The following is a 144,179-nucleotide window of genomic DNA, read 5'->3' as shown; positions in this document are numbered from 1 at the left end:
AAGCAACAATTCTTTGACATTGTTGCTCCTTCTTCCTCACTCGCTGGGAAAAATGGAAGAAATAATGGATGAAACATTATAGAATCATAGAATCTTCATGGTTGGAAAGGACCTTTGAGATCATCGAGTCCAACCAAACCACCTACAATCTCTGCCACTAGAGCATGCCCTGAAGTGCCACATCTAGACGTTTCTTAAACACCTCTAGGGATGGTGACTCAACCACCTCCCTGGGCAGGCTGTTACAGTGCCTGACCACTCTTCCAGTAAAGTAATTCTTCCTAATATCTAATCTAAACCTCCTCCCCTGCCACAACTTCAGACCATTTCCTCTGGTCCTGTCATTATTCACCTGGGAGAAGAGGCCAACACCCACCTCTCTCCAACCTCCTTTCCGGTAGTTGTAGAGGGCAATGAGGTCCCCCCTCAGCCTCCTCTTCTCCAAGCTAAACATGCCCAGCTCCTTCAGCCTCTCCTCATATGACCTGGTCTCCAGACCCCTCACCAGCCTGGTAGCTCTCCTCTGGACACACTCCAGCACTTCAATGTCCCTCTTGTACAGAGGGGCCCAGAACTGAAGGAGTAACATTGCAGATTCTCAGCTTGACTTAGTCTTCTCTATTGGGCAACGTTAACAAGTGTTAAAGATGTTGCAGGTACATTTCCACCTAATGCCCATTTTGATTATATCGGTTTATAGGTGGATGAGATGTGCTATTGCCCAGACAATCCAATAATTATTTAAGTGAATCTCTTGTCTTTACTAATTTCTATTGTTAGTGTGAGAAATACTGAAATGCTGGGATTCATACCCCATTTCTGTAAGTGATGACAGGAGGTCAGGCAGAAATGACGATTGTTTGAAAACCTGCAGAAAGACAGAAGAATGCTCTGCTGTGTTTCAAGTGTGTTGATTGAAAGAAACCTGAATATGGGATGAAAGCTTTGTTTATTTTTCTGTAGTTGGTATACAGATTTGCCAATGCTCACAAATGAAAGAAGCACTGCTCTTCCTTTGGAGTCAGGTATGAGGGCAGACTCCATAGGGATGGAAGGGGACAGACACTAAAGCTTTAGTTGTGGTGGGTTTTTTATATGGTTTAAAAGAAAATGCAGCTCATACCTAGTGATTAAAATGTAGTAGGGATTTTCTTCCCTAACGTTTAATTGTAATCATATTCTATAGCTATATCCCTTATTCTACATTTTTCCATGTATATTAGAAAGAATTCACCACCACTGCATTCTGTCTCCTCAATTTCCCCCCAAATTTTCAATTTATCAGGTTATATTTGGATTCCTGATTTACAGTGTTTTAAAAGATTATTCTATTATTCACGTAAAAAAATTATTGCTTTCAGTAAGATAGAACATGATTTCTGATCTGATGTTTTGGAATTTTAATAAGAAAAAAAATGTTATGTGAATATATGTTCTAAGTTGTTTTCTCAAGGATTCATGAGATTTGGGTTATTCATGTAATCTTTCAGATTTCCTACCAGTAATCTATAACCTTGTCACTTCTGATGCCAGGCAGCAGTGCCTGGAGGATCGCCAGCAATCACAGGCGAATGGTCACAGAAAACAGCTCTGCATCACATACAATGTGTCTGACACATTTAAATGCATTGGATTCACTGCGAGATTTGTTAATCTGCAAGTGTGCAATGAAACCAACACGTTCTGGATGCAGGGATTCGTTGTAGATGCATAGCCAAGCTTGGAGAATACAGACTGTGGGGTGTGTTTGGTGACGCGCTTTTGATTTTGCCCGTGTTGACAGAGTTGTATTCATGCTCTGAGGAGTTAGTGTCTGCAGAGCCCACTGAAGTTCTTCAGAAGTTGTGAAGTAGTTTAGTTAGTAGATTACTAAGTGTAGTCAATTTTAATGCCATATTTAGCTGTTGCACCTTGTAAGGTGTTGAGCTGGACAGCGAGGTATGCTCAGAGAAAACAAGAGAAAATGGTAGGCGTTCAGCATTTTCAAAAATTATGCTACTCAAATAAATATTTAAACACAGGATAAAAAACTTGGGTGTGACTGATTTATAAACCATCTCTGTTCATAGGAGATGTATTGAGGGGTGTGATATGTTACAACATGCTGAAGAGTAGGCTGAGGTGAGACCTACTATGGAAATACTACACAGCTACTCTGAGTTGCAGGTGAGGCTACGTAGCGTGCACAGAATGGGTTTTGGTCACAGAAGGCAGATCAAATATTCATCTCAGTAACAGAAAACACCTCCAGGGAGGTGCCCAATGGCCATGGCTGGGGCTGCCCCCATGGGTGCTGCCTGGCTCCGTCCCTGCCGGTCTGGGGATCCCCCGCAGCTCCCCCAGCCCCAGGCTGCCTCTGGTCCAGATGGCACCCTTACCCACCTAAGGCAAAGACCTAAAGCAAAGTTATGCTGTATGGTGACAGGAAAATAAAAAAACTATGAAACGTAAGAAAACCCCATAGAAATGTGCTGCTTTATGAGCAGAGCATTTCCTGAACAGTATGTTTTTGAAAGGTGTTTGTGTCTGATGCTCTCAAGAAATTCACAAAATAGTACTTTTCTCTGGCTGTCATTTTGAAATATGTTTTGTTCCGTGTATAATATTAATTTTCTTGCTTTCAAAATGTACAACCTTTTAACAAGTGATAGTAACTCTAAGTGCTCAATTAGAATAAAATCTCATTCACAGACAGTTCATTAGCTTACCAGCTGGACTGTGCATTATGTACTTTCAAAGGTGCGGAGGAATAGTCTGCAGAGTTTTGCTTGCAATATAATAATATCTGTGAAAAATGCATTTTGTTTTTGATCAGGGCACTGTAATCATGCTGCTAAAAGGTGATTTTTAATTTTTTTTCGCCAATAGTTTTACAAAAGCGAGCATCACTTTAGTTGCAAAAGGTTAGAAAATCTTCAAAAACTGACCACAGAGGGCCTTACAGTAGCTACATAGAGATATAGTCACAAAACCTGTATCCAACCTATGTCACAGCATCTAGTTTTGCATATTGGTTCGACGCTTCTTGTGGTGAGGTCGTAGATAATGCCAAAGAGTAATCCCAGGTCCATGGGATGAATCTGTCTGCAGCATGCTCTGACTGCAGTGTCCCAGGTCCATCTTCGTGTTACATGATCCTGCTTGGGCAGGCCAGTCAAGGAAAAGAAATAGCGTGGTTTCTTGGCCAGCTGCAAGCCCTGTCAGCTAACACCTGACAAAGCGCTGAGTGTTTTCAGTGGATGAAATTCCTCCTTGTGTAATGAGTCAGTATGAAGCCTTGTGTGCCAGTGATCTACCTGCATAAGATAATTGCCTGTTACATAAGCACTGGCTAGCTGACATGATACTAAAGTTCAATGTCTATAAACCCCCTAATACTGTAATAAACATGTCCATAAAATTGTTTGTCCATTGGCTTCAGGCTGCCTAATCAATAAGGCAGCAGGAAAATGTTGAGTTAATTAACCTGATAAATAGCTTGGCAAGCTCTATTTCTAATGACCACTCCTGATTTAATATACTGTAATCACAGAAAGACAGTGTGATAAGCATGAAAGGCGAACATTGTAGATCCACTTATCTGGTGATTTTAGCCAATATGAAAATCTGCGAGTAATAAAACTACAGTGTTTCAATCTGAATGGCAGGGTTTGTTATTCTGAAGCGTAACTGTAGGCACTCTTTCTGTCCCTTGGGAGGCAAAACAAAGATCCCTGAATGCTTCCTAGTCTGAAGTGGTTGTATATTAGGATTGTAGGATTAGACAGCCTCACCTTGCTTGTCTCTGCAAAGCAAAAAGCTGGACATCCGTAATCAATTAATGTACAATTTTGAAAACTGCTCTTACAAAAACATATTTGTGGATTTTTCTTGAAATGCCCTGGAGTTAGGAACCCAACAGTTTCAGTAATTTTCAGTTCAAATGGCAAGAGAATATTTGAACATTCACAAAGATTAATAAGAAGTTGTATCCTCTTTGCATGACATGTTTAAAGTAAGGAACACAGGAATGCTTTCCCACTCTTAGGTCAATACGTTGTTGGTCCTGGTAACACCTGACTCCATACTCAACTGAGTCCCAAGTCTCATCACCTGCTTCCATGTGTTGGTTTCCACAAAAATAAAATTGCTGGTGGGTTTTAAGGGAACTGTGTTGTGTTAGCATTTGAATTTAAATATAACCACAGGTAACCTCAGAAATGTCCTTTTCCAATGCACCTGTCCTGTCTGGATGCAAGTTCCATCACACTGAGCATGAAAGTACCACAGAAGTGACAGATGGAGGAAAGTTCCTTTTTTTTTTTTTTTTTTCTTTTTTCTGTATCATCTTTAGCAGAACCAGTTACAGTGAAGAACTGCAATGATATCAGTGCTGGAATAAGACATCTTGACACTAACTGGTGCTATAAACAAAGGAGTAGTGAAAGTACATGCTAACACTGAGCCAAAATTAGTAGTACTCTAATGCCAGGTAATAAGGAAGGGGAGTTCATGAAAGTGTGAATGGGTCATGGTAAATCTAAGGAACAAAGTCAAAAAAGCACAACTGCCCATAAAACTTCAGGATGAGCAGCTGTCAGTCTCTCTAGAAGAGTTTGTCCAAACAATTCAGCAAAGATTTCCCTTTAAAACCAACTTAATTAATGTACAAAAATTTTAGAAAGTATCACCCTTTCGAAAGAGCCTTTTGTTGTCCCTGTGTGACTGAAAAGGTCTGTGAGTAGCACTGAGACTGTGAAATCTCTGGTGCAAATGAAGTGGCACACTGTTAAACATGACTATTAAACTATTTTCTTGGGAGTTGTTTTTGATTCATGTGGAATAGATTAAAAGTCTGTTTCAAATCCCACAAGGTTTCCCATGGAGTATAATTATACATGAAACAGAATAAAAAATGCAGTCCAACAATTACTTTAATTAGGTGGTGGTTACTGAAGCTGTCAATGTGCCTAGTCCTACAAAGAACTAAGAAGGAAGAGTTAGGTAATGGAATTGTTGATAAATGTTTGCACTTCAGAGGAATTAATTATCTGTGTAAATAAATAATGGGCTGAAAAACTGCAATCATCTGATGGGATCTTGCTCTTCATCGTCACTGATGATATAATACCTATCTTAAAGACCATTTTGCTGCCTTAATAAAGCCACCCTCGAGGGCCTGCCTTGCTCCCTTTGAGCAATACAGCTTTCTGCAATTTTATGGGATCTGAAACTTGAAGTAATAAGGCTTGGCTCTAGTAGCATTATAAACTTGGCATCAGTAGCACTAGAGATCTCCTTTTCTTCTGCTAGCCATTTTGTCAATGAAATGGGTTTGACTACTTCTGAATGCAATAGAAGGGGTGAAGATATTAATTCTCTTCGGCCAGTCAATATTAGTTTTACTGTAGATGCACTCTGTGCACTCTGTGCACTGTGGAGCCTCTGCCATTGCTCTGAAGCATCTGCCAGGAGAGGAAGTCAGGTGGGAGGGACCAGTATTTGGTTCTGGACTGGAAGTTTTTATGTTCCTATATGTGTCACTATGCCTGTAGTGTTACAGTGGTACACAGAGAAGCTGATAAAATAGGAGATCAGAGTTTTTTAGCTGAGAGCTTTCAAAAGCACTGCAGCTCTTCAAAACAACATTTTGAGTGATTATTGCCTCCAGATCCAGTTTTAAACACACTCTAGGTCAAAAAGGATTGAAATTCTCTTAGCTGATGGTACAGTTGGCCCTGTTTTGTTCATGTGTTCCATTGGTGCCTTTGCAGCACTTTAATGGATGGATTTGCTGAGAGGAGTGGTCAAAAACTTACTGAACCATAAAATTCTTCCTCATTATTCCCATATTCCTCAAGAGGTTGTCCTTTCATCACCAGAAATGAAGGACATTGAAGGCAGAGGAAAGGAGCAGTAATACTCTCTCTGCACCTGTAGATCTGCACATACATTGTGTTGTGGCATCCTTCTCCCTTGTGTGAGGTAAGGTGTAACATCAGAGACAGGAATGTAAGGTAACTATGCTTTCGATGGGGAGAAGCTATTGATACTTCAGCTCTAGGAAAGGCAGATACAGCTATTTGAATGTGCTCACTTTCCACGTTGTTAGATGGTATCAGCTTGCCACATTCCTAAAAATACCCCAATGCAATGATAAGCTTCAGTCTTGCATGCTGCTGATCCAGCTGTTTTCACTCTGTTCAGTTAAAATGCAATAAATAGAGTACTGTAGTCTTCAGGAGGGAGTTGTCAGGAGATGCTACTTGACTATGACACCATTTCAATGGGTTTTAGCTGTGAAATCCAAGTTATTAGTGCTCAGTTTGTACAAAAACGGAGAAGGGAAGAGTACTATAAAAGAAAGTGTTCCTTGGAGAATATATCTGATTCTCATTTGTAAGCATTTTAGAGAGTTACGTATGAGGATATGTTCTTGACACAGACAGTAAAGCAATTCCCACTTCTGTGAACAAATACCCAAGACAGAGATTCAGTTCCATGGACTGCAGAATATTGCTATTTGCTTCTCAACTTAACTGATTTAATTCTGGTTCACAGTTTCAGTGAACGTAAAGAGAAATACTGGAATAAAATAAAAAAATCTCACCTCTTTCTTAATTGCATATTAAATCTTTGTAGACAAGAAAATCTGAACCTCTTTAGGGAGGCTTTAAGACATGTAAAAGTGTATGGTTAAAAAGAAAGAAATGTACTGGCCCCCTGAGCAAATGAAGAACAAGTGAGTATCACTAACAAATTTATTTTCCACCTATCTCTTCCTTCCTCCTGCCCCATCCTGAGCAGGGACTTGATTTAGGCAATAAATACATACATATAATTTGCATTTTTTTTCCTAAGAGTTTCAGTTTGCAGCATTAACACTGTTCTCTTCCATGGTAACATAATGAGAATCTCAGAAGTGGGATTTAAAAATGGTATTTAGCCCCCTGATTTAGGTTACAGATTTTTAAGGATACTCTGATGCCTAAGTGAAATCAAATGTGATATTAAAGGTTTACAGGGAGTGCTTTGCATCTCTAGGGCAGAAGGTATACACTGCACTGAAGAGCTATTCTCAAAGTCTAGTCTCTTAGAAAGCACACAACTGGAAGGGGTCCTGCAGATCTCTGCGTTGTTCTGTAGTCCTGCTCTGAGCACTTGGCCAGAATGTTGTCAGCTAATGCCTGTTCTTGCCTTAAACCCCACATCTATGTAGTTGTTCCTGAACATATTTTCTTTGTTTCTATAAACTTTCTCCAAGCTGTCTTGGATGCAAAATATTTGCCAAATTAAGATTTGAGGTGATTGTCTTCATATTCCAACACATTGTCATAGTTGGTCATTTGATATTGAGGCATGAAATATAAAATCTCTTCCCAAATCCCCATTGCAGCCATTTAAACACTTCTAGCTTCACTATGTCACCAGGTGTTCAATCACAGAAGAAAATATGACTACAGAATTCACTGTGAACCTTCCCATTTTTATATACTGATACCCCACACATAATATATGGAAGTGACAATGAGGAGCAGAAGGAGAAGAGACAAGGAAGGAAGGGCTCAAAAGAAAAATCTTCTGTTGGTGACAGTGATGCTAGCATGTCCCATGATGGGAAGCAGGAGACAGCAATTGATTTGACCTGATCACCACGCTTTTACATCTCATTAATCCCATAAAAGAGTTGCTGGTACAGGTGAGATTTTTCTGACTGCAGGATGGAGTTTGAGGGAAAGCAAAGGTCACTCCAATTACTTGGAAGCCGCACGTTGCCTGCAGATGTTTTATTTCTTCTAAAAATCTTTACATTTTTAAGTTTGGGGTGGGGGGATGTTGTTTGTTGGTTGGGTTTTTTGTGGGTTTATTTTTGTGGTTTGGTTTTGTTTTGTTTTTAACTTGTGTTCCACCAAGCAATAACCAAGTAAGCCTTGTGGATTAGTAGAGATGTTCAAGCAGACCCAAAATTGTCTTTCATGAATTATTCAGCAGACAAGTTCAGCAAGAGTTCTAAATCCCACTTTTTTCATTTGTGGTTAGTGCCTTTTAAAGGTGGTAAGGTGACGAATGATTCCTTTGCATTACTCAGCCTTTTAAGAAACTGTTTTCTTCTTTACTATGCAATCTATGCTTTTTATTTTACCTTTTATATGCCATTTCACAACCATTCAATAGGTGCAATATGCCTGCCCTTGCTTCTGCAACACAGTTAGCTTTCGTGGCAGGACAATAGGTTGAAAAAAGAGCAAAAGCATACTATTTAGACTAGGCTGCCAAGGGAAAAGTTGCTTCACTTAACACAGCCAGCAGTCAGCAAGTTCAGAAGGCAAGATGAAGTCCCAGCATTAGCAAGCTGTGAAATGCTTGACAGGGACCTTGACAGGCTCGAGAGGTGGGCCTGTGCAAACCTCATGAAGTTCAACCAGGCCAAGTGCAAGGTCCTGCACCTGGGTCATGGCAATCCCAGGCACAAATACAGGTTGGGTGGAGAATGGCTTGAGAGCAGCCCTGAGGAGAAGGACTTTGGGGTGCTGGTGGACAAGAAGCTCAACATGAGCAGGCAATGCGCACTTGCAGCCCAGAAAGCCAACCGCATCCTGGGCTGCATCAAAAGAAGCACAGCCAGCAGGTCAAGGGAGGTGATTCTGCCCCTCTGCTCTGGTGAGACCCCACCTGGAGTACTGTGTCCAGCTCTGGAGTCCTCAGCACAAGAAGGACATGGACCTGTTGGAATGGATCCAATGGAGGGCCATGAAGATGATGAGAGGGCTGGAGCACCTCTGCTATGAGGACAAGCTGAGAGAGTTGGGGTTGTTCAGCCTGGAGAAGAGAAGGCTCCAAGAAGACCTTATAGCAGCCTTCCAGTGCCTAAAGGGGGCCTACAGGAAGGATGGGGAGGGACTATTTTATCAGGGAGTGTTGTGATAGGACAAGGGGTAATGGCCTCAAACTAAAAGCGGGTAGATTTAGATTGGATATTAGGAAGAAATTCTTTCCTGTGAGGGTGGTGAGACACATGAACAGGTTGCCCAGGGAGGCTGTGTATGCCCAATCCCTGGAGGTGTTCAAGGCCAGGCTGGATGGGGCTTTGAGCAGCCTGGTCTAGTGGGAGGTGTCCCCGCCTATGGCAGGGGGGTTGGAACTAGATGATCTTTAAGGTCCCCTCCAACCCAAACCATTCTGTGATTCTGTGAAATGCGCTGGCACAGTCAGAAAGGTTCTCAGTCGCATCACTGCTGAAAGCTGGGTGGGGGGACGAGGGGAAGTGTGGAGTTTGGAGGAGTAGCATACTTGGTGTCAAAGGAGTAAAGGTCAGAAGCACTGCAAATCTCATCTCTTTGTGAGCTTTGTCAGCTGCTGAAGACCTAGAGCAGGGCTCTGTGGGTGCTCCATCTTTTGGGAATTGCATATCGTAAGAGCTGCATAAGTGACATGCTTTCAGAGAGAAGCAGAGTTTAATGTTGCAATGCATTCCTGTCTGTTTCTGTGGTGCAATGGAAACAACACTGTCTTTTTCTTCTCATCTGAGTGCAATATTTAGTGTTATGACCAGATATAGTGTAATAACCAGAATGATATTCTGCTTTTGAGCATACGAGGGGAGATGTTGAAGATGGCCATAGGTATTGCTCGGCTGAACTGGAAACCATTTCTCAAAGTGTGTATCTTTGGGAGTGGTAGGTGGGTCTAAATGGGAATAGAAGCTCTGTTAAGAAACAGCTTGCTCAAGAAAGCTCTTGAATTATTAGCTTCTAAGAGTTCATCCCCATCTTTAAGTAAAATGAGATATTTTTCCCCAACAGGTATGCAGCATTATGATTACCCTTGAAAACCTCTAATCAGTATGTTCTCGGGCTGCAGAAATCTTTTCAACAGTTCTTTCTACAATAAATGTCCTTTCTCCCTCCTTCCTTTCCTGCTTTTCTCAAAAAGACGTAGTAGCAGTATTTGCAAATCAGAATTTTTTCAGAGAGGTTCTTTAATTGAGGCTAAAGTTGTTCCCTCAGTAGGACTTCTCAAAATGCAGCATTTTGTGAAACCCAGTTTTATATACTATAGTGCAGGTTCCCATGCCAACATCTTAAATGGGCTGTGCCTCTCCTTTTCTTCTCAAGGGTGGCCAAATAGCTGTGAGGACAAGTGCAGCACCGCCTGTTATGCAGCAGCCTCTCAGGTTGGGCATTGGGAGGAGACGTTCTACCTTGCTGTGTACTTTTGGAAAGTGACGCCTGGAATAATACATAGACCAGCGATTTACCAAGGTGCTGTGGACTACATGATCCTCAAAATACCTTGTTGTGAGATATTAAGCTTTCCTACTCCCTATGTCAGTGTGGCAGTGTGCTCTCCCCTTTTCCCCCTTCTCCCTGCCCCCGGCTCCTGCTCAAGCCACGGCCATCAGTGGCAGTTGTTATGAGTTGCACTTGAACTGTGGGGGATGGCTGGCAACATAGTCAAAACACTGTCTGGGGTGGGGACCTAGTTATCTTGTTACTTTGCGAATATGACCGTAGGTCAATTATCTTACTCTATAAATAATGGACAGCCCAAGAGCCCTTTGAGCTCTCCTGCATGGCAGCGGGCTGCGCGTCGGGATCTCCCCTTGAGTGGGGACGCTTGCTTAAGGTTCTACTCCTCAAGGTTGAGAGATTCCTTGCCGCAACAGATTCTCGGTAAGTGACTAATAGCATGCTAAACTTTGAAATCTTAGCTAAGTGATATAAAGGGTTGATTGCGCATATATAATCCTTTAGACATAAACCGTTGACCAAGTCTGGGACTAGGATTGGATCCAGCCGCACCTAGACTCCTCTCTGAGAAGTTTAGAAAGCAAGGGGGTCCTTTCTGAACCTTGTGACTCAACGGGAGGGTCTCCCTGACACCTTGTCTGACCTTGGCCTCTATGCAGTAAATAATCGAGTATACCGTGTCATCAAATCTCATAAAACACTGTCATATTCACTACTAACTTTGTTAAATTACTGTTTTATGTTAATAAATATTTCACTACTTCTGTCTTACAAATGAAGTTAATCACTCCGCCCGCAACAGTCAGTAGTTAGTCAATTCCAGCTTGAATTTCATGCAACCTCTGATTTGTAGAAAATAAGACAGAACAGGACCTTGTAAAGTCAACTGATCCTTCCTCTGAGTCCAATGCTAGACCAGCTATACAGCTGGAGACTATATCTGCCGAGGCAATCTATATCAGTTACTTAGCTAACTTGGGCTTCATAGAGCAACTTGGGCGTGGTATTACTCTACCTCCTCTTACGGATACCCTTAGGTCTGTGTCAGCCCTCCCTTTTCTCACCTAGTTGGAGACCACTACCTAGAGTGCTTGTGACAGCAGAGATGGAGAAGTGCAGAAAAAAAACCATATTGGGATGTGGCATTAGTTGTTTTCCTGGAGACCTAGCATATAGTGTGAGGGAATAAAAATGATATGAATGGAATTGTCTGTTGTTCTGGGTGTTGTTTTTTTTTTGTTTTGGGCGATTTGGTTTGGTTTGGTTTTTGCTTCTTTTGATCTCTCCTGACTTCCTGTGAAACTTTGCCCATTCTGCAGAGCCCAGTCTGCACATGTTTCTGAGCAGAAAAGAAGGTGAGTGAAAGGAAGCCATGACGTTATGCATTTACAACATTACTGTTAAATGCCATACAAGCACACAACAGAGCGAGTGCCTTGTAGGCAGATGCGTTCCCTTGAACTGCATCTTTCTGTCACCACAACTATCAGAGCTTTATGATATGGAAATGTGAGAAAAACAGCAAAAAAAAAGGATCTTGCAAAGATGCAGTGGAGTGATTTAGATGTTGATAGAGATAGAACTGTTTTTGTGTTTATATGAGGTCCCTAGAGGAAATAGAGATGTGACTCAATTCTACCATCTTCCTTGCATGAATAGCGTTTGTCTCTTTGTTAATAAGCCTGACATTAAATTGTGTGCTCTCTCTCTTTCTCTCTTTCTCTCTCTCTCTCTTTTTTCCTCGGAACTAATAATACAGCCCCTAGAAGTTCATTAATGCTGGCATGTCTCTTTGCTTCACTTTTGTAATGCATGAGAACACAGGCCTTAAATAAAATCTTTGTGAAGCACTTGCACTTGTCTGAAGATAAAAAGCATGTTCCTACATTTGCATTACAAAGAAGCCCGTATCAGCATCTTCTTTCTTGCACCCTCCTTCCTCTGGGCTTGTATCTGATGGAAAAGGCAATTTCCAGCTAATCATTCTAAAAGCCTGTCATTTGTGTCTGTAATGAGAGGAAAGAGTTTTTACTCTTGATTTTCAGTGGGCATTAGGCAGTGGGATTTGTTGCAGTCCTATGGGAGGGTGCAATACACAGAAGCACTGCTGGGATCTCTATATTCTCTGTGCTCTGTGTAAGGATTTCTGCTCCACTGGGTGACACCAAATAGCCTGGGTTTTCTAGGAGGGGGAAAACATGTCTCAGAATGGGGAGGATTTTACATAATCCCTTCCAAACGCCAAAGCTTGTTTCCAGTCATGTTAATGTAAATCTGGCATCATCCTACTGATGACAGAGGAGTGACTTCAGATCACCCAGGTGTAACTGGACATGGTGCTGGGCAGCCTGCTGTAGGTGACCCTACTGGAGTAGGAGGGCTGGGCAAGATGACCTCCAAAGGTCCCTTCCAACCTCAGCTGTTCTGTAAAATATGTCGGAGTTGTCTGGAGCAATTCTCGTCCCCTGCAGCAGGCATTTAGTGACATTTCAAACTGTATGTGGTAACCAGCCTGGGCTCCAGCTGCCCATTTCTAGAAAGAGGAAGTTTTTCCCTTGATCCTCTGTCAAACCCTTCTCTCTTGTGCCAACACATGAGTACTCTAATGGTCTAAAATGGGACTGTAAGACCTCCAAATGTTAGGAAATCAGACAGCAGCCTTGTGCTAGTGCACACACACACAGAGTTATCACATCAATATTGGTTTATTTTGGCACGAAAACCTCTGGGAACAACCTCTGTTAGAGGACAGTGTTTATAGCCTTGGGAATAATTAAGGCATGCAAAGTAACTGCAGTTCTCCAGAAAAGAGCTATTATGATGAAGAGGATCTTGACTAGTAGCCTTTGGAAAGGAGAGGTGAGAAAGACTCTCTACGTTTGGGTGGGAGGAGTGAGGAAAGCATACTGCACCTTACACTCTTGCTTACTTGTCCAGTACAGCAGAACGTACACTCTGGTGTGCATGAAGAGCATCACCTGGCATGTCCTAAGTCTGAGGTACCTCTCACGATACTGAAGCTGCACTCGTGCTTGCACCTTTAAAGAGACTGCCAAGAGGATCAGCTGTACTTTGAGATATTTGATTTTTCAGGATTAAGAGAGATTTTGATCTCCACAGAGCAGAGGAACACAGTTTAGCAGGGAACAGGGCTGTCAAGGTCATAACATTTTCCAGGATGGCAGCACAATATGGCTGTGTTTGTTTTAGATCATTACATTTACCAAAACAGCAGTCCATTAGTTTAGCCCTGGCCGCGGAATCCCTGCAACACCCACAGGCTGCAGCCAGCAGTAATAAAGCTCCCTGAATGCATCTTTCAAGGTGTGCTTGACGCGATGCCAACTAGTCCTTGAAAGGTGCCCATGTGCAGCAATTCATGGCATTGTTCATGCTCTTCATATTTAATCATTTCATTACTAATTAATATGGTCATTAACACAGTGCAGAGGGAAAAGATGATTATTAAAGGTTAATGTCATTGCTGCTCATACCGTGCCTTGAATTGTTACAATTTTTTCCTAGGTATTTAATTAAACCTATAAGTAACAATACAATTAAATTTAATAATGTATGTGCAACCATATTTATTTGTCCCTCTGTGAGGCCAGAAACTGCCTACAACAATGAGAAAGAAATATATTAAATCCACAGTGGTTTTTGCTTTCCTTTTCATTTTGCATGCTCATCTGCTTTCTTCTTGTCTCATGCTGGGCCTAGCTAGAGGTGAAACTCCAAAGATACATGGAGATGATGAAAAGCCTCTGATATATTTATGGGTCAAAAATGTTGCTTAGGTGTAGTGGCAGCCTAGCTTAGGGACTGGGAAAGTTCCTTTCATATATTTTCCCCAACTATATCAACTATAAAGTGAATTTCAGCCAGGATTTCAAAACACTTTAAACTTACAAAAACTTACTGAATCAATGGTAAACCAAGGGGCTGCTGTATTTTTCCTGCTTTGAGAAGATTAACTGTTGCTGAACTGACACCAAGTGACAATGCCACAAGTAAATCCACACTTCTTTCTCTGTTCTCTGTGCTTGCAGACTACACTCCATGCCTGGTGATGCCTGAACCAAAGCTTGTCTTAGATCAAACCCACTTGATTGGCTGCTAACCCAATTTTAGGCATAGCTGAGGTCTGGATTAAAGACTATATTTGTGTTACTCATTACTACAGATTCAAGTGTTCCTACTAGTAATGCAGCTAGGTCACAGATGGCTAAGCATAAAAAACTGTTTTTCATCACTGTCTCACTCCTAAGGCCTTCAAGAAATGTCATGGGATCAGTGCTGGAAGCATGAACCAGTCCCAGTCTCCTTTCAAGAAAGAAGAGATGCCATGTGTAACTCCTATACCTCATCTGGAGGTGTTTTGAGAATTCTGCAGACAAACCATAGTAAAACAAAGCTCATGAGATGAACAACATGGACAAGGAGTTACATGGAAAAGACGAGGGGTAATGGGTACAACTTAGTCCTAGGGAGATTCAGAGTGAACACAAGAGGAAAATTTTTCCCAATGACAACAGTCAGCCATTGGAATTATCTTCCCTGGGAAGTGGTGGACTCCCCAACATTGGACGCTTTTAAGATTCAGCTGGACAGGGTGCTGGGCCGTCTTGCTTAGACCATGCTTTTTCCAAGAAAGACCGTGGGCCAGATGGTCGTTGATGTCCCTTCCAACCTGGTATTCTATGATTCTATGACAGAGAGAGAATGGCAGGCTCTACGTACACATATGAGCCAATATTTCACGTACAAATACAGGTCTCCTCTCTACAGTGCAAGCATTTTAAAAGCACATTAAATTTGATCTAGGCAACATAAAAAGGCTACGCTGGTATGTGGGTGCACGTTCAATATGTAAACTTTTGAGTGGGGAATCAGGACTACACAGGAGTGTGCCATAGATCTTGTATTGCTAACCCTGTGAACAGCGTTTTGAATTAAATGACTGGAAATATTATTTTGTTCACATAATGGCAAACATCACATCAAAGCTGGCCAAAGAACAGTTAACAAGATTTTGATTGAATATTTATGCTAATAATTTGTACCTAGAGGAGTTATATTTGTAATTGATCCGAATTAACACTGCAGTAGAGATCACAGATTGTAAATTTCTTTGCTTTTGTCTGTTAAAGTGTTCAGATTCTCTACTGTAATTACTATAATTTTCAAATTCTCTGTAGTATACGATGTGAGGAATTAAGAGACATATAAGACCTGAGCAGAACTCATACAAGCTGGTGGAAAGACCTTAATGATTTCCATAGAGCTGTGGATCAAATTCTATTACATGAGGCTGCTTTCCATGTAGAAAGCTCCACTTCTCAGGACACCTTAGTACTAGAAGAAGCTTTGGAGAGCAAGGGCTGTGTGCATACAACAGTCTCCAAGCAAACACTTTTGAAATTTTGTGGAAAGTGATTGACGGTCCAGAAGATTGGAAATGGGCAAAGATAGAGCATTCCTTCAAGGAAAGAGAGACCTGGAAAACTACTGGGATGTTTAAGTTTTAATGCCTGGAGAAATACTGGAACATTGATCTATTGGCAAACCTCTAAGAGTTGACAAATAACCAAGAAGTCTTTGTATGAACAAGTCATATAAAACTACATCCCGTGACAGATAACAGACCTTTTAGATAGAGAAGAAGTAGATACTGTATATCTTCAGGTTATTGATGCTGTTTTCAACAACATTCATGTAAACCAGTCTGGAGAATCTTGGCTAGACAAAATAGCAGCAGAAGTGGGAGTAAAAATTGGTGGGTCACAAGTAAACTGAAAAGATACTATCAGGCAGGATCCCCTGTGGTTTTCTTATGTCTGGTATTACCTAACATTTTCATGAACTAATTGGACAAAGGAAAAGACAATCCCATTACTTCACTTGTATTTAATTCCAGTCTAGAGAAGCGACATGGTGGAAGCACACTGAAAGACAGATTCAGAATTAAAAAAACAAAACCACCCTTGATCATTTGGATTAATGAGTTGAAATGAATAGGGTACAAATTAATAAGGACAAGAATGAAGTAGCGTGCTTCAGTAAGAATTCCCAGTTACACAAAAGTGAACTGGGGAAAAACTGTTACTGGACTGGGGCAAGGGAAATGGCAAACTGAAAGTAATCCAACATAGTTTAGTGAGGTGAAAATAGCAAATTCAATATAAGGATATATAACCATGAATGTTGCAAACAAAATATTCAAAGTACTCCTCCCAATGTGCTCAGTTTTAGGCTGAACTGTACAGTGTTCATTTTTATCATTTTTATCCGTAATGATTTAGGAGAGGTGTGGACTGTCTGGAGAAGAACTAGAAAGGGGTAAGAGTGATTTAAGTCATGATTTTGGAGGAAAGGCTGTAAACATTAGATTAGGAACCGAGTAGGTCCGTCTAGGATGACACTTGTATTTTGATCCTAATTTGGGGAGTGGTTTCAAGTAGATGACATCTTGATTGTCTTCTGCATTTTCTATGATTTTAAATTTGTGACAGATTGAATTGTATATAAGATTTACAGAGTTGGATACATCCATACATGCGTGTGTGCGTGCGCGTGTGTGTGTCTTTTGTGACCTGGGAGAGTCTTCATACTACTACAAAATATTCAGCAATGACAATTCTACCCATTTTGCTACCTCGTTTATCTATCTTACATGCATCAGGGCAAAACCAACACCTTTAGAAACAAATAATAATTAAAAAAAAAAAAGCGAGAAGGAAGGAAGGAAGGATATCTCTTCCCCTTTGTTCTGAGAAAGCTTTTTATCAGTAAGTTATGCAAAAAAATAGGATAGTTTCAGCTTTGACTAACTGACGTGAAAAATAATGTTTCATCAAAAATTACCAATCTTGTTTTGCATTGGCAGGTAGAGGATGGAATGAACCTTAGCAATAAATGTCTTCCATGGCTATAGACCATAATTAAAAAGAAAATTAACAAAACCCCTGCAAGCCAAACTGCAGGAGACAGATTGCTCACAGCTTCTTTTCCAGGAAATTTTAATTTTTCGATTCCTGCTGAGAGTGCTGAGGAATCATGAAGGACTTACTGTATTGAATGCCTCTTTTAGCTGACTGAGTTTCAAAAAGGTTAAGAATACAGACCACATGAAAACTCTGAAATAATTTTGTTGTTAGGTTGCCCCTCCTGGAGGTATTGTAGGGAGCCCTATAGCTTTTCATGATCAGCAGAGAGAGGAATGGAGGAGCTCCAGGCTGAACTACAGTGAGCAGATGCCCTCCCTCTGGTGTTTAATTTAATTAATTGGTGTTTGTTGAAATAAAGCCAATTAACCTGGCTTATCTCTTTATCAATCATGCTTCTGCTTCCATTATTCAGCTGGAAAAATGGCATCATGTGTTTTATGGCAGACAGCAGGAACAATCAAAACCAACCTGTGCTGCCTTGCCTGCAGCAGGCTTTGCAAGGGAAGATGAGAAAAAGACTTTGTGGTGTAGGACAAAGCAGCCAGGATTTTTACTTTAACTGTTTTCTGCCTCTGAACCCTCGTTAATTGTTTTCCATACAGGGGTGAGGAGGAACTGAGGCATCATACAGTCAACAGTCTTGCTTAGGGTCACAGTGAGCCAAATCCGATTTCTGGACTCCTTGGTCTCAGACCCCTGTTGTAGATAGTAGGAAGCACATTGTACTCCAATGACAGGAGCCATCAAAGGATGATGTACTCTGAGATGAGCTGCAGTACTCATCTGCAAACAACAAAGAAGTGATTGATCATGTATATCATAAACAAATGCAAGAGAAGCCCACACTACTGATCATGGACCCTGGTATAAGCTACCCTTCTTTTATCTTCCAGCAGTTGTACCCTACAAAAACTCACTCTTTCTTGTGCCTCGTTTAGACATGCTGATTAATGAAGATTCAGAAAAAAACTCTCCACTGTAATAATCCATCAGGATTATATAAATCTAGTTTTACCTTAATTTAACATTAGTATGGCTACATAGGTGTCTTATGTTCCTCTTCATGTGTGTTGGGATTGCTCTTTTGGTTTTGTTTGTGTCTGGGGTTTTTGCTGTTTCAAGGAAGAGTTTTACAGTCTTCAAGTTTTCTAGGGTGCTAGTGACTTAAGAGGAAAGTCAGGGAGTGCTACCTGGAAATGCTGATAGCGGTCCAGTGAATAGATCTGAAGGAGAGGTGGCAAGAGGGACAGACCACTTTCTTGCCTGCATTAAAGCAACTATAATTGTCATGTGGCAAAACTTTCTATATTTGTGGATTTAGGAAATATTTTGGTGACTTTGTATTTACTGGTACTGGTAGCAGCTAACTGCTCTGGAAACTTCAGTGCATGATTGTTATTGTTGATTCCCATTAATCCCAAAAAGTACTCAAAAATAGCACAGCAATATTGCTACCTGCAGTGTAACCACTGGCTAAATACTGGAACAACCACTGACTCCTGCTGAAAAAATTCCTTCTGTTCACAACCATTCACCAAACGTTTGCTTTCTGGTGGTAAACGATGTACATGGGTACCCATGCCTCTACAGAATGTTCCTTTTAGCAAAACTTGAACTTCACAACAGGAAACAGTTTTTTTGCTTATAGATAATTCAACCCTTTCATTTTGGTTCATTATGATAGTTCTGGTTTAGTCATCTGTTTTGCATGATATAGTTTTTCACTCTGACTGGACACCTTAAACTTTTTGAGAAAGAGAACACTAAGCAAGCAACAAAAAAGAGCAAATAACTTCTGACTGCTGCTGCAATTTTAGATGATTTAAGATTGCTTATCTTCATATCACCAGCATTCAGTATTTTCATTCTTATGCTAATTTTCATATGAAAAAATGAAACAGAGGGGGTGTTTATGTCTATGATTTTTTTTAAGTTTACCATTGCTAGGGATGTGTTTAGGAGTAGCCAACAACTTGTACTATTTCCATAAAGCACTCATTGTATATAGAATAAAAACATCAATCAATTAGTACCTTTTGCAAGAATTCACTGCTAGCATACCAAATATGTCAGGTAAATTAAACCTGATCTTCTAGGTTTCCTGTGAAAAATTGTTGAGGGCCTTAAAATATTGCTATAAATTTCTGCAATTTCTCATATTAGTTATAGAAGTTTTGCATTGAAATGACATTTTGAAACTTTAGTAGGTTGTTTCTGTTAAGGTCCTTTTCAAAGAAGAATTTATAAGGGCAAAAATTAAATACCTGAATAGCACAGGTTCCATAGACGATTGATATTCTGTTACTTAGAGAATAAATGAAACATATTGACCTCCTCCCCAAGGGATAATTTCACTTTGTATTTCCTGCTTCCTTTGGATAAAAGGATGCTGAAAATGAAAAGCCAAGAGCAAATTCCACTGGAGAAAGGTGTGATGCACATCTTTTTACTTTTTTGCTATCTGAGCAAAACCCAAGAAGATGTGCAACAGATTTTAGTGTCTTCTGCACAGAAGCACAGACCTTGAGACTGAGTGTCAATAGGCAAAGAGTGAACTGGGCTGCTGTAGGAAATTGCCATTTAGTTTACAGGGATGTGTAAGAGAATCTATTAGGAAGAAACTGTTGATCTGAGACTGGTATTACATGTGTAGAGCTGTCAGGACTCAGGCCACGAATGCAGTACGAAGGAAGGTATCTCAATCTACCCTCATTAACAAAGACTGTTAAGAGCATATCAAGTATCAAGTACATTTAAGGAAAAAAAGATAGTTTTGTCTTCTCTGTCAGAGGAGAACTGGTAGAGATAAAACATTCACAATGATGGTCGCTGCTATGTCATGCTAGTTAGTTTAACAAGCTGAGTGAAAGGGATAAAAGGCTCAGAATTTCCTTCCTAGTGGGTGGGTTAAGTGCGTGCATTTTCCACTTGGAGCAAATAGTCAGGACTGGTTAAATTTAAAAGCAGAACACTACAGAAAATTCAAAATACCAGCTCAGCTCTGAGTTTGTGCACCCTATACCCACCTAGTAGGGACCACTATGTAGACATAGTACATTAGGCTTTTTAATCAGTTGAGGTCTAGAAACAGAAAGAATAAAATAATGATTGCTTTTGTTTTACTGATAGTTTATTCTTTTTATGCTGTAGCCTAAGCATTAAAGACAAACACAAACATTATGTTAAATAATTGTTAAAATCGATAGTGTCTGAATCCCAAAGAAGGCTAGAAGACTTCTTTATATAGAAGTCATAAAAGAAAGAACGTAAAAGAAAGAACAACCTAGAATGAGACATTTGGAAACTATTATATAATATAAAAACCTAAAATACCACATCGTGTAATATATGGTAAGCATAGTGTTGGAAAGACAAATCTGTTGAATGTCTACATTTGTCTTCTTTTCAGCATACATTTATTTAAATCTACAGAAACCATAAATGGGGATAAATCCACTTTCTGTCCATCTCTATAATGGTATCTATGACACAGCTACACTCAAAAGCTTTGTGGATTCTGAGGAGGAGGTGATTTTGGTCCAGACAGGATTGTAGTTAAGTTGTCTGTGGTCTAATTCAGATGTGTAATAAGCGTCCTCTTACTAAAGTTGTGCAAACCCAAACACTCAAAACTCAATTGCTTCTCAGTAAAATCAGTGAGACTAAGATGCAAATGGGTTTTAGCCTCTCTCTTCCTCAGTAGGACTGGCTTTTCTTTAAAGCGTTGTGGGGATAATTCTAAAGTATTTGAGAAATGTGCAGATGCTACCTTAAAAGAGGTCTGTAACTATGTTAATGCCATCACCCATGGGCATCTTCACAAAAGTTTACAATTCATGTTCAGAAGGTGTTTTGTCTGTTTTGCTTTGAATATGTGTCTAAGACAAGTGAAAACAGAATTTTGTGGGCGGGGAGCAGGGTTTTGTGTAAAATCAACAAACTTTAGTAGTAATATGCTTATATTAAATCTTCCCTTTGTAGACTGTATTTTAGGGTATGGACGCACCAATGAGACAAGCTGCTGCATGAATCCTTTAGCTCAGGTTGTTGAGATTATTTATTCATGCCCTGCTAATAAATCTTGCTGAGCATGAGGAACATTGTATTTCATTTGGCTGTTAAGTCATATGTGTTAAAACATATGTGTTTCAGCCATATGAATGTTATCACAACTTTCATAAAATGCACAGAAAGTGTTTCAAGTATTTCACTACAAGTTCCTGGGAGAATGTGATGATACGTTTGTCTTCAGAAAGATAAAAACCAAATGAACATGTACAGTCATCCAGTAAAAGGAACATTTTGTGACTGCATCTTATTTTTTGAAAGACTTCATACAGGGAAAAAAAGAATTTTACGGAGCCACAAATCTACCCTGAAGAGATTTGAAATACAAACTGCATAAAAAGTGATTTCACAGATTTCAGAAATTGCAGCAACACATTAACAGTGAACAGTACAATGAAATGATTATATACCTCATAAAATAGGGAAGAGAACACAGTTGATAGACAGAATGGCAGAATGCGGGAGCTGAAGTACTGAATAGATTGTCTATCCCATCCTCCATCCTGACATGACTGTGAGATTATCTTCTGTGTGGAGGTGTTTTATGTTAACTCCACTTGGCGATGATGGGGTTTCAACATCCACCACTAGAAAATCACTGTATTTTTCCACTGGCAAAATGTGGAAATTCTCCTCTCATTTCTCCCATTAATATCACCTTCAGAAACCTACTTCTTTTTTCCTATTAGCAATTATATCTCTATCTCTTTTACACTTTCTCACGCACTCCCTGTTCTCCTTTCTTTAAATCAAGTATTACCTGTTAAAAATGCTGCTTTGGCTACTTGCTTTTGAACAATGACTTGATGATAGATTGTGGTCCCATTGAAGTCAGTGTTAAAGTTCCAAGTGCCTCTGAAAGTGGAAATGAGCCTTCTGAATGAGTTATAATCAGATTGATTTAAAGACCAATTTTCAGCAGTCTAGGGTCCCTAGCTGAACTATATTTTCATGAAGAGCAGTGCTGTACTTTTCTGAGATCTTAATCTTAAGTGTTACATTACAAATGACTGGGTCCTGTGCATTTTGTAAGATATGGCCATACCTGAACCGCATGAATGATATCTGATGTATTCTAAAAGAATACCTGCAAGAGTTTTAAAGGAAAGTCTGGCTGCTGACCATATAGATATGTAAGCTTGGCTTTGTGTTCTTCATGAATTGAAACTGTGGCTGAGAGAAAAATTTTCAGGAAACTTAGCATGAGGATATTGTCAGAATGTGAAAAGACTTATTTACAGCATTGACAGCACATAATATATGATGTAGAAAATTACCAGAACTTTATTGTTTGATAGCTCAGTTAAGATCTAGGCTGGTTCTTAATTTCTGAATATCTTCCTAACTTGAATTTGCTTGCTCTGCCATGTCTCTGTGTTTTGAAGTCCAAAGTAAATCAAGAGAAAGTGGCCTTCAAAGAACTAACTGTCTTTTTTGTGTTCAGCATGTCTCTTTAGTTATCATTAAAGTAACAGCTCTTATCAAATGAGCAGCTTTTAAAGTCCTTAAAGTTCTTGAAGGAACAAGTTTCTGCTAGCCACTAGACTATTTTGCACAGAGCCCTGCAGAATTGCACGCTCATGCTGTCTTACTGGACAGTTTTGATTTCCATTCCATGTGTGAATGACCTTTGGTCTATACCCTGAAGATAAGCCTGGTAGACTAACTAGCACAAAGTCCTCAAAATATAGAAATTCCTGGATCACCAAATCTGGCCTCCAATTATTAATGGCAGCTTCATTATCTACCCTACTCATAATCTGACTGAACTGCTTCTTAAAATTGTTATTTCTGTCCATATTATTCCTATGGAAAGTCTGGTTTAGAATATCATTGGAAACCTTCTAATTTTTGGCTTAGCCAATTTACATCCATTTTCTGTGCTTTAATTTAAAAAAAAAATCTTCTTGTTTTAACAGAAATGGCTTCTCTTCTTCATGAATATTTACTTCATGTATTTATAGCTTTTCTCAGGCTTTCAAACAGAGGAAACCAAGGCTAGAAGATGCCATAGCAGTTCATTGAATTCACCATCCTGTTCAGTGAGGCTAAAGAAGCTAAGCTCGTCTCATCATTCTCAAGTTGTCCTAGTAAGTCTTTTCAGACTGGCCTTTGATTTCAGCTTCCTTTAATATGTTTCAAAGACTGCATGTGTTTCCCATGTCCCCACTGTAATAATATCTTGTAGTCACATCAGAACTAACACGACCACTTCTTGATCTTTCTCCTTTTTGCATGCTGACACCTTGTTTACAGCAGAAACTCTGTTACTCTGAGGGCATGGCGTGCAGTGAGTGCCGTTTCATCTTCCGCCTGTAAACACCAGTTAATTGAACTCCTCCCATTTCACACCTCCTCTATGATGACCGTGCCTTTCAAATACAACCCAGTAAGAGCTGTTAGACCTAGTGGCTAGGGACAATGACTTACAAGATCTGTGGTCAGCTTTACTATTACCTCATTGGATGTCTTCAGGCAAAAAGGATGCTGGCCTACTGGACATCACATTCATTTGATACTCTTTCTAAAGTGTTTCTGCAAATTTGGCATGAACCTCTTAAATGTAAAATGTTACTGAAGGAATATCAACTAAGATCATGGAGGTGTTAATTTCCTCCTTGAAGGATGAGAGTCAACTAGGTATAATAATTACTGAAATTACTGCAACAGTTTTGTCACAAGAGGCTGTAGAGGCAGATAGTATCAAAATGCTCGATAAGAAACTAGACAAATTCCTGGACCTCAGATCCATAAACAAGATACTGAAGGGAATTGACAGGGTTATATCCTCTATTATCCTTAATACAACAAGCATGGATACTGGGAAATACAAGAAAATGGATTAAAGGAATAGCCCACGCATCTCTGCTCTCTTAAATGTTATCCTCTATTTCCACTATCAGACAGAGTATTTGGCTAGATGCACCAGTGGTCTGACCCAGTAAAGCAGTTCTTATGTTCTCAGATTGACTTGCAAAACTACACATTAGTAAGAGCTGTCAATACAGTTATTCCTAAATCATTGTTAACACTTATCTCAGTCATACCCATTTTTCAGTAAAGAACGAAGATTACACATATTTTCCGTATTAAAAGGATGAAAAATAGGAATGGAGACGTGATGTATCATCTGTGGGGCTATGGATATGTACAGTTAACATATGGAAAGTTGCGTGTGGAAAGAGAAGCATCCTCCAAATCTTATGTTGAGTACACTGACCTGGGTGGGTTTTTTGGCTTTTGGGTTTCATTTTTTAATTACTTCTCCTCCTACAGTTTTTGTAGTGGCAATTCATCACCATCTCTGTGACCAAGACATAGACTTCTCTATCTTGAACTGCAACTTTAGTTACAGATTGGAAGTCTGCTTTTAGGAGCTGCCAAAAACTTGATGTTTCTGAAGATAGTGAGTCAGTCATCCTCCCTGGAAGCAATATGCTCATGCAAAACTCTATCAGTGTTTTTATTATCCATAAAATTGCCTGTTCCTACATAATTCAGCAATATTTAACCAGATAACCTCCAGCAGCCAAAGTAGCTCTGATGCACCTGTTCTAACAGTGCTCCATCATACGAATCAAAAGATGCTCTGATTTAATTCACATCTTCCTGTTCTATTATTTAATACTGTCTTCCCTTTAGCACCATGACGTAATTAACCTTTCATCTCCAAAAGTTAAGGAGAAGGGTGCTGCTCCCAGCTAAGTGCACAAGCCTACTTTGCCCATGTATTTTTTAATATAGATATATAAAAATATGCTATAAGCTAAGTCAAGAAACACTAAAATGAATTTCAATGAATATGAGGAATAAGTTGAGATGTTGTGACTCAATGGGATCGTAGTGGGCACCTGCAGACATTTAATAACATAAAAAACATCACTTCTAATACCAAGTGAAAAAGTCATGGGATTTAAGTGAAGGGCTTACAAAGAAGTACTTAATTTAAAATAAAGCAAAACAATTGTGAGTAAATTAAACATTGATCATGAAAAGACACTAATTAAGATGTACTAATGATATCAAACTTAATTCTCATGCAATTTATCCACAATTACTCCTGAACAAATATTTAATTAAATTCCCTTTAATACCTTAAAACAATCTTCCCTTCTCTCTCACACTTTGTCTCTTTTTATTTCTAGTTGTTAGGTAGGAATATGTGAGCTCTTAATTGGCACAGAGTAAGAATGACAGGTATTAAGGGAATTCAATGCACTTATATTTGTGGTTCTTAAAAGTTAGAAGGGAAATGCTTTCCAAGTGGATGACTTGAGGAGTGTGTAGTGTTTTTACAGAGTAATTGTTTTAATTAATTGAGTTAATTAGCAGATATTTTCAAAGAGCTTTTAAGACATAGATTGCAATGTAAGCACTGTGTTGATGTTATTAGTGGGTGCTGCAGAAGCCGGGCTGGCAAAACCTTCAGCAGGAGTGGTAATGGTTCAAGAGGAACTCAGAGAGAAAATAAAGTTTCTTGCTTCAAGTCCCATTTCTAAACTAAAACAAATGAAAATTGTTGGCTGGGGAGGTGTGTGTGAAATCCAGTGGCCTGACAGAGATGAGGCTGTCATAGCACTGTACCCCACGGCTATGTGTGGATTCCCAGTAGGCACACACACAAAAGCACACATATGCAATACATATATGGACAACTGGACATGTAGATCAGCACAGACAGACAAACTCAGCACTGACGCAAACATAAACAGCCTCAGCGGCCTCATCCTGTTCCCCTGTCTGGCCGATCAGGAGGAAGGTCAATGAGTGGGATATATATATATGTATACGTGTGAATATATGTACAACATGTATCCCTCCAGCAGCTGGTTTTAGGCAGTACCTGCCTTCTGGATCCCACTCTCCCCAGTTCCTGGCATGTGGACATATCAACCCTGGAGTTTGACATCCCCACTCCAGCTGCTGGTAAAGACATGTTTCTCACAGAAACAAACGTGCACACACGCACAGAGGTCACTGGCAGCTGACCAGGACTCCCCTGGTCCCTCCGGTAGCCAGCTTCTCCCATGGTCTCACCCTCAGAGAGACAAGCACACTGGACTCCCACGCCACTTCACCATCAAGCCTGGCTTGATATTTGCTAGCACTCACACACCTGCTCTCCCTCCAGTTGCTGGTACCACAGACACACGGGCCTCTGACCCTTGATCCCACTCCGGTTGTTGGCACTTAGACACCACCCCCCACCCCCCGCCCCGGCCCCGACATGCACACAGAGTAGAAAAATAGTTAGAAAGGGAATTTAATAAGAAAAGGAACGCCGTGCTGATTAGATGTAGTCATGAAAGTGCACGGACCAGCAACCTGCATACAGCCAAACAGCCCCTTTTATCCCCTTTACCATCTCTGTTTTCCCATGCTTTTTCCCAAATCAGCTAGATCTATCCCTTTCCCCACCTAAGCATCTTAAAATGCGTCTTGTGCAATCCTGAAAAGCTCTTCCCCTGCATCCCATAATGTGTTCCATACCCCTGAACAGTGACCCCCTCAGTCTGTAAGGTGCTCCAGAGAGATGGGAGAGGACCCTTCAACTCATTTTGATGGGTGCCACCCCTGGGCAACAAAGCTGAGCATCTCCTGGGACAGCCCTTACAAGGGTCTGAACAACGTGCCCCTTACCCTCAGTGTGTAATTTGGGTTCCCTGGCCAAGCCTGCAAGGTACCAGAATTTCTGCAGTTTACAAAAATAATTTTTTTATGAAGTGTTGGACAATGTCTTTAACCAAGAGGTCTGTGAAGTTTTCAGATGAGCCTGAGAACTTTCAGACTGAGCTGAAAGGAACTTTCTGAAGGACATCCAAATTATTAATCCATATGCAACGTGCCTGAACTCAGCTGGGCATTTCTCATTCTGCTTCCAAGTGATTTTTCTTTCATGTTTTTTTATGCATCAGTATTAATGCATAAAGAATCTAAATGATGTCCTTGGATTAGAAAACTTTTTCACTTCCAAGGGTAGCAGATTGTTCAGATTTCTCAGAAGCATCTACCACATCCTTACACTTCAGCTCAGTGGCTGAAGTCTCAGATCACTAATTACCAAAACCTGCTGTCCTCTGGAAGATTTGTAACCTCTGAGAGAGAAGCTGGAGAATCAGAGGCAGTTCTTACTTCAGAATATGTACCTATTGGTCACTTAGTTGTCATACATAATAAAGAATTCAGAGCTACAGAAATGACCTTCAGGAGAAGACTAAAAATTAGGCATCATGGTAGAGACTTTCAGGTTGACCTTTAGGAATGAAGGCATGCACAGCGTGTACTGGAGCCCACTGCACAAAGGTGAATTGCAGTCTTGGAGAATAACAATATACAGGGAGAATAACAATTTTATAGTTTCCTTTTAATAGAAAAAATGTTTCTCTTTTAATACTACTGTAAAAGTAATTCCCAGATAAATTAAATAATATTTTTATGCATATATTTATGTATATACACATACATATATATGCCTATATGGAGAAATGGAGAGGGAGAGAGGTTTTTATTTTTTCCAAGAGCAAGAGAATAAGCTTTGATCTGTAACTGTGGCTTCAAAAAAAAAAAGAAGGAGAGAAAGGGAAAGGAGGAAAAATCTCCTTCCCATGTGGGAGGAAGCCTTGTTTACATATAGCAAAGCAAATCAGAAAAGGCAGAAGAAGCAGCAGACTTTGGGAATCTGGTCTTCCCAGCAGGGGAATTCAAACAGGTGGTGTATGATATTGGAAACTAAGATTAATTTTTTTCCTCCAAGGCAGTGTTTTGCATTGTTAATACATTTATTCCTATGCAGACCTAAGCTTTGCCTATTTACCCCTGGAGCAATAATTATATAGGATGGTCCTATAATTTTAGTATTCCACCTGTCCTGAAGAAGCTCAATGGAGGCCTTGGAGGGGACTTAATATTATTCAAAAGAATTAATCCTCCAGTGCAGCAAATGCCCTACAGAAAGAATTTTTAATGGAATTTTTTAAGGTATAAGTGTCCTGTAGGTAGCTTTGAAAATCTCCATCCTAACATCTCTAGTGCTGGGCAGACAACAGTCCCCATAGCACACACTTTCCTGGGACAGTAGGAGGCTTGTACCAGGTGAGAATTATTTCTGTTATTTTGATATCATATTAGCCATTTTGCAAAACAGTGACATTTAAGAAAGTAAAATATTGCACCAAATTGCAGTGAAATATTTCACCTGGATTTTTGCATCTCAGCTCCTGAATATGATGCCTACAATGAGGGAAAAGGAATAGTTGGTCGGTTTTAACTTCAGCTCAGGACTGAGTTCATGTGCATAAGTGGCAAACCCTTCAGTCATTTTGTACTTTAGTATCTTGACAGGAAGATGTGGAGTCTTTTTCTCTGTGAAAAAGCTGCTCATGAGAATGTATCATTGACCTCTGCTCCAGGAGATGCCCAGGCCCTACAGAATATAATGACTGTATGACTCTACACAAGGTATGAGAGTAGAGGGCAGATAGCTGGAGAAGATAGCCTCTGTCAACAGCTAGGGGGAATAAAATAGAGTTGGAAATGAAGTGGAACAAGATCAGAATGAAAGAAGGATTCTTCAGTCAGAGCCTGGAGATAGGATTAATCTGGACAAATGTTAATGTTTGCAGTGTAGACACCTGTAGCTGAACTGGGTGTTGTAGTTTATCTCCACTGCCACTTGTGTCCAATGACTGTGAGGAGACTGTAGGACGACTGTCTTCAGTGCACCCATCTGTATTGCAGATGTATAACATTACAAGAGTTGAATACTGCTGTAATTCAAGTTTCTCTGTAAAACTCAGATGCCTGGTGTCAGGGCAGAGATATGGAGCACATAATCACAAAATAACAAAGCACCAAATAAAGCACACAGTAGTAAGTAGGGGACATTTAGAGACGCATAAGAGGGCCACGGACTGAGACTGCTTAAAGGTAAGCTTTTTAATGAACAGAAGGAGACTTGCTCACGTTCCATGTTTAGCTTTGGGTCTTTGCTGAGGTGTATTCATTTTTGCTTCTCCACTCTCTTTAAGTGCAGAGCTTTATTAAACTTCTTGGCAGCGACAGCCAGGCAAACAAACTGACTAAATAGACCCCAGCGGTAATTTCTATCTAGATTCAGCTAGTTTTGGAAAAACCTTGCACATAGCTCTGCTCGCAGTAATGTTTATCTCAGTCTAGAAGGTGACAAACAGCTGGAAGAAAAAATGAAAAGCCATAAAAACCTGAAGAGATTATGGGCTTTCTATCAGCTGTTCTAAAATACAATCAGTATTATCAACAAAAGGACTTCCCAGGTTGTTTTCTTCGGTGTCTATTTTAGAAGGGGGAGAAGAGGATGAGGTGGTGGGGCCAGAAAGTCTTCTCTATAAAACAATTTCAGCTGCTTGGCTTGTGATGCATTTTGAAAATGGAACATGTGGCAAAACAAACCTCTTAATCTTACAATGTTTTGTAAAGCAGTGTTTTGGGCTTTGGAACAATTTTTTTAGTTCTTTCTCCATCTCAAGAGTTCACATAATATTTTTTTTCTTTCCACACACAGCTCTTTTAAAGCTTTACCTTATGTCCTTTGAAGTGCACTCTAAATATTTAACTACTAGATTTTTGCTTGGCAGCAAGGCATCTGCTTTTCTTCATATTATAAGTAGCTGATGATAAAACACGAGAGGAAGCTTGATTTTAAAATATGCAGAATTCCTGCAGAAGAGCTAACTTATTCTTAAGAAAAGACACCCTTCTGATAAATACAATGGTCATTTAAGTCATACAGTTTTTGTAGTTATGTTAACCTGAAATTGCTTGGAGTTCAATTCAGAGCTGTATGATTCTGTTTACAAACTGCAAAACATACGACTGAAATTTACTGTTAAGTATGAAGGTAAAACAAGTAACACAATTGAAAAAGAATTTGAAAGGATGCTTTTCAGAAGCCAAAGAGAATCAACGAGTACTCCTGACTTATTCTATATAGACCTCTCCCCATCAACACGGTAAATCCCAATTATAACTTGCCTCCTGAGCGAGAGCCTGTAACTATGCAGTCTTATTTTTTCTACAAGTGAAAAGGGAGCTTTAGAGAGTATGGAAACCTCTACAGTGTTAGAAACACACATATTCAGATATGTGGTATAGCTAAAGCTTAAGTCATCTGGCTATAGGGATTGATGGAATCAGCAAAGTCTCAGACAAGAATAAAATGGAAGGAAATGAGGAAATTCTTCAGGGGTAGAGGTAGGAACGATGTAGAGACATGAATAAATTTAACTGTAGCAGGGTAAGTCTGATCAGCTGTCAAGCCACAAGATACTATTGATATTAGAAATGTATGTGGATAGTTAACGTGTTTATGTGAGATACTAACTTTCACAGTGAGCTGCTTCAGAGGAAATTTGCATTACATGGCATGAAAATGAAGCCAGCTCTGTGTGGAACACGGTATCAGTCCAGTATGAATGGTGAGAGGCACTGGTTCAGTGCTAAAGCTGAAGGAATAACAGCAAATCACACTTGCAGCTTTAAAAACCTTGACGATACTATTTTCAAAGGAGACGTTTACTATTGTAGCTACTTTTCAGAACAAATATTTTATAAGACGGAGATCTCAGAAGCAATCTGCTAAAATCCATTTCTGATTAAGTTCAAAATGAAAGAAGGAAGCTCCCAAATAATGATGTTAATAATATCACATATTTTTAAAAAACATAGTGTGTTCACTAGCATCAATGAGTTTTTCAGGAGGAACGTGGCTCTTTATTGATAATGTTCATACAACTGAGGCAATTGTATTTAATTATGAGAATTCACTGGCCCTTTTCCATTAAAACCCTAAAGGGAAATGGAGTTATTTTGCTTTATGTATGCAAGAAATGGCTTTTCATACGGGAACTCATGCTGCATTTGTTAATTGCTTTTGCACTTGCTCCAAAAAGGAGAGACTAAATAGTTTGTTCATTGCACGCTCTGCATATATGACGTCCACCTGTCTCTGATCACTCATAGGAGTGGTTTCTGACTGGATATAAAATCAATGTGAGATTTTCTTCATGGGGAGAAGGAGCTGGTGTTCTGATAGCATGAATTTCCTTGGGTTTCTTGTATAAAACAGAGTCCTTTGTATAGGCCGTCACTGAACACTGGCTTCTAGCAAAGTGCTTGGCCATGGCGCTGTGCCCGCTGTGAATTGGCAGCTGCGCTCCTCAGTGTCCAGGCTTTCTTTGGGACGTGTCACGGGCACTAGGGAAGGAAAATTCTCACTGGAATAGGAAAGGGAGAGAAGGGATGGCTGGTGCAAAAGACAGAATTAGAAAGTGAGGCTTCTCTGCTTAACTCTTCCATTACCTCTGGTAAATAAGCACGAGTGACTTAATTTTTCAGTTTCTGTGTCTAAAAACAAGATCAGTAATACTGGTAATACTAAAATACAAGATCAGTCTTGCAGGGAAGGTGCGCTGTGAGGCTTCATCCATTGTTGTTCTAGGGGCTCAGCTTACGCTATCGAGAAGGCAGCCTGAATTCTCAGTTACTGCTAAGGCAGCTGCGCAGGTGGCTCTGAGCCCAGAATTTCAGGAATTTCAGAGGGAACAACAGAGTGTATGCACAGAGACTGGGCAGACCGCTGATACTCATGAGTGGGACCAGTGTGGGAGACTACTGATTTTTCCGATATAGACAGTGCAGGCAATGTGGCAATGGTCAATGGAAGTAAAGATTCCCTAGCCTTATAGGATCCCAATGTCTGTGCACAGATGCATCAGCTTCACAAGGAAAGGAAAAGTACAGTCCGGACAATATCTGGACAATGCCAAATCAGCAGCAGTAGATGCATCAGTCACCTTACCAGTAAAATGTGGGGATGACTGCTCTAGTGCATAATTCCTCAGTGGATGGGTGTTAAAAAACATGTCCCGAAAAACAGTGTGGTTGATTTCCTGGAGACAGCACAGCTGCAGTGGGCTTATTTTCTGTCACTCTATCCACTTCATTTGGATCCAGATGGAAAAGGGCTACGATTGTTATGTTTAGAAAGTATCACTGCTTTGGAAGGTCAAGATCACAGACAACATTTTCACAGAGAAACTACAGAAGTCCAGGGATGCTCAGTATAGTCCTCTGACTGACTCTTTCTTTACTCTTAGATAAAAACATTTGGGTAAGACAAACTGAACACAAATTAGGACAGTGCTAGAAGCATGCCTCAGAGTCAGAGTCACACAAAAGATTTCTGGCTTAACAAAGTTAGATTTCTTAGTTATAAGCAAGGATGGGTTTATTGTCTGGAGTAAAGAGTGCTGAAACTCTTTGGTGCAGAAACAGGATGGAAAGGGATGTGGAAATTGCCAAAATCATGATTGTGGACTGTCCTCTCCGCTGCTACAAAAGCTCTAGCCCTTCTTTCTTTTCAAAATCAGGTGTGCAGCACTGCTGAGATCTTTCACACCACAAATGTCTTGAGGATGGTTTGATCTAGACCGTCTGCCACATCTATATTTCGTAGTTGTTATAGTCAGTGGTGACAGACTCTTGTCTCCAGATAAAGGGTTTGAAGTTGGAGCCAGAGTGAGGTCTGATTGCTACCACAGACCTGTGGTAGCAGGTACCTACAGGTCATATAGTCTGAGCTGATGCCTGAAAGAACAACTGCTTTATGGGAGAAGCTGGTGGTCCTGTGCAATGGCACTGACAGGGGAGAATAACATGAGGTATTCCGAAGTGGCTTCTTCACTGTGAATACACTTTGTTCTCATACGGTCCCGTCCTCCTCTTTATTTGACAATCAGAAATTAATTTCACACTTTAATGCTCACTTAGTTCTGTGCTCTAGTGTCTCTCTGTGCAAGGAAAAGAAGTAATCAAATAAGAAAAAGGTTCTTTTTAGCTCCCCCTGAGATGGGCCTATTTGTCACCTCCCTGCACTGTGATCTTCGGAAGTAATAAAGGAATAAAACCAGAGATCACTAGTGTGATGATATGAGTTTAAGGCAGCGCGTATGCGCCATGCCTACAAAATAGGTCTGTAATCTAGAAATTGATATTATGTAAATAATAAGAGAGAATTCACTTAATTTTGGTCTTGTGTTGTCCACCATATCACTTCCACTCTTTTCAGATCAAATTACAGCTTTTTCTTTGTGTGTTGACTAGGGATACTGAAGATTATAGGACCACGTGTTTAATTGTTTGTCCTGGAGGACACGGATTCTTTTCAGTGATTTGCATTTGAAATGCCAGTGGCCAAAAAATATCTTTTCCTAACCCAGTGGAGGAAAAACAACAGAACACAGCTGCCAAATGCTGGACTTTGGAGCACACAGTGAATAATTCCTGTTACTCTGAGGGCTAGAAGCCTTTACAGCAGCCCAAAATATGGCATCAAACCACAGTAAAATTCTTTTTGGAGAAAGAATGCAGCAGCTGTCTAGCAGCAGAAAGAGAAAGCAGGAATATTACATCTGGCATTTTCAAAGCTGGTGAGGGAAAAGATGTTTAGTACTGAATCTAGGAACTACAGTGCACAGGCACAATCTTACTGGGTGAGATCTACATCTTTTGTAAGCCACTAACCCACCTCTAGCAGCCGAGGCATGTCAGAAGAGTGTCAGTACGGTTCAGTTCTTACATGGAATACGCCCATCTGAGCGCCAACAAACCTTAACTTAAGGATTTACTGAGTTGAAGGTTGTGTCTAGACCATGATGGTTCATAGACCCCAAATGACTTGGTTCAATAAATGTGTCTCATTGTTTTTTGAACTTTTCTTTGTCATCCATAACATCTTGCAGCATCATGTTCTGCATGTTTATTTTGAGGTATGTGAAAAGTTCCTTCTTTTGTTTGTATTAAATCCTGTGTTTGGGTATTTTATTGCTAGGACCTATTTCGTTTGCTACATAAATTATTTAATAATTATTCTTTAACTCATCACTTTCGTAATTGTTATGGACTTACTAGTGAAGACATTTGCAGATATCTGCATTTGTGGGTCTCGAAGATGACAAGGCCGAATTGTTCTCTATGTGGCTCCTGTGCGTCTCACTAGACAGCTGTGGACGTGTCCATTACAGAAAGACACAGAGACTGGACTTAGGCTTGGAAGCACTTAACATTAGGCATTGAGGGAAGATTAGCATGACTCATATCCTCAGGAACAAACAGCATAGCTTAGCTTTTGAATGTTGACTCTTCCTGCTTCCTGAAAGTTGTTCTGAGCTGGTGCAGAGTTGCTGAGGCAGTCATTGATAATCACCTTACAAAAGTGTTGAAAAGCTGGTTATGCCCCATCATCTCAAGGGCAGAATTAGAACTGGGACACAGATGTCAATTGACAATGGAAATCACGTACAAACAATGGTTTTACACTTACAAGCTATAGGCAGTTACCTCCTCTGTATTCCCTTCCCCCCTACCATTACAGCCTCAGAACAGATTTGCTGCCGTTGGCCTTGATGCCATGTTTAAAGTGACAAGATACTCCTCAAAAACATTTTGAACCTGGAAATTTACAGGCTCAAAAGGTAGGCTGGATTTTGCCATTTTGTGGATCCAGCTGCCAAATACAGGCAGAGCTAGACAGATACCACTCGGTAGTGGAAGCTATGAGAGGGCATCAGGGATTAGATCAATTCCAAGATGTTTACAAGGGCACTCTTTTACTTTGGGTCAGTGATTTTAGTGCTGACAGTTCTGTCAACATTTGCCACGTGAACTCAAAGCCAGACTTCACTCAGTGTCCCTTGCAATCATGTTGAAATAAATTAGGAATGGCTGTGTTATGGGGTGAGACTGGGGTCAAAGACTGTACGACACTTCTTCAGATTAGGCTTTGAGACCTTTGGAGAGTACACCTGGGAAGCAGAGGTGTTTGAAATACCAAACTCATCTCAGGAATCTTCTCCCACTTAATAGCAAGAAACGCACAATGATAAAAATGTAGAGCCCTGCTCTGATATCAGTGGATGCCATTCCACGTCAGGAGATGTAAATCCAGTTTTCTGGCTAACTGCAAACAGGGTGCTGTATCCCTGTCCTCTGCACGCTTTCAACCATAGTGTCTAGATACAGCCTGTTTCTGCTTTGCAAAAATTGATAGGAAAGAATGCTACTGCTATAGGTCCAAAGGAGGATCACTCCTTTGATCTATGAAAAAAGTCAGTGACTAGGAGGAACTTGGAGCAGAAATGGATATTTTTCCTCCCCCTCCTCTGCAGAAAATATACCCCCACAAAGGCCCGTAGGACAAGCTTTCCAGTAAGCACTCTCTGTGTGTTCTACCAGTGCCCTTATTTCTAGATACTGTCTGTGTTACCTGCTAGTTCCTATGAAGACAAAACCCTTATCCTGCTGACTTTTAAATTGCTCCTTCCACTCATGTGCAATGAGAACTGGGCTCAAGGCCCCTGTTTTTGCTGACAGTCCATTATGAGCTTGAAGTCCATTACATCTGCTCTACAGACCATATGGAGCCATGAAGCTATAAGGAAGGGTAACAATAAACAGCATAAATTCTGCATAGCTTTGCATGCTTGCAGTGAACACCATTGTATGAACAATCATTTCAACAGCAGTAGCACATTTCCCAGGGGAAACCTGCAGAGTGTGAAAGACTTCCCACTCATCCTGTTATCGATGCCCCTGTATTGATTCCTTCATCAGTGCTGCTGCTCTGAGCTACTTCACATGCAGTGCAAAGTCAAATCATATTCTTCAGCTATATTTCTTTGACAAAGGCACCTGTTTCAGACTGGAGGATTTAGACACTAACGGAGCAGCAAGAAAATGAAAAGAAGGAGCTCTCCTTTTTGTTAGGGCTGGTGTTTATCTCTATAAGGTAAAACTATCATCCAAACACTCCCTATACAGACTTGGGTCCTGATTTGCTAATGCCATTATTATGGGCTCAGAGCATCCTAGCACGAGAATAAACCTCTTCCATGAAATGGATGTGATTGAAAATGTCTTTTCAGGAACCATAATGGATAGTAAAGTTTGTGACCACTAGCCCGTAAGCTGTGAAAACAGCTCTTCTCTCTGACTCAGGGAATGTAAACCAGGCATTATGGTCTTTTAAATTACAGTCAATTCTGTGAACATATATAATAGCAAGAATGGAGGAGAGCAAACTGTTCCACTCCTGTTGCAATGATTCCCTTATGCCTTAAAACATTAGTCTGAATTCTGTATAGATCCCCAGCTACCTGTGTTACTGTTTTTAAGGTATCTCAAACATTTTAAGACTCACTATTTATATGTCATTGAGGAATAATTCTCCATTAATTTGGTGAACAGTAAATACATATACCTACTTCTCCAAGTTCAAAAACATTAAACTGGCCATTTTTCAGGCCTCATTTTATTAAGATGGGGCAACACAGGAAGTGAGCTTGGGTAGATCACATGTCCCATCTTAGCACTGCTCCTTAGCCAAACCTAGTTTTCCATTTCTGGGTATATCACTTGTCCTGCTCATGGAGTTTTAAGCCTTATTCTCAGCTTATGCCCCTCTGTACGGCCCTTTGGCTCAGACTTGGCAATTAAGCAGAGCCCTGCTTAGGCTGCAGAAACCTGCTAATGTGATCTTCAGCCCTCAGCAGCAATTCCTGGGCCAGGTGAAAGGAGGGCCAGGCAAACCTTTCATTTGCTGTAATAACAATCTGTGTGTGAAAGTCCTGCAGAGTCGCCAGCACTGCGAGTGATTCATGGAGCAGCACTAATTGTACTGGCTGCTCACTGATAAGTTGCACTCTTGGTGAGAGATTAGCCCATAAATCATTGTGGGGAGGTAATTTGTTTGATGTAATCTGTTGGGCCTGCCCATTTTGGCAGCCTCCCACTTCCTTTCTTTTCCTCTTTTTTAATGAATCTCACCAAAGGGAATAACCACAGTTGCACGTCTTCTCTGATCCCCTGCTCCAACCTATGCATCTCCTTGTCTCTGGCCCAGCTCTCAGATCTTTCCATTTCATATCTTCACATCAACTGCTAGCTTCCAGTAAGTGAGCCCTTCAGTTGCATCTTTCACCCATGGTCTTCAAAGCCATTTAAAAAATATAAAGGAGTTCAGGCTCTAAACCCTTCAGCCTGCCTCATTTTGTAGGTCGATAAGCTTGTGAATACAAGGCTAAGGAAAAAATTTGCCCAAACTCAGGACACTAGCAGTATTTTACACCATGGTCAGTGATGTGCTCGTAACTTGTACAGACTGGAGTACTATACAGCTACTTCTGATGCTGATTATCACAGGCCCGTAGCAGAATAAACCTTGCAGTTCTTTATAGGTCACCCTGTAGTTATTTGCCTACTCATTGTATTTGTTTATGTAGTGCCCAGAGGCTGGAGAGACAAAGCTATTTCATAGATGAGATTTCACAGCAGCACACAAGGGCAAGCAAAATACGCTTGATGCAGTTTGAGAGCCTCCTCTGAGCCAGGACGGTGCTCTTCCTGGGCTCTTTATACAGGCTGGGAACAGACACCATGTGTGCCCACAGAAATTGCAATGTCTTCTCCCACTTTCCTAGTGCCCTAGTTGCCTGTGTTTGAGGCCACCACAACCAGACCTGCTCTGCCCTTCTCCTTCAGGTACTATGGGATTGTGTCCTGGCCAGTGAGGGCACTGCCCTGCCGGCTTTTCTGGCACCCTCACTGAGAAGCCCGCTCTTGCTGCTCCCCGGCAGGTAATGTCATGAGTCAGTTCCGACCAATCATTGAATGGATGCAATAGGAGCAATCTCCCTTAGTTCACTGGAGACAAAGTAATAGAGCAGAGAATTTCTAGTGTAGAAAAAGACTGTAGGGTGGAGACAAGTCATGGATTATATGGCTTCTGATAAGCTATTTTCAGATTGTTTTATATCTTTCTAGTCTTCACTTGCAAACTTCAAAGAACATCACTTAAACCTTGCTAGATCGTGAGCAAAGACTCAAAAGGCACAGTCACACATCATTATCACAGGAGCTCAGCAGAGATCCTAGGGAGCTGGGATCCCTAGAGTTGTGGCTACAGGAATTCACTGAGCCACTGATAAATTATTTCTTCTGTGTCAAAGATGGTACACTTGATTTTCTGTGCTTTGAGTGGTGCACTGTATGACCAAAATGACTTGATTCAGAGCTGTCAAAACTTGGGTTATCATGTAGATGCATCTTATATTTTCCTTTTTTATTACTGTTTCAGATGGGAAAATGAGCAAACCCACAGAGAGAATCTGACAAGAGCATTTTTTTGCATTATAAAGACTAAGGGAAGTTTTTCTTTTGATTTATTGGTTGTTTTTAAATGAAGGCTTCAATTCTGTGAATAATAGTGGACCCCCAAAGTCAACCACTGTGTGGTGTACCACTACCTTGCTGCTAAATCAACTCCATGTTTGCCAAGCAGCTCACCTTTTCTGAAGGAAAAATATAAGCATTACCTCCCAACAGAAACTACATGCATGATAATTCTGCATGTAAAATCTTTGTGCAAAAAGGGTACTTATGGATGTAATAATACTTTTGTACATAAAAATGTGTAGCTAACTGTGCACAAAGGTTTGATTTAATTATCTATTTAGTTAGGGTAGTTTCAGTACCAATTTACTACTGGTAACCCTTTATGTTATTCTGGTATCACACATGAGGACAGCACAACTATCGGTCCATGTATGTTTTTACACAAACACTTATAAATTACAAATAGAATTTCAATTCTGTTATTAAAAAATACCAAGGAAATTAAACTATTAATTCCATTAATGAAAGCTAATAATTCACTTCATTAGCATGGCAAAGAGACAGTATGAGATAAAAATCATTCATACAAATAAAAGACATATTTCTAGAGAAATCATTAACACTTAGTAACAAAATGAAGAGCAAGGGATCAAAATGAAGGTTTAAATGTAAACTGAAAGACAGCTAGAAGGAATACAAAGAAAAAGCACTCTGAGTGACCTCAGAGTTGTATCCTCATTCCTGAAGAATTCTGGTCCAGACAAATTGGATCCTGGTCCAGACAAATGTTGGCTGTACTGGGGACTAGAGCTTAAGTGTCAGGACAGCATTGCTTTCCCTTGGATTTTTTCCCAACCGATCTTGATTTGAAACTTCCTCAATTTACAGCTGAAGTCCTGGAGCTATCTTGAACCATGGTCTTTGAAACTTATTACTCCACTACACTGTCAAAGTGCCCTAGTAGGCCTCTAGGTGTTGAAAACTTTGGGAGCACACCATTAACTTTGTTTCTAGGGGACCTTTTAGCTTTGATTTGCAATGGCCTACTGCTTCTAATATAATCACAGTAATCACAGTAATTAAAAGCTGCTACTACTGATAGTAATGGTAACCGAGAGCAAGCTGCATAGATGTGTTTTCTTATCACTTGGTCTGATGATAGAAACTCCAGAAAGTAGAAAATACCATGTTGACTCTCTGTGAGCTTATATGAATGTAGTTCATGGTGTCAGTATCACCCCTCAACAAATATTCTTGTTGCATATCCAAAATTTAGTTTTATCATTGAGTCAAAGTGTGGAAAGCTCTATAGGGTGTGATCTTCTCCTCATGATTAATAAATCTAGGAAGGTCATTCAGAGTAACAAGCAGATCCTAAAACAACCACATTCAATCCACAGCTCTTTCTTCAGGGAACAGTCAAGAAAGCTTGTATGCCACTTGGTGTTTCTAAGATACTACCAGGAGAATTTGACGCTAAAATTCACATCTTAACTTTCAAAAAATCAAGGCGTTCAAATCCAAGCAGAATTCCCTTGGGCCATAGGAATATGGTTCATCTCGTAATACGTTATTGTAACATATACCCTCTTCACCGCTTAGCATAAAAAGAAAATAAAATATACTGATTTAGCAAATATGACTGCAAATAGAAAGTCCTGTTCATGGTAGCTTTTTTACTTTTGGAAATGCACAGAGACATCATTCTCTACCCAGATATGAACTGGGAATTCTGTTCACTATTGACATGCCTTTAATAGTTTGCAATGAGCAAAACCACCTTGTAAATTGCCTTCCAATCTTATTGAAATAGCCTGATACAAACTGCACCCTAATTGCTAAATTAGGACTGTATTCTTTGCTGAGCTAATTTCCTTGCTAAATGAGCACGTGGTGTGGCAGTTAAGGGCTTTTTATCAGGTTATTACAATGAGGGATTATATGGTTTCAGTGTAATTGAATTTTAACGAGGATGACTCTTAGGCAAATACACCTCCATAAATGATGCAGCACTGATACTATGCCGAGAAACTGAAGATGACAACTCATGGAGCCAGCTGGACCTAGGGGAGTCTTTAAGACTTTAATTAAAAGCAATGAAGAGTCTTTTTTTTTTTTTTGCATTATTCTTAGCTCCAGAGTCCAATGGATCTGAAGGCGATTCCTGCTTTCATTTCGAGTTATCTCAGAATTGCTGATTGAGATTCTCTGCTCTGAAAGTCCAGCTTGATTCTCATTTGTTCTTTCTTAGATGCACTTAGTAACAAATGCAGTAATAAAAGCAATTCACATCCAGCAGTCTTAATGGCATACAGCAGATAAAGAAAAACATGGAATTCATTGTGTAAGGCTTGTCCATGTGTAATGAGAGTTAACTTTCTGCCAGAAAGCGTGGGCTGAATTCTAGTGGTGGGTTTCATGTGCTAAACCTTTCCTGAAGGAGCAGTAAGTGTTATTTTTGTGTGTGGTAGTACGGGAGGCCTAACTTCCCCTAAAGACGCAATTTCTTATTGAGGGCTGAGGCAGTAGGAAATTACTGTGTCCTTAAGGCTACGGAAGAGAAAAAATCTGCCTCAAAGGATGCTCTGATTAAGAATAAAATAGGCCTCTCACAGCTGTGCTGATTACTGAGGACAGAGAGGAATATACATATGTTATACAACATCTGTGATGGGATGTCGAAATGATAAGCCAACCTGAGAAACATATCCTTTACTGCCAGCAAATTAAACCCTAGAAGGCTGGGTTTACAATAGCATTACTTAGCCACTCTGTACTTCTAGTAGGGAGGACTGGCGCGGGGCAAATAAGTAGTATATGACTCATTTCTGAAATGAAGAAACATGTCTGAAATGTTGTGAAAAAGATAATTTGATAATGCAAATGCAAAGACAGTTTGGGAGGCTCAATAACCCCCAAAATGAAAAGAAACTAATGCATTAGGTGAGGTGTCAATGTTTGTCAACAGGGATTGCAGTTATTTCTGCTTATGAATATGGAAATAAACCAAGCAATCCTCTGAAAAGGGAAAGCCTTGTTAAGCTCTACAGCCATTGTGTTTTAATTGCTGGTAAATGCTAGCTCCAGTAATGGCATCTGCTGTGTACCCGTGCAATCACAGTGCACTGGCATGAGCTAATGACTGCAGAGCAGAAGGCTGGCCTGCAGCCACTGCAGGTGTACACCTTAATGAGGGTCTCGTGGGGAGAGAGGTGCGCTGAGCAAAAGACTTCTGAGACTGCTGAAGCTGTTGGAGCAGAGAGGGGATCAGTGTGGGCCCTTTTCACGCGAAGGAAGATGCAGACACATTAAGGATGTTTGCTTGGCAACTGCCTGCCTCACATGCACACAGACATAAAAGTGGCCATAATGCCATGATATGCTCAGATGCTGAAATATGTCTGATAGCAGTTACCATAATGAGGATATTAGACACTGCTCATTGCATCCTTGAAAAGCAACACAGACCCAGCTTTCAGTGAACTACAGTGAATTCAGCATCAGAGTGCTGATATGGAAGAAAATGTGCTGATGGCAGCTGCTTTTATCTTTACATTTTCCATTACTAGTCTTAATGCTTGCTGAGAAGAAAGGATTACCCCTGTCCCACCCCATCCGTAACCACGTGGCTCTGGAGGCTCCTCAAAGGATAGCTGTGGAGCACAACGATAAGGGAGCTCATGGGGAGGAAATATAAATATGCTCAGAATTGTTCCAGTGATCTGAGTATCTCAGGTTGACTTCAAACATTAAGACATGTTGAGATTTTTTAAATACATAATCATTAAATTAAAGACGATCGCAAATCAGATGGCAGCACCAGTTACTGGTGAAGACACCAGGAAGCCTGGACACTTTCTCTGCTACTGATGGGTCGTGCACCCTGGGGAAAGTCCTTTCACCCCTCACTGTCCCTCTTTTCTTCCTACTTTACTGTGCAGGCACATGCTGAGGTTTGAGCTGTCTGCCTGTGTGACCAAGGTGCAAATGACACTATGTTCTGAGCTAGAGAGTAATGATGGCCTTCTGTTCTCCCAGCGTGCTATTTCACATGCCACTTGCTATAAAGTAAAAGTACTTCTAAATCTATCCAGTCAATCTGTCATTTTATATTCAGACAGTAAAACCTCCCTTAGTTCTTAGAAGCCTTCTTAGGCTCCATCCCCACTTCTCCTTTGCTTCTTATGGTCCTTTGTCATCCCCTGCCCTCCTTGGGTCCTTCTCCCAGCTGTGTTAATCCTCATCCACTCCTAATATTTAATATAGTGAGTATTGTATATGTTGGCAAAGCTCCTTCTAGCTTTCTGGGAGGATCAGTAATTTTTGTTCTTAAACTGCCCTATAGAATTGGACACGTGGTAGCAAGGTAAATGTGGTATGTCTGATCTGCCTTGAAACTGGTTCTGTTTAGGTTCCTGGTCTCTGATGACTGCTGACTCCCAAAAATGAACACTGAGCAAATGCATAAGCAAGAGGCAAAAAAGAACTGCATACAGTGCTGAGTGTTTCTCTGGAGCAGTGTTTAAGATCTAGACAATGTTTGCAAAAAGCATCATCATCACCATCTGATGGGTTTTTGGTGGAGTGAACAGAAACTATATCTTCCAGGGTCTAGAAGGTATAATCTGTAACAAGCCTACCATATCGCAGGATTTGAGCCCAAGACCTGCACTGAGAGTCCTGGCTACCAAACATTGTTTTAGCACAATATCCTTTCTTTTTGCCAGCTGTAGAGTGTTATTTCTAGTGACACAGTGACTAAAGGAGGACACCATGCTGGCATTTACTCTGATTTGTCACCAAAAATTTCATCAGGGAAGTAAAAGATTGGATTTCAGGAGGGCTAACTTTGACCTCTTCAAGAAACTGCTTGGAGAGATCCCGTGGGCTAGGGCTCTGGAAGGCAAAGGGGCTCAAGAAAGCTGGTTGATATTCAAAGACCACTTCCTCCAAGCTCAGGATCGGTGCATCCCTAAGAGAAAGAAATCGGCCAAGGGACGCAGGAGACCTGCATGGTTGAGCAGGGAGCTTCAGAAAAAGCTCAAGTGGAAGAAGGAAGTTTATAATAAGTGGAAGAAGGGACTGACCCCTTGGGAGGATTACAAGAATGCCACCAGAGCGTGCAGGGATGAAACAAGGAAAGCCAAGGCCGCCTTGGAATTAGACCTGGCTAGGGACATCAAGCACAACAAAAAGAGCTTCTACAAGTATATTGGAAGCAAAAGGAAGACCAGAGAAGTTGTAGGCCCACTGCTGAATGAGGCAGGAGTCATGGTGACGGAGGATGTGGAGAAGGCAGAGTTACTGAATGCCTTCTTTGCTTCGGTCTTTTCTGCTCGGCCCAGCCCTCAGGAGTCCCAGGCATTGAATAAAGTAACAGGGAAAGAAGACGACTTCCCTTGGGTTGAGGCGGAGCGAGTGAGGGACCAATTAGATCATCTAGATATTCACAAGTCCATGGGCCCTGATGGGATGCACCCGAGAGTGCTGAGGGAGCTGGCAGAAGTCATTGCTGGGCCGCTCTCCATCATCTTTGAAAAGTCCTGGAGAACAGGCGAGGTGCCTGGGGACTGGAGGAAAGCCAGTGTCACTCCAGTCTTCAAGAAAGGCAAGAAGGAGGAGCCGGGGAACTACAGGCCGGTCAGCCTCACCTCCATCCCTGGAAAGATGATGGAACAGCTCGTTCTGGGTGTCATCTCGAGGCACGTGGAGGAAAGGAAAGCTATCAGAAGTACTCAGCATGGATTCACCAAGGGGAAATCATGTCTGACTAATCTGATAGCCTTCTACGATGGCATGACTAGATGGATAGATGAGGGGAGGGCGGTAGATGTGGTCTACCTTGACTTAAGCAAGGCGTTTGACACGGTCTCCCACAGCATCCTCATAGGGAAGCTTAGGAAGTGTGGGTTAGATGAATGGACAGTGGGGTGGATAGAAAACTGGTTGAAAGATAGAGCTCAGAGGGTTGTGATTAGGGGCACAGAGTCTAGTTGGAGACCAGTGACGAGTGGTGTTCCCCAGGGGTCAGTACTGGGTCCAGTCCTCTTCAACATATTCATCAATGACCTGGATGAGGGGATAGAGTGCACCCTCAGCAAGTTTGCTGATGACACCAAGCTGGGTGGGGTGGCTGACACACCGGAAGGCTGTGCCGCCATACAGAGAGACCTGGACAGGTTGGAGATCTGGGCAGAGAGAAACCTTATGAAGTTCAACAAGGGCAAGTGTAGGGTGCTGCACCTGGGAAGGAACAACCCCATGCACCAGTACAGGTTGGGTGCTGACCTGCTGGAGAGCAGCTCTGTGGAAAGAGACCTGGGAGTCCTGGTGGACAACAGGATGACCATGAGTCAGCAATGTGCCCTTGTGGCCAAGAAGGCCAATGGCATCCTGGGATGCATCAAGAAGAGCGTGGCCAGCAGGTCGAGGGAGGTCATCCTCCCCCTCTACTCTGCCTTGGTGAGGCCGCACCTGGAGTACTGTGTCCAGTTCTGGGCTCCCCGGTTCAAGAGGGACAGGGAACTGCTGGAAAGGGTGCAGCAGAGGGCTACAAAGATGACTGGGGGACTGGAACACCTCTCTTATGAGGAAAGGCTGAGGGATTTGGGTCTCTTCAGTCTGGAAAAAAGACGTCTGAGGGGTGACCTTATCAACACTTATAAATACTTAAAGGGTGGGTGTCAGGAGGATGGGGCCAGGCTCTTTTCAGTGGTGCCCGGGGACAGGACAAGAGGCAATGGGCACAAACTTGAACATAGGAAGTTCCGCCTAAACATGAGGAGGAACTTCTTTACCCTGAGGGTGGCAGAGCACTGGAACAGGCTGCCCAGAGGGGTGGTGGAGTCTCCAACTCTGGAGACATTCAAAACCCGCCTGGACATGTTCCTGTGTAACCTGCTCTAGGTGACCCTGCTCTGGCAGGGGGGTTGGACTAGATGATCTCCAGAGGTCCCTTCCAACCCTATGATTCTATGATTCTATGAAAAGACTGAATATGTAAGTAACCTCTTAACCCTGTGAGTGCTCTCTCCAAGAAGAGGAGTTAGACGTTGATTCAAGGCTCTGTGGAAAAGTTTATATTTCACTTAGTTTGTTAGGTTATCAAACTGATACTCTAAAAATAGAAATGCAACAAATGGTTAATAATAACAACACAGCAATGTCCTGCAGAGCCATTAAGCCTATAAACTCATTCCCCAAAGCGTATACACCTCTCGCCTTCTTTCCTGTTCTGCACAAGTGCCATCACATCAAACATGTTGTTTGTATTATGTAGCTGTGGAAATACGCTCCTTTCTGTTTTGACAATTCGATTACACACACGTTTACTCTGGGTGTAATTCTGAAGTCTCGTTCCAGCTCAGTTGCTTGGTTAAACTGCCGTGCTGCAGCAAGGGAGCGGGGGGAGCAGCTGAACTGCACAGCGCTGTGCAGCCTTGCTTTTCTCAGTGAACTCAATATGTGGGGCTCTACTCCACCCTCACGGGCGGCAGGAGTGCTAATCAATAGCAGCATCTTGTTGTGCTGCACACAACAGCATATGCTGTACTTTGACCTTTCCTTGCCTATGTAAATAAGGGTAGAGATATCCACCAGCTGATAATTCTTTTAGTGCCAGTTTTTAATCTGTTATATGTGTCTGGGGACAGTACTTGCTACTGAAGAAATGAAGATGGAAAAAATCTTCACCCACTATTTCAGCCTCTTGGTAGGTCTAACTCTACAGGTGTTTGACATTTAACACCTTGCAGCTGGCCTAGTCTAGGGTCAATACCATCTATCATTATTTCCTATCTACATGGGCTAGATTCAATGGAGGATTTTTGGGGGGGTTATTTTGTTTTGTTTTGTTTTTTGTTTCAGTTTTTAATTTTTGCTTTGACTTGTACTTGTACTGTAGAAGATGAACCTAAACCTTCAGTGCTGTCTCCAGTGCAGTCCACCTTCACTAGAGCTGTTGACTTAACAAGGAATGTATACACCACAAGATTTTAAAAATACCCTTTGCACAAGCTTAAACTATTTCTTGTATGAAAAGCACCAGTCACATATGAAAGACTCTGATTTCAGATTAATTGAAAGAAGAAGAAACACAAAAGCCTAAAGTTTTAGAATGGAAGGATGTTTATTTCAAGCTTTTCTAAAAGGCTTGGGTTCAGGGCAGTATGAAGGTTCAGCTTAAATTTGGATCTGAAAACCTGTGGTCAGTTCCAAATATTTCATTTAGATAAGTTCAGATGGGCTCTAGTATGCTTAACACACATTTGTCTGCATTTTAGCTAGCTAGTGAAGTAGTGCTGAAACAAATGCTGCAGATGGCTAGATATTTGGGGAATGGGACTAATATTTATGAAGATGGCCAGAGAGTGTCCATTTAATTTAAATACTTCAGCTTTAGAACACTGAAAGTCCCTGTGTTTTGATAGAGTGCTAGTTTATGTGTTTTGAAAGACACTGCTCTCCTGGTTAGGCTACATATTTTGCTTCATATCGGTACTATTTATCTGGAAACTGAAAGCAAATATCATCACTGTGGTCAGTGAGAACAAAGTTACCCTGTTTTGTAGTGTAATGATGGATGTCTTCAGAAGTTGGACTTATGGTGGGGTGGGTTTTCTTCAGGAGATGGCTCTTTCTCTCTGTCAGGAAAGAGGCTCCAAACTGTGAATGTGCTTTGTTTCGTTATCTAAAGTAGTATAGGGTGAATGGTGTTTCTGGTGCTTGAATCATTTGAATAAATGGGTAAGCCAGGTTCTCACACTATTAGCCTTAATAGTTTGACAGGAAAACACAGACCATGTCTTTCTTGAGAGCTTTGTCTGCACAAAAGGCAAAAAATGATAATTTGGGCCGGTCTTAGTTATTATAAAGCATTAGCAAAGGCTTGTGTACTATTAACGATAGGAAGAAAGAAAAGCTATTTCAAACAAGACTTAAAATGACCTCTCATTAAAAAAAGAAAAAAAAAAAAGAAAACAACCCCCTTTCTATTTCTCTACTCACTTTAATTTGGCATTTTTCATTTGACTCTTCCAAGCATGCTCTACCAACATAGAAAAAGATCTTCTTGATAAGAGGAAGAAATAGCATGGTGTCTTTCCAGTATTTGGTTCAAACACCCCAGATGAACAGCTTTAGTCACATGCCATTAGAATAACTAGCCTGAAGTGCTCTGTGGCTGCAGCTGAGCAGGAGCTGAGCACTCGAGGCAGAATCATGCAGTGCAAAGCACAGCACTTCTGGCAAAGCAAAATAAATCCCCAAGTCCCCAGTAAATATCGTTTGCATATATAGTTCACCACGGCTGGCTAACAGGAGGAATAAAACATGTGGAAGACAGTGCTTTTAGCTGAGGGTACACAGCTTGACTTAGATAATGAAGGGTGATGGTACAGTATCTGGAGCAATAAACACCATATTTTAATGAATAATTTTTTGAAATAACGGGACACAGAGTCATTATAAGGGTTATTTGTTTCCATTAGCAATCTGTTGTGTTTCTGACAATAACCTCGGCCTGGATTTGTTTATATCTTTATGCGAGGAGCTTTTAGAGGGGTTGCTATGGCTTGTGATTCCAATGCACCTGCAAAGTGGATGCTTGTTAGCACCCTTGCACCTGAATGGTGAAAAAGGAATAATCAGGAAGTCAATATATTGGAGGGAACAGATAGATTTTGTTTCTTTTAGCCCTCTATGGGTGACTGAGAGCTGTGTTAGCTTAGATAGAGTGGATATAAGGCGTTCTTCAGAGGCTCCCTGTAGTCTGTTACTTTATCTGTGGTCTAGAGCTTCTGCCCAGGTGAGAAAATCAGAAAGTTCAGTGGAAACTTATTGAAATATGGTGAGTAATTTTTGCCTTTTATTTGGACCAATTTAGAGATTTTTAACATTTTATTCAAGATTATCTTGGTGGGATTTGTTTTGTGATCTATGCGTGTTACGAAAAGGCTTACTGTTTGCTCCAGTTATTATAGAAAGTCTGGTCGTCTTTTTGAGATGCTATCACAGTTCTTTGCAGTTACTAAGCTTCACGATGTGTTTTAAAATGGGCATATGCTGTCTTTTTCCAGCTTTGGCCAGAAACTTTTGTTGTTGACTCAAGAAGGGGAATGTTTGAAAAAGGAATTAATGGTTATTGATAACTTCCTTCTTCTTAGTATACAGGTCTGCTTTTCCTGCAAGATCACCAATTTGGGGAGGGGGAAGAGAAGAGGTGCTGGCATAATCCATTGTCTGGGCTCAGAATGGGTTCTGATCTCTTTCAAGCAAAGAGGATGGTGTCCTTGCTCAATAAGGGCCTTATTTTTCCTGTTGTCTTTGTTCAAGTTGTTTCTGATATCGAGCTGAGCTGTTTTGCATGGAGTGGAAAGAAAGGGAAGATGCTCTTTGCCTTAAATTCATACTCGCGGGCAAGGTGAGCACTTATAGATGGCATGTGAGTTTAATATCCCCTGCACGCAGATCCTTGCAAGTTGAAACACAGAGTGTGTGTGAAGAAGAAACAGCAGAAGATTGAAGAAATAGTTTTTTGCTCAGCCCAGCAAAATACAAAGCCACATCTATTTGCAGAATGGGAACTTTGTTATTTTACACATTTCTTCTCAAGGCTTACACAAACTGAAAACCCGGAGGACTGAGCATTAAGAGGGCTGGTAGCTAAAGCTTTTCCCTCTGTGCCTGGAGAGGAGCTCGTGAGTTTTTCCTTTGTCTTTTGGGATGGGGTGCTGGGGAAAAGGACAAGTGAGGTGTGGAATTGGGTTTTTTTGTTATTGAAGGGCAATCTATTCTTTTTCTCCTTGCAGACCTGCTAGTTCTCAATCCATCCTGAGCCCAGAGATGATAATAGAGAGCTTTCACATGCAAATATGTCAATTTATTTCCACAATAGCAAACCACTGAGGGCTGAAAGGGAAGCCACTGTAATGCTGAGAGTTACATTGTTCCAAAACCACTCTGCTCCTCAAATTCAGGAGAGGAAGTCTAATCAAAGGCCATTCAGATCTCAAAACCACAGGACTTGACTTCCTCATCTTCTTGATGCTTCTCATCTTTCTCAAATCTTCCTTTGCAGCAAAATCACTTATGTCCTTACCTGCTCAGCTCCATCTGACCATATTACACCGAACTGCCTGGAGGAGCTGAGAGTCTTTCTTCTGTGGCCTGAGAAATGCCTTTAACCTCCTCACTCTGTGGTGTCCTTGGAGCAAAGAGAAATGGAGAGCAGGGGCATGCATTTAGCTATGTGGCTTCTTCGTGTCTCTGGCCACAGGGAAATACATGTTTAAGAAGGAATGTAGGCTCCAGAACTAAATGCTTTACTTTAAGATTTTGTGAACTAAATGTAGCCCTTTCCCCACTCATACATAAATAGAAATGGATGAATGTACTAAAACGTTCTACACAAGTACACTAGGATAATAAAATGTTTGGATCCTTTCCTGAAAATAATACCTTTCCTTAATGGGCTTGCAAATATAAGTTAGGGAACCAAAGGACCTGTGTTATACTACTCAGTTTGAAACACTCAGGCAACTTGAAATGAAATTAAGATTTTTCATGATGCAGTGAAAACTCAACTTGTAGAAGTCTTGCTCAACTCTGGAAGCAGACTGGCAGCATGTTTGTGGCACCCAAGATAGAGAGTCCTGCCTGCAAGTGTAGAAGCATTTCTAAGACTGAGATGGCTTGAGCCAAGTCAGTGGGGAGGGTTCGTGCTTTTGTGTCAGTGATTAGCAGGGCTGGAGCAGACCTGTGTACATCTTCCCCTGGAAGAATTTGGAGAACCTTAAAAAAAGCTTCTGGGGGTCCACCTTCTGTCCAGTGCTGCAATGCAAGCCCTAAAGCAGCCAGCTCTTAATGCCCTCAGGGGGACTGTTATTTGTGTGTTTCAAGAAGCTTTGTATATGTGGGGGAAAAACCCTTAACCATTGTAACTTTAGAGTTAAGGAAGACACAAGGAAGGATGCTGTCTTTACTGTGACTCTGAAGCCAGTTAAATGTTCTCAAGGTAGCCTAGACAGTAATAAGCAAAATACAATGCCAGACTTGTTTTTCCAAAATGTAGGTGATCTCTGTAGGATTTTACAGCAATATCTGTGTGTATTCATTCTGCCTGTGCCTTGAACACGTCTTTCTGGATGCACCTTGAAGCTGAGGTCTGCAGCTTCCCTCTGGGAGGTTTGGTTAACATGTCACAACAAACACACAAGAGGGCCCATGTGGATTTCAGCTGTGGCCTTTTCTTAATGCATTTTAAAGCAAATACAAAGCTTTCAAAGCCTGGAGTTAAGCCCTCTGGGACTTCTTTTTCAACAAGTGTGATATGTGAGCATGCAAACCTCTCAGTCAAATTGGCAAGTCCCTCTGGGGTATGTGCACTGGAGAATTGTAGGAAGGGGGAAAAGTAGCTTTAGGCTACCTTTCCTTCTTCCTAGTCAACCTTTCCAGAGTCCAAGTAGCTATAGAAACCAGGAAGCTGCCTGGTTGTGTCAGATCTTGGCAAGCAGGAGTATGACTCATGATTTTTTTAAAAGGCAGCTGATGAACAGGGATGAATTCCAACAGTGGGTAAAATATCACCTTTATTCATACAGGAATAGCCTTATTGCCATCAGTGAATCTCCTCTTTCTTCCTACCTGTGGAGTTTTTTTCTATGAGAGAGAAAAATCAAAGTGGTTTAGATGGCTTCCTAGTGGCCAGCCTTAAGTTTCCAATCATCCATCATGTGGTCATGTTTTCCTTTATTACAAATATTTATCTGCAAGTTTCTTTATATTAAAAGTTTTGAGTTGAACAGCCTTCTTCTATGCAGATCACAGTGTACGTATAATCCATATATAAGAAATCTCTGGTATAAGTAGTTGGTAACTGTTCCTCATAAAAGTAATTACTGTTTCTGAAAAATCTAAAACCCCTTTAAGTCACAAACTTTCAAATCCAAACTTTCAGGCCATTTCCCTCTTCTTGCCTTGTGATCTGCAAAATGGCTGTAGCTTCTTTGTTATATCTATAAGGGAATCAGTAGTTGTTTGCTTACATTACATTTGGACTCAGGCAAACTTACCTGGGTGCTTGACAGCATCCTTTACTTCTGGAGGATTTCTTCTGTCATAGCTGGTGTTGATTGTGGAATTTCTACAAGCTCATTTTTTTAATTAAAAAAGTGGGTTGTTTAAAAAAAAAAAAATTTGATTTGGTGCCAGTTAATTACCAGGAAATGGAGCAGCATGTGCTTCCTGCCACAATTCATTAGTCTGGCTGTTTCTTAGCTCATATAAGCCTGTATTCTAATTACATGGAGACAGTTTCTGCCATAAAGCATTAGCTTCCAATGACCAAGGCATATATGCAGTTCCACAGATTTTGTATGCTGGATCACCTGAAGACCTGTTAAATTGTCTTGTTCCATCTTCCTGGTTGGCATTGCTTTTCTTGCCTTTAAGAATTCTGTCTGGCCCCTGCATTTAACTGATTAAAGAAGGGGAAAGAGAACCTTTTGCTGTTTCTGTGGGGAGAGATGCATCTTAATTTGTGGGCCATGACCTTGCAGATATGTAACACATGGGCAGTTAAGCAGCACTGAAAACACTGTAATAATCGTAGAGTAAAGAAAATAAAATATCCCATATAGAATTTGGGAGAGACAAAACTTTCCAAGTATGACAGATGAACTGTGGTAGTGTTTCAGTCAAACATATTGCTGCTATGTTTGATCTATTATTTTTTTTTTTGAGCTAAGAGATTAGGGAAAAAAATCTTTATTTTTGGTTCTGAGAAAGGTGACAAATGTTGCTATGGGGAATGTTCTAGAGGCTCTGCTACTGACTTTGTTTTTGTTTGGGTGGTGTCTTTTTCACCTGTGCAACTTGCTGTGCAAAGAGACTAGGAGCTGAGGCAGACCAGACCCTTGAGTCCCAGGAACTTAGCTGGTCAGTAGTTTCCTGAGGGACCAGTGCATAGAGGAGACTTCTGGAGCTGCCTTTATAGAGGTGAGGCTTGCAGTTTTCAGCCTCGCTTCAAAGCAATCTGTATTTCACTGTCTGTTTCTCTCTTTACCTCCCTTTTTGACCTGCAATCACTTTACAGTGAATACCTCTTCAGGTCAATACTTAAAGTATTCAACATCTAGGCAGCCAAAATCAGTCAATTTGTTTATTAGAATTATATACCTTAAAGGCCTTACAGGGTAACATTTATCAATTTTTTGGAAATACATTTACAAAAGTTGCACCAATTCCTTTCCCTTGGCGAAAAGTCTGTCACGTCCTTGCATTTCCTCAAGGAAACTGGAGGCTGCAGACAGCAGGACCTAACCCCGTGGGTGAGTGGATACTAGAGGTGGGTCAGCAGCCAGCCTGGTGGGACATGCAAGGAATGTCAGTGATGGCAGCAGAGATTTGAAGCCTGGGACATGTATGAGGAACTTCCTAATTCTGTGTTTGCGCTGTAACTTCACCCTGGTGGGTATGGCTTGGCGGAGGAAGAATGCATAGGTTGATTTAAACTTGGTGTAATTAGTGTACGCACTAGTTACATTTCATTCTTCCCCTGTGGCACATTGGTAACAGGCTACTGTGAAAGATGGCAAAAGTGCATTGTGCAGCCAGGCATGACAGCAGGCTGTGGATGCTTCCTGCTGGTGAGCTTCTTGAAGAGTCCATGTTCTCAGGCTTAGGCCAATGCAGGACCTCTCAATTTAGGTCTTACAAGTGAAAGAGACAGATACTGTTTCTATGAGGAGCAGAGGGGAAACATTAAGGAGAACAGCCTGTGGCTGTAATTTATACTTCCAGAATGACCCAACTGAGCAATGTGTCTGATCTGAGCCACAAAAAGTCCTTTTAGCTTCCATTAAAGTAATCTAGCTGTGCAATATACCTTAGACTGTCACGAGAGGCTTAAGTGTTGATACTCAACATATAACTTATGTTTAGAAGTAATTACTAGATGTAAGCTGCGTGTTTGCTGAAATGGGATATGAAGCGAGGTAAGAGCATTAACTTGTGTTTACCAATGGAAGTGGCCTCTCTTGAGAGCAGTCTGTAACTCCAGATGCTTGACATACATCTTGCTAGGATTGTCATTTTAAATTTCTAAATAGATATTTCACCAGACCACTATAGTGAGCATCTTTACTTTTGTCAGGAATCTCAAAATGTTTGAGGTGCAATTTTAATTATGTTCAATATATTTCCTAAGAGGGTGCCTAGTCAGGAGGTGAAGACTTTGGCCAGAGATGTAGAAAACCAAAACCATATTTCTGAAAAGCCACTGTTGTTTGATTTTTTTCTGTTTGGGTTTGTTTGTTTGTGTGTTTTCCCCTCCCTTTTCATGGCATATCACTTACAGCACCATTCATCAAAGCATTTAATCATGTGCAGTTCAGTAAAGCAGCATCCAGTTCAGTGAAGCTGTTTTCTTAATGTGGGATTTAGTTTTGATTCCCTCTGTTTCCCAATTGTGAAACAAGGATAGTAGAACTTCTTTTCTGTGGTTTTTTTTGTGTGTCTTTCTCTGAGAACTTATAGGGTGTATGGGTGAACTTGTGGGTGTATGTCTTTGCTGCAGAGGGTCACTGAGCTAACAGCAGTTGTAGTTAGTTATTATTCATTAAGCTGCAAACTAGGGGAAAAAACAACAGCACCAGAAGGATACCATGTTTTCATGTCTCACGTTATTTCCTATGTTTCCTAAGGAACTGGCATCTGGAGGCATGTCCTTAAGTGTGATTTCCTACCTTTTAAAAACAAATAAACAAATGAAATGCAGTTGCTATCCATGGCTATAGAAGAGGAAAATCTGAAGCAGGGGCTGGTGCGTTGGCTCAAGGAGCAGAAAGCAGAAGTCAAAACAAAATTCACTTTGATTTATTTTTTAAGATCTCACAGTCTTTACCTCCCTTACAATCATAACACTAATTTAAAGAGTCATGAGTCTTAGGGTCTGGGGGACTGATTATAATAAAAACAAAATTAAATTCAGTTTAAGGACCCCAAAGGTAAATAAGCAAACAAAGTTAGAAAGAATTAAGTTTTGCTTCTTGATAGGGGTTGAATTATTCTAGTTTTTTCCCCCCTCTTGTTTCACCTTTCAATTAATCGTTACTGCCTGGTCCTGAGTGCAGGGCTTGGCTTGATAACCATCCTCTGAGCTGCCATCATTATTATTATTTATCAGATAAACAAGCCATGTAGTGTTTTGGGAGGCAGAAAGGAATTATCTGTGTAAATATAAGACCCAATGACTAACCTATTTCTGCCAATGTGAACACATTTTTTTCCCCACCTGACAAACTGGGGGGAAGCAGAACCAGAATAAAAATGCAGCAAGCTAACTCTCATATCAGCTTCTGTCTCTGAATCTACTTTGAATCTGGGCAAAACCCTATTGGAAGAACTGACTGCCCCAATTATGGGAAATGCATGCAGCAGCATCAAGGGTAGGAAAGCCTGTCTGCAGCTAGCTGAGCAGTCTCAGCTGATTCCGTTCTTGGTCTGCTTCAAATGCCACTACTCTGTAGAGCTGTTGGCCACAATGGCAATCTGCCCTGCCTGTACTTCTGACAGCTGGTAGAGCATTTCAGGAAAGGAAGTGGAATAGGGTTAAAGTTTCTTTCATTGCCTTTCTCCTAGAATGAGTGTCTGTACATAAAAATTTATTTTAAAATGGATGTTTGGGGACATCATTTTTTTTGTTGTGGTGTTGCTTGTTTGTTTTCTACCAATGCAGAGTGACCCATGCTGCGGCTTATTGCATGCCGGGTACTCTTATTCTGGGCACACTAGTTCCAAAGAAAAGCTGAAGTTGGTGCAATAAACAAAAGCAGCCCTTATAGATCACCTGTTCTCAGCAGTCTCTGTTTATCCCAGAGAATTTTCTTTGACATGTTCTCATTGATGTCGTATTTCACCTCTTGAATGTCTGTAATGAGGATCTCCCGGTCATTTACCTGGAGAATACAATCAACTGCTGTCTTAATTCTGACTGTTAAGAGCCTTTACATGATATGTGGGCTGATCTGTACCTTTCTTCATTTCTGGCCATTTCTTTCTGTCCTGCTATCTTCTGAGACCATGAATTAATTTACTTCCTTCATCTATTCTTTTTTTTAAACGTATCAGACTGTAACTGTATTTCCTGTTGGCTTATTGTTAACTCTTTCACTTGCTCATTGTGTGGCTTATGCTCTGTTTCTTATAGCACTTTATGGTTGTCTTTGGTCTTTATTTCTTTCCAGTCACTACCTTTTTCCTAAGTTTAGAAGAAAATATAGAGGTGTTCAGTTCTGAAGGCTCAGTTGCACTGTGGCTGTATAGATTGGCATTTTTATCTCCCTGCTTTTCTGGATGTTCTTCTTTTTTTTGTGCATCTGAGAATAATCTAGGAGTATACAGCCGTTAGTCCAAATCTGCTGTCAGCTATGTCAAGAAAACAAAGATGAGTGAATGAAAGAAAACCACTTGAAGCCTCTGGGGTTGCCTTTACTTTTATTCTGAAGGTTTTTTAAAAGAGAAGAAATAAAGCAGAGATCTGAAGGGTAGACCAGGAAGGCAGTGTTAAATCAGAGAAGGAAATACAGGCTTAGAGTGATGTGATGTTCTGTTAAAGGTCCCAGCAGTGGCTAGTGGTTTTCTTGGAGAAAGCTGGCTAGATTTGGCTAAAGCACTGACAGATTGATCTATTCCATTCATAATATTTCTGCAGTACTTAAGAGAATTGTATCTAATATCTTTAGTCCTTCAGTGATAATTCAAGTAGAGAGAAGCAAAAGCCCTAAAAATCAGTCAAATGTACTTAATATCACTGAGTTAAGAATCCACTGAATATTTGTGTGTTACAGCAGCATAATGCTATGAAATAAAAGGTAGTTTACGTAGATCGGGTTAGACAAGAGGAGTAGGGCCAGATGTCATTCCTTTGGGGATCACACCAATGGAAAGGAAACAAGGAGATCCTTCGACATCAGCAGAATTGCTCTGAATTTTTGCCAACATGTCATGCCCACTTCATGGCAAAAAGCTGATGTGCAAGTACCCTGTGGGATCCTTAGCAGAGTGCTGGGTAGGGATGCCCTTTTGGCATGAGTTGGATTTCTAATGTTGGAAGAGCAGAGGTCTAATGCACAGTCAACTTCAGCATGCTGACCCAACTGAACAGTTGACCCACCTGATTTTAAGCAGGCAAGTAATTTTGACAGATATATCGGTTTAGGAGGCAATCCTTTCATGAACCTCCCAGGCTTTCTGTTACTGCTTCCCTAGTTCAGCTAATGGGAACTATCCTCAAGTTCTCCCGTGGAAGGTCAGGCAGGTTAAATTACTCCTCATTTGCCTCTGGAGCAAACCCACATGATTTTAATAGGACTGTCTAGCTGTGTGCACAGTAAAAAAATTCAATGTGCCTGGGAAAGTTTGCAGGCACTGAATTCAGCTGGCAGGGAATGACTTTTCAGCCACACTAACATCTGCCTTTACACCCCTGCATGGGCAGTATGCTGAGGCTGCATGTTGGGATTGATCCATCAGATGCTGTATGGGCTGAGCAAAACTTGGGCTCCATATGTGAAAGAGCTAGTTGGCGTCGGCCAGCAGTGTGTAAGGGACTGTTCTCGCAGATTACTAATGGATGATATAACTGCATTCTCCTGCCTGGAAACATCAGCCAGATTGTGGAGTTTCTTGCTATAGATGCACCCTTATGTGTTATAGCTCTGAGGCTATAATTCAGGGAACTATTTCTATTTAGTATGGCACTTAAACAAATGCTTAGCCATGTTCGCATGCTAAACTCCTACTAAGCCCATGAACTTTGAATGAGACTCTTATTAATAATTCCGTGACTGTAATGTAAAGTTGGTTTAGTCAGGATTCTCTCTAACATGTGCACATCACAATGAAAATGATTGAAGCAGGACCTCTGGGCACAGTTGGTCTTAGGCTTTTGACCACTTGGAATTGCTTTCAAAACGGGTTATTTGCCATTAGTGTCACCTCTTCTCTCATCCTTCCTTACCCCACTTTACTTTTCCTTTTGTCTTGTTCAGTGCTTTCAGCTTTGGAATAGGGTGCCAGGACTAATTAGAAACACGTCAGCAAGTAATTTACCTGGCATCCAGAGCTCTTTCATGCCCACTTTGAAGAAGCTCACTGGCCAGGAATAGCTGCTGCCACTGCAAGGTCGCAACACTAATCAGTTGCTATATGAAGGGGAAGACAGTAACTCCTGTAAATAAAAAAGCATTCAAGATGAGTGTGTTTATTACTTCAATTATTCTGATCCCCAGGCACATTTCACATTATTCTGTTGAACTCTTCTATTTTTTTGTATATTTTAGAAATGGAAATTATTTTTTAAGTCACCCAGGCTATCCCTAGGGACCAGCTTAAGGTTATTCCCTGGAACATTCTTAAATCCTGTCCACTCTTGTTTGGAGAGATTCAGACTCCCAAAGAGAGCTAAAGCATGGCTGTATATTTCAATAATAATTATAGGAATTGCTACACAAAAGTTTCATTCATATGTTTATCTAGTTAGACTGCTGGTGCCTTTGGATGGGGAGCCTGTTGTGATGGTTAAATAAATAAAGCTGTCGTGTCTGTGATACGAATGATCAAGTGATACGAGTTGTTCAGTCTGCAGCTTCCCTGCTGGCAGTGGGAATGCATGAGTCAGCTGATGACCAATTCAGCAGTTTTCTACGGAAGGGTTGTTTGCTGCTGGAAACTGTCACGATGTTAGTGGGCTCCTTTCAGTAAAGTTTCCTGAACAAATGAATGCTTTACTGGAACTGCCACTAGTGCGACATGAAAGATGAAAAAGCAAAGGGAAGTGTGGATGGGGGAGCAGGGTAAGGAAAAGAAGAAACAGAACAGATGTGTGTTGAGCTTGTTTCAAATTCTGTACTTTCTCAAAGATTAGACTTATTTATGCCTGTCTGATCAATTTGGCCCCATACTTAAAATTAATTTTGAACCTTTTTCAAAAAAAATCTAAAGGTCCTAGTCACTTGAAATAACCCCAAAATAAAGACACTATGATTCTAATTTTATGTCCTAGATTTTATGAAATAGGTATTTGCAGAAACAGCCAAACACACTTGCATCAAACTGGACCAAGGATCCAGACTTCCTCACTTGAACTATTCAGGGGACAGTAGTCTTCAAAATGTCAATAGTGACTTGTGTCACATCATTAGAATATATTCTCTTCTGACTGATCAATAAAATTTACTTCTTAAATGCCCTTAATATCTCATTCACATGCACTTGAACTTAGATTGAGGACTATGGCATGTACTCTTTGTCAGATCAAATAAAAGGATTTGTTTAGTGTGAAAGATGAAATTGCCAGCATAACACACAGTCCTATTAGTGAAAGAAAATAGTCTATTGCTTCAAAACTTCATATTCTACTACCACAGTGTATTAAGAGACTGGTTTTATAGCTCTTTTCCAGCTGCATTTTGCATCCCTTCATCCAGGTACAACTAGAAGTGCAACTGTTTTGTCACTTGTTGGTGTCACCATTACAGCTCTGTAAGGAGAACATCGTTACACTGCTACTGTATGTGTAGATATTGTATGTATCTGTACATCATAGGACTAAAATGCAGATCATGCCGTTTGAACTCCACCTACTGATGTTAATGTGTTTTTAATACCGTGCAACTTGCCTTGTTATTCAGATTCACTCTTGATAGTTTAATGATACAGTAGCAGCTATTTTTAAGGGGGGAAAAAAAAATAAAGCCAGCCCTTGGATGTGTGATTTCTCTCTACCGGTGTCGTGATCATTAGTTTTTTTACACCCTTAAAGAACTGCCATTAGTCACATCTTAAAAAAAATAATCTCCTGAGGCAGTAGCCAGCTCAAGAGGGTGGTAAATACCATGTGGTGGTTTATTGCACAGGGTCAGCAGTTCAAGTCCACCCCAGCTCATTGTCTAAACACATCAAAGAAAATGGAGTGCGTCCTCTCTGCCAGCTACCTCATAAAATATGCATCTACCTCACCATAGCTGCTAATTGTCTCCCCTGGTTGTCAAACTCAGTAGAGAGGCCGAGAGGTGAGGGAGACTATGAAAAATGAATTATTCTCCCTTGCTAGTAACAATCCCATTAAGGCATGTTAGCCTGGAATTAGGTGTATGTAGGGAAGTGAAAGCGTGCACCATTGTTGCCTTTTCATCAACAGCCAATATTGATCTCTTGATTTGTCTGACTAGTTTGCATATAGGAGTGCTGTGTTAAATAGCTATATTTATTTTCCTCTGGAAGAGAACTAGTTAATGGGAATAACTGAATGGTCGTGCATCAAGGTCAAGTAAAAATTGTGTGTGTCTGTACATATGACTGAGCAGTGGGGCAGGTCCTGGAGTCTTGCGGTCAGTGTGGGTGAGGAGACCACACAGACAAATATTCAGGTTAACAGCGTGAGGTCTCGGCATTCTACCCTGCAGCTCATGAAAGCAATGCTCCCCTAATTACTCCGATTTCAGACCAGACAAATGGGTTTCATCCTATTACAGCAAAACTAACTATTTGTGAACAGTTTGTGGTGGGTAAACTTTGGTTGTTTTGGTTGGTGATAAGAATGAAACAGAATGGCCATATCGGTCAAACAAAAGATTCATCTACTCATTACTCTGTTTTTAGCTGTAGCGAAGCAGCTGTAGCTGGTTGTAGCTGTACAAGGTGGTCATGAATGAGCAAGAACAGGGTGAACATATTTAACACTTCTTATTCCCTTTACTTTACAAACCTCTGATTACTTTCAGAACATGAATCCCATTTTTCTGTGCATTTCCTAATCTGAAATGATTTCTTTTTTGAACAGTTCCCCTCTATTTGACACACATAAAAATCTAGCATCCATTTCAGCTTCCTTTGTCCGGGAATTCCACAGATCTGCTACCTGTAATGAGCCGTGTCTTTCTTTGCTTCGAATGTGCATCTTAGGATCTTTGTTTGATGCCTGTTAGTTCTTGTGGTAGAAGAGGCAAGGAGCACTCCGCCTTAATACACCTTAATACACTTCATGTCACCTCTGATTTATGTGTTATATCCCTCCCAGTCCATCTTTTCTTCCAAACTGACAGTCCTTAGAGAGACGTTTTGATGGTGGTAAGCAAATCTCAGGTCCTGTTTGATTCCTCTGTCTCATGCACTCTTTACTGCTGCACCTCAACTGTGCTCATCTGCGCCTCTGTAGAGAGTAGGTCTCTGCATCCTGTGAGAGTAGGTGAGATAGTTTGAAGCACGTGTGTCAAATACAAAGTCTTGACTATTGCATCACCACTGAGGGTTAAAACTATTGAATATCTACTAAGCACTCTTTATTGAATGCTTTCCTCCCAGGGTGCATGGGTTATTCTGTTAATATGCCAGACAGGCTAGGATTTTTTCCTAACAGGACCTCTGCATTCATTTCCATTATCAAATAGATGCAGGCACAGGTTTGGAAGGCAGAGTCTTCAGCTCCTGATGTGACTGCTAAGCTAAGCAGAAGTGAGCTGACACTGAGATTCCCGAGCTTTCAGTCACAGGCAGGTTTTGTGGCGTGGCACCAGGGGAAGCAATGAGAAGAATGCAAAAGGTTTGGAGGCACAGGAGGCAGTCAAGGTGCCTGCCTACTTCACTGTGAAATGGCCCAGGTGCAGCCATCTCTTTGGCAGGACGTTTGCAAACATGAACAGCCTTTCTTTTGAATGATGAAGAAAAGCAGGGGAGTAGGAGTCGAGATTCCTCATTTCTTCTGTGACTTTTGCCATTGTATTGAGTAACTTGGGACAGCTCACTTTTGTTCTCTCTGTACCTATTTTTTTTGTCTAGTTGATGCATATTTATAAACATTGTACAGAGCTTTTAAATCAGTTTAGTGATGGGCAGGCAGAAAACCGCGGGTACCAGATTGTTAAGGAAAATGAGAAAATTGATTTGTTTGGTGTAGAGCACCTATATATGCGGTGTCCTATCCTTGGTATTTTGTGGCTGTTATATAGGTTTTCTTTGTCTTAAATAGAAAGAAATAACAGGTAATGTCAGACTGGAAAAGTTTTTGTCTATTGCAATGAAACAAAAATTGCTGGTTATTCCCTCTTCAGACATAAGGACTTCATGGGCTAGGCCCAGGTGCAGAAAGACAAGGATGGTTCAGCTCAACATAGTTTGCATCCTGACAGTTTGTGAATTTACTTTTATGATGTGAAAAAAAATAGGAGAAGGAAACAGAAGTGAACCATCAGAACTCTGTTTAAACGAAGCAAGAAATGAGTTACAGGAATCAACATCTAATGTAAAATATCTGCAGCTTATTCTGAATTGACATTTTGAAGGGTGACTTTCTGGATAAAACTATTACAGTGATCCTTTGGGAAACTGGAGGTTTGGAAAGTTGTCAGGATTCAAGCTTTAAGAATGGAGAGGAAAATGCCCAGGATGTGGTATACAGGCTTCAGCATGTCCCACTTCTGTCCTCCCTCAAAGTGAAGGAAAGGGTCTTCGGGGGAGCTATATCCCACCAGCCTAAAGACATCCTACCCAGAAGTAGCTTTCCTGTTGTTATTGGGGGGTGGGAATGAACTGGTAAAAAAACCCAAACAAATTAATTCTCTGCAGTTTATCCCAGGGGAAAGATTAGGTGCCATGTAGCTTTCCATCTTTATTTTGAGCTGAAGCAAAGTAATCAGCCTTTTAATTTAAATACGAAATGCCAAATCTGTGCTTGCTGAAGGAAGAAGCAAGCTCTGGCACTACTGTTTGAATTCATAATAATGCTTCACCTTATGTTATTTGGCTCCCAGCCACTCACCAGGACTTCCTATGCTGCAGTCTGGTGCTGTTCTAGCCAGAAAAGGTGATTTCCTCCACAGACCTTTAGATGCAAATTGAAGAGAGAAACTTAAAAATTCTTTGAATAGCATTAGGTTTGGAGAGGCATCTCTAATTCTTGCCAGGCATCATCAAAAAGGTGGGTGGAAACACCTCTTTATGACTCGTTTTAATTCAAGTTGAGTCGAGGAAGAAACTGCCCCCAGTCTCTCTTTCCCAACCTAGAATTGAGCAGCACAGCAAGTCAAACTTAATGAGGCTCCTGCACCCTCTGCCAACTGGCAACAGACCCAGGAGCAGACTTACGCAATTAGTAAGGTTTCTTCTGACTCATCTTCTCAGCTCTTGTACCTGGCACCTGGTGTCTCTGATTTTGCATATTATTGCAGCCACAAGTCCAGGATCCATCTGCTGAACTGGACAGGCTGAGGAGTAGCTGTGGCTTGTTCACTCCCAGAGAAGTCACTCAATGTCTTGTGTGAAAGTCAGTCAGTGAAAAGTTAAACTTTTCCCTCTTTGTTGGGAGTAGTGGTGCTACTTGGCATATTTTATTCTGTGGGTGTTCAAATGATTGGGCAGGTGTTGAGTTCCACAGGATTGTGAGGTCCCACAGAACAGTAGGCATATCTTCATTTTCTTTATTGTCTTGTGGCAACAGCAAACCCAAGTCCTTGTTGTGGAGCGCACGGAACTGTCAGAGGGATATTTAGGTGTTATCTGCTGGTCTCTGGGTGCACGGTTGAATGTTAATGCCATCACTGAACAAGTCTATTGTAAGCCTAAAACTGCAATGGTCTGAGACAACAATGATGTAGAACCACCCAGTCTGCATAATTCACAGCACTAGAGGAATCCCCAGTGTCTTGTCAAGGATTTAGACCATTTTAGGGAGTGTGTCCTACTTAATGGTGCTACTTCGAGTTATGCTGGTTGGGTGTTTTGCCAGAAAATTGGAGGCAAAGCTTGAAAGCAGTAAGATTTGTGTACGTTTCCCATCTGTTGCTGTGCATCCAGTTTCTGTGGTTGCATAGTTAGGTGGGGTTACCCTGTGCATACAAAAACTTGGCAACTACATGCCCTGTTGTGGCAACTGAGCTGGTAAATCCTGGGACACTTGAAACACTAGAAATGCACATAGTAGAGAAACTTCATCCCTCAGAACACCATGCACAGTGTGCTGATGATGGTGGGCAGTTTCCAGGCATGATGACTATGCAGGTTAATAGATTAGAAAGTAAAACAATCTCCTGAAGATATTGTTATGAATTAGAGGGTATGCCTGGAAAATTCTAGTTTATTTTCATCCAATTTCTCTTCATTAGAATGAACAGTTCTTCTGTGATTTGCACTAAATTATGGCTTTACTTGGATCCAGCAGCAATCCTCAGAAGTTTTCTTTAGTTGGCTTTCTATACCAAATATCTATGTTCTTTGTGTCATTTGCACAAGTGTATTGCCTAAGGCTAAATTACCTTGCCTGGAAGGGATTTGTAAGAGATGGGAAATAGAGAATGCAAAAAAAGCCTTGAATAGGGGAATGAGGCAGGGAGAGTAAAATGAAAGGGCTGTCAAAATTGTTTGCTTATATTTCGTAGCATGTCCATTATCCAAGTACTTCACAAACAACATCAAACAAGGAAAGGACCAGAAGACAATATTGTCCATGTTCAGTCAACAAGGACCTGTTTACAAGGATGAGTTGTTTGCAGGGAGCTGCGGAATGGTTTGCCGACTCAAAATGTATTAATTGGTTCAAATTGCCAGACTTCTGAACCACCCTTGAAAAACTGAAGGAGCCATTTAGTTTCCTAGTGAAGAGCAGCCTTCTTTGCCCCAAGTCTTTAAATTTACTTTCAATCCATGGCCAGCCCTTTGGCAATATAAGACAAAAGAAACCAATGTGGCTGATATAAACCATATGTGTTCAAGGCTTCAGATTTTCAAGAGATGTCTGTGTGTGAGTATGTGTGAGGTATCTTCTAAGAAGGCCTTGATCCCTTGAAAAGGGGAGAATTTGCTCATGGGCCACATCTTGAGTTTGGGTGGCATCATTCAGATGCTTTGGGGTGTAAAAGGAACCAGAACAGCCTCAGCAGCAGTTCTGTATGGCTGCATGAAAAGTCACTTTGTGTGCCATTTATTATATCAGGAGGGGGCTGCAGACAAAAGAAATCAAATCCACTGATTTTTTTGAACTTTTTTTTTTTAGCTGGTATGAGGCTGATTCATCTAGAAGTAGTTCAGCCACTGATGCATTGGGATTTTCTTTGCTTTTTCTGCTTTTCATTTCCTTTGAGTATTTTTAGACTAATTGTTGAGGTTTATTCTTTCCATATTTCTGTGTACAGCTACATCTGCATAAAATGTGTCATTATTGTATTAAAATATTTATGTATCTGTTACAACTACATATGCAGTTCAAGTCCTTGTTTCATCACTTCCACTTTAACCTCTAGGCACTGAGGAGAGCCTGCGAGCTATAGCTACCAAACTGGAAGAAATGTATTTGGCTTTACCTCTCATCTCTTATCAAAGCAGTAGGAATTTAAAGGCCATTCTATTACTGTTTTCAAGGTCCAGTAGACATGTAGCAAGAATAAAGATCATTTTTTTAAAGCAATCTAATTCTCCACCTGATTGCTCTTTGTGCTTGATTTGTGCACACAGCATAATAATGTTATTAAGGGTAATCAGTACTGCTATCGTTATTCAGGCAAAGAAAGGCTACTGCACTATTGAACAGCTCTTCATATGTGAATCATGTAGCCCATAGAGCATCCCAGTAGTATTAAATACACGGGGGAAGAGTCCAGGCCAAAACTTCTAGGATTTGATAAAACACACCAATATTAAAAAGGGTAGAAAAGAGGACCCTGGTCAACCTCACCTCTGTGCCTGGGCAGATCATGGATAGATCCTCCTAGAAGCTATGCTAAGGCATATGGAGGACAGGGAAGTGATTCGAGACAGCCAGCATGTCTTCACCGAGGACAGGTTCTGCCTGACCAACCTAGTGGCCTTTTATGATGGAGTGACTATGGTGATAGACAAGGGAAGAACTATGGATGTTGTCTATCTGGACTCTGTAAGGCCTTTGACATGGACCCCCGCAACATCCTTCTCTCCAGATTGGAGAAATATGGATTTGATGAATGGACTGTTTGGTGGATGGAGAATTGTTTGGATGGTTGCATCCAGAGGGTAGTGGCCACAGGCTCAATGTCCAGATGGAGGCTGGTGACAAGTCATGTCTCTCAGGGGTCTATATTGGGACCAGTACTGGTCAATATCTTCATCAATGACAGACAGTGGATTGAGTGCACCCTCAGCAAATTTGCCGATGACACCAAGCTGACCGGTGTGGTTTACACGCCTGAGGGATGGGATGCCATCCAGAGGGACCTGGACAAGCTTGAAAAGTGGGACCATGTGAAGATCATGAGGTTCAATAAAGCCAAATGCAGGGTCCTGCACGTGGGTCAAGGCAACCCCAGCTATCAATACAGGCTGGGGGATGAAGGGATTGAGAGCAGTCATGCTGAGAAGGACTTAGGGGTACTGGTGGATGAAAAGGTGGACATGAGCTGACAACGTATGCTCACAACCCAGAAGGCCAACTGCATCCTGGGCTGCATGAAAAGAAGCACAGACAGCAGGTCGAGGGAGGTGATTCTGACCCTCTACTCAGCTCTGGTGAAACCCCACCTGGAGTACCACATCCAGCTCTGGGGCCCTCAGCACAGGAAAGACATGGACCTGTTGAAGCAGGTCCAGAGGAGGGTCATAAAAATGATCAGGGAGTTGGAGCACCTCTCCTCTGAAGACAGGCTGAGAGAGTTGGGGTTGTTCAGCCTGGAGAAGAGAAGGCTCCAGGGAGACCTTGTAGCAGCCTTCTAGTACCTGAAGGGGACCTAGAGGAAAGATGGGTACAAACTTTTTATCCAGGCCTGTTGCAATAGGACAATGGGTAATAGTTTTAAATGAAAAGAGTGTAGATTTAGACTAGATATAAGGAAGAATTTTTTTATGATGAGAGCGGTGAAACACTGGAATAGGTTGCCCAGAGAGGTGGTAGAGGTGCCATCCCTGGAAACATTCAAGGTCAGGTTGGATGGGGCTCTGAGCAACCTGATCTAGTTGAAGATGTTCCCGCTTGTTGCAGGGGGGTTGGACTAGATGACCTTTAAAAGGTTCCTTCCAACCCAAACTATTCTGTGTTTCTATGTTTAATTACAATGGATGGTAGATAGAACATATAGCCCTAGGCAACACCTTCATGAGAAACCAATGCCTTGTGTCAGGGTCTAATTTTCAGATAATTGGTACTGTATGTACCAGATACATGCCAATATAGGTATTGATAGAGCACGTAAAAGTGAGATGAGATAGCAAAGTAAATCTCTTGGGAATGAAGGACCATGTGGTAAATTACATAATGTCATTTACTTTTCATATGGTGCTTTCTGTCTGCATTGAGAACACTAGCACACACTGTAGAGACAACGTAGAAAAATAACACAAACTGAACAGGTCAGAAATACCCATTTTTAATTTGAGGTTTTACAAGAATTTTATTTTTCAAATTGTCATAGTATTCTTATAATACTTAATTTCAGAAACAAATCCAGGAAAACTTTGAGAAAAAAAGCTTTATCTTCCTGTTCCTCTGAAGATTTCAGTTAAAGTATTTTGATCAATTTTTTTTTTCCAGTCAAAAAACCACAATGGAATTGAAAAGCAATTTTTAATTAAAAAAATGCTTTGGTAAAAAAGAAATATAATTAATTGCTACCCATATTGTATATAAACTATGGGACAGAAAATAGTAAACTAAGCAGAAATGCGATATTTGTCCAAATACAGGCTGCTCATCTGTCCTGCTTAGCTGTATGATCCAAGCTGTGGTGGTACATTAAACCTTACATCTAGATAATGATTCACAGCCTTTTTTATTTAATGGTATTATCAAAGCAATGGATACTGAGCGTGGTATTCAGGCCTCTTTGCTACTACTGGTGTTTGAAATAGCCAAGACATTTTGAAACTGTTGAATTTGATGGTTCTAAAATTTAAGGCAAAAAAATTTTCATGCGGTTGTAATTCTGAGATGAGATTTAAACTAATGCAAAATGAGAGAGAGAACATATTGCCAAGACTAGGCTCTCTCAGCCAGGTAATGCAGTCCTCCCTTTACTTCAAACCTAAGTGTGTTAGGCAGGTAGCCAACAGAGTCTACTTTCCCCGTCATCACAAGTGTCTGTTTTAAGCAAACTTTTCTGATCTTGAGTTTTGCAGTCTTCTCTGGCTCTGAAGGGCTGCTACAGCCCAACTCATGCAATCTCTCTTCTTGCTGAGATTTTTCCATGGATCTTTTTTCTTTAGGTACTTCAATTTAATATGATGTTAATAAAGGTGGAGGTTTCTTCCAGTAACCTTTTTCATTCAAAGGTATTCATATTCTCAATAGGATTCATGCTATGCCATACTGTAACAGGGAATTGCTTCTCTCAAAGTTTCACCTGCAAAGATCACTGAACTCAGTGGGGATATTTGTATTGCCTTTAGTGTGCTTAAGATCAGCACTAGTGACTGCCGAGCACCTCGAACACGTAGTAATGAATCTGACTTTGTGGCAGCCCTGAGAGATGGATATCGCTACCTCTGTTACTGATAAGGAAATAGAAGTCTGGAGAGATTACGTGAATTACCTATGATCATAAAACAACCCTGTGGAAATGCTGAGAAGCAAAATGCTTGTCACCAGTCCTGTCTCATCTGGAAGGCTGGTTTGCCCTCTTGGCATCACACTGGCGACTATTAACTTGTTCCTAGATCTTCACAAAGTGAAATAACAGCCTCATAACTGCTACCTGCATATCTATAGTTGGCTGTGCATTGATCCTGCCTCACCCATACTGCATATTCATCGTATCCCAAAGATCCATCTGGAGTAGCAAGCTGCCTGTCTGAGTGCCTGAAGACCTTTCAGCCCTCCCTGATTTCCCAGTTGTGGTGGGATTGAGGCAGGGCAAGAAGGGTGGCTCACTGAGATCCCTGGTCAAAATGCAGCTGTTTGGTGAGCTGACATGGTGAACCCTGCTGTAGTTGCTCTGTAGTGTTAACTATACACAGCAGAGGGCATTAGCGTTATTAGTACTACAGAGTTTATCTCTGGTAACTGTGGTTCAAATATAAACCCCGGGACAGAAAATTCATGTACAATACAATAGTTGGTTGACTGTTCATAAATAGAATATCTATTATTATTGCAAATTGGAGGATCAGACAAAAGTGCATCTCCCTGGGGAGGGACAGCCAAGCAGTTTGGGTCTGTGTGATAGAAGGTTTGATGATAAGAGTTATTTGGCTGATGTAATGTTTATTTACTGCAGATGAATGTGGTCAGGCTATGCATCTGCTTCAGGAACAATCTAGAAACACTCTCTAAAGTAGAAGGGCACAACTGACAGACCACTCTGTGTTTTCTGTGTGCCAGAAATCTTTCCTGATAAGCCTGGACCTTTTTTATGGGCTCCCTGTGTAAGCATTAAAGTCAAATACAGAACAGTTAATGCACTGGTCCCAGCACCTGCAGTCCTATGATGGATTTAAAAAAAAATACATGAAGACTAAATGTCCAAAAGAAAAAAAAAAAAAGACTACTCTTCCGCTACACTATTCCTAACAAGCTGTGGTATCCCTGTACGAAAAAAAAAATCAATTTGCTTATCAAACAGAGACACAAGCGTGATAATACTATTAAAAGGAGGAGGAAAAAAAATCCAGAATTTCTTACATTTTGCAGTTACTCTGCAAGCAGAAACGCTGCACAGTGTCATTTCAGTCTGTGCCATGTTTGTTGCTCAGCTGTGTCTGATAATTTAGGGCAACAAAGTTCGCAGATCTCTCTGGATCTTAGTCCAGCTGCTGTGTCTGCAGTCATTCCTCCTCCAAGCTCAGGTGGTGGGACTGCCTCTGGGGTCCAGCTTGAATGCTTCTGCTGGGCTGCCTCTTCTGGGGTTAGGGACCAGAGTGTCAAGGGCTTGCTGCTATAAAGGGGTTTAAATTTCCTCTTGTCAGGGAATAAGCTGGGGCTCCAAGTCCTTTCCCTTTGGGCTCTTCAGATTAGGGGTTTCTCTCTAAAATGGGTACCTGACCTGAGACCTGGATCATACAGGTCAAGACCAGATTTCTGACAAGTCTGCAAGTTTGACTCCCTGTTACATGTTGAGAACAGCTCGACTGATCTCTGTACTTTATTGTCAGGAAGGATCTGCAGAGTGCAGGCTTCTGGAGGAGACAGTTGTGTTTAATGTCTGCCATTTGGCTCTTCCTGGGGAATAAGATGAACGTTCTTGTTTGTATACGTAGAAAAAGGATTGCAGTGACACAAAGCACCAATCAAAACAAGGTCTCTACAGTTCTGTGTATAGTGTGAATGTGGTAAGAAACACCTTATCCCTGTTGTGGTTACAGCCTACGTAGCAAGAGAATAAATGATGGGGAATGAGGGATGCAGGTACCAAAAATGACTTGACTTCACATAGAAGGTCTGTGGCAGCACAGACTTTCAAAGTCAGAGTCCAGTGGGTTAGTTTCAAGACTACAGTTGCTCACACCAAATTTGTATGTGTATCGTTCTGTAGGGAGCCACTGCTTCCCTTGCTGTGTTGGAAGGAGAGGGAAATTTTCCTAGAGTAGACCAAGCTCAAATTCTGACTGCTCTTTGGGGAAGCCATTGTTTGGGCCCATGGTTGTCTGTCACTTCTTTTTTGATTCTCATCAAGCATAGTATCATCATCCTTCTGCTTTCTCCTTCCTTCTCCTTGCAAAACCCCCTGTCATTAACAACTTAGTCTACCAAAGGGGTAATGCCCAGGGAATTGCTCACAAGCCCTCAGAAATGGGTTCCAAGCTCTCTCTGCACTATATTTTCATAGAATCATAGAATCTTCATGGTTGGAAAGGACCTTTGAGATTCAGTCCAACTACACACACACAAAAAAAACCAACCCCCCCTACAATCTCTGCCACTAGAGCATGCCCTGAAGTGCCACATCTAGATGTTTCTTAAATACCTCTAGGGATGGTGACTCAACCACCTCCCTGGGCAGGCTGTTCCAGTGCCTGACCACTCTTTCAGTAAAGTAATTCTTCCGAATATCTAATCTAAACCTCCCCTGCCACAACTTCAGACCATTTCCTCTGGTCCTGTCATTATTCACTTGGGAGAAGAGGCCAACACCCACCTCTCTCCAACCTCCTTTCCGGTAGTTGTAGAGGGCAATGAGGTCTCCCCTCAGCCTCCTCTTCTCCAAGCTAAACATGCCCAGCTCCCTCAGCCTCTCCTCATATGACCTGGTCTCCAGACCCCTCACCAGCCTGGTAGCTCTCCTCTGGACACGCTCCAGCACTTCAATGTCCCTCTTGTACAGAGGGGCCCAGAACTGAACACAGCACTCGAGGTGAGGCCTCACCAGTGCCGAGTACAGAGGCACGATCACTTCCCTGCTCCTGCTGGCCACACTATTCCTGATACAAGCCAGAATGCTGTTGGCCTTCTTGGCCACGTGGGCACACTGCTGGCTCATGTTAAGCTGGCCGTCCACCAGCACCCCCAGGTCCTTTTCTGCTGCGCAGCTTTCTAGCCGCTTGTCCCCAGGGCTGTAGTGTTGCTTGGGGTTGTTGTGACCGAAATGCAGGACCCGGCACTTGGCCTTATTAAACGTCATACAGTTGGCCTTGGCCCATCGATCCAGCCTGTCCAGGTCCCTCTGTAGAGCCTTCCTACCCTCAAGCAGATCAACACTCGCACCTAGTTTGGTGTCGTCTGCAAACTTACTGAGGGTGCACTCAATCCCCTCATCCAGATCATTGATAAAGGTATTAAACAATACTGAGCCCTGAGGGACACCACTGGTGACCGGCCGCCAAGAGGATTTCACCCCATTAATCGCAACTCTCTGGGCACGGCCATCCAGACAGTTTTTAACCCAGTGAAGCTGGGTTATGGCATGTCTATGCCATGATTCGCCAGCTTCTCCAGGGGAGTGCTGTGAGGGACAGTGTCAAAGGCCTTACCAAAGTCCAGATAGAGAACGTTCACAGCCTTCCCTGCATCCAGAAGGCGGGTCACATGGTCATAGAAAGAGATCAGGTTGGTTAAGCAGGACCTCCCTTTCCTAAACCCATGCTGGCTGGCCCTGATTCCTTGGCTGCCCTGCACTTGCCGTGAGAGCTCACTCAAGATGATCCTCTCCATGATCTTTCCTGGTACTGAGGTCAGGCTGACAGGCCTGTAGTTCCCCGGATCCTCCTTCTGACCCTTCTTGTAGATGGGCGTCACATTAGCCACCCTCCAGTCATCTGGTACCTGCCCTGTTGACCAGGATTGTTGATAAACGATGGAGAGAGGCTTTGCTTCCTACAACAGGGTTTAGCAACCTTTTTGAGGAATTCCTGCTCGAAGTAAAGGAGTTGAAGAATGGTGGAGGTGGATGGATCCATCAAAGATCAAAAAGAACAAGCTAAAATATGAACATAATAGGAAACAGTAGTTTTAGAGATGATCATAAGGTAGCATGCTAGGAGACTGAAGTGATGTGCCCAGTGGGAACAAGCTGAACTTATTTGTTCAAGTTCAAAGTATTCTGTTTGGACATCAGCTGTCTCCAATGGCAAGCACACCGACTGATTATCTGGTATAAATCTGCATAATTTGTCATTATACATAATGCAGTTAATTTACTTCAGGCTAAAACTTTCAATCTATTCACATTAACACATTGCATAAATAACAGGATAAGGGCACTCGGATGACGTGTGCACATCCCTTCCATGGCTCTGGGTTCCTGTGCCGCTGGGTAGCAACTCAGAGCTGGCAGCGCACCCTGGGGATGTGGGGAAGTATTTAACGTACACCCAAAGCATCTGCTGCTGCCCTGGGGTTCCCAGGTAAAATTTTGCTGCAGCATGCAATCTTTTAAATTCTGGGTTGTGTGTGAATGCAAACAGGATTTTAGCAAGAGAATTAGCAGAGCTGGGGTGCGTCCATTTACAGTCGTGTTTTATAGCTTTCATTTGTATGTTAGCTACTTCCAAAATTTTTAGTAACTCTGCTTAAAGCTACTACCAATGTAATGCTTGAAAGGCAGTAATACCTGCAACTTCTATTAGTTTTTAAGATAGTTTGGGTTTTGTCTGGTGGATGGGTCTCATTTGTCTCATTGTGAAAAGGCTTCTATTATTGCAAATTAAGCTGCTTCGTTGTGGATAGAGCTATCTTCATGTTCCATGTTGAAGAGTGAATTCATATTTCACTCTTCCTGGGATGAAGACAAGGTGTCGGAGCTCTCAGATTGAACATCAACTGGCTGACCTCAGGCTGAGCAGAACATAGAGACTCCCCTAAGTGTGCTAGCTAATGGTACCCTAGAGGAGGATGAAGATGAATATGGATGAAGGCTCCTTCAAAACTTACTGGTCACTTTCATAGCATTCATCATAAGGTGCTGATACTTTCAGAAGGCTGAGACTGTCACAAGAGATCACAGTACACAGTTAAGGCAATGGAAAATACATTTTCTGGGTACAGTATGAGACTTACCTTTTGCCCACCTCTGATTTCTGGACTGATTCTGGTGGTGAAATACTCGGTAAAAATCTCCGTCTTAAGATTATCCAGTGTTTGGATCAGTTCTATGGAAGCGGTGGCTTGGGTGCCTTTTTGCTAATTTCTCCATTTCTGTGATGATTTTGTGTATACTGTTCTAATAATCTCATGTATCTGACAAATATTTCAGATTTTAACTTCAAATGAATCTCTACACATACTTACTCATTTATGATTAGTCAGCCTTATGAAAGGATGAGTGAGAAAAATGCTCTCGTTGATTAACAATAGTCATTATATCTATTATAGAGAATCCCTTATAATAGTTATGGATTGAGAAGACTAAAATAAGTAAGGTGTTCATGAGAAGGGCAGAGACAAAAAATATGTTTGCCTGCCCATAGAAATTTTTCCCCTCTTCTGGTAGGGATAAACCAAGTCTTCTCCAGTAGGGTTTTTTGGAGGAGGGAGTAGAAAAAGGGAAACAAAATAATAATAAAAAAGAAAAAAGTTAAGCAAGAAAAGGAGCTTGGAAGCAAACATACATACGTATCTGTGTGTGTGTGTGCGTGCATATATACACAGACACATGTACATAGTCAACATCAACCAAAGAACCGCTCATTTGTGATTAAAGGTTTGCCTGAGCATAAGGAATTCCAAACTCATGATTCTTGCTCTGCTTGATGCTGGTCCTTGGATCTCTTCAGTAAGCTGGCATGAGTCTATTTTTCAAGAAGTTCAATATTGGATTTGGAGGTTTGCCACGATAAACATCTTCTGTCCTGTAGAGCACATGTTTTATTCCCTCTAGAACCATGGTCTGGTTTTCATTTTAGTGTTGTTTTCTTTTTTGTTTATTTTGCATTATTGCTTTGTGTAGACTGTTGGCCCATCAGGGACGTGATAGGGCCCCGGAGATACTGGTTGCATTCCTGGCTTTCTCTGAGCTTTCAGTGTGACCTTTAGTGTGTGATTTCGTATCTCCAGTTCCTGAATGCAATCAAAATGAGATTTCTCTACCTCATCAGGATGTTATGAGGCTAAAATGCATCTAACAGCTTTGAGATGCTCAGGTATTTGGGTGGTGATAGCCATGTCAGTGGCTATCAGAGAGAGAACAAAACAAATCTCGGCTACCTCAGTTCACCCCTCCTGAAATTTTATTCAACTGGCAATTCAGCTGGATGAATTTTGGAGTTTTATTACATCATGATGCAATAAGGTAAGAGTGGATCCACTTGTACTTTTTTCCTCATGGATGTTCCTGCCTGATAAATTCATCTACTGTCTTATCAATCAGTTTCAACAGCTGCTAAAGTAGTCACCTTGTTTCAATCAGTGCAAAATAAAACAGACGTCCCTGCCCTTTTTACTGTATCGTCTTGAAGAAGGGAGGGGAAATTCGCATCTTTGTATCCTTTTCTTGCAACCCTTTGATTTGAGATCAAGATTACTCTTTAGATATAACCTGTCTTGTACTGTCAAATATCGCTGGTCTAGAATTAAATCCAACAAAGTCACATAATAAGAGGAAAAAAAAAACCCAAACCCTTAAATAATTTAAACTCATTATTCTACTAATCCTTCCATTCTCCTAGGCTCCCTGGAGGTGTATTAGGAGGTAATTGAAAACACTTTAATACACTGAAAAGGCATTTGAGACTAATGTAGTCAGCCCTTGGTAACTCTCTCTCTACTTTGCTGGCTGTTTAGTAATAAGGAAGAAGAGCTCACTTAGAGGAGAAAAAAAAAAAAAGGCAAAAAGAACAAGAAAAAAACCCAACCCCAACGTATTAAACAAAACCAAAAGCACCTAGAGACAATAATGTGCATTTACTGTAAATAACTATTAGAAAAAACTTCACAGTATTTTCTTCATTATAATGAGAATTTACCAGGTGTTCAGAAGAGCACGTGTAGGGTGGGAGAGGGTGGTATCTGATGCTTGGCGCAGGGCACTGACAGAGGATCTCCCAGGAATGCAGTGTCCAGCTCTGTTTCTTTCCCTGTGCGCAACCTTGTGTGATACTTCTGGGAGTCTACATTTAATTTACCGTGTGTGGAAAGTGCTGTCACTACCTCTTCCTCGTGAAGCTTAAATTAATTATTGCTTTTAAACTACTCGAAGATCCTTGGATAAAGTTGCTATAGAATTTGAAAGTGTTATTATTGCTCCAAAATCCTACGGCAGGAAGGGTGTTTAGATGTCAATGCTGATAGGCAGTGCTTTGGTATAGGATTGAACTATGCCTGTAAAGCACTTGCTTATATTAAGGACAGTATAAAGCTTCGCTTCCCCAAAGAGAATTTAGGGAGGAATGATTTTAGCTTTTACTTCCAGTTAATAACATATTTGACACTTGGCAGGCTGTGTTTGGGGATGGGCGGTCTTTAGAGCATCATTGGACACTGTAGTGTGTGAGAACTGTGATTTTCTAGTTGCATTCAATTTTTGATTCAAAGAGACAGTTTCATCCTACCTGTAAATTTATTCCCATGGTTGTGGTGCCTTTGCCAGTTCACAAACAAAATCAGATCCAAGACATTTGAGCTTCTTCTTTTGAAAGCAATACTTTCAGTCAATAGAGCTTTCCCATTTTTTTGTAAAATTCTAAGCTCAGGCACTGGACAGAACAAGGAGTCAGTGGTGGATTAGGGAGGTTTTTGCCTCTAGATCATATGATTTAAACCTTGCCTTGGAGAATAGCACTCAAAAAATTGTTGTTGTGGAAAGACTGCTGGTGAATTACACAAAAAGGAGCGTGCTGGCTTTTCCTTAGTTCTGGGACTTCCCCACACCTGGGATCCAGGGGCTGTCTCAGCAAACCTGCAAGGACTAGAAGATTTTTCAGGTGCAGATATTCCTTCTCGTCCCAAAGTGGCCAGCTAGTCTAGCAGGCGAGCAAAGAGCAGGGGGTAATTTATCTCCTTACATATCCTTTTGTCATCGTCACTAACTTACTCTGATGGTTTTAAAACTCCGCCACTTAGTGTTGCATAAGGTAAATCAGCAGAGTTATATACAGTGACGTGCCTGGAGATGTATTTACATTTGGTCCTTCTTGTGTCTCTTGTTATTTACAAATTTAATACATCAAAACGTTACTACATATTAAAGCAGGATTATTCTGAGCATTCACAATAGTTGGACATCCCTTGCAATTAAGTGGAGCTCCCAAAGCATGACTTGCGTTTTGGGGAAAAGCTGGGTTCCTTAAGGTGCAGATATACGGGGGGAAGAGAAGTGAAGTTCCCTTGTTCAAATACTTGTAGAGACTGGAGTGGCTCCCAGTTCAAGCTGGAGTTGTGCCAATTCACTGCCCCTGTATTCCATTGCAGGAGCTTAAAAATATGGAGCATCGGCAACCCACCCTGGACGTCACTGCCTTCCTGCCTCCATCCAGCTCCATTCCCACTGATCCCCGTTTGGTTTACTTTTGCTTTACCCTCATTGTGCCTTGTAGCGAGAGAAGCAAAATGCAAACCTGGAAGACTTGGCTCTGCCCTAATACTGCTGCTTCTCAGTGCAAGGAGAGGACCAGTACCCACCTGTGTCAACTAGATGGGCATGAATGTCTATAGGAGAAAGATAAACAAGATTTACATGTAGCTTGTCACTGACCAGAAAACAGGACCCAATAGGTGATTTCCATTCACTTTCCTTAATGATGAAATTTCCTTTTATACTCGTGGTCATTAGACTGCTTACCTGAAACTCTTCAGTGCATTTAGAACTTAATTCGTGCAAGTTTCCATTGTAAGGAAGAGTGTACAGCACAGTGTGAGCCCCCAGCATGTCACAGCTGCAGCCAGTTCTGTGTAACATCTCTGAGGCAATCACAGCAATTTCTTCTGCTGAGAAGTATTTAAATACTATTTATTTTGAAATGTAATTTAGTAGCTGTTGGATAGGAAAGATCTGTCTTTGCAATTCATTTGCTCTCTGTAAGCTCCTCATCTCCTAATAAAATTACCCACAATAGCAATTAAGGAACTCTCATTTTGTAAGTGCAGACTCTAACATAATATAATACTTTCATTCCTGTTTTGATTTCAATGGCATTAATAAGTTTTATGCCACATGAGGACCTACCCTCCACATTATAATGCTGATGAAGGCTGATAATATTTCTCTACTGCAATTTCAACAACTGTAAAAAAGAAGGTAATAATAATAATATTGACTTGTGTACCTTAGAGGGATTTTTGAGGGGATCAGTAGAGTTTGTAATGTGCTCTGAAAATGATGCTCTAAGGGCTATTAGGAAGCTGCCTTCCTGACAGCTTGACATATTTTCAGACAGCAGCAATGCAGCTGTGTTAAGCCATTGATCAACCAACCCCATAGAAAACATCTAAATAATAGAATTTACAAAAATAACTTCAAAAGCCCCTCTCCTTTTTGTGATGCACTGAAAAGTGGAGATCCATTTTATGTGTCTAAATACATCATTCACCGGTCTGGACTTCCAGCTGGAATGTGCTGGTGAAGAGCTGAGACACATCAGCCCCACTCTTCTATTAGTGCTGAGTACCGTTGTTATGCACAGTTGCAGTGGTGGTAGGACCCTGGCAGGGATTTCTCTTCAGAAAACGATGGGCCTAATTCTGCTTTTTCTTACATCTGTGTAAATCTGTAGTAGTGTTATGAAAGTGAAGAAAAGGAGTCTGCTTTGCATCAGTGTGACTGAGGTATGACCCAGATTCTTAAATACAGAGATCAGATGATAATTTCACTGTCCACTTTCATGGGTAGTGAGGAACTGCCCTGTCACAACAGGGAGAATGGCAGGGAGGTGAAAATTCACGATATTCAAACACTGTGACAGATGATTGAGTTTGCAGTTACTAGGAAAGAGATACTCTATGTCACTGTCCAGAGCCTCTGTCCCTGTAGTCATGACACTTTATAATTTCAAAATTTGCATTTAGTTCTCATCAAAGTTAAAAAAAAAAGCTTAAATTCTACTTTAGTTATTTCAAGTTTAACTGACAAATTGAAGATTACACACAGTTCTTTGGAACTGAGTTAAAAAAAGTAATTTCACTTTTACTGCCTTTAAATTTTTTATAATTCTAAAATACAGTTAAAAATTGTAGATGCGATATTATTCTGAATTTAAAAATGCAGTAGAAAATAAAAAAGAGGCAAAATTTTTTTTACAATTTTTGTTCTAGCTACTTGGGGTTTAAGCAAGTCAGGTAAAATAGAACGAGTTTATGAAACAGTTCATTGCTGAAAGAAATAAACTATTTGGGAACCCTTCCCCCCAACTTTTGGCTAAAAACCAATTAGCTCAGATCTACTCTAGGAATTTTATAATCTCAGCTGCTCTGATTTCTGCTTGGGCTAGGCAGCCCAGGAACAGAGAGCTGTAATCAGCTGATGCCAGTTCCTCAGTGCTTTGTCTCTTTCTCACACTAAGCTTCATCTGATGCTGCGGAAAGAAAAAGCCTGTGTACATACATATACATAAAACCTTTGCCATGAATGTCTTTGACTTTTTTCACCTCTTCATTGGTTTTGTTAGAGGTACTCCAGAGATGACTGTCAAACTCTGAAAGCGATATGTTTCTGTTGCGGAGAACTGTGCTGCTCGTAACACTTCTTTCACAGAAAAAAGCTGGCTAGAAGCCACTGATTCGCAGGCCTTGTACTTTTAGAAATCTAAAATGTTCTGTAGAGGATACAGCACAGTGTAGGTGGTCTCTGATAATGGACACTTTGGCAAGCTATATGAAGTGCTTTACTGATTCAGTTAAGGATTCTTGCTTTAATAATATGCCCTTCTTTTATGATGCTTGTGCTGCAGGATGGTCACAAAGCTACCATGCAAAAATATTAGCTAGTGCAGGGAATAGCTTTAAACTTCTGCTCAGTTTAGTGTTCCATGGGGAACATACTATAAGTCAAGTCCATATACTGTATTACCTCCTAACTGGTTTCTTAACATGTTTCTGGGACATGACTAGTATTAGTGGGAAGCTGAGACCTGGCTGCCTTAGAAGTGATTTTTTTTTTTTTTTTTTTTTTTTTTACTCCTGTCTCCATCAATATAGTTGTGCAGGATGTTCTTTTTGGCTTGTTCAGGAGCTGAAATTTGAAGGAAATTTGAAGTACATTGAAAACAACAGCCTTAAGACCATATTACTGTGCATTTCTGCTCAAGGAGAATCTTGCCTTTTGCCTCCAGGACTGGTCTCTTGGAGATAGTGGTGTTTGGCCGTCTAAGTATATTGCAAAACTCTGCAACAATTTTTGTGAGATTGATGGCAAGGTCAGAAAATGGTACTTTTGTCTTTTGCAGTATATACGTAAAGGCAGGTTCTAGTTGTCTGCAAGAATTCATTAAAATATACGACCAAGTAGACTACTGAAGATATAACCACGTAAAAAGGTATGTATGAATGAGTTTATCAGTGAAAGTTGAGTACATTCAATGTTTCTTGACCTTTGCAGAAGTCACCAATGTTCATTTTTTTCACTAAGTTCTTTTAAATATATGAATTGAATATGAGAGAGGTAGTCATTAAAAGATATAATGAAGACCTTTATCTGTGGGGTTCAAAAGAACATTTAGGCTGTGATTATTGTGCTAGTAAACACAGCTTTTCCTGAAGACTGATTTCTGTTGCCAAAATCTTAAAGAACATTGTTAGTTGCTCTTTGGTTGCCAATTAAATGCAATTAGAATTTTGTCTTGTTTTAGGTTTTACAGAACCTACTATTGACATCAGTGTATTTAATCTTTTCCTTTCAATAGAGATATTTCATGTGCTGCTTAAATTTTCTTTGTGGTGTTTGAAATGCAAACAAAAGTTTATTAGACATTCTTGTAGTAATATTGTGTAGATTTCAAGTCTAAAGATAAAAGGCACAAAACAGTATTGTCATTGTACTTGAACGATGAGAATAACATCATGCAATTTTTCTTAACCTAAGGGAGATAAATTAGGAATAATTAACAGAATAATGATGAAAAGTAAAAATTAGATTAATAAACATTCTGCTTGTTTTAAAACCTGAGCTAAGAATGTTATTGCTATTTTAAATAGAAGCATTATGGGGATAAAAATCCTGTGCTACTGAAACAGAGCTTGTGGTCGTGTACTTCAGGAAACAATTGAGCTTTGGCAATGGGAATGGACCAGATGAGCTTTATTAATAGGTTTCATAGACTAATGATTTTAATACAGCGCATCCCAATTAATCCCTCCTGTATGGAGGCACAATTCCAGAAAAAGAATCCCTTTGCCCACCCAGAAATTTTCTGTTGGTTTTTTATTTTCTGATTCCAAACTCATGAGAGTAAATTATAAGCTTTGATGTAAAGCACAGGTTAATAGTGGTAGATAGTTGAGGTTTTCATTTAATATATAGAAAATTTGGAATGATGTCGTCTCACAGCTAAGGCTGGCTGCCTTCACAAGTGTCCGTTCCCTTTTGATTTCTCACACTACAGGATTTCTCATACTCACAGCTACAGAGATGAATCCGTGGGCGGTGTATTCTCCAAGAATATCTGCCTTTCTTCAGATGGGATGCTGTATGCTATTGGGTACTAAGAGTGAAATGTTGTCCCACTGAATTCCCTGGCAGAGCTACTTTTTGCTTCAGTAGCATTCATCTGCCATTAGGGATCAATGGATGCTGTTTCTGTTGTCTTATTTTGATATTGTGGGGAAAAAAGCCTGGGCATTAATACTTAATATTACTAGTATTTGGAAGTGTGTATAGAGATTTTAGACATTCTAGATGACACTGATGATAGGCAATATCCAAGCTCAGAGCTGTGAATGAAGTACCAATGCACAACAAATGCTATCACAATAGTAATATCCCTTGTGTCCCCTAAATTTGTATTATGTGTTGGTTCTAACTTTGCATTGCAAAAGAGTACGTGTATGAGGGCCTTGTTTAGTGGTTGTTTGTGTTTGTTTTCAAAATGCCATGCACAGATAGATGAAAATGAAGACAACTTTCTTGATTTTGTTAGCATTCCCTCCTTGTATTTACACGCTATAAAATCTCAGTGACCCATTGCTACTGATGACTGTGTCTACATTAAGAAATTTGGTGCAGTGGACCGAAAGAGCTGGTGCTGAAGACCTGTCACTTACATAATGTGAAGTTTAGGGGGTGCAGGTCAGACCAAAATTAGTCTAGTTCTCTGGACCACACATTCTCATTATGTGAAGGGCTTGTAGCTGTTTGGATTCACTGTCTGTGTCCTATCATATTGGCAGCACATCTGGTATAGGTCTGGAACAGATCTTCTGGTTGAGCTTCTTCTGAATCTAGTGTGCCTGTACCAAATAAGGCCGGTAAATGCAGTCTGTGCATGGTGAATGGGTACACTGAGAAGAGTCACCACAACGCCCTGAACCATAATGCTAACATTAATGTAGGTACAGCCCATGATTGCTTTGCTTGCCTACATGGAATCTAAACTGACAGTAGGAAATGCTAACTGCACACCAGCTTGAGTATTTTAATTAATTCTCTGTAGATGAAAAAGAGCCAGAGGGATACTTGTGATAACTGTTCATAACAGCTAAGGTAGTTCTGATCTCTACTGATAATACAGAGGGAAATAGCTATATTAGTTTTTACTAATTCATTGAGCCATTCAGCCCTCTGTTCAGCTGTGTTCCCAATAAAATAATAATTAAGAAATAAAAGTAAATTGTTACTACAGGTTTAATTAAAGTTCTGAGATAATTTCACAGTGCAGCTTTGGGTCCTGGTAGCAACAGATCTAGAGCCTAATTACTGTCATACCAGGTGGCCTGCTTTACATCTAATTGCTTCCCTTGAGTCTGACAAGAGCCTGATTTGGAAAGTCAACTCTGTTTCTAGTAGAATGTGATTTTATTATAGATAAGGAAAGAAGGACACAAATAAAGACTCCTTCCCTACAGGTACGTGCTTACCCAGCTACTGTGCCTTGATTGTGCTCTGAAGCTCCCTACTGGAAATTTGAATGAAGATGTTAAACATATGACTTCATATATTGATATCTTTTTAAACTCATCCATTCCCAACTTGTACACAAGGTTTATGGGGAGAGGACCTGAGCAGATAGTTCAAAAGAGGTAGTAATGATGAATAATGTATAAATTCAGACAGTAGGAAGAAGGAGGATATGTGCTGTTAAGTTTAATGCTGGTTCATAAATACCTGCTCATATTTTCTAACCAGGACAGAAATCAAACAGTCTTGACTGAAAGCATAAAATGAGGGAAGGCTTTCAGAAATACATAAATTAGGTTCAGCATCTTCTGTACCACTTTATTCTGGTAAACAGGCAGGATGGAGTTGACTCCTGCTTGAACATGTGGAAAACTTTATCAATTCATTACATCCATCTGAGGTTGCAGAGCTGTTATCAAAAAGGGTCTGGACCTGTAAGAAAGGATGTTAAAGCGGAGAAGAAAGCTTTATCACTGATCAATAGTACTCGAAAGTGCTGAAGGCAACTGCTTTTTTCCTCATCACCTAGGATGCTGGGCTTGTATAAAGAACATTTATTTAGTTGTTAAGAGTAAGAGTGTCAAGAATGATGCATACTAAGGCTGGACACAAAACATAGCTATCTCAAAAGACATAGTTATATCAAAAGAAAAAATTCCATCGTTTTAAAGGTCTTTGGATCAAGTTCAAGCTCACTGTGTCACTGGACTTGCACAATAGCCTTTTGCAATAGTTGTTTAATTATTAGACATCAGAAATAGGTATTTGTGTGGAAAAAATAAAAATGAAAAAAATATCTCTACTTCAGTGACATCTCTTAATAATTTCGCTGTGGGGAAATCAGAAAAATAACCTTTTTTTTCCTCTCCTTTTTTGCTAGTGCTATTAGCTGAACTTGATATTCATAAACTACTCAATGTTTTGCTCAAGGCAAATACAATTGTGAACAACTTTTGACTTGGGATGCAATGAATTTGGGCAACAAGCCTGGCATTCATTTTCAATGAATGTTTATAAGGGTAGATTTCTAGTGATGTACTTTAAAAGAGGGATTGAAAAAAGGCTGAAAGAGTCAAGTGTAATCTTATAGCTGTCACCAGAATGTGAATATTTAATTTGTTTTTACATTGTGGCCAACTAGTAAACAGTTCTTTCTTGAGATGCACACTCTGAGGGCAGACCATGTTTATACGGCTTGAAAATCAATGGCAATACACTGAGTTCCTGTTAGGCTATCTGAACACAAATGTCTTTGTAGTAAACTTCCTTCTTTCTCTTCTTCCTAACCACATGCTTTCAGATCAAACGCATGCTTTAAAACTGTTTCTTTTCTAGCTTAGAGGAAACAGCACATATGCTAAAAATGTAGTGGGGAAAGTAGCAAAGAAAAAGAAGTAGGCAAAGAAAAGCTGCTCTTAGCATTTTCCAAAGTTGTTATTCAGTGCATTATTCAGAAGAGAGAAAAAGTAACAACAACATAGAATTGCATAGGAACACACGTGTGCGTAGAGTATGCTCATGTGGAGGTGGAAAGGCTTGGATTCACTGGAACAAGCCCAGTTTGAATTGAGCTGTCATGGAGGAGCACCCAGTGAGCAGGCTGATTTCTGGGTCTGGGAGTCATGGCTGTCCCACCACCTCAGCCAGGGAGCAGGACAGTTGGGGGGCAGCCAGGGACAGCCCCAACCCTGGACATCAAGCACCTCCCTGAGACCAGGCTCAGGGTGGGCTGGGGCATCACTCCACATGTGGGGGTCAGGCTATGGATCAAGGGGGCCATGGCTGGGTAGAACAAGGACAGCCCTGCACCAGGGGAAGGGCAGTCCCCACTGAGCCCCACCATCAGCGCTGTCTGGAGAAGCTCTCCTCAAGGCCACCAGCAGCATCAGCTCAGTGTTGGCCCCGAGCCCAGGCAGGCAAACCCCCAGAATGGGGAGGGGGGAATGTGCTTAGGGCTCTGACACATCTTAATGGTGATATATTCTCCATTCATGCTAACTAAGTTTCTGAGTGCTGGGAATAAGGTTTGTGGGGTTTTTTATTTTGCTATGGGTTTGTAGAAGAGGAAGCTCAGCAGCCCATAAAACAAGTTAAAAAAAATTAAAGTGAATAGGACAGGATTTTAAGGGCAAAAGAAGTGGGGAGGTTGACAAGTGTCCTATCCCAGTGTTTAGTATAAAGTGGACACAGTAGCAAATTTAGAAAATGTTAATTGGTCTCTGTGCTGTCAAGGTGAGCTTCTGGCTTTTAGGTTGGGTTGTATGCTAAAATAGTGCATTTTCAGCATTGAGGTCAGTTGCAGTGAAAAAAAGCTCTATTTGATCCTAGAGGTGAAGCCACCTCTTTCTGTTAGCTTCTTGTCTTGTGGTTAGACTTTTGAAAAACACACCCTTCATAGTGCAGAAAAAGTGGGGGGAACCCTAGGTAGCTGAACTACACTCACCACAGATGGACCTACTGAAATACGTCTGTTGCTGATGTCAGTGGCTAAAAGTGCAGCACTGTCTGTTTGGGGGCAGGGGGAGTACAGCACAGGGTGCTGGGTCGGACACGAGAAATATCCATGTTCCCATTGTAGTTCTGGATTTTCCGGGAGCTGTTCGGCAGGTCACTTGGCTGCCTTCTGGTTCATATTTTTCACATTGCTAGTATTGGCTGATTAACTGGTTAATGGTCGCGCTGTTGTTTGAAAAAGTAATGTATTACTTTACTGTCATTGCCCATTGTTATAGACAAATCACTGAATCGTTTTTGTGATAGCTTTTCCTTTGATCCATCACCCTTTCATTCCTTTAGCTGATTAGAAAGTAATTAAAATAAACAGATGCCTTTTGCTTGTGTCTGTGCAATAAGTCTGAATTAATAAATATTATTGCATCAGTAATAATCCTCCTTAGTAATACAGTAGCTGACTAGGCTGAAATGCTGAAGGAAATCTCAATACAAACAGAAATGTGGGTTAATATGCTCATTAGTAGGCAATTATTAGAAACACTACTTGCTTGAAATGAAGACAGGTTCCTGTCTAGGAATGAAGCCGGACACTTCCTTTTAGATGGGAAATTTCAGCTTAGCACTGGTATAAAAGCAGCTAAAAAGCACCCTTGGCTCATACAGAAATCAGTATTAAAACTTTGTAATGTTTTATTTTATGGGATTTTTTTTTCCCTTGTTTGTAAAATGCAGCCACTAGGGCATCAATAGTAACTAGAAAAGGTTAGAGAGGAGCGTGTACCAAGTTTTGGATTACCTACATAGATGTTGCAATGCTTTCCTTTAGCATTACATGACAATCTACTTGTCTACATCAAGAACCATATTCTGATGAGGGCTGAACACAAAAGAAGGAGAATTAAGATTACAAGTAATCCCTTGTGGAAACTGAATTATAAAAGTAAACAAACAAAAAAAACCCCAAACCAAAATAAAACACCGGAAGGGGAATAATGGTCTTTCCTTGGAGCAACTCCTTGAAGGCAACCAGGGCAGTCAGACACTAACTTCTGGGCACCGTTTCCAGGCTATCTTACTGTGAAAGGTCTTCTAAGACCTTCCAGCTGTCGTCCAGCAGTAGTGGAGAGAAAATGTTTCACTTAACCTAGAGTAAGTCTCTTTTAACAGAAAATATGTCATAGTTGTATGATCAGACCTGTCTTGCTGTATAATACATCACTGACTACCTGAAAATAAAATGTTACCAGGCAAATGCAATATTAAAGAAAGGTAGTCTGTGAATCTGAACACTGTGCTACTGGCATGACGCAAAGTGTCTGAGAACCACAATGTGCCTGTTCCTACAGAAAATATACATATTCCTAAATGTACCAGTCTCATTTGAGGGCTTTGTCTAATATAGAAACAAGTAGTTTTATCCATTTTCTTTCAGGCCTTTAATTAACCAAAATGGAAATTTCCTACTTCTTACAAAGCTATAATAAAATGAAAATTGTGCTTATATTTTTCTTCTTGGAAGATTATTCCAAGAAATTTGCACTAAATTCATTGCTTTGTTGACATTTGGGTCATTCTTCATTCTGACTTTTTTTGCGGAGTGTGCCTGGCAAGAACATTCCATGCTTTACATTTTTTTCAAATATTCCTTGAAGGTCGTGCTCTTAGCATTGTCATCAACAACGCTGAACTGCTCTGCGATAGTGCTAGAAAAGTTCATGGTGAGAGTACATCAGCGTCTATGTCATGGACTTCCATGCGTATGCAAACACTTTTGAGATATGGTGAAGTAATAATGTCTTTAGACATAAAAGCTACCTTCGCTTACAAGAAATGTTTTCTTAATTTAAATCCATGTTGAACCAAATGGACGCATGATTTTAGTGTAGGCATTTATACAGGTATGCTCCTTGATCCGGGGTGTGGTGTGATATAAAAATGTTCTTACCAGGAAAAAAATCAACTGAACAAGGTAAACTTTTGCTGTAAGTCTCATTTTGTTAATGAAGCATTAATCTGTGTGTGTCACAGATAATACTTTCTATAACTTGGAACTTTAACAGGTATGTATGAAGATAACGTCTTGAAATCAATGTACTTATTCTGATCTTAGCCATATCTCTTCTGATATCTGCAAGCAATTTTTGGAGACTGTTTATTTGAACAGACTTACTTTCAGTGGTGTGAAGATCTAAAGACGCGCATGTTAGTTTAGTAAAGCTCACCTTTGAATATATGAGCAAATAAATGAACATGTCATGTAAGGAGACAGCTTACTATTTTTAAAGAAATGTAGGCAATGTAGATATGAAGTTTCACAGGAGAAGGCTGTCACCAGAATATAGATACTTCCTTGATTCAGGTTGGGTCAGAAATAAACCCGTCTTAAAGTTTCTTCAGGTAATGCTGTGAAAAAACTGCAGTGGAACTGAAAACAAATGACAGCAAGGATGTTCACAGCACTCACCGATGACACAGATTTCCTTGAATGACAAACTTAACCCCCACATCCCTTGGTTCTCTCAGGAGACTCTTGTGGAATGCTGTCACTCAAGGCGGCTTTGCAATGCAACAAATTGGCCATCACTGCTGGATGCCATAAACTTAGCATCAAAAGCGATTTTTCCCCTGAAGTTTACATGCAAATGCCTCATGAGCATTTGATGGTGCCTGCTGGGTTAATAAATATGGCATGCTGTATAATTGTGTTAGCTGTGAATTGTCTTAAGCAAGGGAGAAAAAAAAGGTTGTCCTTACCCCTCCATTACCAATTATAATTTGTGTATTTAGGTAACTCTGGCATTTTGCATTAAGTAGAAAGCATGGGAGACAAAAATGGAGTTGTTATCACATTGGTCCCAGGGGCGTATGATTTGCTCCCAAGTTGCTGCGGGAGTCTTGTCTTCTGAACAGCGAGATGTACAGGTAGTTAGAGGGAAGGCAGTCAGAACATGAAGCTCTTTTAACTCTGTCACTGATGTTATGTATCAACATGTAGAAGTCATTTCGTCACTCACTTTTTGTCATAGGACCCTGAAATGACTAAGAAAATGTGCTAGAATTTTTCTAAAGCCATATATTTCATGATCAGTTTCCCATCAGTGAAATGGAGAGAATATTAACTACAAAACAAATAAAGCGTAGCTTGGAGGATCTGTTAAATGACAAATTCAGCAGCTCTGTTAATATGAACTGTGATGTTATCTGAGTTTTCATAATAGGCCTCAAATTTTACATTCAGATGAAGAGGTGTAATTGGTGTCTATCAGACAGTGTAAACTATGTTGCCAAGAAAAAAAATCTTACAGTGGGAAAAACAGGGCAGGGGTTGTACTTAACATTAGGGTCCTGCTTTTTCACTGTCTGCACTTCATGATGCAGATAGCTTTAATTGCACACCTCCTTGTCCTTCAGAAACCTCTGGGAATACTGGCAGGAATCCATGACTCAGTCAATACTGCAATTAAACTGATGGTTATTGTCACCTCTCATTGAAGCTGCAGACTTACCACTGCCATTAGAACTGCAAGGGGAACAGATACTTTTTTCATAAAATGCCTAGGCTTTTATAGTCCTTGCCAGCCATTAAATGAATTGCTAATCTCTGAAGATGTTAGACTTGATTCATGCCTCTACATAATTTCTTTTTCACTGTTCTGGTTGGTGTGGAGGGAGCTAAAATTAAGCACAAGTTGCAATTGTGCCTTATAAAGAGCCCTTTATGTTGTCAGGAGAGAATGGGTCTTAGCATAAATGAGACAGCTTTTTTACCTCTTGCCTGCATGGGGAATCCAACTGATGCCCATGGAATCAATGGGCAGAGTCTCATCATCTTCAGCTGTATCATCACCTATGCATCCACTGAGAGAGTAGAAGGAGAAACAAATACATGTTTTTTGTTTTTTTAAAATATATGGTTTTAAATGCTTTGAACTAAGGCCTTGCTTCCTTTGGTATAAAGGTTGGGGTTTGTCACTTTAAAAAATTTCTCATGTCATCTGGGTGTCTTAATTTTTTTTTTTTCTTAACTTCCCACTCCTGGCACCCAAGGCCAGTTCTATTATGCAAGCTGGGACAAGGGGATACTGGGTCGCTTTGGAGGTTGAATCACAGTCAAAGATGAAATGTAAACCCAAACTTCGCAATTTTGATCATTAGAAAATCACAGTTGGATTTTTCTTGCAAGAGTATATGTAATAGCCTGGCCATCTTAGTCCAGTTCATCCACAGATCGTTACGTTCTCTGTGTGTGTGTCTGGCAGCCTTTGTCACTTCCTGAGCCCAAAAATGACTGTTTAGGATGAATTTAGCTGCTGGGACATAAGGAATTCTTCAGTACAGTGCAGAAGGTGATAGTAGCATATACAGAGTTAATCACTACATTTATAATTGACAAGATATGAATCAATTTTTTTACTGGCAATTAGCGGGACTGGCAAAGCATTCTTATAAGAGGTTGAAAACTCCCTTGTCCCTACAGTAAGGAGCAGAAAAGCTAATGTGTTTTATAGCTGCTGGAGTCTACATGTGCTTTAGATAGATCTATCAGATACACATTTTTTTCTCTTCTGTAATTGCAAGTAGTAGCAATGAATGACTATAACATGTTCTGGAGTACACAGAAGAGAATGAATCTGTGCAGGCGAAAAACTCACCAGGTGATCTTTAATGTTTGCGGAAGATATGAAGGGTAATTTTTAACCGAGATGAAAGTAAACATCTGAAAAAAATGTTTCTAGTCAAACAGTACTTCTGTCTGCCATGCCTGAGAGCTACTTCCACATGGGGAGGGGGGAGAAGAGAATGTCACCTATAATATAATTAGAAAAACAGTTGCAAAACAGAAAGATGATAATATTATTCCCTTGAATAGCTATCATCTCCTGCCTTAAAAGACTTGTTGAAAGTAAATTCCAGTGGAACACAATAAGTCCAATTAGGATAAAATGTAATTTATGCCTCTTCCTAGATCTGGAACAGCAATTTTGATGCAGTGCAGGTGATAACTACAAGCCTGGCTGGATGGGGAAAGACAGTGAAGGCAACCAAAGACTGTCCCCATGAATCTACAAGACTCATTCTTTAACCTAGAGTTTGCCAGTCTAGCTCTTTGGTAGTAGGCTGGCTATGAATGCCTGCATCTGTTATGTGTGATTCCCTTCAGGTATCGGTAATTAGCAACAGTCTGATAATCAACTGGGAGTTTTACGTGCCACTCTGAGGGTGTCCTGGGAACATGTACAGGGCATTAAAAGGTGATAACCAAGCAATGGAGAGGAAAGCTATAGTATTTCTTGTGGCATGTTCCTTTTTTGCTATTTTTGACCTTGCTGATTAACTGATGATTTGCCAGATACGTAATTTTTGCATCAGTAGGTCGGTTTTTACAGCACTGACTGGGATTCATCTTCATATCCTTCTCGCTCACATTCTTTCCTAATGCAAATAAAAGTGTGTGTAACATCCCCCAGTGCAGCTGAAAATGGTGAAGGCAGGGCTAATGTTTTGTGATAATTTCTCCAATGTATTTAATTCTGGAAGATGTTTGTTTGACACCCAAGTAGAAAAAAATAAATATCCTTCATCCATGTAAAACTGAATGGGCATGAATGATTACTTTCTGAGATGCCCCACTCTAGAACTTCAGGAGTAGTTGTCAAATATGAGGGTGTTATTCAGTCTCTCTCAGCTCTTGGTACCTTAGCCCATCTGCTTATGTTTCATACTGGGGCAACTACAGAATAGCATTTCTTATTAGGAATAGCATTTCCTATTTAGGACCTGTTATGGCTCATTTCACATAGGGTGTACCTTGGTTAGTCCTAGATTTGGAGCTGCTGGTATTATCTGGTGTCATGCATATAGTAGGCTGTAGAAACAAGAAATTCAAGGTTTCCAGCAGAAATGAAGTAAAATTTGGACAGAACTCACTTTAAATATAAGTAGTTTTCATTAATTTTACAATGAGTTAGGAATGTCATGTTCAGGGTGTCTGAAATTCTCTTCCACCTGCCCTAATGTCAGTCCTAATAAGTTGCCAGGAAGATATGCTTTGAATATTCAATATAATGAATACAAATGACACATGTTAATTTTTTGTGCGTGAAATACAGTACATAGTGATGTTTGAGAGCATTTGAAATAGTCCTCTGCTGGGAAGTTTCTATCACGCTCAGGGCAACGCTTTGTGACAATATTAGTGATGGTAAGCAACATTAAGATACCAAAGAGTCAGAGTTCATATGTGAGATATTTCTTACCATGATTTTGATTCTTGTGTTGATCTCGACATTACTGAAAAAAGTCAACGAAGTTACTCTGAGTTATATTAGTGTTGTTTCTTTAGAGTTATATACTCTAGAGTTATGTACTTACGCGTCTGTAACTGTAGGCAGAGAAGTTAGAACAGAAGATTTGTATTCCATTATAGTTCCCTGCCTTTTGTTCAGTTTTTCTTCTTTTTCCCAGTACGCTTTTGCAGGCAACTGGCAATATTGCAAAGGCAACATGAACTTACAAAATCAATAACTTCTTTCTTTCAGAACTTCAAGGTATAAGCCAAACAGTGTGTACATAGCACTAAAGATAGGATTCCATTCTATAAGCATCTGCTTTTTCCATGAGATTTGCCTTTTGCTGATAGACTGATTAGAAATGTTATCTATTTCATAGATCTCTGCCAACTTGGTGGTGATTTTGAGCAGGCTTCTGGTGTCAGAAAGCATCTTGCTCTGTGCACAGAGCCATTGCTGTACAATGACGAGACCTTGAGGGCAAGGAATGACTAGCTCAAGGAAGGTCCTAATCTCGTTATTATATCGTAGAGTCTCAAGTGATTGTGAAGGATAAGATATGAACATGGAGAAATACAGTGGGTAAGGTTACAAGGTTGCAAAGGACACTAAAAACCTTTTAAATGTATTATATTCACCTAATAACAATCCCTCTCTCCCACCCTCATGAATGGAAGATTACATTTTGCATTATGACTTAGTTCTGTAGGGTTTCTGGTTGTCCAGTATGGACCAGATACTGCGATGCAGTTGTGAGAGATGATGCAAACTCCATTGATTTAGTTGAGGATAAGGAATGGGTTTTCTACCTGTTTTGAGCCTGATCCCTATCTCACTCCCTATCTCTGTCCCCCCTATCCCACTCAAGCATGTGAGTGAATTCTTGGTAATGTCTAGGGATACAGCACCTCGTGCCAAGATCACAGGAGTTATTTTCAAGACAAGAGGAAGTTCATGAATAAGACCAGGTACAACATTAAACATCAGAAGTGCTTTAGTAGTCTGTGGGTAATAGCCACATAAGGTATTGATTCAGGATGTTAGAAATAGTCTCTCTAAATTGCTTTAATGATGCCAAATGCAAGAGAAATTCCCCCTTATCAGTAAGGTGACAGCTTGCACATGACACTGAAATGTCACCAAATCAGCTGAAGAACAGACTTCTGAATGATTGCTCCTAGGTGTGTTTTCCCTGGAGGTTTCCTATTCAGAGACCTTTGCCTCTGTTTAGCTTTAAGAAGGATGTGGCTATTGTGTGAGGTGATAGCACTCCAGTTTGGAGTACAGCCCATCTTTGGTCTGTTTTCTACAGCCACGTGTTTTAAACACCTTTTAAGACAATTGTCATTCCTTTTCATTGGATTTTATCAGTAGTCTTTAACAAAACAAGTATGTTCTAGTAGCTTCTAATGGGTCCCAGTGGAAGCTTTAAAGGAGGAACTTAAATCTAGAAAAATAGATTACATCTAAGGCAATGTTCAGTCATTGCATGCACTAGGGTTGTTTGGCTACTCTGCTTAATCCAGAGGACATACATGGGAGCTTTTTACTATATCTCTGTGTCTTATGTGTAGATGTGAGCTTTTTTTTTTAAAACAAATGTATATGAATTCTCTTTATCTCTGCAAAAATGTTGTGTCCTGCTAAGGGCACCAGCAAATCAGGTTAATGTGTGGAAGGGAAAAAAATAAGACAAGAGGGAGCAAAAGCAATTTACTCCCTGTGCTGTCCACGTTTTTCACTGTAGAGGTATTTAGGACATGAGGATACGAGCGTGTGAGTTAATCAGTACAATACCTGGGCCAGGTACCCAAGGTTCCAGCCAGTATCTGTGTAAAGCTACAAAAAGCTGGTGGCCAGGTGATCTTTCCTAGACTGATATCGGTCAAGGGAGCAGCAGCCTCAGAACTGTGTTGAATCGCAGCCCCTGAACATTGCAGCGCCTTGGACATCAAAGCACCCCGTTCCATCCACAACCTGAAGCAGCCAGCCCTGCTACTTAAGGAAAAGGTTGCCCTTGCCCTCACTGCCTTTCTCTGTCTATTGTTTCTTCTCAGTCTGCTTCTTACCTTGGACTGTGTTCAGCTTTGCTCACCGCACGTCTTTCCTTTTTCTTACATCGTGACTCCACCCTTCGCTCTCTGTGTCTCCCTCCTTCCTAGTGCCACAATCCTTTCTTTGCGCAGACTTATTCCTGGCAAGTCTGGTTGCATGTGAGCCTGGAAAAGGTTCTTCAGTTATTCACAAGCTATTAGACTCCACATATGACACTACTTGTGTTATACCAGAGGCTTGGATAACTGATCTGATATAGTAATCCTTTGAAAGGAATAAGAATGAATGATTACACAAATATTTTGTCGCATTCCATAATATTGCTTTAGTGAGAGATGGAAATTTTCATGCTTAATGATTGCATGAGTATCGCTCTTCCAAGACTGCTAAAGAATGATGAACATTTAAGAGGAAAAAAAATTGACTTTCACCTACGTTCTACCTTTTTGGGACAAGCACCTTAGAAAAAAAAGGTGATTAATTTTCAGTTTACCTTTCCTTTAGCATAACAAACTTCCATTTGAAGTTTAATTGGATCTGTTCTAGGATGCAACTAAAAGTTAGTGGAAGATAAAAGGAGCATAGCAAGAAAAAAAATATTCAAAGTGAATAATTTAAGATCACATCCATAATTAATGGCATTTGGAAAGCTTCCTCTAGTGCTCTAATCATATCTCAAAATGTGCTAATTAGAGCAGTTTGGTACAAAACAGAGTATGCAGGTGTTGAACAGCTTCTTCTGTGCTTTTTTAAGAAATGTCGCGGTAACTGGTTCTCCTGGCATTAGTGCTCACATTTAATAAATGTTACCCTGTTTAACATATATTTGACAGCTGAAGAGCATGCATATAATTATTACCTTGTTAAAATAGGTTTGAAGAATGCAGAACAAAATCAGATATTTTTAGTATAGAAACTTAAGCTTGTAGTAAACAGTGGGGCATCCTATAACGGCCATTGGGGATATAACTAGCAAAGAGTTGAAACTGAAAAAGAGAAAGATTCAGTCTTCCTGGCCATGAAACAGCAAAGTTTCTAAATTCATCTGCTTGAAATTAATGTTATCTAAAAGTAGTCCTGATAATTCAGCAGAGTTAATTTGCTTACTTTGCTTTTGTAGTAGTACTTTTTGTAGTAGTACTACTTCAACTGTATTTAAGTGTTGATTGTTTGTTTGTTTTTGGCTGGGCACAATTTTGCTGGTCAATTACTCACTTATCTTGGAAATCAGTGACAACTGACACCACCGTTCCCTTTCTCTAATCCCTCTCCAGAACTAATCAGTATGTTCCAGAAAGAAATGAGCTGTGCACTCAGGTCTTTGCGTGCGTACATTTGTGCATGTATTGGTGCTCTGCCACAGTGAAACGGCAAATACCGAAGAGATGCTTAATGCACAGATGCCTCGGAACCCTCCTGACAGCTCGGCATTACTGAAACGGGAGCTGGTTCTAGGGGGCCGCAGTGTCCAGCAAGCAGGTGTGACAGTACTGTCGAACAGACAAATGAAACTGAAGATTACAGATTGCATTTAAAATGAATATATCATGCCTCTGCAGTATTTGTTTTATATGATTATTCTAGTACAAAGTTTTGTTTTATTGAGGTTCTACAAAATTTAGCAGAATGAAACAAATAGTTCTATAACTATTAATAGCTGTTATCATTTCCTTTAAGGCTAGTTAACCTGGCTGAGAGCGGAGTTTCTTTCTATTACATGCTACATGTTCATTTTAAGATACTTTCTTGGAGAGCCTGCAGTCTGAAATATTAATATTGCAAAATCTAACACAGGGGCTTAAACCTAAGGTATGTCCAATTTTTCAAGAGACTCAGCAGTATCTATCTAGTTCCCTTTTTTCCCAAGCAGTCAGCAGACTTACTGCCATCTATGAATTAGCTCTTTTTCTATGCTATATTCTCTTCATTCCTACCCATTAGCATTCAACTCTTTTCTGTCTTCTGCAGCTAGATGAATTATTCCCTGAGAACAATCATTTGACAATGAAATTTGCCCTTTTTGCATTTGTTATTTCTCCATGAACACATCACAATTTGCATTAATTAGTTTATTATTTGAAATTGTTTGATGAATAGTTTGTTCCAACCCATTTCACTCATGTAGCTAATATTAATTTGAGTGTTTCATCCTAGTGATTTGCCATTCAAACTGTGTCCTATTGTATCACGTGGTGATTGTTTCTGCTCCTGACCTGGATGACACAACTTGAGTCAATCAAAAAGAAAGAAATATGGTTCATGGAAAGTTTTCAAAGGAAAGTTTAGTTCTATTTTCTTACTATTTTCCGCAATTATTTTTTTTTCTTGAGAAAACAGTACACTTTCATTTTTGCATTGTGCTCTTCCTTTTTCTCAGTTTCAAAACTGCAAAAACATGAAAAATGGGGATTTTAAAAAGTCTCTTTTTTGTACTCCCAGTTCAAGGAGATGGAGTAAAATAAATTGGTATTTTATTTTATCCAATAATCAAATGTTTGCTCAGTTGAGGGCAGTTTTTCATCAAAACACTGTCTTTGTAATAAAAATATTTTTGACCAGTCCAAGTTATAAATTCTATAAACAGCCTCTGCTTTCCCAGGAATCACGATTCACCAATAGCAATATTTTGGCAGTAGTAAGTAAAATTCTGATGGGATTCAAAGGTTCTTCCACTACCTCCATTTTTGTGAGGAATGAAAATGATACCATCAGGAAAACTGGAAATATGTGCACAAGAAAAATAGAATAAGGTTTCAGAATTCACAAGCATTCCTTTCTTTCAGCTCTCTGTGATGTTCTGGTCTCTTGCTCTAAACTTCTGGTAAACTTTGGACTGTAATCACTTTATTTCTGTTAAAATAGATATTTTATCTCTGTACAGATCCAGTCTGAAAAGCATTTTCTTCAGATGAACAAAAAGCTATAGTGTTCAATAGGAACTCACAAATATATTTTGCCCCGAAAAAAGCAGAATTCTATAATCATATGTTAGACATTAGAGTAATATTTAAATCCTTCCTATTCTAATGTTAATTGTAAGGCGTGTTGAAAAATAGCAGTTGAGTAGTTTTTTAAAAAAAGAAAAAGAATGGGAAAAGAACTCCCTTAGACATGGATTATTTATTTGTTTTTAAAACAAATCTTGGGAAAAATGGGTGTGTTTCAGTATGTAATCATAGGCATTAAAATTTTAATTACTTAAAGGGTTCAGCAAATTTGCCTAGGAAACCATAAGGCGACTGCTCATGGCAAAATGATGGAAAGGCAGTAATGGGACACAAATAGGAAAGCGGAAAGGAACGGCAGTATAATTAATGCCATCAGCATGCTTGTATAGAAGATTGATCCTGTCAAGCAAACAAGTATCACTTCTGAGATCTCAGATGCGTTTGGTGAAGGCATCTCTGTGATATAGTGGATCCGAGGCATTTTTGAGACAGGTGATATACTGGAACAATGTTTAGTGGTAACTTTCTCATCAGACCAAAATCAAGAGAGCCCACAGAAGCAGGGTAGTGTCTGAGTGAGAGTAACTGTAAAAGTTCAGTTCGTGCTCCCATGGATTAGTTTCTGGGCAGATACTGCTCCTGTTTATTCTTGGCCCAGTCTAATCCAGGAGGATGACACCTGTAAATACTACACTTGTGAAATTTCTGATGACACAGAATTAGTGAGTGAATAATGATGATAAATTGCACATGGGATATAGAGGCTGCTCTGGATCGCTTACAGAAGTAAACAAGCAGGTAGTTCAACACAAACATTTTTGTGTGGTCACCTTACAAGGTTATATTTCCAGGCATGCAGAAAGTGTGTCAGTGTTAGGAAACTGGGACTTCATCCTTAAAATCAGTAACTGAAGAGACAAGAAATAACCAGAGCAGTGAAACAACTGAACGTCAGTGGGCAATCTGATGTAGCTAAGGCTCAATACAACATCTGAATCATTAGTTGGGAAATACATACGAACAAGGGAGTACTATTTTTGCAGTTGTTGTGGCATGAAGAGGGACATGAATGTTTCTATCTAGCTATTTTAATTGCTTAAGTGAGAGTTATAACTATTGTTATGAGTCATGAACCTCTGGCACTAATGATACACTCTTGTTTTGAGTTCTAATAGTCTTCAAAAAAGCTGATGAAGGATTGAAAAGGGTTCAGAAAATATTAATAGGAAAATATTTTTTTTCTAGGGAGAAACCAAGAAAACTGAATCTGTTTAATGCATCAAAGAGAAAATTAAGAGGTGGTAAGGGGAATGGATAGCTTATTGTAGGTGGTATTTCTGTCATAAAGATGGATCCATGTGGTTCAGGAGCTGGAAGCTAGACTAAGGTAAATTCTAAGAGAGTAATTAATCAGTGGAACAACTTTCCTCCAGTTATGACGGATTCTCTGTCACTGGCAGCTGCTAAATCAAGTCTCAATGTCTTTATAAAAGATATCTTAATACTCAAAATAAGATGAAACTCTCAAGAAGAAATCATTTATGTGAGATTTTTGGCCTACTGTGTAAGGAAGGAGAGGAAAAAAGATCCCCACTCTTAATATCTATTCATGAGACTTTTTTTTATAGTTTGCACAAGCTATCAATATTTAAGTCTTTCAAATCATTTTGAGATGTGTGTACAAAAGATGCTGTATGTCTTATCAGAGGGAATTCAAGAGCAAAATAAATATAATTATGATCAAATTGGCAAATAAAAGCAAAACAAAGCTATTGACTTCTAGGTATGCCAATTCTCTTTCTTGCAGCTGGGACAAAAACTGTATTGCTGTTTCAAGCAGATACAGAAAAAATACATGGAAAGTTCTCTCTGGAAATGATAGATAGGGCCATGTCTCTAAGTGCTTTGCTACCAGAGCTCCATATTAAGCAATTAAACAGCAAGTCTTTCTGGAGCATCAGCAAGTCAAAAAACCTGAGTGATGACAGCCACAACCTAAATAATTTTGTCAAGATATGTAATATTGCCTGAGAGTTGTGGACCGTGTGGAAGTCTTTTCCTGTCGGCAGTGAGGCAGGCAGCATTGCGTGGCTCAACGCAGTCTGCCTCTATGGTGGATATTTCTGTGCTGGAGTGCCACAGCTGTTTGGTTTTTTTTGTTGTTGTTTGTTTGTTTGTTTTTGGTTTTTTTTGTAATGCGAAGAAACTACAGTCACTTCTAATAAAAGTAATGGCTGAACACTGCATGCTGGTTTGTTATAAAACCCTTTGGTTTATACATTTTGCTCCTGGTTTGGAGTGTAGCATTTTAGCATCTTTCTGAAATTGCAAGCTGTATTTGTTGGAAAGGTTAGTAGAAAGCAAGTCCAGTGGCCAAGCAATGGTGTCCTTAGGGATGACTGGAAAATACCCAGGATCGTTCCTCTAGACCTGTATTTTATAACTTGGAGGAGAAATCTGTCCATGAAAAGAGAGTGCGCAAGACTAGCTGTCCCAGTGAACACTGGAAGTGCTTGCTTCACCTGCTTTTCCCAGACCTGTCAGAAACAGCTGCGAATATGCTCTGTGAGGGTGAGGAGGGGTGGGAAAGGGAGGGGAAGGGTTGTTACCAGTTAGCAGGACTTCCTGGAACAGCGTTGTGTATATCACTGGTGATGTCTGTAAGTAATGCACCCTGAGGGGGATGGTACAAAATCTGGTTAGGAAATCATCTCAGGTTTGGCCATTAATTTGTGGCATTGGCTTACCTTTTGGGTATGTAGGAATGGACTGGAAATAAGTAAATGAGTAAGTGAGGTAAAGTGATAGAGTGCAACTGCTTCTCATGGCAAAAAAGACAAAACCCAGTTTCTGTCCTGACTGTCATGTCTACATCTGTGATACTCTTTTCTCTTCATTGCTCCTTTAATTAAAAGAAACCTCTCTGCCTCTCTGGGGCACATCCCTGAGGAAAGATTGTTTTCGGATGAGAAGCATATTCTGCTCTTTCATCCTCTTCAAAACCTAGAGTTTGTTTTCCCTCTGTTTGTCAATCAGCATGAAAAAGCTTTTTTTTTTCTTTTTGCCTCTTAGTCCACCGGAAACAAATATGAAGAAAAGACAGAAAGCTTCAGGCATTTTTAACATGGGGGAATGCAATGCTGATGTAAAGCTGCAGCAGATGTACACCTAAATTAGATGTTAATGAGTACACAGGCACATATAAGTGAGCAGCTCTGAGGGTGTGGAAGGAAGCAGAAAGATGGGGCAGTAAAATGACTTTGATGTCGTCTGGGTAAAGGTACATTTAGACATTTTTCTGTCTGCTGCCGTTTCTTGTATCCAGCCTGGATTTTCTCATTACTGTGTGGCAGCAAATCATTTTGTTTCTTGCTGATACAGTGGGAGAAACTGAACCGCGTGCTCGCCTTCCCTCAGCCATGCTTTGAATTGCTTCAGTTCTCCAACTCCAGGGGAGAGTCTGCAGACCTTAAGTGGCAGAGATCTATGAGGCAAAATTTTTGGCAAATTTTAAGTGTCAGAATTATGGAGAAAGTTAAGGGGCAGATGGAGAAAAGAGAAGGTGCTCTGCACTTAAAAGGAATGGGTAAAGAGTACAAGCAGAGATGAAAGGGGCACAAAACAAGATGCAGAGACATGAGAACGAAGAAATTATTTCGGGCACTGAGATCACAAATCACCTTTGATTTGTGATTTACACACAGGTAAATTAGTGTGCAGAATGGCTAATCAAAAACAGCGTAACACCCAAGATTAAAAATACCTGTGAAGTAGGGTTAGGAAAGCACTGATAAAAGAAAACAAAATGCTATCAGATAAAGACACCAGAAACAAATAACATGATAGTAAGAGTGATGATAGGTTTGAACAGTTGCTATGCTGCTTGTTGAGAGGAATACATATATTATTCAGTGCATACAAATCTCCTTGGATGCATTTTTTGGAAGTAGTTTAATACCTAAAATCAGGGCGTTTTCATTGTCTTTCCTCAGTGCAGCATTACAAATCTTATTTACGGATTAAAAGGGGCTTTAGGCTCTGCAGTATTCCCAACAAAAGGCCTTTTCTCTCATGGATTTTATGCAGCTGATGAAGATCACAGGTCTGGTGTATGGTATACCTCCAAATTCCTGTAAAAACCATGTCACTTCCCAAGGCCAAGGCAGTGGGAGCAGTTTGGGAGGAGAGGTTCAGTGGAGGATAGGAGACGTGAGTGAGGACAGAAAGCTTTTCTTCACAGAGAACTGAGGGTCAGAGGCTCTGTTTCAGAAGGTTTTGGTTTTGTTTTTCTTGGATGTGCAACAGGAAGCGTTATGTGTATCCTTCACAACCTGCAGCAATGGACCTTACTGATGATGAAGGGATCTAGAGTCTGACGTCTGGTCTCAGATGGGGACTGCAGGCAGAGATGGCTGCTGATCTTGTGCTTCTAGGGATGCATACTGATGAAGTAAGTGCATTCTTTGTTTATTAGTTTCTTTGGAAAGGTATTTGGATTAACTTCTGTGGAAATATATTCTAATGTGGGCTCTAAGTACTTGTACTGATAGGCAGACAGGCAGACCAAACTGTCTTTCTATTTGTCTGCCTGCCTATCTGTCTGTCTACCTTTTGATCTAGCTATCTACATTTTTTAGTCTCCCAGTGGTACGGACAGCCTGTCTCTTCTGCTAAACGGGGACTCCCCTTCCTAACAGCCTGTCTGTTTGAAGCCAGTATAACTTCAGCATGAGAAAGGAATTTTACACCTGATAATAAAATAACATTTTTGTACTTAACAATGCATGAAGGTCTCGGTGCCCTTTGTGAAACCCATTACCTCCAACACACTTTCCCCTGCCCCTTCCACTGAATTAGCAGCTACCTGTGGCACTAGTACCTCCTTGCTAATTTTGGAGCAGGGAGTGCCTCTGTGTAGTCTGAGGCCAAGTTTTAACCTCTCATGGGGCCGAGGGAGCTCCTGAGTCGAGCCTGGAAAGGATAGGATGGGCAAACAGTGCAGAACATTTATACCTGGTACCTCAAAGAAGCCAGGAGGGCTAGGGAGAATCAAGAACTGACTAGTAAACCAGGGCTGTGCTCCCTGTCGCCTAACACTAGCATTGACACACACCTGGCTTCCTCACCCCTGCCTGGCTCATGGTGCAGAGGTTTGTGGCCTGAACCTCGCAAATACTGGCCTGCTGCAGGACTTTGGCTCCATGTGGAAGCTGAAGGGCAGTGTCAGGGTGATGGGAGGGCTAAGAACATGTGGAAGGTATTGACTTGCAGGTATAAACTGGAGCTCCAGAGGATTTTGAGGCACATTGTTGTTGTTGTATTTTTTTTTTTTTTAACTGAAGTAAAAATATCTAGTAGGATGTATGATCTTGGACATGACAAATAAGTCATAGCAAATACATTGCATACAAGAAAAATACAGCTAGTATACTTAACTAAAATATTTGCATAGCACTCATGTTGTCTATATTATAATGCCTAACCATATTCATATAGAACTTCCTAAGGACTATTAATGAGTCACAGAAAGTTTACTGTAGCCTTGTTGCATTATGACATTCTCTTCTGTAAACACTGCTTCCTTTTGAAAAAGTGTTTTTTAGTTGTATTTGCTACTTAGTATGTTTTCTACTGGCTTGCTACTTAGACAGTTCAAATTCTGACAGTTCACAGAAGTGAGCTGGCAAAATGGCAGGAATTCCAATGTATTGGCTAGTGCCAAGCAAGCTGAGTCATCCACATTTATTAAACCCGTAGATTAATTTTTCATCAGAGTGAAAAAAAATAATCTAATCTTATGTACAGATGCATAGTAGGTAACGTATAACAAAAATCCATTGTTTAAAATAAGATTTTCCCATAGTCTTTCATCCCCAGGTCCTTTATCAAATACATTGTCAAGAAACCAAGAGATAAGTATCAAACTAATTGATTGCAATATCATTGCTCCTTCTGCCTTCTCTCCAGAATTTGAACAGCTGATTCATGCCTAATGCTAAGGAGATACCTGTGTTATTGTCTTATGGGAGAAGAAGAGTGAGTATTGTAAAACTAATGCATTTTGTCTGTAGGGGAAATAAAATCAATATAGATTTAAAGAATCTGCCAGAGAAAAAAGAACAAGCTGGGATCCTTCTAGGAACCTTGTCTTCAGCGGGGAGCATTTGTGTTCTATTTAAAAATGCAGAAGTAGCATTGACATCTAGTGTTTGTTCCAGTATTTTACTAAAGAGATTTAATGGTCCACAATTCAATTTGAAGTGAAAGTATCCCCCAAATGACTCTTTATAAAGTCTTTTGGAGACCAAAGTCAATATCTATGGGCCTTTGGAGATGCAGCAATTGATTACCTGTCCAAGTCAATGAGCATTAAAACCCAAAGAGATTCAGAAGTACATTTCACTGTTACAAAACCTCACCCCTGATACCACTGATGCACATTGACTGGTCCACAGTGAAGTTCAGTATATAAATAAAACATCTTGTTCTGAGACCTGATTGAAGTTTTGTAACATCTAGAAAACTGTAAGTTAACACCTTTCGCCGTAGTGCTGGTGCCTGGATTTGTGCCTTCAGTACATGTTTCACTGCATGATGGGCATAAAGTATATCAGATTTTGGAGACGCTTATTCCTTTGTCTGCTAACGCTGTTGTTGTTTGACTCCTTGGCTTGTAGAATAACGTCACCTTGTCTTCTCAAAGCTCTTTTCAACCTGAAGAGCTCTGCCAGCAGTATACAAGAATCACTTCATCCCCTCTAAAATGAAGTCAATTGAGCAATTACTTCGTGACCCTCTGAAAGGCAGGAGCTGATTAAGAGAGCCAACAGTTTATGAGTGAAAAGGAGAAAGAACAGTGTTCAACTGTAGCTGCGTACGACAAATAAACTGCTAGTGACGGAAACTGGGACTCAGTAGGGTAAGGAGTTGATTCAATCTTTTGGAAAATAAAACCACTTCTCTGAGGAAATTGCTAATTTTATGAACTTAGGATCTAGGTTTTACATCTTACCTGAAACACATAATTTATGAATGCTAAGTCAGGGGATTGTTGCACTAACTGAAATGGAAGTGGGTAGTTTCTTGGAAATCTGATGTCATGTATTTAATTTCTTTTTTTTCAATGAATCTTATGGGTGAGTACTGATGATTAAGCAAGATTCCATTGGAGGGGTATGCGATAGGTCTTCTAATTATGAACCTTAATTCAGGGTCTGCTGTACCTGTTGTAAGAAGAGCAACAATATGAGGAAATAAGTATTGTGATAGCTGACTTCAATATAAAGACAGCAAATATTTTCTTGGGCGGGGGGGGGGTGGCACAGGGGAGGCAAGAGGTAACTTTGTCGTGCACTGGTGTTTGAGTTTGGAAATCTTATCAAGTGTGTAGCTGAGATCCTGTCCATCTTTTAAAAAAGGTAACAAGGACAGTCTGGACTGTGGGATAAGGAGCCTCCCTGTGGCCTCCAAAATGTTGTAGACTGTGTCCTGATAGAAGCTGTTTTCAGGCACACGAAGTACTAGAAGGCAATTTGAAGAAGCCAGCATTGATTTACTAGGGGCAAATTCTGCCTTCTACCATGGATTGACTGATGTTGTGGATGAAGGGAGGGAAGTTTGTTGTTTGCAAGCACGTGTCATTTAGCACAGCTTTCTACACAGTGTTCCATAGTATCCTGCCAGCCAAACTGAAGAGATGTTGACTAGGGTGTGGACTACAAGGCGGGTGTTGAGATACAATTTAGAAATGCACATGGAAATATGGATGAAATGCACATCAAAGTGTCAAATAGATGTGATGTACTGTCTTTCTAAACAGTGGTTGCTAACATCTGTCCTTTGCTTTCTGTCTACCATGGCAGAGAAATGTTGTGAATTTAAAGACAACTAAGGGCTTCGCTTTATTAGAATAGTCACTTGATTATTAGTATGAAGAGTTAAAATATATGTTGATTTTTATGCTTCACATATACAATATTCCTATGGGTTTTTTTACATTTCCTGTGTTCACAGAGAGCTGTTTATTGCTTTTCTTTTAGTTTTTGAATGACGTAATCAACAAATGTGTCATGAGTGGATTTACACTGTATATTGAGATATTAAATAGCGGTAGCAATCCAGCTTCAGAAATCCCTTTTTATGGAGAAAAATATCATAGACAAAGAAGTCTTTTTTTCTTACATTAATTAATTAAATACATACATTTTTAAAATACTGAAAACCAAAGGTAATGAAAAGAAAATTCAGTGTTTCGAAATACATTTGGAGTTATTTTTCTTTCTTTTTTTTTTTCTTCTAGTATTATTATTCCTTATCTTTCCCAGAAGGTTAGTGCATGAACTCTGTTGTGTTCCAGAGTGAGTTCTACCTGGAGGCTGCAAGAGCTGAGCCAGCCTTTCCTTGCTGATTGCTGCTTTTTTAAACAAACAAACAAACAAAACAACCAAGAAAACCTCAAGTCTGGTCCATTTTTCACATAGGTCCTGATTTGGTGAGCAGTTAACTGATTTGGCTAAAATACACATTGAACCTTAAATATAGTCATAATTTCACTGAGTCATCTGGATTATTCATATGCCTAGAAGAGATATAAATAGGATTAAATATATTGTTAAATCAGGTGTATATTCTGTCACAAAGTTTTAAGCTGCTGTTTCAGTTATGAAAACTTTGGGAATTTCTGTGTCCCATAAATAAGTAAAATTACTGTAGAGATATAGATCTGTCTTGACCTACTGGAATTTTACTGATTTGACAATAGTTGCAGACTTTTGCTAGTCATAGGAAGGAGGCCAACCATCTCCAAACAATTTGGTTGTTCATAACTTCTTCTCACAGCCCACTGAGAAGCGTACTTTTTCCTTTAGTTTTGACAGTTAATTTAACACGGAGAAAATTAGTGGTGTTTTGGTTTTTTTTAGATTAGAAATAATTGCAAAGATATATTTACTTATTTAGTATTTTGATGTGGAACAGGGAAAGCTCATTATCGAATCAGGCCCTCAGCCGTATAATCTGATGACATTTTGTCTTCTCTAGATACAGTTAATCAGAATTTTTAATATGTAACTGTTTATGTACCATAGAGAAATAGCAGGTGGCAGTGAAAATGAAATGAGGTTTACTTTGGGAAATGTTTCAATCCCGGATTCTGGCATCTGAACTGAAGTCTCAAACAGTTTGAGGAACATCTATGAGAAATAAGAACTTAAACTCATTATCTGACCACTAAGAGAAAGGTGCTTTTATTTTGTTTGTCCAGGAAAAGCAATGTTAACTATGTATCATTACATTTATGGTTTATCAGCCTCACTTTTGTCTTTGGGAAGGACCTAGAAGAAAGCAAGATTAACTGATTTCCAAGGCCAAAAGAAAAGTATAGATATGAGGTATGATATACATTAAAGCTTCTTGGGGATGAGGGTAGCTGATGAATCTCATACAATACTCTTTCCTGAAACTAAATCAAGAAAGTCAATGAAGCTAAAGTTAGTAGATAATTTTTGACGTCTGGAGATGGAAAGGACTCAAGAAATAGTCATCTTTTCCAGACAGACGTTATTGGTCCTCAACCTGGGAAGCAAAAATATTATGTAAGATGAATGATAGAGGCAAATGTGCCTGCTATGTGGCAGATGTGTAACTGAATGCTCCCGGCCAAATCCTCTTTCTTTTCTTTGGACAAAATATGAGGAATTTGACCATTTGGGTTTTCTGAAAGCTTGATGCTGAAGATGCATAGCAGGTCTGACAGAGAGGTGGATTTCTGCAATGGTGAAAGGCTGCCCTTAGAAAAATCTTCTGATTTTGTGGTCTTACAGACATTGTCGCTCCTACAAGGACTGCATGTATACAGGAGGTCTATTGAGAGGGTGAACGGACAGCTAAACTGATGTTCTTTTCATGCAAGTTTTTGGGCCTGGGAAATCCCAGACTAAAATACGATGTTCCAGGCTGAGGTAAACACCAAACTTAAGTGCCTTGAAGGAAAGGCTGAGAGGCAATGAAATGAGGGAGGGAACAGACTTGAGGATGCAGGACTGACAACCCCAGAGTCCAATATTCTCTCTTAAACCACCGCACCAGCAGCAGAAGTGGCTCTTCCTCCTGTTATGCTTTTAAAAGCTCTGAATCTTCATACTCACATCAGTCATGAACTGAAGGGAAGAGCCTGAAGGATGAAGCGAGTATTAGGATGTTTAGTCACTTGTATCTTTGCTATTGCTGCAAGCAGAAGAGGAAGAGCTGGAACTGCTCTTGTGACTTTTTAAAAATGGCTTTAACCTGTTTTAGCTTCTTTGAAGGAAATGCATCCTAGCTATTCCTGCGCAACTCATGAAACTTCAGATTTTTTTTTTTTTCTCTCCACCAGCCATCCTGGAAATAAGTAACTCTTTAATTATCCTTGTTTTACTGATCTAAGACACACAAAGTCTAAGTGATTTGACCACAAGGAAAGGATTTGATGCACAAAGAAATTTGTGACAGAGCAAACGGTTAAATCCAGTATCCATATCCCAGACTATCCTGCTTCCCTGTAAACAGCTGTTCCTTAGTGAGTGGATTAAGAGACAACATTCGGTTTAGCACCCATAAAGCCGTATAAAAAAACATTCATTGCCAATTTTAACAAGTGAATTATGGGGGCAGACCTCCACCTGCTTTTTTAATCCCAGTTGTCACAAACTCTAAGAAATAAAACGAAAATGTATCTCCACAATTACATCCACTGATAGTGAGAGATACTTCTAAACAGAGATCCGATTCATGCCAAGTCTTGAGCAGAGAATTTATCTGCTTGCCAGAGGACTTGCTCTTCAATGCAAACCCTGTTTGCTACTGTCATAAAGGTGTGACACACAAGATCAGGGTGAGAATGATCAGGGTGAGAATTTCCTCTCCCTGATCTCCTAACATAGTCAATGTGACCAAGGTTAATTAAAACCGCTGTCACCTGACTGAGGTCAATATGCAATAGCTTCTGTAGTTAATGCTACAGCCACCTGATAAAAAACCATAGATCGGAGGGTTAGTAATCCATATTTGCTAGGGCTACACTTTACTTCTGGGAGGAAAAAGGGAAAAAAAAAAAAGGGCAATAAAAGAGAGCTTCTGTGAAGTGCAAGTCTGTGACAATGACTGGAAAAGCTGTGTGTATCTCCCAGCTGAACTGTGGGGTGACTAGTGGGGAGCTGAGATTAGGTTTGTGCAGTAGCCCAGTCCTCTGAGCATTGGGATCTTGCTCAAAGAAGCACACAAACATCCCACTCCTTTTTAAAAGCAAGTGTCCAGGAAGGGAAGGTGGCACTTTGTAGCAAAATGCTGAAAAAAAAAAAAAAAGAAAAAGAAAAAAAAATGGGGAAGTCCAGCTAATGCAGGCCAAACTCCAAACTCTCACAACTGTTTGCCACAGGGAAAGAGCTTCCAATTCAAATCACTGTGAATCATTTTACCTCAGCACTGACCTGTTGATGTCTAAGTAGAACAAACTCCCTTCAGTAGAAAATGAAATATGAGTTTACATCCTGATATGAAGATTATTGCAGTGTTATCAGGATCAGTTTCTATATTACCACATGCTGCTGGTCAGTGTTTGCACAATAGTCAAAGACTTCTCCCTTGCCAGCTTGACAGCTTTAAACCTCTCTCATTCTTAGCCCTCCTCACAATTCCTACTTAAATATATAATATGTAATTCTAGGAAATATTTTGAAATACAAAATTAAACCTAAGTTATGCAAATCAATTAGAAATATAACCCTTATAATTTTTCAAAGTTAACCATTAAGACTCTTTTGTTGGTTTTGTTTGGTTGCTTTTTTCCCCCCAATCTCTGAAGCTCCATGCAGAAGTTTCAATTAGTAGGGATTCAAGGGCTTTTTGAGCAAACAGAAATTCTTCTCCATCTTCCTGTCATGCCCCAGAAGAGACAGACCCTTTCAGAACTGCAACAGTGTGGGTCTCTGCCTATGCGTTTGTCAGCTCTGGAATGAAACAAGTGGCAGCGGTTAATGGTCCTGTGTCCGCCGCTCTAGAGCCATAGGAAAGGAATGTCACTGTTCTCTTTGCAGGATGTGGCTAGCTTTCATTGACCTGAGTGAGACCCTGGGAGTTTTATAAAAGCCAAAAGTATTTCTGTATGATGACAACTTCTGAAAGAAGAAAAAGTTAAATGTCCTCACAAACATGTAAGAAACAGTTTCCATGTCTCCAAGCAGTGTTAAGGATGGATTTTTATTGAATTTTCTCTCTTCTATGTATGCTTGTTCTCTCGTGCTCTTTCTCTCTCTGGAGGGATCAATGCAATCTTTTAACAAGGTGAACTTTGAAATAGAAATCACAAAACTATTTTCTACAGTACTTCAGAAAGGAAAAAAAAGAAACTCTAACATGTACGGAGAAATGACAAGTCACAGTTGTCTAAAGCCTTAGGGGTTTGATGGTTCAGTCTAGTTTGCATATGAAAAACTTTCACATACATATGGTTAGAGAACCACACACTATTTAAGATGGTAAGAATGTCGGCACAGAGTTATCCACATGCCAAGTAATTACTTGGTTGCATATCCCGTTTGGGACAAAAGTCAAGCCGTCAATCTTTCTTAACAAAGTTACTGATTCAGAATGGACCTGACTTACAGGTCTAGTAGCTTTATTCCACCTCTGTTCCCACAATTTATTGCTTATTTGTAAATCGGGATATATTTATATGATGTCCTTTTCACTGTGAAGTCTGAATGTTTCATAGTAGTGCATCAGGCTATATCAGTCTCAGTTCATCCTTCTTAATCTCCACTCGCATCTGCTGAATTTGTCCACAGTTACCTTCTTTCTTCTATTCTTTCACACTCATGCTAAATACTTTTTTTTCTCCCTCTGCCTGTCATCTCCTCTGTTTGGGATTATTCTGATCTCATCGTGCCTCAGTCCCCTGATCCTTTACAGCCATGCATAGAGGTTTTCTTTCAAAAAGAATGTTGTTATTCTTTCTGCTCCTTCCTTCTTCATGAGGCCAGATCTGGGTGTTTACTCATTCACTGTAAATTCAGTCTATTAAAGCTGGGCATTGGTGCTCTGTCAGATCACCAACTGCTGCCCAGAAGGGAGCTTCTCTGTGACTCCTGGTTTTTAAAGGCTTTGGGAAGGCCATGGCTTACTGCAATACATTATACTCTAATACATCTTTTTTTCTACTTCTCTCTTTCTGCCTCTAGTCAGTAGGTACTTACGTGGAAATGAAATCAGATTCTGGCTCCTCTCTGCTGTCTGCCTCACAAAAGCATCTCTGTCAAATTTATTTGACAATCCAATCTGTTCCCTATGTGGTCATCGTCAGAACTACTCAAACTTGCTTTTAAGCCTGCAAAATGAAAATGTGGAATATAATTAATACCCCTTTTTTTTTTTTTAAGTCACCATCTTCAAGCTGGTATCTAGTTTTAAACCTCACCAGATTTGCATACGTAGAAAACATATTCTTCTGCTGAAAACTCATGTACTTAGTGCACTATGGAATTCCAGTTATGTAGGTATGCCAGATTCAATCGGAAAATATCAGTTACTTGATAAATCTTCAAAATACCCTACTAATATCTGGATGACCTGTGTTTAACTTTTTGGCTCGGCAACAGATTTCCTTTTGTGGCCTTGGATGACTCCTTTACTTTGTCAACTTCCACCCATCCACAAGAGGCAGTTTTGTTGCCAAAGGTTCACTACCTTCTCACAATGTTGTAGATAAAACGCACCACTGAAAATGAGTCTCTGAGACGTTTCTGTGAGGAGGGACTATCTAATGAGGCAGGTAGATGGAGTTAATAATAATTTTCAGCCACAAGCAATGGCATACTGACACTTCTAGTAATCTCACTGCCTGTAACCTACTGTACCTCATAACAAAGATTAAAGTCCCACAGGGAGCCACAGAGAGTCTGTGCTTCTTTATCCTGCTCATTTCTGAGAGTCATCCTCCTCATTGCTGCTTGATTTAAAAGAAAAATTGACACATGTGATGGTTGGTTTGGATAAAGGTATGCTAATCACTGACTGTTTTCTGTTTATAAAGGCTGGCTGCATTGTTAAAAGTTTCAGCCCTAGTATGTAGCTTTGGAAGCCAATACGATTTAATTGCAGGCGGGACACAGGAACATTAATGAAAGAAAAATACAGTCTTTGTGAGCAAGGAACAAATTATTGAGGGTTTTTATTTTTTTTTAGTGGAAGATGAGGTCATTGTTAACAGCAAGATGGCTCTCAGAGATAGCTGCCTGCAGGAATAGATTGGGGGTTTATCAGGCTGCCAAGCTGCAGCGTTGGGGATTTTTGAAGTGTGAAGAACGTGTGAGATGCTTGTCCAAATGCTGAGGGAGAAAGCAAGGCCTTGACAAATAAATCCAGTGCAATTTTTAGTGAAATAAATCTAGCTCTGCTTAGAAGCTGGAACTTCAGTTTTTGCCTATGAAACCTGTTCTCCTGTCCTGTTCTTTTGATGAGGCCTAAGGCAAGAGCATCTAAAAATAGTGGAGAAAGAGGAGGGAGAAAGGGAGAATAAACCCTTCCCGAACTTCTAATATGTCTTGATTTTCTGTCATCTTTAAGACAGGGATGCTTTCTTACACTGTATTGAGCATATTGTCAGTGCAATTCAAATACTGCTATTTTTATTATTAATGCTATAAAGATCCATTAAGAAGCAGGTTAGAGTGACAAATCTTTCTCAGTCTCACATATAAAAATTATTGCATGCAGATATTACTCTGTGTGTACGTATACATATAAATATTGTTATCATTCTTGGGTTGATTTGCAGTGTTTATTGTATGGAAAAGCCAACACGTAAGTATTGTTTACATGTACTAAACTCTCTTCACAGAGATGAGAAATTTCTTATCTCGCCCTTGACTGAGAGAAGCTCTTTACTCAATCAGCATCACTGGCTTTATGCTGAAATTCCACAGGCCAGTTGAATTCTCACTAGACAGCTGCTGACCTGCTCCATCACGTCCCCAAAGCGCTGCCAAACTGACGGCTGTTACTGAGTTCCATAAAAATACAAAAAGGTGCTCCTGGAGATTATTGTGAGTTATGCTGGCTGCACTTTCAAATCCCTGTCTAATCCCAGATGAGAAGCTGCTCTTTGTAAGGCACGTCCCTTACCTTGCGTTTCATCCCAGAGCTGTTCTGCCATTGATGGTAGGGATGCTCAGCTGACACCTCTAAATCCCCCTTTGAAAAGACAGCATTACCCAGGGATTGCACCCTGAGTTCTCTTCCCAGTTTCTCACGCCTGCTGTAGCCTTCTCCATCTCACCTCCACATGCCCTTCTGTTTAGCTGCTTTTAAAAGATACTGGCTGTCTTTATAAAACACATTCATTGCTACAGATGAAAAATGCCTTGTTGTGATCTAAGTAGTTATTTTGCAATTGGTTGCTTTTTGTTTCATGTTTTGGTCTCTAGTAGGTGAATATGATTTCTGATTTTATCTTTATATCTTCCTCTTTATTGCAGAGGAGCTATCTCACTCTAATAAATCATTTCTTGCCCTTTAAGAAATGGGAATGAATGAGGGTGTTACTGCACCTGAGACTGCAAGTACACATTTGAGTGTGTGTGCATCTGGAAAAAGCTGCGAATGCTTACTGCGCCAGCAGACCTGAAGCAGCAAGCTTTAAACCTGTTCCACAAACTGAACTAACTTCAAGGAAGAAAGAGATATTTTAAGATGACAAAGCTTAATTTTGTGCTTAATTTTGTGCGTGGGTGCACCTGTAAATACATCTGCACATGGAACTGCTCAGAAGCCAACTCTATAACTGTTACAAGCTGTGCTTACGTTGCACTCAGGAAGAGAGGAAATCTTTATTACTCTTTCAACACTTGAACCTTAATTTATGCTATGATCATCCGTTTGAACTAGTATCACTACTGAGGCTTTAATTTTAAAGTAATTTAGAACATTTTTCCAAAATGTGGTGGCTTCTGGTTGCATTTATGTAGCGTTCACAATATCTACATTGCAGGAAAAGACAAATTTTTTTTTAAAAATACAGGCTGCTAAATCAGTCACTTCAACAACAGGAAATTATAAAATTTAAAATTCCTCTTGAACTATGTCTATCCAATGGACTTTAGGCTGTTACATCTCTGATACTATACGTCTTCTATTTCAGGCTTCCAGGCTGAAACTCTTCTGGCTCCTTTTCACAGGCTTTTTCATTGTGTGAACATGAGCTACAGCTCTCTGCCGAACCCTCTGTTCCCGGCACCATGTCCTGTCCCTTTCTCATAGTACCCAGGTCTCTTCCGGTTCTTTTTTGCCAGGCAGCTCCCTCCTCTGCAACACGGCAAAGCTCGCAGGTGCCCCCGAGAGCACTGAGCTGCACATGGGGAAAGTCCAGCTCATTGTCACTTCATGACCTTTTGTTGCCATGCTCTAGTGAGTCTTTAACGTGACCCATCTCACACTAGGATTTCCAAAGGTGTGTAACTTATCCAGTGCCAGTTAGGTTTTCTTGGGGATGACAAAAAGCCCATTCAAATCTGCAAATTTGAATTCCAGATCAAGGGGTAGGAATGGAACTCATTTGAAAACTCATGAGAAATGAGCAACATATTTTTTACCTGTGTTTTGGAATCATTCTTGTCTGAAATAATTAACCTGTAAGTTGTGCTCAACATAAAAAAGGTTCAGACCACAGTCAAAGCAAAAAATTAGTGTCCAATACCTGGAAATTTCTTTCTTGGGAATTATTAAATTTTGAAATTCTGTCTTATCTCCCACTGCAATTGAGTGCTTCCACTCTAAATTTCAGATTAAAAGCAAATTCTAAAATCTTTTGTTTCAGAAATCTTATTGAAGGTTTCATTTTGATAACATTCAAGTTGTTCATTTACACTTTGTCATTAAGACTTGTGTATTTTTGTGTCTCTTGACACTAATCCATCTCCCCAAAGGGAATATATGTTAGCTTTCTTATGCCCACAGCAGTAGCTTGTATCACTTTAGAAGCCCTTATTTTTGCCCTTCATGTCCGTTATCAGAATAAATTCTAGGTGGGCTTTGACTTTCCTGATCTCATCCATCCCTGCATGCTTGAACAGAGTCTCTATGTTCCTGTCACGGCATCTGCTCTGCTTCTATGTCTTGTACCATTCCCTTTTATGCTTGAGTTTAGTGCCAGGAGCTACTTGCTCATCCACACAGGCCTCCTGCTACCTGTGCTTCATTTCCTGTGCATCCAGATAGACCATTCTTGAGCTTGGAGGAGCTGATCCCTGAAGAGCAACCAGCTCTCCTGGACCTTTCTTCTTTCCAGGACCTCTCTTCTCTCCAGGACAGTTACCCATGATCCCTGAATAGGCCAAAGTCTGCATTCCTGAGGAGAACCAGCTTATAGTTGGATTTTTTTGCTATTAACACTATTTTTACTTGCAGTATCTTGTCTGGAATTAATTTTTTATAGTTAATAAGAAAATTTATTTCCCTATTTTAAAAAAAACTTGATTTTTTGTTATATTGGGGAAATATTTTGATTTTGTGTATCATTATTATTATAAACATAAGTTTGGCAAGCTAAAATTGTAGGTGTTAGATTATATGGTTTAGGTGAAAAAAAGCAGTAGTTTTCCATTAAATATGGATTCAGAAATATTTCTATTTATCGTTTTCAACTTATAAACTATTTCATTTGACCTTTATTGCCTGGATCTGTTAGCTACATCTTTTTCTTCACATAAACGTATGTATGTCTTTGGCTTCAGAGAATGGAAGTCCAATGCAACTGCCAGACTGGAGGATTTTTTAACAAACACCTAAGCCAATTACTTTTTATTTTCTGAGCCTCGACAAACTTGGAAGCATGGGGAATAACATCAGTGGGGGTTTGGATTAAAAAAAAAGTATCATCACGCTATGGTTTCCATCTTTCCCAACGTCACTTATTCTTTGCAGAGGGATTATGCCTGGTATGGAATTTCCTGCAGAAGTAAAACAAAAAAATCAGGCTGCAACGTAAGTAAGAAAAGGTAAGAAAGTTCAAATACACAAGGGGAAGTAGAGACAGGCATGAAGCCAGGCAAGAAAGAGTATGCAAATACCATGAAACCTGTGTATTCAGGTGGCCAGAGTTAACTAAATAAACTAATTTCTTTTTTTTTTTTTTTTTTTGCTAGAAATGCTGCAGTTATTTTACTTTTTTTTGCCCTTTAGACAGCTGAAATGATAATTAAGTTTGTGTCTCTGATGCTGGAGATTCTGAAGAGAAGAAATATGTCAGAAATGAGGACAGGAAGAAAGAAGACTGAGAGATAAATGTTCATTATGAAAGGAAAGCTTTGAAAAAAGCAGAGTCAGCAATTCTAGAGACATCAAAAATATATATATTTGAGACGCTCCTGCTAATATAGTTTTTGTTACATTGTTGTTCCTTCCCCTCCCCTTTTTTTTAAAGTATCATATTTAACATGATAAATATAATTTGGACATCTTTATGAAATATCTTCTGTCATGGGATTTTATTCCTCCTTGAAAAATTGCAGGAGATCTTGGGCTCAGAAGAAGGGAGTGGAATTATCAAAATTGTCCTTATTGGAGACACAGGAAAAACACTGACATACCGTTGCTTCACTGGGCCACCACACAGGATGAATTACTGGTTTTATGGCGTATAACTGCAGTCTTAGCCAGGGATGCTAATGCTTATAGAGACCTCTGTGCACCAGCCAGAACTTGGAATAAATTTGGTTTCAGGCTGGGTACTATTCACCTGGATAAAAAGAAATGTTGCATTTCAGTCTCCAGCTGCCATCCCGTGCCCAAGTCCGTTGCTGTTCCTCAGATTCTCCCTCTCTCCCTGCTTCAAACTATCCAAAATGATCAGTCTGTAACTTAAGCTGTGAAAGCCTGGGCTTTCATCTGTTGATCATGGAAGTCTTCCCGGTCCCTAAATTTCCTCCTTCATCCCTTGTGAAAATCAAAGAATAATGTAACTGCTTTATGTGAGACTTCATCATTACTCTGCTGGGTCTATGGTCGTAGATCTGATACTGACATCGCAAACCAGCGTAATCTCTCACCATCACCTATTTTCTGATAATCTCTGGATGATAATGCAATTGTTTTTGTTTCCAAAAGCTGTGCTGTTTTATTTACTCCTTTCCATTTTGTGATGTATACTTAGCCAAAGTCAATATCTCTAACTGGGAGATGACTGGATATTTGCCATTTGTTTGTGTGCAGAGTTGTCTCTCCCCTGCGTAATATATTCAGTGTCACATTTCTCATATGGCATTATTTCTTCCTCTGATACAGTGGTTTATGCATGTGTCTGGGAATTGTGTTTCCCTTTGATTTATTAGCTAAGCACAAAAGGTTTGTCCTCTTATTGCTGTCTTTATTCATACAAGTCTTAGCACGTTTCAGCAATTCCAGCTACAGCTCGCTTACGTCTGTTTTCTTTTGAGCCTTGTTTGTTTCACCTAATTACTTTTGCAATAACTATTTTGAGGTTTTCAACAGTCATTTTTTACCGAGGTAGTTTATTCTTTATGTGTTTTTATATCCTGGTTGGTCTCCCAAGTGGAGTTTCTCAGCTGTGTGCATTTAGTTTGTTCTTGAGTAATTACAGGAGATCTTCATGAAAGGAATGAAAATGTAAACATATGGATGGCGTGTGAGTGGCATCTGAATAATGTGAGTGAGTAGAATATACCTGTCAGAGTGGTGGGCAACACAGATGAACATCCATGTGTTGATACTCCCTTTCAGATCTTACTTGGTGCTATGAACGCTTGGTCCTGCATCATAACAAGAGATTGGACTAGAGGCTTCCTTGAGATCTGTTGCAAGCCTACTTTTTCTTATTGTTGACGGTCTGCCAAAATGTAAGAGAAACACATTGTTCTATTCTTGTCCCAAAACGATGGTTTCACAGCTTGCTTTCCTAATGGGCATATAAAATGAATTCTTCTATTGTCTCTTAGATCCATCACTGTTACTTTTCAGTTCCCCAGACTTCCCACTTTTGTCTCTTGCAAAGAGAATAAAACAACTAAAGAACCAATTAATGATATTCACAGCCAACCAAAGCCCAGAATTGTTTTCCCACAGCTCCCTTGAAATGCCAGTAATGACACAACGCTTAGCGATTGTGTAGGTTTTGTTTGTTAATGTCAATAAAGCACTTCAAGAATCCTGTGCAGTGAATGACAGATATGATATCCGAAGGCAGATATGAAACATTTTGTGCCTTAGCAACATGGTTGGGATCTGGATTCTGAGCCCAGCTTACTCTAATAAAGTTCAGCGTGCTCATGGCCAGGCATTGATTCAGACCTGTCCTTCTCATCAAGAGAATACCAGGGAAATATCACTTACTATGCATGGGCCTTGCTTCTCCTGTGAACCCACAGTCACTGCAAACTTTGGTGGCTGAGGGAAGTTAGAGTATCAAAACAGTAACGAACTCTTAGACATTGCTTACTAGTTTTGTATACTCACAGAGAGTAGCAACATACTGGTTTGGGAACGTGAGATTCTAGATAGCAAAGCACACAACTCTTACCAGCCCAATTGTCGGTTTGAACCTGCATCCCACTAAATATTAATCATATATTAATATTGCTTTTTTAGAGGAATATATGTATTTGTCTGTAGCTTCCACTACCTGTTAAAATTTTTTTCAAATATGAAATCTGTTTCCCTGAAGAACATAAAGAATATTTCCAGCATAAAGAATCTTAAGGCTACAGAAAGAAAAAGCTAAATGCATGTGCTCAGAGAAAAAGACCTTAACTATGAGTTCCTAAACCGACTTGCCCTTGGCTGAAGTTGTCTCTATGTAGAGCTTGGTGGCTTAGTCTTTGAGAGGCGGAGTGACTTGGGGGCTGCGTTTGAGTGATGCAGAGAGCACCAAAACTGCTGTAAGTAGCACCATTTCAATGCCTGCTTATCAGCTTCTTGGTAAATAGAAATACAATATGCTGTTTCCATCACCTGAATGTGTGTGCAAAGTTGCAATTATTTGTTTGCAATTAATAAAAAACATATTTTCCAAAATTTTCTAGTGGTAGGTCAGACTGCTAATGGTGCCTGGAGGCCTCTTGCACAATGTACCAGGCAAAGAGAAAACTGGAATGATCAGAGAAAGAAGCTGCTAGAAAAGGATTTCTACAGGTGATTAACCTAATGAGCGCCAGGATTTTCACGTAGACTGCCAGCTTCTTCTGGTGTTAGTACCTGAAGATCATGAGTCCGACTTCTTAATTTGTGCTCCTGGCTCTCACATATGTGGTTAGTTTGTGCGTGGGGTTTTTTTGTTGTTTTTTTTGTTTGTTTGCTTGTTTGTTTTTTTTAACATTAGGCAGCACTTTTCCTTGTTTTTTTGTCTTGGCTTACTTCATTTAAAAATAACAGTAGTATTTACTTACCTTACAGTGTTACTATGAGCCTTAAGCATTCCCTGAGCAGCTTGGAGAAAGCTGGACAAAAGCTTCTATCGAGGTAACAGCAATTTTCTGGGACTGAACAGTGTCAAGCAGCGTGGGGTATTTCATATCCCACCTCTTACCTGCTGCTGTGTCAGACAAATAGACGAGATATTAGCTTTGTAGATTGAGGTAGCTAGGAAAACTGGACATACTTTCAAACTTTTTTTTTTTTGATAAGTAGGAACTTGGCAACATTCATTCAGAGAGGTTGAAACTACACATGCATTTGGCTCTAGCTGGAAGATTCAAGCATCATTAAAAAATTTAAAGAGGAAGAGTCCATTCCAAAAATGACAAGAGCATTTCCCTTAGTCCTTTTCACAACTGAATTATTTTCCCTTGCAAATGCCAACATGTTTTGTTTCAACAATTTAGAAAGGATGCTATGACTTTTCAGTTTCCAACAATATTTTTCATTTTAACATTAACATTGTCTGCCATGAATGTGGTGAAAACCATCAGTTGTATGTCTGTAAGAACTGTAAATGAACGACATACCTTTGTGAATTCAGAGCATGAGAGAGGCTTCACTCTAAGATTTATATATCATTTCCAGCAGGTGGAAATAAAAATAACCTCTCAAGCGCTAACCATTTGTTGGTACCCTACATGAACCCAGGATAGTCAGTAGTTGTCTGGAAGGAAGCTAAAGCAGTAGTTGCATGACCGTGTTAATCTGCAGCTCCGAAAACGGCAGGCTCATCCTCATCCCTGTTGCCAGTGCTGGATGTCATTGTCACGTTTTCTCTTGCGCCTCATTCAGCATTGTGCAGCCCCACAGAGTGAGGAACAGCTCCACTTACCTCTGTTTTTCATTTACAGGTTTGATTTCACCTGAATCCATTACTCGGCATGGTTTTCCATGTGGCTGGATGAAGGGAGGAGGTTGGATCAGGTAGGCAGCAGTCATGTCCTCCTTTTCAGAAAAAGTCTGGACCAGTGGCGATCTAAAGGGTCGGTGTAACTGTCATATAAAGTACTCCCCTGTTAAGTTTCACATCAAAGACATTCAGGGACAAAGGAGGGAATTTCATATGAGTGGAAGCCCGTAGTGGATTTGGGTTATAAAATGAAGCATGTGTTTACAAACTTCATCTACTTTTTTTTTCTTTTCTTTTTTTTTTTTTGCCTAAATGTGAGTTGTATTAAGGGCATTTCAAGGTGACTTATGAAGAGCAAGGTGTTGTCCCCTTTGGGTGCGGTAATTCGTAAATAACATGCTATCCCTCTACAAAGTCTGTAAGATAACTCAGGATTTGGTAAGATGAGGTTTCTGTGTAGAAGAGACCCCTCCCTAATGCTTAGCATTGACCTGGCATTGCCAGCAGATCCTGACACGACAGTGGAAAAAGTATATGAATGCTGAGGATCTCCAACAAATGTATAACACCTATATTTAAAATAGGATTGTTAGAATATTCTTGATTAATGCATATTTGTAATAATGTATATTATAGCTTTATAACATTATGCATTTCAACAGTTAATTTTATTTTAAAAACAAATAAATAAATGGTTTTTCAAGCAGGCTGGAGAATGCAAAAATGGGACATTTTAGCTGAGTGTAGTGCTTCAGGTTTAAACCAAAATGAAATATTTCAGAAATAAGCAGTTCCATGTCAGTCCTTCCAGCCGAATTGTCAAAGTGTATGATTTTGAGGAAAACAACAAAAATGATAAGGATACTGAGCAATCATCCGATTTTGTTTTTTTGCCCCAGTTATGCGCTGCTTGGGGCAGACCGGCAGTCTTTTCACAATCTTGCAAAGTCACATTGATACTGGAGAAAATAATAAAAAACACCCTTTTGTTTCTTGGAACATTGTAACTCGGAGGATTTAGTGTTATTTAGGATCAGTAGCAAAACAAAGGAATAAAGTGATTGAATGCTTTGCTTGAAAACAGAGATTTAAGTTCATATGTGCTTTGTCTTGAGCCTTGCAAAGCTTATTGAGTCACTGAGATTCAAACTTTTTTTTTTGGTGTTACCTGCAGGTCTTTTGATCCTGCTGTGTCAGAAGAGTTTGTCCTAGAGTGAAAGGCAGATGTAGAAAGAAGAAAGACAAAGTGGAAGCAATATGTCATTAAGTGAATGATTCCATAAAATTTAATGGAGATGTCAGGATTAATCAAAAGAAGACAGAAAATATGGAGAAAATTAGAGTCACTGTCTAATAGTTAGATAATGAAAAATTACAGAGCATCTCTTGCTAAAGTAGAACAGCTTCACTTTTCTGGTAAAGAGAAATTGGGTTCCAAATGCTGAGAGCGCCAAACACTCCTCTAACTAATTTAGAGGCCAACAAGTAAGAAGAATAACTTCTTATTATGTATTATGAAAAGTCAGTTGGAGCTGTGAAAATGGAATGATTTGAAATGTTTGTAGTTTAAAATTAGATTTTCAAAGGACCTCAAGCTTGACTAAGCCTTCAGTTCACACTGCTTGGGAGAGGAGGATGGCATTTTGAAGGAGGCACACACCGTTTGTAGCCGTGGGCTGTGAGGTGCTCTTTGTGTGTGGTCCGTCCTCCATGGCAAGGGGTTGCGCGCAGAAGCACTTCCCATAGGGACGCTGGGAGTCATTACGGCTTAGAGATGTGAATATGTCTTGGACAACAAATTGTTCTTCCTGAGGTTCCTGGTTGCACTGGGAGTGAAACAGGCAATGTTTACCATCATTTGGAGGATGCAGAGTATTTTCTTCTCTTCTTCCATATAGGCAGGTGCCCTATGTGTGGAGTAAACCAAACTCTTCTATCTGCTTAGTACCCTCATCCTGCCTCCACTACCTGCCTGGCTCCTGAGATGGCATGTTTGCTAAACAATCCCACAACTTTCCTAAATACCGGGTACCAATTCAGATCACCTTTATGTAGTTGTATTGTGCTAAAGGCAAGAAAAGCAGGGAAACACACAACGTGATGTCTGGATGCCCTCCTCATCCCTTCTTATTGCCTGAGCAGCAATGTAAGAATAAAGCATGCTGTAGCGCTGTAACTTGGGTAATTCTTTTTATACGGCTTGAGCACATGAATAAGATTACATTCCTCGTGTAATAATACTGAAGTCAGTGAGGCTATCGCAGAAAACAGGTTTATCGAGATACATCAGTTTTGCAGGACTAGCTCCAGGAAGCAAAAATATGGATAAACATGGATGTTCTCAACTGGAAGGGACCAGAAACTCTACAGTAATACGAATTAAAATAACTTCTGTCCTAGCAATCAGCTAGCCAGGTGTCAGTACTAATACAGAATGGAAAACTCTCATAAAGAAATAATATCAAAGAAAGAAACTCTGAAACAAACCTGTTGCACAGTCTTTGGAAAGAAAGGGCTTTCTGGCAGCTACAGTCTCTCTGGCTTCATTAGGAAGTGTATAATTGATGTAATAAGAATAATCTATTTGTTTGCATCTTAGAGAGGTTTAATGAATGGCGCTGTGTTAATAAAGACACGAAAAGCAAGCCACCAAACCCCAAGCTGCTGCAGGGATTGTCTCCTGCACAGCTCCTGGCGGAGCCGCAGCCTGCTGGGAGCTGTTGGGGCATCCCGGGAAGAGGATTCTTTTAGTGAGCATCAAGTCAGGCTTCACATGACAATATTGCTCTCTTTTCATCCAATTATAGTCAGTAAAATCATCGGGGCTGGGGATGTTTGAAGACAGAGCTGGTATTTTGACTTGTTCAGGGAGAAAATTGTTTTCGACTTACACTTCCATTCCTGTCAGGCCATCCGAGTTATTCTGCACTGGCAGTGATGTAAGCGATAGGAGGATGGGACTCAGAGTCTATGAGCAACACTTTTGGAATGTTCCTCCTGTATTAACTTCTGAACAGCCTCATGCTTGTGAGATGCCTTACTTAATCTTCCTCCAGCGGTACAGGCAACAAGCATAAATTGTCCTCTGCTAAGTGTAGCACTTTTTCCGTTGAGGTTCTCAGAGAGCTCTGCAAAGCTTAGAAAGTTTCACAACTTTAAATATTACCCTTCTGAATGCCTGGGAAAGCTGGGAGGAAAAAAATCTAAGGCAACATACTCAGAGGTAGCTATTAGTTTTGCTTACAGTATTTATATATTTTATTTTTTTTTGTATACTAAATAGACAGAGCTGAGGCTTGGTTACTCTTCCCTGTTGCAGGATCACCGCGAGACCTCAGCATATGCCCAGTTCTGCATTTGGTCCTTGTGTGCCCAGCCTGTAATGCACATAAGATGGTTGTTCTGAGGTGCTGAGTCCTTTAACCATCTCAATGGGATTCAAGAGCGCTCAAGCTGCTACACAAATAGATGAACAAGTCATTTGTAGCCACTTCAAGGTGGTACCCTGGAGTTCCCTGCTCATGCTTTTGTGGTTGAGGTTTTCTTGAAGGGAAAGGTTGAGAGCTTATTGAGTCAGCACAACAATGGCCAACAAGTAGGTTTAACCTGAGTACTGGCAACACATGAAGTAAGAGAGATCCCTGCAAGTTTTGTTCTAATCAAACTTGTGGAAAAACTGACAGTGAGACAGAAGATGATCTCAAACCCAAGGCACTGGGCCTGCTGGGGCTGGTTTGGTGTGGGTCACTACAACGTGCTGTTAAATGAAAAATGTTTCCAGGGCTGCTGCAACATCAGTGCTTGGTACAGCACAGCTATTTATTTCTCCAATCTACTTGGGCTTTGCTCTGGATCCCCATAACTTATCGGCCAGATAATCTCATGAACAGCAATTTATTTTAGTGATGTCATTTCATTTTCACACCATCATGACTGAGTTTTGAGTCTGTTTTATGGATAATTAGCATTATCCTCTACCCTTCATATAGAGGAAGATTCTAATATTCTGGTGGTTTTTATTGATACACAACCTTTGGATGGATATCACTGTAATCATCATCTTACAGTCCTGGTCACCATACCAGATTTAAAAAACATTATGGATATAGCGCTTGGTCTGTATTATTGGAGAACATGTTCTCATTGCAGGGCTAATTTGAACAGACTAAGATAACTATTGCATTTTGTTTAAGGAGTCAAGGAGAAATTACCATCCACATCTTGTGCTTTTCTGATATTCATATCTCATTGTGCCCATGGATATCACGTGCTCTGATACCCACAGATCCTGCTAAGTTGTAGAGTCTGAGTATGTGTGCTCCAGTCACTGTACAGATGAGGTTTCATATCAGTCTTGACTTAGTTTGGCTGTTTGTTTGGTTTTTTTAACCTTGGTTTAATTATTTATTTGCTCCTTTGCCTCATCCATAAATGGTCAACATCTTCTGTTATTATTGATTAATATCAAGTATGAAAACACATTTGAATTTCTTGATGGGAGAAATACAATTGCTATATGTGATTTTGCGTTTGCTAAATGATGCCAAACCACTGGTATTAGGAAGAGGTTAGTGGAAGTCAAACTGCTGCAGAAAACAGTGTTTTAGGATAATATTGTTGTAGCTGGAATAAATTGGAATCTTTGTATGGTCATGATGCCCACTGAGACCATTTGCAAGGAACTAACCGAAAATTTCTTGTTGTGCCTTCAGACTGTGCTGGTATTGCCAGAACTCTCTGAATTTGGTTGCCATCTAACTAAAATTATCAAGTTCAGGTAAAAAGTCATGCGGTCATTTGTGCTGTGTTATGGCTGCACAATATTTCACTTGTCTAAGACTCCGCTATCTAAGGCAGGGTCGTGAAAGTGAATCAACTGGGTATTTTGTAGATATGGAGGATTCGTAGATTTGATGATTTTATGCTAACTGGGTTCTCTCTCTTTCTTTTCCCGTTTGAGATATACTGGGTTGTTATGGTGTGTGTCTTATCTCGGGTGGTTAGCAATTAGCCTTCACCTGGCTGAGATCACTGACCTTAGAAATGGGGCAGAGCAATTCACTGAGCAGGGGAAAAATTAGTTTGCTGACAGCCATTTTTGGTTGTGATAACCACAGACCAGGTAGAGATGCCACAGTCCAATTGCAAAGTAATTTCCTTCAGGCCTTATAGCTAGCTGAATTTTTCAAATGTCAAAGGAAAGTGAAGAATAAAGCTGTGTTAGTCTCCAAAAGCATGAAGTTATTGGGATTGTTAGCACTGCTACTGCTGCGTGCTGTTAAGTGAGGTAGATATAGGTGCACATTTGTGACATGCCATGTACTCTCATCGCAATCAATCTGCATCTTTTACAAGAGATCTAATGCTACTCTTAAGAATTTCTGCGTGACTCTGGAAGACTTTAATCTTCATTTTTTTAGGTTTACCACCTCTTCCTTGACAAATGGTGCTCTGAAGACATGTGACAGGGGGATACTACTGGTGCAATGCCAGGAGTAGGTGCTTCTCCATGATCAGAGTCTCTCCGTGCAACAGACCTGTGGGACTCCTTGCCAAAGAATATTTCAGGTACAAGGAATTTACATGGAGTCAATGGAAGATGGGAGTGGAACTTGGTGTAGATGTTCATTGGTGGTTGCTAAACAAACAAAAATAAACAAATCACAAAATGCCCAAGAAATCCATGGACAAGTATTAGAGTAGAAAGTATCATAGTTGCTCGTCCTGCTCTCACTTTTCCTAGACTCCCACTAGTGACCTCTGTCGAAGACAGAAGACTGGGCTAGATGTACTCTGAAGCCAGGATATAGTCTTATCTTCCTTTTACCTCCCACCATACCCTGTCTTGCTCAATACCCCAATCTTGCCCCATCCAATCTACGTTTTAAGTTCTGCAACTTTTCAAGCATAGGAATTTCCTAAGCCAGACAGTGTATTTGGCTTTTTTGGTAACCTGTAATATTTAATTCTGTTTGTTCCAAGCACCATACAAGGAGAGCCTTGAATGTCCATCAGGACACTCCATATCAATATTATATCACACTTTTAGTGGAGGGACCTTTCTTTTCCTTTTTGCTCTTGTTTCAACCATTCTTATCAACATGCCACTGTTTTGGGTTTTATCCATCCATGTAGCGTCTTATCTTCTGCCAGGTTTTTTGACCTTTGTTTTTGGAATTCTCTAATAACTTGCTGTCGATACTTCACAAATTGAGCACCAAACACTATTATTTTCACCATAGTTATGACTTCTGAATTTTGTCTTGAATCTGTTGATAACTCATATTTTTTTAAAATGCTTTTGAAAAAAAAACCCACCCCAGTTTATAGTAAATTGTTCTGTCATCAAAATACATTTGATCAGTTTTGGTACTTGTAGCTCACTGATCTTCATTCACATTGCAGCTCTAGCAGTGTGTTTGCAATGGCTAGAAATTAATATTCTAGAGAGACTTTGTACAGAGGTGTAGGATTACATATGTTACATGTAAAGATTGAAGTACACTAGCAAGGTACAAGAAGCTTAATTTTGGTATAATCAATGGTCTTAAGAATCAAATACGGGGTGAACCCACAGAAGTGACTGGGCTGGCTTGATACTGTGGCGATATAGAGTCTGACAGTTTTATTTATCAGGACAAACATTTTTACTGAATATGACTATTTTATATCAAAGCAATTCTCAACATGGATTTAGAGGGCAGAATGATGTCTCTGTCCTGGCCTGGAATGTGCAGCCATAATGTTGGTGGATATTTGGACCATGCAAGCAATCACATTGATGTCAGTAGCTCTTCAAAATGAGTAAGGTTGTACAGATCAGTTCTTAGACTCATAACAGCTTCCCAGTGTGCTGCTCACATCCTCTGTACTTAAAACATCACCTTTGCATGTGGCCTGCTGGGTCCATCAAAGCTGTGAGTTGAAGCAAATACAGCTGAAGCCAAAGGGCTAGAAGAGAGACGATTGAGAAGAAAAGCATTTGAAGACATGGGAGGAGGTTAGCTCTACCTCCTGAAGAGTTCATGCTAACTTTGAGTCCCGCTTCTTTTAAAGGGTTCAAGGACTAAAGTCCCCTTTGCAGCACACTAACTAGCCTATTGTACATGTTCTGACAAATCAGTCCGTGGCTATATGGTGCCTCTCCTGTCATCTCCAGATTGGGCTTTCACACTCGTCCTATACGCATATTCATATCTGCATTCTTTGATTTTCACATGTGCATAACAGTTTTGCTGCCTACACAGTCCTTTATAAATAAAGCCTTGTTGCTGTGCCATGTGTTTGGGTGCAGAGGCTCCTTAGAAATATCCTGGGTGAAATGCATGTTCCAGCACTTAGGGGCAGTATAGGAAAAAGGGAAAAGTGCAGCGAGGATGTTGGGAAAGAAGGATTTGTGGTAGCTTGAGTTGTTAACTATAGATTTGTGTATACCATTTTTATTTCTTATATATATAATTTATATATAAAGTAATACATTCAGTTGTCCACTTATGCAGGAAAAAAGGAAAGAAAAAAAGCTATACATGAGATGACACAAGAAAGAGGGGAAGAAAAACTTTAAAATAATTAATTACAGATGTGGTTGGGCTTTGTAAAACATGTTGTATTCAGGTTACTGTTGGGAGGCAGAAATCATTGCCCAGAAACAATAAGTAGCAGGATCACATCTGCTTTACATTCTAATTAGAATTTCAAACAAGCAGCTTAGATGCGTGTTCTCTGTAACCAACTGGCTGTGGTGTTTTGAGAGCTCTCTGCTGAGATGAAAGATGTAAGGATCTAAGAGAGTTCATCTGAGTTATGGTCAGCCTGGTTTATCAGTCAGTCACTGGTATTATCAATTATTTGTGTGGAGGTACCACATTAGGGTCCTAATTTTAATAGGAGCTCAGTAGGTATTACTGATTACACGAGACAAGCCTTGTCCCAAGGAGTTTATAGTTTGAATACGCAGACAGAAAAAAAATAAGAGAGGAAATGACCACAAGGAGTTAAAATGAACTGAGGCAATGATATTTTCCATGCTAGTCAGAGAGATATGGATGGAATCCAGAATTTTAAATTCATAGTCCTGTGCCTTAGGTATAAGGCAGCACCACACATGTCGGTGCACTGTGCTTGCTCATGATACTGTTACTCTTGTGAAAGTGTTTTCAAAAGCAGTGATGATTTGAAAGACAACAGAGAAAACCCCAAGAATGCTCCCTGGCTGCCCCTGAGAAGCTTCAGAATTGCAACGTGCACATGCATAAACTGTTTTCTCAGTGCTGATTTTTATTCTTGCCTGGGAAGGTCTAGATTGAAGCAGGGAGTCTTACCTGGCTTATGCAATAATGGAGATAGACAATAAGGCTCATCATCCACGAAAAAGGCGAGTATTAAACAGCATGTGTTTGAAAATAAACATTTTAAGATCAACAGGTTAAGATCATTTCCGCAAGAGTAGTAAATAAACTATAGAGTTTTGTAAACAGCTTATGTTAATATCTAATATCTCTTGAAAAAAATAATCTAAATTGCTGGAGGGCTGCCATTAGTATACTTTATATATGTTAAAAGAGGAAAAGAAGATATGCCAGTAAACAGTAGACCACTTAGGCTGATTCAGTGATGGATAAGGTAATGGAACAATTAATTTGGGACTTTATTATTGAGGTATTAGAAAGCAAAAAATATAAATAATATCAGGCAACTTAGTTTTATGGAAAGCAGGCCTTGTCAAACAAACCTTTACTCTTTTTTCGCAAGAGTACAAGTCAGGTTAATGAAAACAACTTTTTTGAAATGGTGGATTTCTCCAAGGAATTTGATTTAGTACCGCTTGGCATCCTGTGGGGGAAAAAAGAATAATGGAATGAACAAGGCACATGTTAAGTGGATGAAAACTAGCTGAGCTGAAAATGCAATAGTTAATAGAGATTATCAGCAAGCAAAATCTTTACTAGTAAGATAATTTATGAGTGCAACCCTACTCCTTTTAGTTGGTTGTTCTGTTATATCTTCCTGGTAAAATTCACTAGCAGTATAGAGCCTGCAGAATCACAAAATTCTGAGAATACTGTTAAATTTCGTAACTTCTCTGAATTACTCTGACATGACACAGAAGGTGAGATTCAATTCATTGAAAATAAAATTAAAAAATCAGGTGCCATTTTAGGAATCCTAAGGAACTGGATTCAGCAGCCTGGGACTGGTAGATATGACAGAGTATGAGAAGCTCCAAGTTTTCCAGAAGAGCAGCTGGGGCCATGTGGTGTGTTTACCACCAATCTGAACAGGACTACACACCCATGTTTAGGCAAGCAAATCCTGCCACAACTAGCATCTGTCAGCTGGAGGTTTCTCTTCCCAGCCGCTTCTACTTATGGCTTCTGATACTAGCACCTAAGGGTGCTTAAGCTGGACTCTTGAAATTGTCAGTGCACCCTGTGTTAAGTTTACTATTTTCTAGGAAAAGAATACCCAGTGTTTGCCAGCCCCTTAAAATCACTTTTAGCTACACAACCTTTACATTTAAAGAAGAGCCAAAAAAAAAAAATAGGACTGGAAAAAGTCTTCCCATGTGAATTTCAAGAAGTTTAATCTATTCAGTTTATCAAAGAGAAGATTGAAGGATTACCTGATTATTTTGTGGAGGGCCTTAGACATGGAAAGCTATGATAATGAGAAGATTTTCAGTCTTGCAGACAGAGATATAATGAAATCCAATTTGCTGGAAGTCAGACAAATTCAAGCTTGAAATAAAACACACTTTTGAACACCAAGGTTAATTAAACATTGGAAGAATTTCCATTGAGGAGGTGATAGATTTGCCATTACATAGAGTCTTTCAGGCAAAACTTCAGTTTTGGACTCCCGTTAGTCCAGTCTCTAGGAAAAAAATGCCATGGCCTCTGTGTGAAAGCTTTCGAACTAGAGGATCATAGTGGTCCTTTCTGACTACAGAGCACATGAATTTATAAACAGAAGGAAATGGGCCCTACTCTTCTAAGAGAGACTATGCTATTGAAAAAATTGTCCAGTCTGAGAAATGATAAATAGCAGAACCACTACAACAAAATCCTTCCTTGGAGGAATATGTGACTATTCTCTCAGCAGATGTCAACATGACATACTGCTCCTCCTCTTGATAAGCATAAACTTGGAGAGAAGGAGAGATAAAGTAATTTGAATAACAATCTCAGGCAATAGAGTAAACACCTTTGCCCCTGTATTCAATTGCACGCTCAAGTATCAGCTTCCACTGACTTGATTTCTTCCCTTGCACATTCATATTACTGTCAACATCGCTGTTCAGAAAATGCATTTTTCCCTCTTGGGCAATCAATCTCCCGTAATTATTTTCATTCACAGACATGCCTGTTGTTTCCAGAAATACGAAAAATTAGCTGAACATTTTGGTGGTCCTTCATTCCTGAACAACAAGGTCAAAGAATGTGTTGGGTTGGAAGGGACCTTTAAAGGTCATCTAGTCCAACCCCCTGCAGTAAGCAGGGACACCTTCAACTAGATCAGATTGCTCAGAGCCTCATCAAGCCTGGCCTTGAATGTCTCCAGGGATGGGGCCTCCACCACCTCTCTGGGCAACCTGTTCCAGTGTCTCACCACCCTCATTGTAAAGAACTTCTATTTTAAAACCACTGCCCCTTGTCCTATCACTACATGCCCTTGCAAAAAGCCCCTCCCCAGTCAGAGGAAGTGAAGTCAGAGGAAATGACTTCAGAGAGGAAATCGCACCAGAAATCATACTTATGTGAAGAAAATCCATGCTGTAAGAGCATGGACCTGAGGGGGAGACATCAGCTGTAAAGAAGAGGGCTCAGGAGGAAATCCTGGATGGATGCCCCTGAGAAGCAATAGGTATGATTTACTATGAAAAGTGCAGTAGGAGATAATGATAGGTGTACTCAAGATATGAAGATACAAAAAGAGGAAAGAAGAATTTCTGTGTTGGACCACAACTTTTGTTTATCCTTATCAGTTGACTCGTTCTTGCTTCTTGGTCAGTAAGAAAACAAGAGAGGTGCAGGTTACACACCTGTATCTAGATTTGGATTTGAGATCCAGGTTTGTATTTCAAGTTCTTTCCAGTGGTACAGATGTTCAGCTGTAGTGATACAGTTCACTGTGTTGTATCATGGGGTTGACTTATGACTGAAAACTAGAGATAAATTTGTGTCTTGTATTACTTCTGCAGAAAATATGAACCACTTCTGACTTTGCATTTTAAGTATCTTCCCTCTCACCACATGATTGAAAACTGGATTTTATGAATATATGTATATAATTTCTTTAAATATGTTGAAGGGGAGGGCTGGAGAACCTGCTAGGTAGACAACGGACAGTACAACAGAGAGTGATAAAGAGTAGTTCTAGGGGTTATATTGTTTAGTTTTGATCTAAGAACAGATTTATTCAGCTTAAGGGAAGTGATTCTTCAATACGTTCACAAAAGTGTGTTTCTGGAGCAGCATCAAGATTTTAGCTGCTTTTAGGTTTAGATACTGCATCTGTGAGTGCTCACTGCACTGTTTTCCTTTCAGGTCCTTCATTGGCATTGGTTAGCTCCATACTGCTGCGTTGGTCCTCATGCTCTAAGGGCGCTTCACTAAAGAGATTTCTTTCCCACAGCCTTTCTGTGTTTGACATTAGGTAGCTGCCCGTCACCAGTACATTTCTTTGCAACAGTGATTGCCCTTGAATCCTAGCTGTCTTTAAGCAGAGATTTGTACACTGCCTAGCTGTGTGTCCTGTGTCTTAATTTCCATCCTTTTTCCCATCAACAACTCTCTACTAGCCCTGTGGCACCTCACTTACTTAGAAAACTAATATTAGGAAAGCTTTTAATATCACTGAGGAGGCCTGATGGAAAGAGAGAGAGGCGAGATCAGCCTGAAACTGATTCTCAGACTGCGCAGTATCCCTCAGGCTTTGTGTTACTTAGCTCATGAAATCTTAGCCCATAGACCTCAGTCAGATTGCCCCAATATTCACAGGTTTCTGTGGCAGTGAATATAAGAAAGGAAATACTGTCAAAACTTTTATCATTGGAAGGCACTTTGATTTCTTATGAGGAATGACTCTTTACATGAGTAAATGGGTGAACGTAGATATTAGAAGTGTATGGTATGGATGGATAGAGAGCTCAAAGAATGATATGAATAGATTGATGGATGTATAATGCTGCACACACGTACTGAGAAAAAGTGATGACTACAAAACTATCTCAGGAAAACTGGGAAGTTTCTCATACAGTGATCTGAACTTCTGCCCTTTGTGTCAGCTTAACAAAAACAAAATACAAAAAGGAGATATCTCTATTAAAGGCCACAGCAGCTTTAAAGGAAATGTGCTGATTTCAGTAAAAGCAGCTGAAATACCTCCCTATGTGGAGGAGGGTTTTGGCATGAATCCCGCAAGCTGTGGGTAGAGAGTAATTGCCAGCTAACTTTGCACCTCCACAGAAAGATAAAATAAAATGTAGTTTAAGCATTTAAAAAATACATTACTCTTCTTATGTTTTACGCTTAAAGAGGGTGCTGACAGGTACGAAGCATCACGGAGAAAAGTCTTACCAGTACAATCAGTGCTAAGTGGTTGTGCTTTTTATTTGCATTTCCTTCATTCTGTTCTTTCTTTTCCTTGCAAAAGACTAAATTGATTACCAACTTTGTTTTGATGAGTTCCATCTTTCCCTACAAAATCAAGATAGTAGTTCATGCCATGATTTTAAAATAAATTTTTGCTGCAAGTGTGGAGTCATCACTCTTCTTCGGTAAGGCTTTAAATTTTTACTTTAATGACAGATGTCTTGTTATTTCAGAGGTGAAGAAAAATCAGTCCTAATTTTAGTCAGGCATGCTGGGCCCACAGATGAAAAATATGAACTTTGGCCAGACTTGTGAATTCCTCTGAAAACTTGCTAACTTACATATTCTCTGTCGCATTCAAATTTTAGAGTAAAATTTCAGCCTTCTGCACTGAGTTATATACTTAAAAACATTTAAATTGGTTCACCTTTAGTAAGTCTTATTAGTTCTACTACATATATAGAAACCTAATTTCTTTTGAATGTAAAAAGGTAACCTCGGCAGGCCTTGTACCCCCCATTTCCCGTGCTCCCACTTATGCCATGCCCCGCATCACACATGCTTGACATATGATGGTATAAAAAAACCACATTTGGTGTGGCATGATGTTTTGGGCACTTTGGACTGATAAATCACACGTGCATATTGCAATTATCCCAAGGGTGCTTATAGAGGACCCCTGAATATCTGGGGATCACTGTAGGTGATAAAAAAAAAAATTCAGGTTTTTCCAGAAGCTGGCAGTGCTGTGCAGTCTGGATATGAGCCTGGATATGGGTCTGAGCAGTCTGGATATGGTACTATGCCTGGCTGCTCAGGACAGTTCCCTGAGACAGATGCCTTTAGCAATGTGGGCATAGCTTGAATGGAAAAAGTAGTCCTCAGGGATGTTAAATCAGAGCATGACCTTTCAGCAGATGGCACATTTTTTATAGCCGAGCTCTGGGTCACATAGGAGTAGAAAAACTCAGCTATTCCTTGTGCAGAGAACCGCTAAAGCTCCGTCATCAGAGAGCCCCGCTGTGGCAGCATAAGCGAAGGTCAGATTTCCGTATTGTGTCAGCTCTGGGACAAGGTCATAATTACGTACCTGTGCCACTGAATTTTCTGATGTCAGAGCAGCAATATTTGGAGGTCCTACATAAATACAGGCAATAGAAAGTTGAAAGAAACTTGCAGAAGCCAAAGTGTATATTAAAATGTAAATAGCAAGAGAGAACAGTTTGTGTAAGATTAGGGTGAAAAATATATATGATGATTATAAAACCTGATGTAATGAAACATGACAGGGTGGGGCCCTAGGGCTGAAATAAACTAGATTCCACTCTTTAAACTACATTATGCAAGAGTGAAGAGAGAGAAAATGGGAAAAGTAATGCAGTAATAAAAATGTTTTGGAAAGTGAGACAGGGTGAACCAACACAGTCTTTTTACCCCACGTGAATCTCTGCCAATATTGTTGAATATGATTTTTATCTTGGCCTTGTTTATTTCAAGCTTATTTAAATTTTGAAAGGATTTGTGGTTTCTTTCTTTTCTTTTAACTGAGTGGAATATGTAAATAACACCAACAAAGAAGAAATGATCATTAGCTAAAGCACATATGGAGAATTTGTATTACAATGTGATCTGAGTGCTTGCGTTCCCCTCAAGCCCCTTTGCAATCTGCCCATGGATAAACGTGCACCTTCATGCACAGTCATGCGGATATGTTCCTGCTTTAGATGTTTCTGCTTAGATGTTTCAGGGATAGACACAATAGCAGTCTGATAGCAAGGAAAGAAATGCAGAGGTCTGCCCTCGCATGGGACCAAGGACATGTGCCCTACTGACCAGAGCTCACCACCAACAGTGACAAGGGTCCTACCCCCCCCCTCACTGCTCCTTCTGCTTTGCTCTATAAAGTTCTTTTATGATCACAGATGTGCTGCATTTATGATAGATCTGCTTATGAGCGTGGCTGTGTTTATTATACAGGCAAAATTTGCTACCATGGAAAGGACTTAAAAGCTGGTCTGGCCTACAGCCCAGTAATGAGCTGCATCAATCAGTTTCAATAACACGCTGGAACAGAATACACGGATCTCAGCATGCAGTGCCAGCATTAGTACGTTTATACACCCATGAAAGAGGTACAGGCCTTTCCATTTTATCGTCTGGGAAACTGAGTCAAAAGACAGCAGCAGCCTGGTTCTGTTGCCATGGAAGTCGATAGCAAAATCCCTTTTACAGTCACAGAAAATGAAAGGTTGAGTGAGAATTGATACATCTCAGTAGAAATGCCAAATCTGTTGGCTCCCAAGCCTTTACAATTAAGCCCATGTTTTGTTTCATTCCCTGTTAGGCACCAATGGTCTATCATGATCAGTACTTTGATGCTCATCTGTGATGCTTCAGAAGAAAGTCACTTTTTTATCTGTAACTGACTGATACAGATTTGCAATCCTGTATACTAGAGGAAAGAAGATAGAAGTGGTCGTCTTTGGTGAACAGAGTTTAACCTGGAGGAAGAATTTGGGTTACCTTAGTACATGCAGGCATTATTTGATGTGTATTACTGGTGTTAGAAGTATTAAAATCATGTATAGTATATTGGATATGTGTTCAGTTACTAGTATTTAGCACAAGAGGTCAGACAGCACTCTGTGGAAAAAAATGTGCCTTCCTTGGATTAGCAGTACTGTTCTTTAATGTCTTGAAATCACACATTATTCATAACTTATAGGTAAAATTAAGGGAGTGAGGAGTTGTCACTGCAGTACCTCTCTTCATCAACAAGTTGCCTTCTGAACATAAAAGGACGCTGCTGTGTCGGAGCAGATTAAATCCTTTGCTCTTTTTCCTCTTTGTTCTGAGTTCAGCACCAGTGCCGTGCATCCAGCTGTTTGAACAGAGAGGATTAACCTTCTCCTGGGGCCAATTATACAGCCCATCTGTCTGCTGTCATTGCAGAACTGCCAAGTAGCCCAGCCAGGGACACATGTGGCAGGCTCCTGCTGTAATGAGCATCCGTGTTTCAGGTGAGGGATGCCGGCAGTTCCCACGATGTGGATTTGGGTAGCGCAGAGCACTGGCTGTTCTGCTCCTGTGGTGACTTCTGGCTGCTGAGGCTCACACTTGGTCACTCTGCACCAGCAGCCCATATGAGTGAGCCACAGATCCAGACCTGGTGAGGTCAGGTTGTCTTTCACTGGGCCGTGTGCGTCAGCCTTGTTGTGGGTCAAGAGATGTGCCACATGAACACTGCTAACTGGGGCTCCACCAAAATCCTGGGCATTGCTGGGGCCCTGGGTCTTCAGTCTCTCCTCCTAACTATGGGATCTTGCAGACTCGTGCTCTAATGGACCCCAAACACCAATGATCTGAGCCCCAACTAGTATGTGATGATTGTCCCATCCACACTTCCTATGTCAGTGGTAGAAACGTGGCAATGATAAAGAAAGAATGATTGCAGTCACTGCTGTAATGTCTATGTCTGATCAAAATTCACTTGCTCTTCCTATTTCTACAAGGCACTAAAATACAGTAATATAGAAAATCTGAAAGAATGTTAACTAGACTAGCCACTGGTAAAAGTGCAAGCAAGAAATTTAGAGCTGTTTGGGGAACTATCCCCTTCTGACAAATACATGGACAGGGGCTGAACATTTCTGGAGGTTTGCTGCTTGGAGAGAACTTCCCAAATGTATAAGGAGTGTTTGGTTGAAAAATCAGGGAGAGGCAGTGAACAATGTTTTCCTTTCTCCCTATCTCTCCAGTTGAGCACACCAGGATCATGAGTCATAAGTTCTCACAAAAATCAAAGTAGTTTTCATTCTGTTGTCTGAAGATGGACATTTTTCAATCAAAAAATTCGTTGATTTTTTTTTCGAGTGCTGAGGAGAAGGGCAAGGGAAATGATGCACTGAGAAATATCTATTTAATTGTGGGAAGAAGTCCTTGAAAATTAAAAGGCAGACTTGAAAGTGGTTGATTTTAGGAAAATGATCTTGTTACCTTGGAAATATTTCCCAGCTCAATTTCACATTGGATCAGGATATGGTGAAGCATGACTACAATACAAGTTCATAAATAATACCTTGAACCACAGCCACAGCTGTAACAATGAGCACTAACACGTTTTGGAAAGGACATTGAACTTCAAGCCTATTTGTAACCGTTAGAGAGCAAGCTGAAACTTAACAGAAGACTGCTCCCAAATCTGCTTGCAGTCAGCTGCTTCTATAGCTTCCACAGGCTCCTCTGTTAGGCAGAAGATTTGGGTCTGATTTAATTCTTCTCATCTTCTTAATTATGGCAATGATTGGAAAAATCACTTTACGTGAGAAATTAGGGGTGATCTGCATGCTTACATTTGAAGCACAAAGGAGTGTTTTTCCATGTGCACAAGCCTTGCTGACCCACATCTCCATACTTTCAGTGCTCCCACCATGCACAGTAATAACAGGATATTCATGTCTGTTTCTGGCATGTTTGAAAACTGGAAGACTGGTTTATAGTGATCTAAACATAATGGAGCTGTCAACTGGGTTTTTGCAGTCATTTCTCTTAACACTGTGAGGAAGAATATGAAGTGCCCCACTGAGAATATGGGGATTGGATGTATCAGTGCCCACGAAATATGATGATTATTTTCCCACTAAAGAAGAGAGTGCTAGTAATAAAAAAAAGATTCTTTATACAGAAACTGCATCAGAGGATTTTAAAGGGATTCTGTTTCAGTTTCCCTGCAATCATAAATTGAGAGTATGGATACCATGAAATGTTAAATCAATCTGTTGACCAAAGGTTGTTGATATGTAGGGCGGGGGTGACTGTTATTTCTTCAGAGCTGAAAGCTCTTATATATCTAGTGATGAGAACAGGGTTATGTAAAAAGAAAAAGCAAAGAGAAAAAAAAAAAAAGAGATGAAGGCAAACCAAAACACATACGACCAAGCCTTTGAAACTGTTGGGAATATTGCCTTTCCAATACTTGAATTATGCATTATGAATATTTCATCTGATGCATTTAGCACACACTCCCATTTTTAATTTGTGAATCAGTGCTGAAGTAGTCTCAGATTTCACATTATTCACAGATAACCTACAAATGCAGTATTAAAGTTGCACTAGAAGCTCCTAAATGTCTGAATCTTTTCACTGCTACTAACTCCACTACCAGCATATGCATCTAGAATGAAGAAAGGGAGTTGTTTTCTTAATGTGCCAAGCATCCAAACAATTAAATTCACTAAGGGTTATCTCACATGCAACCACCAGCCTATGGAACGTGTTTGAGGAAATACTTTCACAAAAGACACTTGCCCATGGTTCTGTTAGACTGCCTATGAACTGTGATAATTAGACAACCACCCAACTTTCTATGGCCTAGTTCCTCAACTGGTTTATTATCTATAGAAAGTTTTGATTACAGAAAAATACTCCCAGCTGTTACAAAAGTGGCTTGAAAATGGAATTTATTGTATGAAAAGCAGGTACTTCCCTCTGCCAAGCTCTGGTCCAGAAGAAGTAACGAATCATGCCAGTGACACAGATGGGGGCTGGACAAATTCAGAACATGAATGGATGGTGCTTTGTAACTTAGCATGATTTAATGCCAGTATCATATGAATACACACAGAGATCAGAATAGAATTATCACATCCCACATTCGTGAGGTCTGACTCCACACTTTCATAAAACTGGCATAGAATAATGCTGATTGAAATTTTTATGTGGAGTTCCCAATTACTTGCCTAGAATACGATTGCTATGTTCTTGTTTCACTTTCCTCTTCTTAAGGTGCTTTGCTGTACATTGGATGAGTACCAGGCACATAACGCTTATCTGAAAACGTCACATTTGAAAAAAAATGGACTAAGTGTTCAGCGCAGTTTCTGAGTGAACCAAGTATCATGGTAGAATCCTTCTTCTAGCAGTTGTGCTTCTTCTGGGTTACAGTAGACCAGAAGCTCTCATAGTTCTGTAGGGGGAGTAGGACATTTCCATACCTCATTGTCACTGACCGTGCTGACAGTGCTTAGTCTATCAGGACTTGAGTAGGCAAAGTACCCAGACATACCCATTAAATCCCAAAGAAGGCAACAGAATATAAATGTATGCCATGGGTTTTATGTGTATTTATGTGCTCTGCTAAGCTGCATATTTGCTGTACAAATGGAGTGCCTATCTCTCTTGTGCTTGTGTTGTACTCGGTAGGATTCCAGACAAGTGTCTATTGATTATGTTTTAAAATCACCATGATATTATGAAGAGAAAATAATAAGACAGAGTAATAATCATAATTAAAAACCTAATTTTTCCTTGAGGTAGCTCAATTTAAATTCAGCGGAGCTACACAGAGCTCAGTTGGGCCTGTTATTTCCTATTAGGTTTTCTGGCAGAGCTAAGATGTCATACAAACACTTAAAAACTGAAAAGAAGACAATTACTACATGCCAGTTCTGTGTTCTAGAGACAATTGGGCCAATCACTCTCATTTGAGTCTGTAACTAAGTACAGTAAAAGAAAAAGAACCGCATTGAAGACCAAGCAGTTAATTTACTGTGTAGAAATAAAAAGCTGCCAAGCTCATAAGTCTTCCTCAAATTTACGACCAAACAAAAATGACATATTTTACTGGAATTAACTGAAAGTGCAAGAACCCTATTGGGTCAAAACTGCAGAAACTTTCAGAGAACATGTGTGTCAAACAGGTATTTGATAGTAGATGCCATCAGAAATCCTCTCTGTTTACACACATTTTTTGATTATTATGCATGTGTTTGTTTGCAATGTATGTATATACACGTACCTATATACATATATGCAAATGTATATATAGATGTATATTTTGAGTTCTTTGTCTTTGAGTATTTTATACCTTGCTGATTTACTCCAATGAATTCACAAGCTCTGGGAGCAGAAGCGGGGCAGGAAGAAGCAAATTTATTCCGGTGCCTTCTGATTTCTGTGCAGTTTCTTGTGCCTGTGAATACAGTCGTCAGAACAAAAGTCTGCCTGAATTCATGACACACGTTGCTGCTGACTGCAGCAAAAACCAGCCCTTGACTGACTGCCAGCAAGACTAAGCACAGGATGAGCTTTCTGCCCGTACCTACGGGTGACTGGGAGGGATGTTAAAAGGTTTTCGTATCAAATGTCTTCATTTAATTAAAACAAGGGGGGAGAGAAAAAGGTCTAACTAATAAAGTAGCTGCATCCCCCGTGCTCCCAGCGAGCCCAGCTGCTCACACAGACAAGCATAAATTCCGAACCAATTTTTCATTAATGAAATTTTCCATTCCAGCTCCACTGATGTAGAGGTTTCCACTTTCAGGCCTCTTGCTGTGTTGCAGAGCTTATTATTAGTTATTATTCATCTGTCCTCAATTCAGTGATCGGATCTGTCTGTTGCTGCTTTAGGAGGCAGAGATTCTAGCTGAGCTTACTGAGGGAAAAATACAAAGCAGGCAAACGTAGCCATTGCATGAAGTGCTTTTCCTGTGGGTTGCCAACCTCACCCTGACATCATGTAGATCAGGAATAATTTTCAATCAACAGAGACAGGGACATTGCAGATGAAGCCTGAGACAGACAGACCTCAAAGTCACACTGTCCTCATCCTCAGCTGAGCTCATCCTGAACGCTTCTCAGAGATACGGGTGACTGCAAAGGACCACCTCATGAGAATTCCCACTAACATCCTTCATAATTTTTCCTCTCACAGTGCAAGCAGCTAAGAAGGAATATTAAGCTCCCAGCAAGGCAGAGGGGAACAGTCCCAGCAATCGCTCCTTCCTGGTATGGAAAAGCAAGCTACTGCTGGTTACACTGCGACAGAAGAAATAGAGAGACATGGGTCAGTCCTCCATCTTCATATGTGCTGCTTCCAGCCGAGCGTGATTCGCAGAGGATAAGAAAGCTCACTCCTCATGCAGGTAATCTCTGTAGAGCTTTGTAGGGCTTGAACAAGCCTAGGTCCATGTGTTTGCTGCTTCTGCTACAAGCATTGCCCTTTGTGGAAATGAAAAGGAGAAGGCTGAGGTGCAAATGGTGACAGAAGTGCAAAGCACAACTGCTTTTAGGAGGAAGTTTCCTGGGGCTCTGCCTGGCCTTGGGAACAGGGTGGTCTCTGCTCCCCTCCATCTCTCCTTCCTGGAGAGCTGTTCAAAACACCGCAGGTGAAACAGTGCAGCTTCCAAGGCTGGAAAACTGGATGGCAATCAGAAATATGAGGCAGCTGCAGGTGACACATGAAGAGATAATGTCCTCTTGTATAGTCTGGCTGAACTGGCAGTGCCCATGCAAAGTGTGTAAATGTGCCCCTGCTTGAACTGCCTCTATCTATACGTTTTGTGATCCAGAAGTACAGAGATCTGGCATTAAAAACAGCTGAATCGTACCCTTGGTTTACATCTGGGTAAAACCAGAGAAGATGGATAGATGAATAAAAGTATACTGATGTCACTAAACAAGTTGATTAGGTTAATGAAATGCAAACACAACTTTTATGCTTTTGAATGCCTAAAAAATGCCTAGTTAAATGTTTGTATAGTAAACACAATGCCCTTTCCAGGTACTTGTCGAGAGCAGAGACTGGTACTAAATATCAAAGGTAAAATTAATCAGGGGTAACCTGCAGGCCTGAGAGAGCAAGTAATGGACATAATTAGTCTGCAGGTTTTTTCCTTGCCAAGAGCCATCCGAACCAGACAAGGACATCCATTTGAGGACATTAATAAGTTTTGGCGTGTCAGCCACAGATCGGTGATCACAGCCATGCTGATGCATGTTGGCTCACGCATCACCATTAATCTACCTTACTATTTATTTATTGGATTGTAAAATAACTTGGAAGCTTAAATCCCTTCTATACCCACCTCTTGAAAAACTGTTCACTTCTGTTCCTCTCGGCTGGAAATGGTATTTAGCAAAGCCAGAAAATGTTCAAAGAAGGACAACAGGAATGACTGAAGAGATGGCATGGCAACGCTAACATTTGAGCCTGGAAATAGCGAGCACAAGCCTCCAGAACAATCCCTCATCATATTCGACAACACGTACCCATGTCTCAGTTCTACCGAAAGCCTTAGCTTCAGTAGCTATGGAAAGGCTCAGCATCCCTCATTTTAAATGTATAAAGAAACTTCCACTGAAGTTCAAATGCGCGGCCTGAAATGCCTTGTCATGAGGAACTGAGCAGAAAAACCCAGGCAAAAGCTCCTGTACGTGGGAGGTAGATATGAAAGTAATTCTCTGCTGTTTTCAGCCAAGGGAGAGCTGGGTACCTGCCACTTTGCAAACCCACAGATTTCTGAGATTATCCTCTGATGAGCAGACGTTTTCTTTAAATAGCATGCTGCAAATTAACAGTTCTCCGAAAACTCCTTTGACAAAGTCCCTGATAAAGCTTCTTTCTTAACCCTTAAGCTGCTGACTTGGAGCAATTAATGGAGTGATAGAAAATGGAGGGCCTGATACAATGATTTCCTCTATGGTTAATAACCTCATGTGGCAATGTAAGAGTGGGAGATAGTGTACTTGCGATGTGGGAGACAGTGGATTAATTTTGAGTTCAGAGGCATCTGGTTATAGCTATTTTCTCTGTTCCAAGGCAATTTTCAAGATGTTTTGCTGTCCTGAATTATGATAAATACAACATATGTCTGTGAAATAAAAATCAGGACAAACTTGTTTTCCCCCGCCTCGTTCTCACAATGAATTCATTTAAATGTTAAAAAAAAGGAATATTCAGCTATGTAATTCACAAAGTCTCACATAATTTGACAAGTTTGTTTTCACTACTTGTTTTAAAATTTTAAATTCTTCAGAATGGACCTTTTCTGGCAAACAAGAATTAGTATTTCCCTATGAAAAATATTTCATTGAAAATGAACTGAAATCCTACAATGGAGGAGAGGCTAAAATTGCATTTTTGAATGGAAGCATTTCATATTCTTGCAAGCCAAAGCACAGTAGTCACTTCCACAGTAAGAGGCAAGACCACTACAGGTAAATCAGTGTAATTCCATGTCTTTCAATGAAGCAGCGTGAATAATGGCAGCCAATCTCGTCCCTGGTTTCTAAAGCAGAATCTCCTGTCAGAAATAGGTTGAAGCCTGGATCTGCTAACATACCTGATGTGCCTCCTTATACTTTTTCCACGTCAGCCATTGCTATACATCTTTGTCCTTAACTGTAATAATCATGGATTTAACCATAACATAGGTGCTGCTGATTCTTCTCAATGTGTTGCGTAATAATATTTATCACTTCCTTTAGTTAAAATGCCATTTAGCCTTTAAAAAAAAAGTTCCATGGGCACTTACCCCGTCTGAGGAAGATCCATGCACCGCCTTCTGTAGTGTTGACATAATGTGTTTCATTTACAAATAAATACAAACTAGGCTAAGCTTTGCTCTTTTATTCCTTTTACTTCCTCACGTTTTGTTTGTTTGCTCACTTGTGTGACTGTGGCCTTTGTTTTTTTAATTTTTCCTCTGGGATCATCTCATGGACCATTTTCCAATGTCCATGTCTCACAGACTGCCACCAGTCCATAACCTACAAGACTGATGTGTAACTTACAGGTGTCACTGATGTGTAATACTGCAGTGCTGTCATTCTTAATCCTTTGGACTGTATTTTCTGTATTCTCTCTTTCATCAGGTTCTTCTTCATAAAAGTAAATCGCCTAAGTCCAAGGTCTTTTGCCAGTGCTGTTCCACTGAGTTTCGGAGGATTTTACTGTCATAAATGGGAGCAGAACACTGTCCCTGATTGAAAGAGCTATGCAAGTCTATCCGTTCTTATAGAAAGGCAAACAGATGAAAAGCTGCCATCAAATAATGCGTACTGTCCAAAGTCTGAGCTGTATCAATGAAATCTGTTCTTCCAAAGCTGTTTCCTTGATCATTCTCTCCCACGTTCAAACACATACATTATCAGTAGAAAAATAATGCAAGAATAGCATTTAGTATAAGAAGAAAATATTTTGACAAAGGAATACCTTGTCGTAGCACGGTCACAGCATATTGATAGGAATAGAAGGACCAGACTTTCTAAATGGGCTCTGCAGATGTCTTTGGCAGCTGGATTGTCAGAAGCTCTGAGGGCCTGTTGGGTCTGCAAGCTTCAATCACAGAATCATAGAATTCCCTAGGTTGGAAGGGACCTATCAGATCATTTAGTCCAAACACTCAAGATGTCCCTGATGTTATCTGCAGGTGGCGGAACTACCTCAGGGCTGTAGGCTGTGGAGGTGGAAGAGAGCAGAAGTGAAGGCAATCATTTGCCCAGCTGCACTTCAGTCCAGGTGCCAAAGGTTATACTAGCTATGCTACCCTGCTCCTTGGAAAACCTGTTCCTCAACACAAAAATAGAAACTGAGGACTTCTGAGTGCCTTAGGAATCTGTCTCTTGTTTTGGTACTTACAAGGATGCTGGCTGAATCCGGAGCCTTGGTTTCTCTGTGTAAGGGATGGATATGGATCTGGCTCCGTTCCTCAAAACACTGTTGCATCTCAGCTCAGCTGCTGGGCTCTTTTGTGCTAGCTTTTGCATTCTTTACTATCTCCTGCTGTGACAATCACTATCTATTGACATTTTTTCCACCACATTCCCCAACAGGAAGCTTTCTTCAGGTTATTTTTTCTGACTTTTAAATGTAAGAACTGGGATGGGAAAATTCAGTTTGCAATAGGTGTACGCTGGGGAGGTCTGGGGCAATTGTAGCTAGCATCTGAAATAAAAAGAAACTCTCACGGAGAAAACCAGGCAAAAAATGGAAAAGAAAAATTCTATACTCACGGTATTTCACATCAGTTATACTGCAGCTGCAATTATCCTCAAGAGTACATTAAAAAGCTTGGGACATTGAATTACAAATGCGTAATTCAGGTCATTCATGTAAGTGGGCCTCACTGTAATATTATGCATATTAATGCTCCCAAGTCTCATCACAGCTCCAGTTTATTGAAAATAGCTTGCTGTCTAGACGCATAACTAGATGATATTTCTATGTAAATATTTATTCCAAGATGTATGTCTTTTATATAGACACAATCAGACAAAGACAGCATTTACTGAATTCACCAATGAAACTAGTAGAAGCAAAGGGTTTGTCTTTTCCACTGAAATCAGAGCCCTGGGAGCTGGACTTTCACTTGATCTACCTGTCCAATGTCACAGTTGTTAATAGCAAAATGTACGTTGCCGCCTCCCTCTTATTACTTAAAAAGAATCATTCATTCAACACAGTATAAGGAAAATACTCCGCAGATAAATGGTGCTGAAGTACACCTTTGTCAAAAGCTTTTTAAAATATGCATCATCAGGACTTTGAAGACCCACTGCACTGAACTTTGCTACAGTACCTCAAGAAAAACATGGACCCTTATTTCCATCTCCAGGTAAGAAAGAACATTGGAATGCAAAGTAATTATATTCTTGAAGGCAATGGCAAAGTGATGGTCAATTTGGCTTTAAGTCCAGGCTTCAGCTGCCCCTTTACACCAGTAAGGCCGGAGCCAATAAGACTCAATCAGTTCCAGCAGTATCCTCCACCAGAACTTTTGTACATTATCTGGCAGACTAACAGAAAAAAATGATCATCTATTGTAACGTACCTTTGTTTGAATGAAAAGGACTGCAGAAAATTAATTTACATTACTGAAAGATATAGGTACTGAAGATAGAACAGAGAAACTTCAGGTAGTATTAAGTTTTATTCCAATTAATAGCACAAACTCAACACAGTAATATGAGACATTGCCTGAGCTCCTTTCTTTGCTTGTTGAATTTCGCTGAGCTCCCAAATGAGCCAGGTTTACAGGAACAGACACAATCTAAGTATTGTTTTGCTATGAAGTCATTGCTTTATTTATTGCTTTAATAACTCTGCTAAGTATTTCACACTGTAAAAATTTAGAAGATCTTATAAGATTTTGTTGTGAAGATCTTATTCTTTGGATGACAGACATGACAGACAAATGCAAAACTGGTTTACTTTCCTGTCATGTGTGTAATCTCCCATTTTTCTCTTAGGCTTATGCCTATCCAACACAATAGACCCTGCTTTTGAAGAGTGAATTTTTTATTACAAAGGACTGTACAAACTGAACAATAAATTATCTAAAGCCTTGTGCATGCAATTGCAAAGCACCATTGCCAGCTATTCTGCAGTAAACTAACAAGGTCAAAGATGTTAAAGATTCATCTCAAGCTCACTTGGAATCTGTATCCTTTGTCTGCAGTAGTTTCAGCTCTTTCGCTTTAATTATGCAGCTTTTTACTTTTAGAATACTTCATTATTTTCTATGCATATACCACTTTGTGTTATGTTAAACAGAAGAAAGCTGTTACATAGCAAAATTACAGTAATTACTTTTCTTTTTGAGATATTTATATATTAAATGAGAACAAATTAATAATTTTCATGCTACTTGTAAAGCTCTAGTTATCTACCTGTCAATGTATCTGCTTGTCCATCTATCTCAGTTTCAGCTTGGACAAAATTTTTAATACATTCCAAAATGGAATATACCATTTATTTGGAAAATTACAAAGTATGAATTTGGGAAATTTATCTGTGTCTGAAGTCAATGTGAATTGGCAGATCATTTGGATACATCATAAGCTTCAGTATTTATAAATTAGCATATATATAGCAGGG

General features: G+C 40.2%; 1 long non-coding RNA gene across 2 annotated transcripts; it reads left to right on the top strand.

Moving 5' to 3' along the window:
- Positions 1 to 48,160: 48,160 nt before the first annotated feature.
- Positions 48,161 to 115,431, top strand: LOC141740037 (uncharacterized). 2 transcript variants are annotated; one of them, XR_012585865.1, is made up of 6 exons: positions 48,161 to 48,296; positions 99,926 to 100,070; positions 101,588 to 101,656; positions 102,298 to 102,539; positions 113,573 to 113,646; positions 115,388 to 115,431. It is a non-coding gene; the product is annotated as an uncharacterized LOC141740037 (long non-coding RNA). The 2 variants fall into 2 exon arrangements; XR_012585864.1 differs by lacking the exon at positions 115,388 to 115,431 and adding an exon at positions 113,794 to 114,653.
- The last annotated feature ends 28,748 nt before the right edge of the window (positions 115,432 to 144,179 follow it).

The sequence above is a fragment of the Larus michahellis genome, chromosome 3 (genome assembly GCF_964199755.1).
Source record: "Larus michahellis chromosome 3, bLarMic1.1, whole genome shotgun sequence".
In the NCBI taxonomy this organism is placed as follows: Eukaryota; Metazoa; Chordata; class Aves; order Charadriiformes; family Laridae; genus Larus; species Larus michahellis.
The sequence above is the reverse complement of the archived record's forward strand: the minus strand, read 5'-3'. Positions and strand labels throughout refer to the sequence as shown.